The following is a 115,839-nucleotide window of genomic DNA, read 5'->3' on the forward strand; positions in this document are numbered from 1 at the left end:
AGGCTCATCTGTCCATGGAATACTCCAGGCAAGAATCCTGAAGTGGGTAGCCATTCAATCCCTTCTCCAGGGGATCCTCCCAACCCAGGGATTGAACCCAGGTCTCCCACATTGCAGGCAGATTCTTTACATCTGAGATAGGGACCAATAAATATAACAGTGTAATCAAATACCTAAAATAGAAATTTCTAGAAACTAATAAATATCGTGTCATTTTGAGTTGGATTTTTCTTTTATTTATATTTGCAACTTTGAGTCTTACTTGGTAATCTCTGGGTAACTTTAACAAAGTTTTATAATTTGGGGGCAGATACTATTACTCATATATAATGCTCATAATGCATTATACATTATAGCATTTTAATGTTTATAATATGTTAATATTTCTATTTCATCATCACTATCCCACTCCTTGGAAGGAAAGTTATGACCAACCTAAACTGCATATTAAAAAGCAGAGACATTACTTTGTCAACAAAGGTCCGTCTAGTCAAGGCTATGGTTTTTCCAGTGGTCATGTATGGATGTGAGAGTTGGACTATAAAGAGGGCTGAGCGCAGAAGAATTGATGCTTTTGAACTGTGGTGTTGGAGAAGACTCTTGAGAGTCCCTTGGACTGCAAGGAGATCCAACTAGTCCATCCTAAGGAAACCGGTCCTGGGTGTTCATTGGAAGGACTGATGTTAAAGCTAAAACTCCAATATTTTGGCCACCTGATGTGAAGAGCTGACTCATTTGAAGAGACCCTGATGTTGGGAAAGATTGAGGGCAGGAGGAGAAGGGGACGACAGAGGATGAGATGGTTAGATGGCATCACCGACTCAATGGACATGAATTTGGGGTAAACTCTGGGAGTTGGTGATGGACAGGGAGGCGTGGCATGCTGCAGTTCATGGGGTCGCAAAGAGTCGTACACGACTTAGCGACTAAACTGAACTGAACTGATCCCATTCCAGTTCCTGTTTTCCTTGAATGAACAGAAGTAAAAGATGAGAGATTCGAGACACTAAAACAGTACCTCCTAGGGTCTTGGCTTATTTCATGTCCTGATCTCCCAGAAAAGCTCTAAGTAAGGAGCATGGGTGAAAGAATGCTAGATAATAAGAGCTAAAAGCTCACTGGTCAGCTAAGTCTTGACAAAGAGCATGTTTGAGTTTAATTAAAAATTTGCATAATTAAAACACTAATAAAACAATGTGTAAACCCTGAAAATTTTGCTAGAGCTGGCTAATACTTGCTTAAAGCTCAAAAAATTTATTAGTTGAGACAATATTTTCCATTAAAAAGAAAAATTTGCTTTCTTACTGTGAGAAAATTGAGGACAATTATAATTATAATAAATAAATGCATACATTATTTTAATATTTCATGCTTTATGCAGAATTGGACATTTCATTATTGTGATTTTTTTAAGATATCATGGCTAACAAAATGTATATGTCAACACCTGAAGTAACACCTGACTATCCATGACATATATGTCCAATTCCAATTTTATTTCCTTTCTCAATATTTCATCAAAGCTATATACAGTTTTAATAGCCATACTATCACCTGAATGCTATTAAAGAATAGTCAGATCTGCTCAAACTAAGTTTATATTATTTACCAAGGTAATGGATTCTAACTTTGAGGATGATTGCTGACCATTTATGTGATCACTAAGAGCTAACATTTGACTTATAAATTCTAATTTCATCTTCTGTACACTGATGAAAAGGATTAACAATTTTATCCACATGAAGATGCTTGTTTTGAAGGATTGATTCCATCTCTTTGAACAGTTCTTTCTCCAGTTTGCTCATGTTTTCCAACATTGTTTTGGCTTTTTCCTGAACAAATGAAAAATAAAAATAAGTAAATACACAGACACATATGTGCATGTGAATGCACACACACACACACACGAGTCTAACCAAATTCCAAATCACCTCTACAGACAAGGTTTGTTCATTCTGGTTTCAAGTTCTGGTTCAGTTCTTTAGACAAAGAAGGAATGAAATTCTTTGGGAAAAATCATTGTTCTAGCTTGAGTTAATCTATTAACCACAAACTATTAGTTATTCTTAGTAGAAAAGACAATAACAAATATGTAGTACTAGTCTATAAGCAAGAAACATCAAAGACAAATAACAGGTCAATTGAAATTTTTGTATTAATTGTGAATGGGGAAGACTACTGAAAACTGAGGCTGAGCTATTTTTGTGAATTTGGATCTTCTATTTTTAAGACCAGTATTATCAGATTAAACAAAGGAGTAGAATAGTAACATTCAAGGGAAAGAACAACTAAAAGAAAAGACATTTTCTCTATGATTCCTTGTTTCAACAAGGGGGTTAAAAAGGTCATGATTCTTATTGAAAGGAGCATTTTCAAGTTATTAATGAATTACCATCATCAGTTAGAGGGTAGGTACTGGTAGAAAAAGTATATAGGATGAGAGTTATAAAAAGTGAGCATAATTTTAAAAATTTGAACCATTATAGAGCAGAACTCCACAAAATCAGGATTCTTAACTTTGAGATGTACTTCACTGTGAAATTCTATGTAATTTTTTCCCCTGAAGAAACCCTGCATTCCATATCTGAACAAAAACTGTATTCTGTTTATAAATGGTATTAGAATAATTGGTCACCTCTTTGAAAAAGTTAGAACCCTACTTCATAACACCTGCAAAAATAAATTCCATATAAAGAACTTTTTTTCCCAAATATACATATACTAGAAGAAAATGCAGAGGTTATATTTATTTTGAGGTGAGGCAGGTCTTTTGAAGCATGAAATCAAAATGCCTTACAGTAACAAATATACTTGATTAAATTTTAAACTTTTGTCTGACAAAAAAGTTAAATTGAGATTTAAAATTTGTTACATAACAAAGTTATTCATATATTTTTTTGCCTCTTTGGGGCAAAGGGCTAAACAAGAATCACTTGAAAAACAGGCTAAGGAAAATAACAGACAAATCATTTAAGAAGAAATACCAAAGGCCAATTAACATGAGATTTTCAACTTCATTAGTAATCAATAAATGGTAACAAACTACCAGTAGAACTGACTCTCCCTAAAACACAAAAGTAGTTATTTACACAGCCAGAACTAGAACCAAACTCTTTCACACTTCTTCCCTCAAATTCTACTGTCTTTCCACTACTTTGTTGTCAATCGATATTTAATACTTATTAAATAAACCCTAAAATAGTAACTTCTTTTAAATTTTATTTCAATATTACTTGGAGAAATGTCAAACAGCAATTTTATTTAGTTTAATGGGCATTTAGTAGTAATTCTACAAAACTCACTCCCAAAACAAACAAAAAAAAAACACCTCACTCCCACAAGCAGTATTTAAGGGGAAAAGGGCGTGGACAACTCTTGAGAACTAGCGTGAGAAATTAGAGCAGTGCAGAGGCTGCTCGGGGAGGCGTGAAGGAGAATCCCTCCAGAGCAGACGTTCATGAAACACATCACTGAGAAACTTGAGCAAAGGCAGGAGGAGCCAGAGGGTTCATCATTTTTCACAGCGCTGTGCTCAGCCAGGATGAGCCACACTCATGGAGGGAATGGCACTGCTGACCCAGGGAACTGGGCCTGAGTCAGTGCACTTAACACGCTCCTAGAGCGAAACACTTGCCTCTCACTCCATACCACCTGGCTACAAAAAAAGTTTACACCGTAGGTCAGAGGTCAAACAAACTGGTCTCAGAAAAAGCAGAAGTAGTGTCAAGCGTGCGTGCATGCTAAGTCGCTTCAATCATGGACGATTCTTTGCAACTCTATGGACGGTAGCCTGCCAGGCTTCTCTGTTCATGAGATTCTCCAGGCAAGAATACTGGAGTGGGTTGTGTGATATATTTAATCTTTTATAATACTTATGTTTAAAAGTATTATATAAGCATTTATCATTTTGTAAAAAACTCATTATAATTATTATTTTAAGTCTATGGAGTGTCCAGTCACTTTCAGTTAAAATTAATCTGAGGGTACATGATCAAGAACATTATTTCAGAGACCAGGTTAACTTTCCTCCAGTAGTCTTATAATTTTTGGTGTGAGATACACTAACCAAGCTACTTAAACTCTCCAAGTTTCAGATTTATTAGGAATCAGCAAACAAAAATGGATAGAAATGGGTGAACTTAATTCAGATGACCATTATATCTACTGCTGGGGCAAGAATACTACAGAAGAAATGGAGTAGCCCTCATAATCAACAAGAGTCCGAAATGCAGTACTTAGCTACAACCTTGAAAAAAGCAGAAAGATCTCTGTTCGTTTCCAAGGCAAACTATTCAACACAATTCAAGTCTATGCCCCAGCCACTGATGCTGAAGAAGCTGAAGTTGATCAGTTCTATAAAGATCTAGAAGACCTCCTAGAATTAACACCAAAAAAAGATGTCCTATTCATCATAGGGGACTGGAATTCAAGAGGGAAGTCAAGAGATACCTGGAGTAACAGACAAGTTTGGCCTTGGTGTACAAAACAAAGGCAAAGCCTAACAGAATTCTGCCAAGAGTATACACTGGTCATAGCAATACCCTTTTCCAACAACATAAGATAACAACTTTACACATGGACATCACCAAATGTCAATATCAAAATCAGACTAACTACATTCTTTGTAGCCGAAGATGGAGAAACTGTATACAGTCAGCAAAAACAAGACCTGGAGCTGACTGTGGCTCAGATCATCAGCTTCTCTTGGCAAAATTCAGGCTTACACTAAAGAAAGTGGGGAAACCACTAGGCCAGCCATGACTTAAATCAAATCCCCTATGAATATACAGTGGAGGTAAAAAATAGATTCAAGGGATTAGATTTAGTAAATAAAGTGCCTGAAGAACTATGGACAGAGGTCCATAATATTGTACAGGAAGCCGTAAACAAAACCATCCCAAAGAAAAAGAAAAGCAAGAAGGCAAAATGGTTGTCTGAGGAGGTTTTACAAATAGCCGAAGAAAGAAGAGAAGTGAAAGGTAAGGGAGAAAGGGAAAGATACAGCCAACTGAATGCAGAATACCAGAGAATAGCAAGGAGAGACAAGAAGGCCTTCTTCAATGAACAATGCAAACAAAAAGAGGAAAACAACAGAAGAGGAAATACTAGGTATCTCTTCAAGAAAATTGGAAATATCAAAGGAATATTTCATCCAAAGATGTGCACAATAAAGGACAGAAACGGCATAGACCTAATAGAAGCAGAAGAGACCCAGAAGAAATGGAAAGAATACACAGAGGATCTGTTCAAAAAAGATCTTAATGACCTGGATAGCCACGATGGTGTGGTCACTCACCCAGAGCCAGACATTCTGGAGTGTGAAGTTAAGTGGGCCTTAGGAAGCACTGCAGTCAATAAAGCTAGTGGAGGTGATGGAACTCCAGCAGAGCTATTTAAAATCCTAAAAAATAATGCTATCAAAATGCTACACTTAATCAGTCAGTCAGTTCAGTTGCTCAGTCATGTCCAACTCTTTGCGACCCCTTGGACTACAGCATGCCAGGCCTCCCTGTCCATCACCAACTCCCAGAGTTTACCCAAACTCAAGTCCATTGACTCAGTGATGCCATCCAACCATCTCATCCTCTGTCCTCCCCTTCTTCTGCCTTCAATCTTTACCAGCATCAAGTCTTTTCAAATGAGTTAGTTCTTCACATCAGGGGGCCAAAGTATTGGAGTCTCAGCTTCAGCATCAGTCCTTCCAATGAATATTCAGGACTGATTTCCTTTAGGATGGACTGGTTGGATCTCCTTGCTCTCCAAGGGACTCTCAGGAATCTTCTCCAACACGACAGTTCAAAAGCATCAATTCTTCAGCGCTCAGCTTTCTTTATAGTCCAGCTCTCACTCAATATGTCAGCAAATTTGGAAAATCCAGCCATGGTCACAGGACTGGAAAAGGTCAATCCTCATCCCAAGTCCCAAGAAAGGGCAGTACTAAAGAATGTTCAAACCACCATCTCCTATGCTAGTAAGGTTATGCTCAAGATCCTGCATGCTAGGCTTCAGCATTACATGAACCAAGAACTTCCAGATGTGCAAGCTGGGTTTAGAAAAGGCAGAGGGATCAGAGATCAAATTGCCAACATTTGCTGGATCATAGAGAAAGCAAGGGAATTCCAGAGAAACATCTACCTCTGTTTCATTGACTATGCTAAAGCCTTTGATTGTGTGGAGCATAACAAATTGTGGAAAACCCTTAAAGAGATAGGAATACCAGACCATCTTACCTGTCTACTGAGAAACCTGTATGCTGGGCAAGAAGGAACAGTTAGAACCTTGTATGGAACAACTAACTGGTTTAGGATTGAGAAAGGAGTACAAGACTGTTTATTGTTACCCTGTTTATTTAACTTACATCAAGAACACATCATGAGAAATGCCAGTCTGGATGAGTTACAAGCTGGAATCAAGATTGCCAGGAGAAATACCAACAACCTCAGATATGTAGATGATACCACACTAATGGCAGAAAGTGAGGAGGATGAGGGTGAAGGAGAAGAGTGAAAAAGCTGACTTAAACCTAAATATTAAAAAAATTATGATCATGGTATCTGGCCCCATCACTTCATAGATGGGGAAAAAGTGGAATCAGGGAGAGATTGCCTCTTCCTGGGCTTTAAAATCACTGCGGGTGGTGAGTACAGCCAGGAAACTAGAAGACGATTGCTTCTTGGCAGGAAAGCTATGACAACCTAGACAGTGTATTAAAAAGCAAAGACATCACTTTGTCAACAAAGGTCTGTATAGTCAAGGCTATGGTCTTTCCAGTAGTCACGTGTGGTTGTGAGAGCTGGACCATAAAGGAGGCAGAGTGCTGAAGAATTGATGCTATCGAACTGTTGTGCTGGAGAAGCCTTTTGAGAATCGCTTAGACAACAAGAAATTAAACCAGTGAATTTTAAAGGAAATCAACCCTGAATACTCATTGGAAGGACTAATGCTGAAGCTGAAGCTCCAATACTTTGGCCACCTGATGCAAACAGCTAACTGACAGGAAAAGACCCTGATGCCGGGAAAGACTGAAGGCAGAAGAAGAAGAGGGCAACAGAGGATGAGATGGTTGGATGGCTTCACTAATGCAATGGACATGAACTTGGGCAAACTGCAGGAGATGGTGAGGGACAGGGAAGCCTAGTGTGCTGCAGTCCATGGGGTCGTGAAGAGTCGGACAAGACTTGGCGACTCAACAACAACAACAACAACAATGGGGGTATTAACAGTACCTACCTGATAAAGTGGTTGTGAAGATTAAATTAAATACCCCATGTAACATTACCATGGTGTTTGGTGTTTAAGTGTTCAATAAGTCTTAGCTATTGTTATTATGCTTAATATAATAAATTGCTCTAAAAAATTCAAACTACATTCTTAACCATTATTTTTAACAAAAGGTCAAAAATAATATAAGGGTTTCCCAGGTGGCTCAGTGGTAGAGAATTGACCTGCAAGTGCAGGAGACACAGGAGATGTGAGTTCAATCCTTGGGTTGGGAAGATCCTATGGAGGGGGAAATGGCAACCCCCTCTAGTATCCTTGCCTGGAAAATTCCATGGAGAGAGGAGCCTGGTGGGCTACTGTCCATGAGGTCAAAAAGACTTGGTCAGGACTGAGCAACTGAGCACACATACAAAAATAATATAGCTCTATTATAGTCTAAGCATCTAAACTATTTTTAGACCTATTTTTATATAAAGGAAAGAAGGCTGACATTCCAAAGTTCAAAATATGAATTGAATCATACTTTAAGTTATTCTTCATGATAAACAGAAAAGATAATCTAATCATACCATCTTATTATCTAGTATTTCCAAGGCCTGTTGATGTTTTTGGTAGAGTGGATGTCTTCTGTCAGGCTTGATGTTAAATTGTAGCTTCTCTTTAACTGAATCTTCAAGTTCAAATGTAGGTGAACTGGTGTCCAATAGTTGTGAAATATTTGGCACAAATATGAAAGGCTTAAAAACAGATCTAGAAGCAAAAGTATTAAGTTGGTATGTGCGACATAAAAATATTCAGCATTATTCTAAATCTTCTATGATTCCCTCTAGTTTCTACTCATCTATAACATATTGATTGTTCCTATCATACTACTTTTACCTGTACCTATCTTCCTTGGTATACTAGGATCTTCTTTTGGGGCAAGGGACATGCTTTATTTAGCCTTGAATTCCCATGAACCTAACAAAGGGCCTGGCATATAAACAGTGTCAAGTAAACTTATGGTTCATTTTGTACTGCAAACTCCACAGCTGGAGGGTACGAACAATCCTCAGTGCAAAATATTGAGGATTAGGATATGGGATGAAAATACGCAGAAGTATTAATAAAGAGTTCACAAATTTCATTCCATTTGCTTGAAGATCTCTCTAATAATATAAAGGATAAGAGATAGCACACATAAGATCATCTCTAAATGTAATGTGCATTATGTTTTATGAGAGATACCAACAATTTAAATCAAGATAGCCTGTATAATCCTACTTGATAAAGCTTGAACTATTGATATTTTAAGTTTTATATGTTTTCTAGATTATTAAACCATTTTACTCTTACTAATCATCTAATATTTAATACAGAAATCTGCATAAGAAAACCTATCTACCTTCTTTTCTTGACAATTTTAAATATATTTGGGGAAAGAGGGGATAGGAATAACTGTGTACCAGAAACAATAAACATTTTCATCCCGTAAGAATGAGAACAGTTATATAACACATATGCAAATGGCAGACTAAAACCTGAATAAAACATCCAGTAGAAAATTTTTGTCATATTGGTGCAACAAAAATTTAGCCTGACAAAATCATGACCAGACTAATGACTCTACCCTATTCCCTGCCTGGTTGATAGTATTTGTGACCTTACCTCTCAGGATGAGGAGTCCCTGTAAAGAAGTGAATGCAAGGAAGGTTGGAATCTTGAGGTAAAACAGAAACCATGCTTGCAGTGGTCAGGAATTCTCCCTCCATATTAATGCCACTTGATTTATCTCGGAGAACTTCCACCATTGTTTCGAAAGTTATATTTCCTAGGGAAATAAATTTTAAGACCATCAAATACATACACATTTGCAAACTGGTATCCTGCAATTATGAACTGCTTTCTCTACTGATAATATTTAACATGAGATACTGGTTTAGGTATTAAGTAAGACTGACTATAAGCAAATCTTGTATCATAACTGTTAGACTCACTGCGCTGTCACAAGGAAGATATTTTTTTAAATATAAAATAAACAAAATTTCAAAACATTATAACAGGATAAATCTGTTATCTCTTAAGAAGAAGAAATCAATAATACAAAATACACTCAATCTCACTGCCCTTTCAAAATTTTTTAAGGGTTATGCAGTTAGCAATTAGCTAACAATGTCAATAATTATTATCTGAGGCTATCCATTCTAGGAACCAAATATTAAGAGAATATTGTGCTTAGTTTCCAACATTACAAGAGATGATCTTTACAAAATAACAAATTATTTTTCCTGTAATAATTTCTATGTCTGACATTAGTACTCTTTTATGAAAACCTGAGTGGGAATCAAGGAGACAAAAGACATTATTGGCTAGCGGAACTTGTATGTACATAGTTCTGTCAGAATACTTCAAAAATCTAAATGTCCATTGTGCATGATAAATATAAATGCATTATATTCTGTTTTCTGCTTTCATAGGTAAAGTTTGGTATTTTAAGGAGTTTTTTTGAGAAAAACAGAAAAAAAAATCTATTTTATCTTTTTACCAAACACAACATGTCCATGGTTACAGAGAACCTCAGAATCCCGTATTTGGAAGGCATTTCCACCAAAAAATTTAAAAAGCCCAGCCTGCCTTCAGACAGCTCTGCTTCTTTCTATACACGTTTATATGACTTAGGATCTCTCATGACAGGGTGGATAACCTTACCCCTCCACAATGCAGTCCTCCAAGAGTAGCCAAAATATCTTCTTCTCACATGATAATGATTCTCGTTTCCAAAATTTATGACTCTCAATTTTCCCTGAATCACATTAAAACTCCTTCAAATTAAAACTTCTACCAAACTTAACTGAAATAACACTTTCCTATCTTTCATCTGCATTGGTCCTATCTTTTGTCTATCTCTGCCATTAGACTATAAATTCTTGATCTTTTGTCTGTATTGTTCCTATCTCTGCAAGTAGATCACAAATTCTCTAAAGACAAAAATGGGATTTTCTCTCTTTAGTTCTTATTCATTCAACAAATTTATTGAACATCTATTAAATGCCAGGCATTGTCCTAGACTATGGATAAACACAGTAATCTAATTTACACTTGGGTTTACTTAGGAATTTAATATTTGATAAAATTGGTTGGCACTTCAAATCAGTAGACAAAAGATAATTCATTTAAAAAGTGGTGCTGACAGAAAACTCTACTCAATACTGTATAATGGCCAATATGGTATGTGTGTTTGTGTATATATATATATATATATATATATATATATACACACACAGACATATAACTGATTCACTTTGCTGTACTCCTGAAACTAACACATTATAACTATACTCCAATAAAAATTTTTTTTTTTTTTTTATTTATTTTTTTCAGTGGGTTTTGTCATACATTGACATGAATCAGCAATAGATTTACATGTATTCCCCATCCCGATCCCCCCTCCCACCTCCCTCTCCACCCGATTCCTCTGGGTCTTCCCAGTGCACCAGGCCCAAGCACTTGTCTCATGCATCCCACCTGGGCTGGTGACCTGTTTCACCATAGATAATATACATGCTGTTCTTTCCCAACATCCCACCCTCACCTTCTCCCACAGAGTTCAAAAGTCTGTTCTGTACTTCTGTGTCTCTTTTTCTGTTTTGCATATAGGGTTGTCGTTACCATCTTTCTAAATTCCATATATATGTGTTAGTATGCTGTAATGTTCTTTATCTTTCTGGCTTACTTCACTCTGTATAATGGGCTCCAGTTTCATCCATCTCATTAGAACTGGTTCAAATGAATTCTTTTTAACGGCTGAGTAATATTCCATGGTGTATATGTACCACAGCTTATTTATCCATTCGTCTGTGGATGGACATCTAGGTTGCTTCCATGTCCTGGCTATTATAAACAGTGCTGCGATGAACATTGGGGTGCACGTGTCTCTTTCAGATCTGGTTTCCTCAGTGTGTATGCCCAGGAGTGGGATTGCTGGGTCATATGGCAGTTCTATTTCCAGTTTTTTAAGAAATCTCCACACTGTTCTCCATAGCGGCTGTACTAGTTTGCATTCCCACCAACAGTGTAAGAGGGTTCCCTTTTCTCCACAGCCTCTCCAGCATTTATTGCTTGTAGACTTTTGGATAGCAGCCATCCTGACTGGCGTGTAATGGTACCTCATTGTGGTTTTGATTTGCATTTCTCTGATAATGAGTGATGTTGAGCATCTTTTCATGTGTTTGTTGGCCATCTGTATGTCTTCTTTGGAGAAATGTCTGTTTAGTTCTTTGGCCCATTTTTTGATTGGGTCCTTTATTTTTCTGGAATTGAGCTTCAAGAGTTGCTTGTATATTTTTGAGATTAATCCTTTGTCTGTTTCTTCATTTGCTATTATTTTCTCCCAATCTGAGGGCTGTCTTTTCACCTTACTTATAGTTTCCTTTGTAGTGCAAAAGCTTTTAAGTTTCATTAGGTCCCATTTGTTTAGTTTTGCTACCCAAAGCAATCTATAGATTCAACGCAATCCCTATCAAGCTACCAACGGTATTTTTCACAGAACTAGAACAAATAATTTCACAATTTGTATGGAAATACAAAAAACCTCGAATAGCCAAAGTAATCTTGAGAAAGAAGAATGGAACTGGAGGAATCAACCTGCCTGACTTCAGACTCTACTACAAAGCCACAGTCATCAAGACAGTATGGTACTGGCACAAAGACAGAAATATAGATCAATGGAACAGAATAGAAAGCCCAGAGATAAATCCACGAACTTATGGACACCTTATCTTTGACAAAGGAGGCAAGGATACACAATGGAAAAAAGACAACCTCTTTAACAAGTGGTGCTGGGAAAGCTGGTCAACCACTTGTAAAAGAATGAAACTAGAACACTTTCTAACACCATACACAAAAATAAACTCAAAATGGATTAAAGATCTAAATGTAAGACCAGAAACTATAAAACTCCTAGAGGAGAACATAGGCAAAACACTCTCTGACATAAATCACAGCAAGATCCTCTATGACCCACCTCCTAGAATATTGGAAATAAATCCAATAAAAAATTTTTAAAAAACAAGTGGTGCTAAGATCATTGGGTAATCATTTGAAAAGTGATAAAAAAAATAAGTTGGAATCCTAATTCATATGTTATTTCAGAATAATTCCAGAAGAATTATAATATAAATTTTAAAAATAAAACTATAAGATGTAGATAATCATTTCTGGTACAGTGGAAATGGCCTTTCTAAAAGCATGACCTCAAAGATAAAAACCATATAAGAACAATTCTGCATGTGACATTTTATTACTAGCTTTCTATTTATGCCAGCTATTCTTTTTCCCCTTTTATCCTTTCTTGCTTTAATTTTTTTCAAGTCTTTATTATTCTATTTCTACCATGTTAGCTTGTTTGTACATTTCTTCTTATTATTTTCTCTTGACTTTATATATTACAATCTGTCTTAAATTAGTTCTTCACCACTTAGTTAATACAAGGACCTTGTAACACTTTTACTCCAATTACTGCCTCCTGTCTTTTGTGCTATTTCTCATATATTTAATTCTACTGTATTCATCTGGGTCTTTGAAAAGCAGATGCCAATTCTATGTACAAAGCTTTTGAGAGAGAGAACCAAATTTCAGTCTGGCTTCAATAAACTTGGCTTGATGATTTATATAATTTTTTTAAATACACAAAGGCTTGTTTTTTTAACTTTATTTCGTATTGGACTATAGCTGCTTATTTAACTTATATGCAGAGTACATCATGTTAAATGCCAGGCTGGATGAAGCACAAGCTGGAATCAAGATTGCCGGCAGAAATATCAATAACCTCAGATATGCAGATGACACCACCCTTATGGCAGAAAGCAAAGAGGAACTAAAGAGTCTCTTGATGAAAGTGAAAGAGGAGAGTGAAAAAGCTGGCTTAAAACTCAACATTCAAAAAAACAAAGATAACGGCATCCAGTCCCATCACTTCGTGGCAAATAGATGGGAAACAATGGAAACAGTGGCAGACTTTATTTTTTTGGGTTCCAAAATCACTGCAGATGGTGACTGCCGCCATGAAATTAAAAGATGCTTGCTCCTTGGAAGAAAAGCTATGAAAACATAGATAGCATATTAAAAAGCAGAGACATTACTTTGCTGACAAAGGTCTGTCTAGTCAAAGCTATGGTTTTTCCAGTAGTCATGTATGGATTTGAGAGTTAGACTATAAAGAAAGCTGAGAGCCAAAGAATTGATGCTTTTGAACTGTAGTGTTGAAGACTCTTGAGAGTCCCTTGAACAGCAAGATCAAACCAGTCAATCCTAAAGGATATCAGTCCTGAATATTCATTGGAAGGACTGATGTTGAAGCTGAAACTCCAGTACTTTGGCCACCTGATGTAAAGAACTGACTCATTGGGAAAGACCCTGATGCTGGAAAAGATTGAAGGCAGAAGGAGAAAGGGATAACAGAAGATGAGATGGTTGGATGGCATCACGGACTCACATGAGTTTGAGCAAGCTCTGGGAGTTGGGGATGGACAAGGAAGCCTGGCATACTGCAGCTGCAAAGAGTCAGACACGACTGAGTGACTGAACTGATAGCCAATTAACAATGTTGTGATAGTTCAAACTCAGCCATACATATACATGTATCCATTCTCCTCCAAACTCCCCTCCTCTTCAGGCTGCCACATAACTGCACAGAGTTCCCTATTCAGTACAGTAGGTCCTTGTTGGTTATCCATTTTTTTTTTATCCATTTTAAATATAGCAGTGTGTAACTGTATAAAGATTTTAGGAGGGAAAATGCCTATGAGAGAAAATGAGAAGTAATCCAGACTGCAACTGAAGTCTGAACCTGGGTTTAATAGAGAGGGAAGAAAGGTTGAGTGAAAGTGACCTAGACTAACATGCCATCTAAGGAAAGTTTGCAAGGCTCGCAGGAAGTCCTTGACCCAAGGTCAGCCATCAGAAGAGTTCAATGACCCCAGGCATGGGCCTGCCTTAGTCTCCCTGATGCTTTCAGTCATTAACCAGGAGCAGCCTTCAGGAAGCATAGCCTTGGTACTATACAAAGTCAATGCACAACAGAACTTGAGCACAACAAGTTCTTGGTCATTGGTTCTTGCACAACAAGAACTTGGTCATTGGTCATTAAATTATTTTAAACAGACAATATTTAATTAGTTTTACCCACACATTTACTGTTTGTTTTACTCTTCATTCACTCTCAACCACCTTACTTCTAAGATCATTTTTTTTCCTGAAGAATAACTCAGTATTTCATTTAGTACCAATTGATTTGCTATTGTCATTGTTATTCAGTTGCTAACTTGTGTCCAACTCTTTGCAACCCCATACACTGCAGCACACCAGGCTTGCCTGTCCTTCACTATCTCCTGGAGTTTGCTCAGACTCATGTCCATTGAGTTGGTGATGCCATTTAATCATCTCATCCTCTGTAGTCCCCTTCTCCTCCTGCCCTCCATCTTTCCCAGCATCACGGTCTTTTCCAATGAGTCGGCTCTTCACATCAGATGGCCAAAACAATGGAGCTTCAGCCTCAGCATCAGTCCTTCCAATGAGTATTCAGAGTTGATTTCTTTTAGGATTGACAGGTTTGATCTCCTTTCTGTCTAGGGGACTCTCAAGAGTCTTCACCAGCATCACAGTTAGAAGACATCAATTCTTCAGCACTCAGCCTTCTTTATGGTCCAACTCTAACATCCATAAATGATTACTGAAAAAAACCATAGCTTTGACTATATGGACCTTTGTCAGCAAAGTGATGTCTTTGCTTTTTAACACACTATCTAGGTTTGTCATAGCTTTTCTTCCAAACAGCAAATTTTCTTTTCATTTCATGGTTACGGTCTCTCTCTGCAATGTTTAGGAGCTCAAGAAAATAAAATCTGTCACTGTTTGCACTCTTCCCCATCTATTTGCCATGAAGTGATGAGACTGGATGCCATGATCTTAGTTTTTGGAATGTTGAGTTTTAAGTCAGCTTTTTCACTCTTCTCTTTCACCTTCATCAAGAAGCTCTTTAGTTTCTCTTTGCTTTCTGCCTTTAGAGCACTATCATCTGCATATCTGAGGTTATTGATATTTCTTCTGGCAATCTTGATTCTAGCCAATTGGTTAGTGATGAATTCTCTCAAATTTTAGTTCAGCTTCATTTCTGGAGTATATTTTCACTGGATATGGAATTCTAAATTAGTAGTAATTATTTTTCTCTATCACTTAAAAGGTGTCATTTTACAGTCTTCTAGATTCTTTCCCTTCTGTTGAAGGCAAAGGTTTTCTGCCAGTGTTATATTTGATGCTTTAAAGGTAATATATATTTTCTCTCTGACTGCTTTTAGGATTTTCTGTTTATTTCCCTCTTCAACAATCTTATTGCAATAGGCCCTGGTGTGGTATCCTTTTATTTATCCTTGGGATTTGTAGAGCTTCATTAAACTGTGACTTGCCGACTTTATTAATTTGGGAAAATTCTTGGCCAGTATCTCTTCAAATCTTGCTTTTTGCCCATCCATATTCTTTCTCACCTTTCCTATTGGGACTCCAACTACATACATGTTAGATCTTATCAATGAGTCCTATATGGCTTTCACACTCCTGCCTATATTTTCCAAAGCCTTATCTCTGTTTCAAGCAGAAATTTTCTACTGATATTCCAATTCACTAATTTTTTTTCTTCTGCTATGTCTAATAGGTTATTATACTGAATTCTCAGTTATTATAAATTTACAGTTCTAAAAACTAAGATCAAGCCATCCAGTTTCATCACTTTATGGCAAATTGAAAGGGAAGAAAATGGAAGCAGTGACAGATTTTATTTTCTTAGGCTCCAAAATCACTGCAGATGGTGACTGCAGCCATGAAATTAAGACACTCCTTGGAAGGAAAGCTACGACAAACCTAGACAGCATATTAAAAAGCCAAGACATTACCTTGCCAACAAAGGTTCGTCTAGTCAAAGCTATGGTTTTTGCAGTAGTCATGCATGGATGTGAGAGTTGAACCATAAAGAAGGCTGAGTGCTGAAGAACTGATGCCTTTGAATCTGGTGCTGGAGAAGACACTTGAGAGTCCCTTGGACTGCAAGGAGATGAAACCAGTCAATCCTAAAGGAAACCAACCCTGAATATTCACTGAAAGGACTGATGCTGAAGCTGAAGCACCAATACTCTGGCCACCTGATGCAAAGAGCTGACTCACTGGAAAAGATCCTGATGCTGGGAAAGACTGAAGGCAAAAGGAGAAAGGGGAGACAGAGGATGAGATGGTTAGATAGCATCACCAACTCAGTGGACATGAATTTGAGCAAACTCCAGAAGATAGTGGAAAACAGGGAAACCCGGAGTGCTGCAGTCCATGGGGTCACAGTCAGACACAACTTAGCGACTGAACAACAGTTATTTTATTTCCATTTGGTTCTCTTTCACAGATTTCAGTTCTCTGATAAAATTCTCCATCTTCTCATCTAGTTTTTTTTAACATATAAAACATATTAATTTTTAAGTCTGTATCCAATAAAACTAATTGCAGATAACCAGTGGGTCAGTTTCTACTGTCTTTCTCTTGATTTTCAGTCATTTGGTCCATTTCTTGGCATGTCTGATAACTTTTTAATTAAATGTTGGACACTCTAGATGAAAATTTGTAGAGGTTCTGCATGATATTTTCCTCCACAGAGGATTTAATTTTCTTCTGGCAAACAGACGGAATATACGTAGATTACCTATTGATCCAGCTAAGACTGGTCTATTCTCTGTCCATTCTTACTCCTAATGTACAGCCTTTCTGGGGTTTCAACTGAAAGCCTAGGGTATTTCTCAGGCCCCTTCTTGGTTGTTCATCAAATCCAATTTTTGTCCCTAAGACCTTGTAAGACTGCCAAAATCTCTACTTAACTTTTTAAGGTCTTAGCGACTACTCATCCTTTTTTTTTTTTTTTTTCCATTTATTTTTATTAGTTGGAGGCTAATTACTTTACAATATTGTAGTGGTTTTTGCCATACATTGACATGAATCAGCTATGGATTTACATGTGTTCCCCATCACAATTCCTCCTCTCGCCTCCCTCTCCATCCCATCCCTCTGGGTCTTCCCAGTGCACCAGCCCTGAGCACTTGTCTCATGCATCCCACCTGGACTGGTGATCTGTTTCACCCTTGATAGTATACTTGTTTCAATGCTGTTCTCTCAGAACATCCCACCCTCGCCTTCTCCCACAGAGTCCCAAAGTCTGTTCTGTACATCTGTGTCTCTTTTTCTGTTTTGCATATAGGGTTATCGTTACCATCTTTTTAAAAAAAGATGGTGACTATTCATCCTACAGTGTCTCATCCTACATACACACTGCATAGAAGTCAGCAACTGCTATAAGGAGAAATTGTGACATAGAAGGTCAGATTCCTCTCAGAGTGCAGATGGTCTTTTTCCAATCTCCTGGATCTAGGCCCCTCATGTCCTAACTGTTTTGGGTATTCACCATGCCTTCAAACAGTGGTTTTATTCTTCCAGCTTTTATATTTATTCTTGGGAAGAGGCTAGTCCAGTACTAGCTACCCCTTGTTAACCAGAAGCAGATGTTCAGCTTTGTGCTTTTAACCAACTCAAATTTTATGCCTTTCATTTATTAAATATGTCTCTTTTCGCCCTCAAGTAGTATCAATTTCTTAATAACAGTAATGAATATGGTAGATCCATATTGTAACAAGTATATTTAAAAAAACACAAAACATAGAGTTCCTGCCATCACATAAAATATTTTCAGACGTTTATATGTGTTTAATTATTGCATTAAAATTAGTCCTAAAGAAAAAAATAACTTTCATTTAACACAGTTGGTTGACCACAGGTATTTGTTTCTTCTCTTTCCAAATCCTACTACAATGACAGCAAAGGAATAAAAAAAATGAAACTACTTACAAGGACAAATAAAGCATGGAAAGCAAGAAATTCCCCCTCATTCCCATGATATATGGGAATAATTAAAAGAAAAAAGTTTACATCAAGTCTGTACCCAAATTGTGATTGTGACATTTTAAATTAAAATAAAATTGATTTCCATATAAAACAATATAGTGTTCCATCCGCAGTTAATCACTCAAACTACCAACTGCTTTATGTTAATAGCAAATTTTCACTTTCTCCATAACATAGCTATGACTTCAAATTCAAGAAAAATAATGTATAGATAATTTGTTACAGGAGCAATACCTTTCTGTTAATTTAGGGAAATGCAGGGAGAAAAAAAAAGTATATATCTGAAAACAATCCTTAATAATAAAACTAGACAATAAAGCAAAAGCCATCCACACCTATCAGATACATAGCTTCTGTACCCAGTGAGATTTTAGAATGATTCAAACATAAATTCCTATAAGTAGCAAGTTTTGATGAAAACAGTGTTGGAACCATAACACTGAGATAAGACAGGTATTATGAAAATGTTTTCTGTATTCAAAACCTACAATTCTCAAAATGAAAGAAGGATTTACATGATCACTTGAGTAGGATAGCTATAAGTAATCCACTAGCAAGCATTGAATAAGTACTGAGACTGCAGTGGTAGGGTTCACTAAAATGAATGCAAAACACAGGGTACAATCTCATTGCAATTTAAACTAGTCATTTAAAATACATAAGTGAATATAGATACAATTTGGACATACATGCAGCACAGTTAATAGCTACCAGGTAGGAAGAGCTGGAAAGAAGAGAAGTAGGCTCCTCCATCTAGAAAAATCATAGGAAAAATTAGCTATAATATTCTAGTAGACAATTTTCTATAAAAGCACTGGGAAGACATTTATTCCTTTGGCAAAGCACAGAAAGCTGGATGAACTGTACTTCATCCTTGGAGGAAAAAGAAGTTTCATGTCAGATGCATCCATTACTATACTCATGTATGCATTTCAAATCTATAATTCAGTCATTTTGTTAAATATAATAGAATTTATTATTATAATGCAGTGGCTAATTGATTTATAATTTTTTTCTACCTATTTTTTATTCCTTTTATCCAATCACCCTAAACCTTACAATTCTTGACATTTTTCTCTCTGGCTTAGTTATGTGTTGATAGTCTTCATTTTTTCAGAATACCTGCTAATTTTATGTCCTAACCCTTTAGGTTTATTGCCATAAAAAAAGGACACAATAATGATCATTGTTAAACTCTCTGAAAGTTAGATAGTGTGATTCAATTTACAAGCCTTTGTTAACAGCAACAAAAAAACTTACCAAGTGTACATATACACTAGTGCAGACACTGAACTAGGTGCTGAGAAAAGTGTAAGGACAAATAAGAGTCTTTTTTTTTTTTTAAGTTTCATACAGGAGATAAGTGAAGAGCACAAACATAGTTTTCTCATTTGTAAAATGAAGATAATACCTACTTATCATGGTTGCTTAAAGAAAATAATATAATCACTTAGCAGTGTCTAGCCTCTGATACACTTTTTAAATAAACAGGAGTAGGTACTGTTGCAACCATTACTCCATCTCTACTTTACAATAATAGTCACCCTAAAATAAAAATCCTTAGAGTAACATATTTCAGCATTTTCTACATATCTATCCACATGGGAAAAGAGACACTTCAAATAACCTACTTATAAAATGACAACCTAACATTAAGAAACTTAGAGGAAATTTTTCAAATGATAAGATGTTCTTCTGGAAATTAAAAGTAAGGTATTAAATACTTGGAAAATAATGACATTAAGGCATTCTAAAAACATTCTGTCACGAACTTTTTTCTGCTGTGTGTGTGTGCCCATTTGTGTGTTTAGTCACTCCCTGGTGTCCGACTCTTTGCCACCCTAGGGACCACAGCCAGCCAGGCTCCCCTGTCCACGGGATTCTCCAGGCAAGAACACTGGAATGGGTTGCCATTTCCTCCTCCAGGGGATCTTTCTGACCCAGCGATCAAACGTGGGTCTCCTTCATCTCCTGAACTGGCAGGCAGGTTCTTTTACCACTGAGCAACCTGGGGAGCCCCATTTTTCTGCTATACGTATAATTAATTTGTTTAATGAATACCTGAGAAGCAAGTATCAATCACTGACTGATCTTTTCTCTGAGAAGTTGCTTTCTGACTGATTTATAGAACCACTTTATCTTTCAAGTGAAAGAGTATATATCAGTCACATATTTTTGTTAGTGAAAAGAGCCTTTTAGCATTTATCTGCCACCCAATTATCTTCTAAATAATTTTCATAATTATTGGGGGGCAGATAAATAATTTGGGGGTAGCAGATAAAGAATTTTTCTGGAATTATTTGGAGGCAAATAGACAAGACAAAGAGCTCTTGTGACTCAGACAGTAAAGAGTATGCCTGCAATGCAGGAGACCCAGGTTCAATCCCTGGGTTGGAAAGATGCCCTGGAGAAGGAAATGGCAACCCACTCCAGTACTCTTGCATGGAGAATCCCTTAGACAGAGAAGCCAGGCAGGCTACAGTCCAGGGGTCACAAAGAGTCAGACACAACTGAGAGACTTCACTTTCACTTTCAGACAACATAAAAGTAGCACAACACATGCACATGCTTTGACCCCACATCCTACTTTGAGGAAATTTTTCTAAGAAAATGGTCATGGATGTGAAAATAAATAAGCTATAAGCATGTTGTATAATTTTCAGTAGCGAAAAACTAAAAACAATCTAAGTAACAGGAAATTAGTTAACTAAAGTATAATTCATACAATCAACCTTTACAATAATAAAATACAGCCATATGGAAATAAAAATATACAAAAATAATAGAATACCATGTACCTGTTAAAAAAATGAAAAAGTTCAGTACATATAAAAATAGAATGATATACACTACCGCTAACTGGAAAAAAGTTATGTGCAGAAAAGTATGTGCGGAATGCAACCCTTTTGTAAAGCAGAGAGTCAAGAATACCTATATATAATTTCATTAAGCATACAACATCTCTGAAAGAATACACAAGGAACTGCCTATAGGAAAAATAACTGAATAGGGGCCTGTTAGAAGGGAGACAGGAGTAGGAAATGGCAACCCACTCCAGTGTTCTTACTTGAATAATTCCATGGACAGAGAATCCTAGTGGGCTAAAGTCCATGGGGTTGCAAAGAGTTGGACATGACTAAGTGAATAACCCTTAGAAGGGAGACACTTCACTTGGGTACCTCTGAATTTTGAATCATGTGAATATATTTATTTTTATAAGTAAAACAATGCTGAAGAATTGATGCTTTTGAACTGTGGTGTTGAAGACTCTTGAGAGTCCCTTGGACAGCAAGGAAATCCAACCAGTCAATTCTAAAGGAGATCAGTCCTGAATATTCATTGGAAGGACTGATGCTGAAACTGAGACTCCAATACTTTGGCCACCTGATGCAAAGAACTGACTCACTGGAAAAGACCCTGATGCTGGGAAAGATTGAAGGCAGGAGGAAAAGGGGACAACAGAGGATGAAATGGTTGGATGGCATCACCTAGTCAATCGACATGAGTTTGAATAAGTTCCGGGAGTTGGTGATGGACAGGGAGGCCTGGCGTGCTGCAGTCCATGGGGTCACAAAGAGTCGGACATGACTGAGTGACTGACCAACCCTCCCTCAGATAACTATAAATGTGGGACAAAATACACCGAAGGCTTTTTACTATAAACAAAAGCAGGAAAATTCTGGATGAGAAGTGACACTCGAAAGACGGAATTAAGCACAGAGTAAATGTCCCATTTTTGTTATAGCTTTAGCTTGATGGAAGGCCATGGTCAATGCTGTGCAATAGAAAACCTTAGCCTTTAAGATCTGAGGTACCAGAGGCCAATGGCAGGTACTAGAAGGTGAAGAGAGAACTGCAGAAAGCAGATACTTATAGAAAGGAACCGCCAAACTCTTTGTTAAGGAAAAAAAAAAACCAACAACTCTGCCCAAATCTCCATCTGATTCATGAATTAGTATATGAAGGGCCAGAATGATCCTCATTCTAAAAACATAAGAGCTGAACCGGAATTTGAGCTGCTGACCAAGAGACAGACTTTGCAGATTGCATACAATCAATTAAATTGCTAAATGAAGAGTTACTTCTTCTTAGGTGAGTTTTGGTAATTGGTGGCTTTCAAGGACTTGGTTCATTTCCTCCAAGTTATTGAATACACTTAGAGCTGTTTAGAGCATTCCCTATTATCTTCCTAATGTCTACGGATATATAGTATCTTTTTTCTGACATGTAACTTGTGTTTTCTTCTTTTTTTCCTTTGTCAAGCTGTCTAGAGTATATCAATTTATTAATTTTTTCAAAGAACCAGCTTTTAATTTGATCTATTTTTGCCATGGTTTTGTTGTTTTCAATTTTATTGATTTCTGCACTTTATGATTTTCTTTTTGTTCTTTGCTTGGGAATTTTTGGTTTTCTTTTGTTTTAGTTTATTAAGGTGAAAGTTTACATTGTTGATATGAGACTTTTCTTATTATCTGATATAAGCACTTAATGCTATACATTTTCCTGGAACCAGTACTTTTGCTGCATGCCATAAATATGTGATTTTCATTTTATTTCATTCAAAATATTTTCTAACTTGAGATTTCTTTTTTGACCCATATATTTAAAGTGTGTTCTACAATTTCCAACTATTGGGAGATTTTCCAGATAACCTTATGTAATAATATGCACCTAATAACAGCATTTTAAAATACATTACCAGTTTTTAAAATACAATACAAGACCCAGTTACCGCCTCAGTCAGTCTCTGGCATCAGGAAGCTTCCATAGCCTCTTATCTTTATCCATCAGAGAGCAGACAGAATGAAAACCACAATCACTGAAAACTAATCAAACTGATCACATGGACCACAGCCTTGTCAACTCAGTGAAACTGTGAACCATGTTGTGTTGGGTCACCCAAGATGAAGAGGTCATGGTGGAGAGTTCTAACAAAACGTGGTCCACTGGAGAAGGGAATGGCAAACCACTCCAGTATTCTTGCCTTGAGAACCCCATGAACAGTATGAAAAGGCAAAAAGATAGGACATGGAAAGATGAACTTCCCAGGTCGGTAAGGGCCCAATATGCTACTGGAGATCAGTGGAGAAATAACTCCAGAAAGAATGAAGAGATGGAGCCAAAGCAAAAACAATACCCAGTTGTGGATGTGACTGATGATGGAAGTAAAGTCCAATGCTGTAAATAGCAATATTGCATAGGAACCTGAAATGTTAGGTCCATGAATCAAGGAAAACTGGAAGTGGTCAAACAAAAGATGGCAAGAGTTAGCATCAATATTTTAGGAATCGGCAAACTAAAATGGACTGGAATGGGTGAATTTAACTCAGATGACCCTTAGATCTACTACTGTGGGCAAGAATCCCTTAGAAGAAATGGAGTAGCCATCATAGTAAACAAAAGAGTCCGAAATGCAGTACTTGGATGCAATCTCAAAAATGACAGAATGATCTTTGTTCGTTTCCAAGGCAAACCATTCAATATCACAGTAATCCAAGTCTATACTACAACCAGTAATGCTGAAGAAGCTTAAGTTGAATGGTCCTATGAAGACCTATAAGACCTTCTAGAACTAACACCCAAAAAGATGTCCTTTTCATTATAGGGGACTGGAATGCAAAAGTAGGAAGTCAAGAGATACCTGGAGTAACAGGCGAATTTGGCCTTGGAGTACAGAATGAAGCAGGGCAAAGGCTAACAGAGTTTTGCCAAGAGAATGCACTGGTCATAGCAAACACCCTCTTCCAACAACACAGGAGAAGACTCTACACATGGACATCACCAGATGGTCAATGCTGAAATCAGATTGATTGTATCCTTTGCAGCCAAAGATGGAGAAGTTCTATACAGTCAGCAAAAACAAGAGCAGGAGCTGACTGTGGCTCAGATCATGAATTCCTTATTGCCAAATTCAGACTTAAATTGAAAAAAGTAGGGAAAACCACTGGACCATTCAGGTATGACCTAAATCAAATCCCTTAGGATTATACAGTGGAAGTGACAAATAGATTCAAGGGATTAGATCTGATAGAGTGCCTGAAGAACTATGAACAATGGTTTGTGACATTGTACAGGAGGCAGTGATCAAGACCATCCCCAAGAAAAAGAAATGCAAAAAGGCAAAATGGTTGTCTGAGGAAGCTTTACAAATAGCTGAGAAAAGAAAAGAAGCAAAAAAAAAAAAAGAAAAGAAGCAAAAGGCAAAAGAGAAAAGGAAAGATATACCCATTTCAATGCAGAGTTCCAAAGAATAGCAAGGAGAGATAAGAAAGCCTTCCTCAGCGATCAGTGCAAAGAAATAGAGGAAAACAACAGAATGGGAAAGACTAGAGATCTCTTCAAGAAAATTAGAGATACCAAGGGAAGACTTCATGCAAAGATGGGCATAATAAAGGACACAAATGGTATGGACCTAACAGAAGCAGAAGACGTTAAGAAGAGGTGGCAAGAATACACAGAGGAACTATACAAAAAAGATCTTCATGATCCAGATAGCACAATGGTGTGATCACTCACCCAGAGCCAGATATCCTGGAATGTGAAGTCAAGTGGGCCTTAGGAAGCATCACTACAAACAAAGCTAGTGGAGGTGATAGAATTCCAATTGAGTTATTTCAAATCCTAAATGATGTCGTGAAAGTGCTGCACTCAATATGCCAGCAAATTTGGAAAACTCAGCAGTGGCCACAGGACTGGAAAAGGTCAGTTTTCATTGCAGTCCCAAAGAAAGGCAATGCCAAAGAATACTCAAACTACCACACAATCACACTCATCTCACACGCTAGCAAAGTAATACTCAAAATCCTCCACGTCAGGCTTCAACAGTACGTGAACTGTGAACTTCCAGATGTTCAAGTTGGATTTAGAAAAGGCAGAGGAACCAGCGATCAAATTGCCAACATCCGTTGGATCATCAAAAAAGCAAGAGTTCCAGAAAAACATCTACTTCTGCTTTACTGACTACGCCAAAGCCTTTGACTGTGTGGATCACAACAACTGGAAAATTCTTAAAGAGATGGGAATACTAGATCACCATACCTGCCTCCTGAGAAATCTGTATGTAGGTCAAGAAGCAACAGTTAGAACTAGACATAGAACAACAGACTGGTTCCAAATCAGGAAAGGAGTATCTCAAGGCTGTATATTGTCACCCTGCTTATTTAACTTATATGCAGAGTACATCATGTGAAATGTCAGCTGGATGAAGCACAAGCTGGAATCAAGATTGCCAGCAGAAATATCAATAACCTCAGATATGCAGATGACACCACCCTTATGGCAGAAAGTGAAGGAAGAAGTAAACAGCCTCTTGATGAAAGTGAAGCGGAGAGTGAAAAAGTTGGCTTAAAACTCAACATTCAGAAAACTAAGATCATGGCATCCAGTCTCATTACTTCATGGCAAATAGACAGGGAAACAACAGAAACAGTGAGACACTGTATTTTTTCAGGCTCCCAAATCACTGCAGATGGTGACTGCAGCCATGAAATTAAAAGATTCTTGCTCCTTGGAAGAAAAGCTATGACCAACCTAGACAGCATATTGAAAAGCAGAGACATTACTTTGCCAACAAAGGTCTGTCTGGTCAACGCTATGATTTTTCCATTAGTCATATATGGATGTGAGAGTTAGACTATAAAGAAAGCTGAGCGCCAAAGAATTGATGCTTTTGAACTGTGGTGTTGGAGAAGACTCTTGAGAGTCCTTGGACTGTAAGGAGATCCAAACAGTCAATCCTAAAGGAAATCAGTCCTGAGTGTTCATTGGAAGGACTGATGCTGAAGCTGAAACTCCAATACTTGGCTACTTGATGCGAAGAACTGACTCACTGGAAATGACCTTGATGCTGGGAAAGACTGAGGGCAGGAAGAGAAGGACAACAGAGGATGAGATGGTTGGATGGCATCACTGACCCAGCGGACGTGAGTTTGAGTAAGCTCTGGGAGTTGGTGATGGACAGGGAAGCCTGGTGTGCTGCAGTCCATGGGGTCACAAAGAGTTAGACATGACTGAGTGACTGAACTGAACTGAATTGAAAATACATTAAGCAAAAACTGACAGAATTCAATGGAGAAGCAGACATTTCCATAAATATAATTATACATAATACAAAATACACATACATCAGAGTTCAGTTGCTCACAAGAGACTGTACTGACCCATAGCCTGGCACAGCAGACATCTCAATTCCAGCTGGGACTCTGGGCCAGGAGCAGAGTACTGATCTTAGTAAGTAGTCCAGTTCCTGCTCCCCAGATTAGTCTTTCTGCTAGGCACCTACATTCACATGGATGTTAAAAGTGGCCTGCAAGGCTGATATCTTGTCCATGATATCCTCTTTGACACAGAAGTTGAACTGCACAGAGAAAAGATACCTCAAATCTTGCTGACAATGTGAGTTCTCTCTTCATTTTTGGTACCTAACGATTTCCTCTTCTTGTATTTAAACCTAGCTGTATACGTCCTTAATGTTTAAATATTTTATTCAACAGTTCTAGAGTTTAGGAGTGAAAAGGGAGAATTCTTATATCTGCTCATTCGAGATACAACTTTTGAAATTAGAAAATATCCAGGGTACTATCAAAAGATTAAAAAAAAGTAGGAGCAAGAGTCAAAGAAAACTATCTCCATGTTCCAGTGAATTCTGACAATGAAAGTAATATAAATTTGGCTTTAAGAATATTAATAAGAACTGAAAAAAGGATTTGAGGATTGCAAATCTGAACTTGTTCTTCAAAAAGAATCATTACTGTTACCCTCTCACAATTATATAGCACTTCACTCATCTCAAAAAATAGCTTACAATATCACAATACTTTCAGTTTTAATAAATATATATCTTTACTTAGAATAATTTGCCAGAACCCAAACTTTATTATACCTACTTTATATATACACGAAATATTTTCATTCTAGTATTATTTAAAATTACCTTTATGCTTATTCAGAAGTTTGTAGCCTTCACAGTATCTGCCTGGTGAAATCATCATCTTGGCTGTATCAAGATAAGAGTATGTTGCAGCAAAATCGAATTCCTTTTTCCCATCCCACCAACCTCTCTGCTTGGCATAGTTTCTCATGTCTGGGTGTTCCCGATCAATTTTTGTCGTTATAGAAAGCTGATTAGAAATATTGCGAACTCCCTCTATTTTCAAAGAAGAGAGGAAAGGAGAAGAAAAGTCACATTTAATGTAATGTATCTATCTCTGTACATTATGATCCTTAATCACTATTTCAATGTAAATATAGACTTCTAAATGTTGTACCATGTATATCTATTTATTACACATGAATAAATAACTTTTTTAAATTAAACTTTTTATTTTGAGGTAACTATGGATTCACATGCAATTATAAGAATTAAAGAACAAACTATGCACCTTTATACTGTCTCCCCAAATGGTAACGTCTTGTATGATATCACAACCAAAATATTGATATTCAAACTGCCAAGATTATATCACAATGATCACTCATGTTGCCCTTTCATAGCCACAGCCACTTATCTCTACACCCACCTTTTCATAAACCCCAGGCAATCATCTGTTATTCATTCCTATAATTGTCATTTCAAAAAAAACCATATAAATGGAATCATACAATATATAATCTTTAGGCTTTTTTTTCCCCTCTCAGTTTAATTCCCTAAAGATTATTCCAGGTTATTATATGTATCAACAGTTCATTCCTTTTTATTGCTGAGTAGTTTTCCATGGTATAGGTATACTACAGTTTATTTAAATATTCACCAGTTAAAGGACTGCTTCGTTGTTTCCAGTTTCTGCCTATCGTGGAAAAAGCTGCTATACAAATTCATGTACAGGTTTTTGTGTGCATTTAAGTTTTCTTTCTCAGAGATAAATGCACAAGATTGTAAGTGCTACACAGTATCATAGTTGCATATTAAGATCCTTTTTTTAACTGCCAAACTGTTTTCCTGAGTGACTGTATATTCGTACTAGCAATGTATCAGTGACCCATTCTCCACATTCTCACTAGCATTTGGGAGTGTCATTTAAAAATCTTTAGCCATTCCAGTAAAACAGATAGCCAGTATGATAGCCATCTGCTGTATGATGCTGGGAGCTCACACCGGTGCCCTGTGACAACCTAGAAGGGTGGGATAGAGTGGGAGGTGGGAGGAGGTTCAAGAGCGAGGTTTAAGACGCATGTATGCCTATGGCTGATTCATGATGTATGGCAGAAAACAACACAATACTGTAAAGCAAATATCTTCCAATTAAAATAAATAAAATTTAAAAATTTCTCAGCCATTCTGATAGAGGTATAATAATATCTCATTGTGATTTTAGTTTGCATTTCCCTAATGGGTAATGATGTTAAACATTATTTCATGAGCTTTTGTGATATCTGTATATCTCTTTAGGCAAAATGTCTCTTTGTGTCTTCTTGTTCATTTTTCTAGTTGGATTGTCTTTTTACGGCTGAATTTTGACAGTTATTTATATATTTTAGAAATTAGTCTTTTATGTGAATTACTGTTTAAAAAATAGCCATAAGTAAGTTTAGAACAGATATAGGAGGCTTCTAAAAATATGACACTTAAGTTATAACAAAATTTACAATTAAAATACAAAATAGAAGAAACAATAAAAGCCTATTCTAAACAAATCATAATAAATGAAATAGATATGATAAATAAAAATTAACAACATTTTAAAACAGTTTAGAATGATAGTCAGCCAAGTAGAAATCAGTTAAATTACTCTAATGAAGTCATTCTTGGGATGGTCTCACTACAATAATAGACTTAAGTCATGACAGAATCAAAGTCAGGGAAGAATTTTCAATCTAGTAAGATAATTCCCTACAGTTAAGCTATGTAGTTCTTGGGCTCATTTACCATTAGGAAGAGAAACAAGTTGGCAAAGTTAATCTGCAACTGAATAATCAGACTCAATGAAGGTGTTCGTTTCGGATGGCTTGGTGTGGCTCACTTTTTCAACAAAAAAACACTTACTCATTTTTCTCTTGTATGTAGCATACTTGACAAAAAAAAAGTAATTAATGGTATGATCAGGCCAATTATCATAATAAGAAAAATAGTCTCAATTAAATTTTATGTATTAATAAACATGCATGCAAAATATAAAATAAAATGTCCATCAAAACAACTGTCAATAACCTGTTGTGAAAAATAGCATCCAAATCCTGCAAAGCTCAAAGCTACCTTCATGAAGATTTTCTAAACTTTTCCAGTTCACAATGACTTTTCCTTTCTTTAAATATTCATGGCATATATATGTATGTATTATTCATGTACTATTTAATATTTTCACATGTCTATCTGTAAAACTATGAGATCCAGAGGGTAAGTACACAAAAAGTATGTGAACATGCCTTAGCACAAGACTATACTCAAGTGAAAGAATTCTGAACAAAGAGTCAGGATGGAAATATTTAAATTCTAAGGCTAAAACAATAAATAAATAAAAGTTAAAAACAATAACTTCTATCATTCACTGCCCTGAGTACATAATTTCATATCTCTGAATTTCCTCACTGGAAAATGAGTATATATGATCACAAAGAAATCAAGAAAAAAAAAAGCAAAGCATTCTAAAGCAATTGTTTTATTTACTCAACGACATTAAATGTTTACACTTTACCACTGTTACTACTAACACATTCTTTCTCACCACTAACTCACAATCACCATTCCCCAGTAACACTCCCTAGTCCTCACCTCCATATCCACACGTGAGGAAATTCTGGAGTTCAGCCCAAAGTTTAAAAGATGAAAAAATAATAAAGTAATGATTTTATCTCATTAAAAGGTAAAAAACTACTATAAAGCATACAAGAGTTACTTCACAGAAAATGTACATAGGTTATATGAAATTAATATCATATTTATGAAAAAGAGATGATAGCACCTTTTCCTCTTTTTCAAGAAAGCTCTTTATAGAGTTCTTTCACTTTTTTTCATTTCCCCTGCAGTTTTCCCCTTCATTGCACTGGAGTATAAATCTTGAAAAACAACTAAATGAAATGTCTGCAATTAGGAGGTATTTTATTAACTGTAAAACAAATTAAATCATGAAAAGCTGTCCATACCTTCTACTTTTTCTGCTGCCCAGTACTTTCCTGCAGTCTCCAGAATCCAGGCTTCATTTCTATCCGCTATCAGGAAACTGTTGTGATAGCTAAATACCATCCTGCCCTCTGAACAATTTCCACCCTGGCCATATTTTTCTAATAAATCAACAATGACATTGAGGGCTTTTTCAGCTGTATCACCTCTTTCAAGGCCAAGTCTAAAATAAAAATATTAAAGCTCTCAGATTAAAAGAAACTTCCATTATTTTTCTTAAATAATTTCATGCACATGAGATTTTGTGTTTATGTTCAAAGAAAAGCCTCTTCAAGTTAATAGATACAGGCAAATCCAACTTCTAATCTATTCCTTCTGAAGTTAGTTTCGGATGATGAAAACAAAGATCAGTGTTCAAATTCCAACTTGGTAACTTATTTGCAAGCTGATTATCTCTAAATCTCCAGATTTCTCATCTGTAAAATCAGGATAATAATAATAGCCCATAAGGTAACTGTGAGAATTAGTTATGGTCTAATAAAGTATGTTAAGTACTTCCAATGAATCATAATTTTCAATTCCTTTCCTTCTCCTAATTAATGACATTTGAGAGTCTTGAAATTGCATACCTGTATTCTGAAGCATTGTTAACACAAACTATAAAGTATCAAGTCCAAAAAAATGGGGGAAAAAAGGAAGATAAAACATGTTAAGAGTTACACCAAAATTTTAAACTTAGACAAGTTCTATAGTGCAAAAATGTAACCAAAAAATAACCTGACAAGGTCCATGCCCAGCAGTGCCTCTTCATCACAAACTTTTTCTCTTCCCCATACAGCTTCATTCCCAATGCAAACTCCATGCTCATTGGCTCCCATTTCTGCTCCCCATAACCAAGCTGGGCGACTAAGGACAACAGCATATGTTTCAGGAACTTGATCAATTTCTATGTAAGTACACTGTAAAGAAAGTCATAGCAACAACAATAAAACTGAAAAAGAAAAGTTATCAAAGTCTAGAATCTTAAAATCGATCAAAGGCCTGACTATTATGAAAGAAATTATAACTAAATTGAAAATTTCAATTATAAAGGCATTACCCTTAAAAAATATTCAGAATTGTCCCTAAGAGCATTTATTCATTCAGATATGTACTAAGCCTCTCCTGTCTGCTAAGAAATATATTAGTTATAACAGTGAATCAGATACAGATCTTGCTTTCAAGAAACTAAGACTTGTACATTACTAAGACACAAGGAAATACAAAGTATAAGGACTATGAAGAAAAGTGAAGATGGGGTGCCAATAGAAGCTTAGGAGAGAGTTTCTAGTTGTGAAATCTTGAAACATATTGTAAAGGAAGATGTATGTGAGCTGAAATGTAAAGAAAGAGATCTCAAACTCAACGTCCAGTGTTTGTTGATTAATGATATACATTCCATATGGCAGCCCTTAAATACAAGTGATTGCCATAGAAGCCCATGTCACATGTGGAATTCACCCATCAGGTTTATCCACAACTGTGAAAAGAACAAGAACTACTGGCTTACAGGGTAGGTGAGATAAATATGAAGAGATAAAACAGAAATGGATCCACAATGAGTAAATAGTCTCATCAAAAGAAAACACTGGCCTAGTACAATTAGCCCTCCATATCCACAGGTTCCACATCCACACAGTCAACTAAACACTGACCAAAAATATTCAGCAAAAAAAATATTCCAAAACATTCCAAAAAGCAAAACAAATTTGCCACTTGCTGGAAGCTATTTACATAGCACTTATATTGTATTTACAACTATTCACATGACGTACATATTGTACTACCTAGAGATAATTTAAAGTTTATGAGAGATAAGGATGGCCACAGAAAGGTCTGCAGTAACTTGCAATTCCTATTGTCTCTGCAAAATCTTCCTCACATAGCAATCAACATATATGTTTAAAATAAAATTGTAATGAAAGACACATGTGGACTATAACTGTTTTTAATATATACTTGATCATAGCATACATTTCCTGAGATATTATCTCTTTTGAATAATGTAATATTTTGTTTTGGATTGATTCCAAACTAAATATTTTGGGAAATTGAACTTATGAATCAAATGTACTATTATTATGATTGCAACCATTTTAAAGAAAGATATTTGTAAACACCTGCTTTGATTTGAGCGTTTCAAAAGGAAAATAAGTGAATGAGAGATATAAAATTGATACAATTCCTAAAAAAAAATAAAGTTTATGAGAGGATGTGCATAGGTTATATGCATGTATATGTCATTTTATATAAGGGACTTGAGCATCAAATGATTTTGATATCCTAGGGGGTCCTGGAACCAATTCCACAAGGATATGGAGGAACAACGGATACATAAAACATCTAATATTTAATATATCTTGGTACTAGAATATCAGTAAAAATGGAATCTAAAAATAAATAATTTAGCAATAAAAGCATAGTGTGAAATTTTCCCTTTAAATTCCATGCTAAATGGATTTTTTAAATAAAAAAAATTTTAAAGGATCCTTTAATTGACATGTATACTATCAAATGACTAGTGCATAGTATTGACAGTTATCACTGGATCAAGAAAACCTCTTCTGATGATAAAACTGCTATTTCCAGAGCCTGGAATGACTGTTTCTATTCTACACCAATCAGAATCCTTTTTGTGCATCAAATTCCAGCTGAAAGCCCAACCTCTGGTAAAGCCTTCTTTGATTCCTAGTCTGAATTAATTGCTTCTTCCCCACTGCTGTCACAATCTGCTGCTCTTAAATTTGGTGTTGAAACTTCATCCTTCTTTACAAGGTGGTTAGTTACATACACATCCTATTCCTCTACTAGACTCTAAGCTCCTGGAAGACAAAACTTGTCTTTTTTTTTTAATGATAGAAACTAAATGTTACAATTTATTCCATCTTCATGATTATAGGCATTACAGGGCAGGGTGGGTAAACAAGGCAAATAAAGTAAAATCTTTTCTCCCCTCCTTTAACCAGATGCAGCATGCTGGCATTTTTATGATAGGTTGACATTCATAACTAATTGACTTAAGTTGAAAGCCGGCAACAACAAATCTTTGCAATTTAGGATCTTCCTCCATAGCCACTCCTAGGATCTTAATTCCATGAGCTCTAAAATGGTGTTTACCACAGCATTCTTGAAGCTTTCAGATATTTTATTATTATTATTTTTGTCTGAGCCGGGTCTTTTGTTGATGCACCCACGCTTTCTCGAGTTGTGGTCAGCAGGAGCTACTCTAGTTGTGGTGTGTGAGGTAGCTTCTCTTGCTGTGGTGTGTGAGGTAGCTTCTCTTGCTGTGGTGTTTAATAGCTGTGGCACAAGGGTGTAGCTGACCCACAGCAGGTGGAATCTTCTCCACCAGTCTCCTCTGTCCATGGGATTTTCCAGGCAAGATACTAGAGTGGGTTACCATTTCCCTCTCCAAGGGATCTTCCCAACCCAGGAAATTCAGCCCCTGTTTCCTATTTGGCAGGTGATTCTTTACCACCCAGACACCTGGGAAGCCTGTTGTTAAGGTAGGGAACTGTTAAAAGCAAGACAGAACCAGTCTTGACAGCAAGCTTTAACTCTTTCCCCTATTCAACATGCTTGCATATGGTAAGCATTCAAATATTTGCTCAAAGAACTAACAATAATTATTTCAGCTTTCTCCAAATCACTAAAAGACCAGAATTCTAGTTCTGACTCAAATTATTTATGAAATTTAAATTCTTTGATTTTTTAACTTCTATAGCTTCTGCCAGATAGCAAGTGATTTTTAAACACTGTTTTTGACATTTTTTTTTGTGTGTGTGTAATAAAGTTTTATTAAAGTATAAAGGAGATAGAGAAAGCTTCTGACATAGGCATCAGAAGGGGGCAAAAGAGTACCCCCTTTTTTTTGTGTGTGTGTGTGTGTGTAATAAAGTTTTATTAAAGTATAAAGGAGATAGAGAAAGCTTCTGACATAGGCATCAGAAGGGGGCAAAAGAGTACCCCCTGTTTTTGACATTTTTAAAGAAAAATATTGTTAACAAAACATGCATTTCACCTACCTTAAGATGTTCCTTCAGGTTGTCATGAACTGCAGCAGGAAAATAAACTACTTCCTGTACTTCATCACAGGGTCTATCTGAATTTTTTCCAAAAATAACCCTGTTATAAATTGTTGCTGGAGGTAATGCCACGAAAGTGTCACAGGAACAAGGTTCCATTTTTTTTTAAACTAAAAATCATATGGAAGTTTGAAAATAAAAAGAGAAAAATATTTTTATTTAGTATATACAAAACAGAGTTTACTTGATGACTGGGGATATTACTGTCATATCTAACAAATGATGTTTACTAAAGTTTTAAATTTCATATACTGTACTACAGAAATCAGTAAGAAAATAATGGGCATGAATCTAGCACTACAAGAATAAGTAAGAAAACAGGAATAACCAGTACCTTCTTCTAGTCTATAGCTCAGATTCACCCTGCAAGCTCTTTCTCTTCTGAAGTCTTCCCTGAATCTCCTTTCACTATTTCCATATTTGGAAACACCTGTACCTATACTATAAAGACTATATTTGTGTACATATCTAACAAAGAATGTTCATTCAGTTCAGTTCAGTTGCTCAGTTGTGTCCGACTCTTCCCGACCCCATGGACCACAGCACACCAGGCCTCCCTGTCCATCACCAACTCCTGGAGTTTACTCAAACTCATCTCCATTGAGTCAGTGATGCCATCCAACCTTCTCATCCTCTGTCATCCCCTTCTCCTCCTGCCTTCAATCTTTCCCAGCATCAGAGTCTTTTCAAATGAGTCAGTTCTTCGCATCAGGTGGCCAAAGTATTGGAGTTTCAGCTTCAGCATCAGTCCTTCCAATGAACAATCAGGACTGATTTCCTTTAGGATGGACTGGTTGGATCTCCTTGCTGTCCAAGGGACTCTCAAGAGTCTTCTCCAACACCACACTTCAAAAACATCAATTCTTCGGTGCTCAGCTTTCTTTATAGTCCAACTCTTACCTCCACACATGACTACTGGAAAAACCACTGCCTTGACAAGATGGACCTTTGTTGGCAAAGTAATGTCTCTGCTTTTCAATATGCTATCTAGGTTGGTCATAACTTTCCTTCCAAGGAGTAAGCGTCTTTTAATTTCATGGCTGCAGTCACCATCTGCAGTGATTCTGGAGCCCCCCAAAATAAAGTCAGCCACTGTTTCCATTGTTTCCCCAACTATTTGCCATGAAGTGATGGGACCATATGCCATAATCTTAGTTTTCTGAATGTTGAGCTTTAAGCCAACTTTTTCACTTTCCTCTTTCATCAAGAGGCTGTTTAGTCCTTCTTCACTTTCTGCCACAAGGGTGGTGTTCATTAAAACATTTTAATTTTGAAACAGACTCACTAAATCAGACAAAAGCAAAAACATGCCAATAAAATTCCAAACTGTTATTTCCCATTGTTGAATTGTTATGTTCACATTCAACTTCTAAGTCCTGACTGTATAATTTAATATCAAGATCATATCTTCATTTGTAATTTGGAAAAATCTTAAATCCCCAATTTTAGTAGAGCTTATTGGCTTAGTGGTAAAGAATCCACTTGCCAAGCAGGAGATTCCTGCCGAGCAGGAGGCATGGGTTTGATCCCTCGGTCAGGAAGATCCCCTAGAGAAGGAAATGGCAACCCACTCCAGTATTCTTGCCTGGGAAATCCCAGAACAGAGCAGCCTGGTGGGTTACAGTCCATGGGGTGCAGAGTCAGAAACCTAGCAACTAAATATCAACAGCAACAAAATTTGCTTCTAGAATGGCAAATTGTTTTCAGTTTCCTTCTTTCCTTTGTCTTATACTACCCAAACCTTAGAATGGCTTTACACGAACAGATTTAAATGTAATCAATATTTCATTGTAAAGAAAACAAAATGACCCAAGTAAGAAAGAAACAAATTCAGCCTGAAATGCCTAAGGGTTTTTCTCTTTTTCTCAGTGATGGAGAAAGGTCACCAATGCTTCTGTTCCTGTGTGATTTTCCTTCCTTTAAAAAAAATTTTTTTTTAATTTCTTATTTTTGGCCACACTGGGTCTTCCTTGCTGTGTGCAGGCTTTCTCCAGCTGTGGGGAGCCAGGGCTACTCTTGCTTGCAGAGCACGGGTTCTGGGAGCCTGGGCTTGAGTAGTTGTGCACTGCAGGCTCAGAGGCTCCGCAGTATGAGGGAATCTTCCTGGACTAGGGACGGAAGCAGTGTCCCTACATTGGCAGGCGGACTCTTAAACAATGGACCACCAGGGAAGTCCTTCGTGTGATTTTCAACTCATGTCCTAAATCGCCTTCTATATGTGTTCCAAAGTTAGTTCCACTACTGCCTAACTTTGGCAGGCTATTTAATCTCTATCTAAGCCTACTGCCTCATCTGTAAATCTCTCAAAGGGCTGTTATGAGAATTTAATAAGACAGTGTGTAAAACGTTTTGCACAATGCATAGAACACATCAGACACTTATATAAACGCTGTTACTGTTGTTATATGTCAGAAGAGTACATTTCTCAGAAAAGCTTACTCCTGACATCACACGCCACCTCATCCTGGGAAAGGAGTTGGTTGAAGGATCACCTACAGCAGCAGCAGCCACGTACCCTCAATACCCTGGAATCTCAAGAACCATCAAGGGGCACTAGGTAATCTGACCTAACCGGGGTAATAAGCTAAGAAAACAGGTCACCTGGTTAGGAAGACATCTAACGCATTTAGGAGCGGCAGTCTTGAGAGGCTTTACTAACCTCTAGAACATAGTCATCATTTAACAAATGTTTACGGACATCTTTCTGCACCAGGCGCCGTACAGTTGGTAACAAACTAGAGTCCTCGCTCTTGTGGAGCTGACATTTTATATACTTTTTATGCTTTAGTTCACCAAGAGCTTCCATCGTTTGATCCTCACAAACTTGCTACAGTTAGGGCAAGAATTACTACAAGACGAGAAAAATCGGTGCAGGCAGGTTTCTGTAACTCGACACAGCGTTCACAGAATAAATTGCTCGGACTTCCAGAACCTCTTGCCGCCGCCCAGCACACACTTAGCACCTGAGACAGCTGCGGACTGCGCAGCTTTGGCCCGCGCCCATCCTAGAAGCCCCTCCTAGAAGCCCCTCCTAGGAGCCTCTCAGTCCCACCCCCGCAGATCCGGGCTTCCTACTTCCTACAACTACCGGGCTCACCCGCCCCTTCCCCCCCAGCACGCCCCTCACCTGGCCTCCGAGCTACCCGAGTGAAAGGGGAAAGGAGTGAGAAGGGGCGGCAGAGGAGCTAGTGCCGGAAGTCGTTCCCTTTGACCCCGGAAGTTCCCACTGCTACTGGAGGCGCAGTTCCGGTTAAGCGGCAGAGTTTGTTTACGTTGCTCTCAGATCTAGTGGTTGCATACCCCAGCTCACCCCCCAAAATGGGGAAATCCTTCGCCAATTTCATGTGCAAGAAGGACTTTCATCCTGCTTCCAAATCCAACATCAAAAAAGTGAGTACAGTGAGCAGGCCCTTGGCGCCTGGGTTCCTAGGACCTCCTGGAGGTCAGAGTGATGGTGTGTCTGGGACCCCTGGGACGGCCGCCTTTTCTCCATGCCTAAAGCCCTGGTGTTCTTGTCCCTCGCCGCTGGCCGTCGAGGTTTATTTTACATCAGCCAGGGAAAAGGCGGCTCCGTCTGCTCTTTCGGCTCTGTCAGCCAGAATGTAAATAGTCGAGATATGAAGACTGGTAACAGGGTTCCTCATTACTTCCCTCAGCAGATTGTTAGGTTGTCTTTTCGAATCTCAGAGATCCCGGCTTCTGAGCTCTGCCATCCCATACATAAAAAGACTATCTAGATAGATCTGGAAAGGAAAGGAAAGTCACGCCTTGCTTCCTTTTTTTATCCCACCTTATCTTGTATTGTCTGGTGACCTCTGAGCTGTGGCTTTTTAAATGACCACTTATAGGTCTATTAGATCCAGTACAAAAAAAAGTATGCTGAATATTACAGCAGTGGGAAGCAGAATAGTGAAGTAGGATGAGTCTGAGCTTTGAAACCTGACCTATATTCTGTTATTCCAGCACAGTCACTTTTAGCCTTGAGACCTTGCATAAAATATTTAATATCTCTCATCTTGAGCCTCCTAATCTGTAAGTTAAGAATGATCCATATCAGTTGCTTTGACTTGAAATTGTTATGAGGACTAAGTAAGATGGTGTAGATAAAGACTTTGAAACACCACCTTGCTCTCTGCCTATTACATAGAGGGGAGTGCACAATAAAATGTTAACTGTGCCCCCACACACTGTTATCCTTAGACTATTCCTACAATACAGGTGGTAACCAGAGTTTCATACTGCTTATTCTTTATGCTTTCTCTAACAGTCACAGCCAATTTCAAAATTTTAATGACCCCTTTTTTTACTCCTGACTCAACTCTACACTGCCAGATCTTAGGCCCTATCTAATACTTTGGCCACCTCATGCAAAGAGTTGACTCATTGGAAAAGACCCTGATACTGGGAGGGATTGAGGGCAGGAGGAGAAGGGGACGACAGAGGATGAGATGGCTGGATGGCATCACCGACTCGATGGGCATGAGTTTGAGTAAACTCTGGGAGTTGGTGATGGACAAGGAGGCCTGGCGTGCTGTGGTTCATGGGGTGGCAAAGAGTCGGATGCGACTGAGCAACTGAATTGAACTGAAGGCACCTGAACACAGCTATATACTAGACAATTTCATCTTGATATCCTGCAGGCATCTCAAACTCAACATATCTGAAGTGGAACTTATCTTTTTATTCTCCTCCTATTCTCATATAAGTAGGAAATGCAGATAGTAACACAACCCTCATCCAGTCACCCAGGCCAGAAATAAGATTTATCTTTTTCCATCATCGCTTTATCTAGTCGGCTAATAAATTCTATTGCTGTTACTTCTTAAGTATCTCTTGAATCCATCTCTCCTCCTTGTCACTACTGTCTGCATCTTAACGTAGACCCTTATCATCTTTCACCTAGATTGTTATATTTCTTCACTGGTTTTTCTGCTGCCAGCCTTGATCCCTCTCAAATCCATTCTCTACCAATCAGAATAATTATTTTTTTTATTTAGCAGTTTTACTGAGGTATAATTTGCATACCATACACTCACTCATATAAAGTGTGACATTCAATGGTTTTTTTTTAGTGTATTTATGAATTTTGTCATCAGCTAAACAGTTCTAAAACATTTTCATCACTCTCCCCAAAACCCATATCTACTAACAGTCACTCCCCATTTGTCCTTAATCCTCCCCACTCCCCAGCCTTAGCCAACAACTAATCTGCTTTCTATTTCTGTGAATTGGCCTATTCTGGACATTTCATATAAACTGAATCATGCAATATGGGTTTTTTTTGTGACTGGCTTCTTTCACTTAGCATAATGTTTTCAGAGTTCATGATGTATAATGTATCAGTATTACATTCCTTTTTATTGCTGAATAATTCCATGGTATAGATATGGCACATTTTATTTATCTATTCATCATTTGATGAGTATTTGGGTTGCTTCCATAGAGTAGTCATTTTAAAGCACAGCTTTGATTTCTTCTAGCTCCTTACTAAGATAGTCCGAAATTAAGTCCAGATAACCAGGCTCCAGCTTATTTTTCCTTCATCATCCCTTACTGCTATTCTCACATCTTAGATTTTAAATTTTATTTATTTTTTTAATTTTGGCCCCACAGCATGCAGGATCTTAGTTCCCTGACCAGGGATCACACCCGTGCCCCCTGCAGTGGAAACACAGTCTTAACCACTAGCCTAGCAGGGAAGTCTCCAACCTTAGACTTTATGCTCCAGTAAAATCAAACTACTCAATTCCTGTTTTACACCTTTGGATCTTTTATCTGAGTTGTTCCCTCTGTCAGTGATATCTTACCCTATTTTTCCCTTGGCAAAATTTTAATATGCTTCAAAATCCTGTTTTAACACATTGAAGCTACTTGTGTAACAGGGTTATTTATTGCAGCTGCCTTTGTAATAACAGAAGATTGGAAATTTCTTAATACCCACCAGTACAGCAGGAGATTGGTAAATAAATGATGGTGTAGCTCCACAAAGAAATGATACTCTTCAGCACCCTACTCTCCTACAAAATAAAGCATTTTGTTTACTGATCTGGGAATGATCTCCATGGTATAGAATTTTATTTTATACATTTTCTCTGTTTATGTATGCTGTATTATATATGCATACATATATATATATATATGCATGCTGTATATGTTCAGTTCAGTCACTCAGTCATGTCTGACTCTTTGCCACCCCTTGAACTGCAGCACACCAGGCCTCCCTGTTCATCACCAATTCCCAGAGTTTACCCAAACTCATGTCCACTTAGTCGGTGATGCCATCCAACCATCTCATCCTCTGTCGTCCCCTTCTCCTCCTGCCCTCAATCTTTCCCAGCATCAGGGTCTTTTCAAATGAGTCAGCTCTTCACATCAGGTGGCCAAAGTATTGGAGTTTCAGCTTCAACATCAGTCTTTCCAATGAGCACCCAGAACTGATCTCCTTTAGGATAGACTGGGTGGAACTCCTTGCAGTCCAAGAGACTCTCAGGAGTCTTCTCCAACACCACAGTTCAAAAGCATAATTCTTTAGCGCTCAGCTTTCTTTATAGTCCAACTCTCACTTCCATACATGACTACTGGAAAAACCATAGTCTTGACTAGATGGACCTTTGTTGACAAAGTAATGTCTCTGCTTTTTAATATGCTGTCTAGGTTGGTGATAACTTTCCTTCTAAGGAGTAAGCGTCTTTTAATTTCGTGGCTGCAGTCACCATCTGTGTATATGTTACCATTCATGAAAAGAGGGACCAAAAATGCATGTGTATGTGTGTGTTTATATTATGTTATGTATATTACGTGTGTATCCATGTCAACATCCTTGGAAGGATATACAAGACAGAAATAATATTGGCTACATGTGAGTATAGTTCATGGGGTTTTCAAGGCAAGAATGCTAAAGTGATTTGCATTCCCTTCTCCAGTGGACCACATTTTGTCAGAATGTGAGTATAGTTATGTCATTTAAAAAATAAAGAACTTCTAAAAACCAAAACTTGGCTATAAAGTATTCTATTATATCAGCCTTCTTCTCTGCCCCCTAAAGTTAATCACTGTCTTGTTCTATTACCTTACATTGAATGTATTCTGTTATCCATTTTAATTGTTACTGTTTTTTCCCAGATGAGGATTTATTGGTGTAAATGTAACCATATAAAAACATAAGCTATGAAAAACACAATCAGGATGTGCCCCCTTCCTGTGCTGCCCAGAGCCAAACACTGTTACTATTTATTTACACAATTCACATCTTTTTTATTATAAAATATCTTAAACATACAGAAAGGTTAGTATGTTTTTCTGTTAGCAGATTCTGAGCATTTTGTAGGCGAGAATATATTTCACTACTTTTTATTTTAATCCATCATAAATATTCATGTATTTCAGCTCTTGAGCAAATGAGACTTGTAAAATAACTTTGTAAATCTAAAACTTTAAATAAATGGTAGTTATTGTTAGAAGTAGTATCTTAATCATTAGGAGGTGGTTATTAATGTATTATTTGATCAGGCAATGACATCTTGCATTTCTCTATTTCAACTGTTTGCATTTTTAGCTATAGTGAAAATTCCAAAGGTGCCTTTTACTGCCTATCCCAAGTGTAGACTTTTCTTCTACTGTAACATTACATTGGTAATGTTATATTGGTTATGACATATATATTATGTTAGTTATGAAGACAGTAGAAGTTGTTTTAGGAACTTATACCAAAGAAATTTCCAGGATAGTCTCTTCCTGAAGGATTCTCTTTTCATTTCTGTTTTAGCTTTTATCTCCATATTAATCCTTGTTGTCCACATCTCAGATTGTGGTCCCCATAAAACCTACCTATCTGAGTACTATTAAATACTAATAACTACTCCTGTTTTGTGTCTAAAATTGAATAATGGCAGTCTTGTCCCCAGTCCTTCTCACGACATTTATCTGCCCCATTATAATTATTAATTACTTTATCAATTTAAGTATTAAATATTTATCAATGTAAGTCTTAAATATTTTTCCTTAAGTGTACCTTCTTAAAACAACTTGTTGGGAGAGACAGTTTTGCCTTGCTATTTATGTTGAATGGTCATCAAACACTTTATCCTTTACTTTAAAGAAGGTGGGAAGACACTGATACCTTTTAAACCTGGAGGTAACATGATTAAATATTCTTGCATAAGCTGTGTGGGCTTTTTACCTTCACCACTTTTATGATTCTGAGAATATCAGATAGGGACGCACTTAGCCTGTGGTGGTGGTGCCTTTGAGCAACTGCAGGGTATCAGATGCGTCTGTTGTTTCATCTGTTTCCTCTCTTGGTGTCACTAAGTCGTGTCCAACTCTCGGGCCCCATAGACTGTAGCCTGCCATGCTCCTCTGTCCAGGCAAGAATACTGGAGTGGGTTGCCATTTCCTTCTCCAGTTTTCTCTCTTGCTTCTTCCCTCTTTTCTACATCTATCTCATCTCCTTTCCTTTTTTCCTCCTCCTTGTCTTCCATTTTTCCTCTCTTGGGGTATCAGTGACACTCACTGGCATCCAACGATGTGCCCTGTGTGTTTTCTGCACTAGACGTATTCCATGTAGAGAGATGGTCATTCTTGTCTCTGAAACATCCAAGGGACTGAGGGCAAGAAGCTGTTGTACCCTGAGTGCTCAGAGTGGTTCTCAATTTTGACATTCTTGCCTGAAAGTTTAGCTGTTTTGAGTGATTATATTTTAGGACTTGTATCAAAGCATAAATTGGAATTTTCAACTCTTCTTTTGTGATTGTGACTTTCTGACCAAAATAGATACGTTGTAAACTATATAGAATAGCATTTTATGTTTTATTATAAAAGAGAACAAACTTAAGTTTTTACTTTACTAATTTAGGTTTGGATGGCAGAACAGAAAATATCATATGATAAGAAGAAACAAGAAGAGTTAATGCAACAATATCTAAAAGAGCAAGAATCATATGATAATAGGTAAGAAATTCCACTCTGCTGGTATTTTTTAGAGTAATCAGTTGCATGAGAATATCCTTTGCTGAATCATATACTAGCCTTTTTTTAACTGAATGCCCCCAATGATAGGATTGTATTCCCTGTGAACTATCTTTACTCATACATTGATAGATGGGCACTTTTTCCAACCTTATCCATAATTCACATAAAATATAGATTGATGTGAATATACACTCCATATATAGTTTATAGAGACGTTCCAACTTACTCAAAACTTGGAAGAAAAATAAATGTCTATACTTGAACTACTGAGGCCTCGTACGAAGCTATTTCTTCGACATACACTGAAATGAAAAGATGCGCAAGATAGCTTCAAGAGGTAAAGTGAAGTGTCTCTACCTGACCTGCATGTCATTGTCCTTTTAATAGGATAAGAGCTCTAGTTCCTCACTGGCTTACTGTGTAAGCCATCCCTACCCCCGGCTGTTGTCATTTTATGTTTGTATTTGCAGGTCTGACTCTGAAGCTGATTTCTTTTGGTTAATCAAACAAATAAACAGTGGTGCTTTTGATAGGTCACACTTTCTCTTCCAGTCAGTCCTATATTTCATCAAAACATGGAACTTAAGCAAAGTAATACTAAACTATTACCAAATAAATACTCTCTTGAAAATATAGTGTATTGAGAGCAAAATTGGAGAAATAAAACGTTTTAGTCAGTCAAGTACTTTTCTCACTAATTTATTTAATTTGATTGACTTTTATTGAGTACCTACTTCATGCAAGGCAGCAAATGATATTGTAGTAGCCTATAATATAAAAGTGTGATGCAAAACTTCTCTCTAGCCTCAAGAAATCTAATAACAGATATGTACATACATATAGTTCAAGGCTGAAAATAATAACTAATTGAAAATACACTGTTAGAAAAACTGTGGCAGGCTAGCATAAGACAAAATAATTCCATTTGGGATAACAAAGTAAGACTGTGAAAGAGGGGAGGGAACAGGGAGCGGCAAGGAGAAAAAGAAAGGTGACATTTGACATAGTTCAAACCTGAACTGTGAAGAAGGGTAAGGATTTAGAGCCATGGTTCTCAACTGAGGGCCGTTGTTGCCCCAGGAGATATGTGGCAACGTTTGGACACATTTTTTGATTGTCATAGCTCAGGGGTTGGGTAATAACAACATCTAGTGGTGGATTCCAGGGATGCTACAAAACAGCCTACAGTATACACAAAGAATGATCAAGTCCAAAATGTCAATAGCACTGCTGTTGAAAAGCTCTGATCTGCATATAGTCAAAGCTTATTAAAGGTGAGCATGGTGGGAAGGTGAAGAGTGTATTAGGAAACAGCAATATAGTTGAGTTAGACCAATAAAGAGATTGTGGGTACATGAAACAGGGCACTCAAACCCAGTGCACTCGGACAACCCAGAGGGATGGGATGGGGAGGGAGGTTGGAGGGGGGTTCTGGACAGGGGGCACGTGTACACTTGTGGCTGATTCATGTCAGTATATGGCAGAAACCACAATATTGAAGGGTACTTAGCCTCCAATTAAAATAATTAAAGAGATCGTGGAGGTAGAAATGTAAGAACCCATGCAAATATCCTGTTTCTCCCTGAATTTCGCCCACTAGTGTTATTATTCATTGATAGTTCTTGCCTACATCAATTGTTACTGTGGTTTTCTAACAGTGATTTTCTGTTTCTCTAAATTCCTCTACACTTTTTAATTTGAATTTCTCTGGAAAGAGGATTTTTCCCTTTCCCTCACTTATTTATTTAATCATTTATTCCTATCATTATGGACTCAAATATTTACTTAATTGGTTATAATCTAATACTCATGCTTTTTTGCTCAAGTTTTGACCTTTGCCTCCTCTATCAGCTTGACTCCTATGTCCACTTAACATGCTCCATCCTTTTAAAAAATAAATAAATAAAACTACTTCATGACACTATAAGATCATAAAAAATTTGTTTTTTATTTTTCCATGCTCCAGCATTGGAAACAACCTGTTCCTTTTATTTGAGAAAAATACTTAGAAACTAGGGTCTGGACACTAGATTTGGTCATTGCTTCTAGGTTTGGTTGTTTGAATTTATGAGTATATAGAAGCAAATTTATAAGTATTTGGAGTGATTTGCTACATTTTTCATTTTTCCTTGTTGAAAAATGTTGTCTTTAATAGTTCTGTTCCTTAGTATCCTATTTTTTCCCTTCTGTGTTTTTAAATGTCCTAGATATTTCTTAGTGTTTGTGGATATTGATCCCTAAACATGACAATCATATTTATTATTCTGAATGGATAAATAAAAGAATGCCAGAACATCCATATCATTTCACTCTACTTAGAGTCAATAGCAAAAAAAAACAAAAATGGAAAAAGGAAAGAACCTGTATAGGTTTTTAGTTGAAGTTAAAACATAAATACTAATATAATAGCTTTTCCTTTTATTTTGTATACCTGTTGAGTTTTGCACAAAATGCAGTGATCTTCCAGTTTTGATTTTATATTGTTTTTGTTTCAGTGTAAATGAAATGCTTTTTTGGAAGGGAATATATAAATCATAAAATTTATTGTTTTTTTAAGTGCACAGTTCAGTGGCATTAATTACATTCATAGTATTGTGTACCATCTCCATTCTATTTCCAAACATTTTTTTTCATTACCCCAAGTAGAAAAATATTTGTCATTTTGTGTCTGGCATACTTCACTTGGTATAACATATTCAAGATTCATCCATATTGTAGCATGTATCACAGCTTATTTTTTATTATGGCCAAATAATATTCCATTGTTTATACATACCACAGTTGGTCTACCCAGTCAACCATACTGGATTGCTTCTATCTTTTGGCTATTTTGAATAATATCATACCAGTATCTGTTCATCCCCCAACTTTCAGTTCCTTTGGGTTTATACCTAGGAGCAGAACTGCTGGATCATCTGGTAGTTCTGTGTTTGACTACTGAAGAACCAGAAAACTGTTTTCCATAGGGCCTGCACCATTTTACATTCCCACCAGTAATGCATAAGGGTTGCAGTTTATCCACACCCTTGCCAACATTTGTAATTTTCCTTTTTTTTTTTTTAATAACCATTCTCATGAGTGCAGCATGGTATCTCATGGTTTTGACTTACATTTCCCTATAACTAGTGATATTGAGCTTTTCATATGCTTCATGTTAATTTTTTAAATGGTGTTAATATAAGATATAATTTATGAACTTTAAAGTATATGTTGGTTTTTAGTATATTTAAAGTTTGGAGCCATCACCATAACTCATTTCAGAACATTTTCACCACCTGAAGAAGAAATCTTGTGCCCAATAGCGGTCACTTCCCATTCCCACAACCTGGACTCCCAGTTCCTCTCAGACCTAAGCAACCACTGACTTTGTCTCTATAGATTTACCTATTCTGGAAATGTCATATGAATGGAATCATACAACATGTGGCTTTTTGTGACTGGCTTCTTTCATTTAGTACCATGTTTTTGAAGTTCATCCATGTTGTAGCATGTGTCATTGGTTCCTTCCCTTTTACTGCTGAATCATCTCCCACGGTATGGGTGTAGATCCTGTTGTCCTTTTGCCCTCGTCTTCTTTTACAGTTACTTGTAAACTCCAGTGGAAATAAGAGAGGACTTACAATCATGTAGGCTATACTTTGTGATAGCCTTTTCCAAATATAAGAGGAAATTCTGTTTACTCTTCAGGTTTCTTCTTTTTAATCAGTACTTTACATAGATCTTATGAATTAAAAGGTTTAACTTGATTATTCATTCGGTTTGCTGCAGAGCTATTTTTCTAAAAAGCACAGCATATCTCTAAACAGAACAACATTCTCTAAACACATACCTCTAAACAGAACATATCTCTAAACATCTCTCTAAACAGAACAACAGAACACTGTGTTCTCCAAACAGGGAACATTTGGTATTGAAAAAGAAGTTATTAAAAAATGATTTTTAAGATGCAGTAGATATTGAGTCCATCATAGTAATTAACTTCTTGTAGATTTTCTTTAAACTATTCTCTCTCCATTGGCCTTGCTAAAGAATTTTATTTATTCTCTTACTGACTTTGACTCCTGTAAGCTTTAATTGGATTTGACTTCCTAAAGAAATCCAGAGAGACTTATTTTTCTAAACTGATTCCTCACAATTAAAAAAAAATGTTGGCACTATTTAACTTAATTCCAAATATGTGTTGGCATATAGGATTTCAAGACAACATTTCAAAGTTTAAGAAAAGCATGTAAGGGTAAGCATGGCATTTTTGCCTCATTTCAGTTGGGAGGGCTGGGTTCTTTCAAGTATTGAGAAAGACTCAGAATTTAAAACCAGTTAATAAAGGGGCAGCACTGTTGGAATTTTCACTCATATATTTCAGATGTCATTTAGTCAGAAGAGTAGTTCTGGAATTTTATCTCTAATAAAAACATTTTATCCTAATTCCCTTAGAATTTAGGGGTATAAAGGGACAGTTATTCTGCAGTTTTTTTCCTCCTAGAAAAATATTTGAAAACTTATCTTTTGTTTTATTTAGATTGCTAATGGGAGATGAACGTGTAAAGAATGGCCTTAATTTCATGTATGAGGCTCCACCAGGGGCTAAGAAAGGTACTTGCTTCATTTCCTTTTTTTTTTAAGTCTTTGATGTGTTTGTCACTAAAGATTGAGAACTGTTATGACAGACATTTTTAGAAGTTGCTCTTCATCTTTTAATATTGATATTATTCTATAAAATCTGTTAAAATACTACAAGCAATATAGTAGAATAAATACTAACAGTAATTCTCTAGTGTAATAATAATTTCATGACGTGTTCTTCGGGGAGGAAAATAAAATCTCAACATCACCAGAAGTATATTTATTCTTTTATAATTTGTGTCTTTAGTCCTTCTAGCCGAGTATATTTGTAAATAGAAGGCATAATATTCACTGTCAATGAAAAATATAGAAGTTTAAAGATCAGAAATTAATCTTTTGTTAAGATTAATTAAATACTGCCTCTTATTCAGTACTGTTTTTTATTCTACAGTGATTTGAATTTTATCTTGTGAAACAAGAAAAAAGTCAAAGCAATACATTCTTACAAGTTAGAATTAAATACCGTGATATCATAGTGTAGTATATAATAGCAGACTTTCATGTTGAAGTTTTTAACTTGACCTACCTTTTTTTCCTCCATATTTTTGATATGCAATCAAGAAAACAAAGAGGTAAAGTACTGCTTTCTATGTTTCGATTTATTTACAATAGATTGAAATTTTATGGAAAAACTGAAAGACTTTAATCAATGTTTTCAGAAAGAAGAAACAGAAGGAGAGACTGAATACAAATTTGAATGGCAGAAAGGGGCCCCACGAGAAAAGTAAGAACTGGTTTTCTTTTAAGATAAAATACGTATCATTAATTTTATCTGATGTGTGTGTGTGTTAGTTGCTTAGTCGTGTCTGACTCTTTGCAACCCCATAGGCCATAGCCCACCAGGCCCCTCTGTCCATGGGATTCTCCAGGCAAGAACACTGGAGTGGGTTGCCATTTCCTTCTCCAAAAGGAACTATAGAAAGACAGAAAGTGAAGTCGCTCAGTCGTGTCCGACTCTTTGCGACCCCATGGACTGTGGCCTACCAGGCTCCTCTATCCATGAAGTTTTCCAGGCAAGAGTACTGGAGTGGGTTGCCATTTCCCTCTCCAATTTTATCTGATATCCCATCCTATGTTGCTTTTTATTCACCAGAGAAAGCAACTAATGTGAAAAGTTATTTTTAATGATTTGTCTTATGTAGCTAATTTGCTTGATCATAGTCTTTAGCTTTATTTTTGTCATTTTTTTAAAATCACGGATTATCAGACTGGATACTTGATAATAAAGTGGTGTTTGGAAATACTAATAGATTTTATGCTTGTATTTATTTACTAAAGTTGTACATTTCATAATTTACTTAGAACTATAAGACTATTTTTAGTTTTATTATTATTATTATTAATATTGTTTGTACATTTTCTCTCCTTAATAGATATGCCAAAGATGACATGAACATCAGAGATCAGCCCTTTGGTATTCAGGCAAGTGACACGTTTATTCTGTAAGGATAATTTTTTCAAAATAAACACTTCTTTATATTGTTGTCCAAAGGTATTTAAGCTGAAAAGGGGCTCTATGGTTTCTGTTTGTATCAGATAGTAGAAGGACTCGGAGAGAAAACATTAAATGTAGCAAAGATACAAATCCAAATATCAAATCATGATAAAAGATAGGATTCAAAATTTTATAGTGAGGGCTATAATGAAAATGGTCTCTGCAGTTTTCAAGGAATTTGGAGAATTTGCTCATGGTCAAAAAATAAAACTTTTTGAACACTGCTGTACTTACTCGTTCACATATTATTTGTGGGTGCTTTCCTGCTATATTGGCAGAGTTGAGTGGTTGCGACAGAAACCTTTGGCCCATACAGCCTAAAATATTTAGTGTCTGGCTTTTTACAGGAAAAGTTTTCTAGCCCTTGGTTTAGGAAATTGAAACCTCAAAGATTAACTTTTTTTAAATTAGAGAATTCCAGATTGAGACAGGACATCATTCTTTTTTGGTGTTTTACCATTTCTTTTTGGATTACATTGTTTTATTGCCACCAGGTAACACTCAAAAAGAAATAGGATTCCGCTGAACTTTTAGACACAATTTATAGTAAAAGATTTTAGTGTTTGAATTACTTTTACCAAATATATGTGTAGAGTCTCTTTCCTTGGAGATCTTTTAAAAACAAGACTGATTTCACTTAAACTCTATAAGGAGTAAGGAGTTGAACAGTGGTTAGGTTCTTAGTATTTTAATAACCAAAATAATTAATGTTTACTGTTTCTCAGGTTCGAAATGTGAGATGCATTAAATGTCACAAATGGGGTCACGTCAACACAGATCGAGAATGTCCTTTGTTTGGTCTTTCTGGAATTAATGCAAGTTCAGTTCCCACTGATGGCTCAGGTAGGCACTGGACATAATTCGTTTGTTCTAGAATTTATATAGAGGACAAACAAAGCTAAAGTAACTTTTGTTTTTTTAAGTCTGTCTTGTTATTGGTTTGATTTGGTTTGGTTTGGTTTTATGGGGTTAGGTCACATTTCCAAAATGGTCAATGGAAAACTCTGATTATATGTTTTGAATGTGAAATTCTTTGTATTAGGATTTAATTTTTCTAGCCAAGGGCCCTATGAAATTTATGTTAAAAGTAACAGATATATTAAACATCATTTATCAGGTTGGTAACCTAACAACAGAAGGTAGAAATGGTTGTTTCTCATATTTACGTCCTCCTGAGTTTTAGGAATAAGCTGAACTAGAAGCCACAATTGCAGTTTTTGTTGCAGAGAGAAAATTGAATTTTAAAAGATGTTAAATATGTTAAAATTAATTTTTACTTGAAAGTTATTTACTTTCCTGCCTGTTATTGTCTACTTAAGAAAAACTGGTTGAATTTGGTGTAAATCATTTGAGTTCTTTTTATAAGAAGATATTATTTTTTTTATTTTGTTTATAAGAAGATATTAAAACTGAAAAATTTTAACTTAAATTTCTCAGTGCCTTGTTAGTATGTTGTTCAAACAGCCACAGTAATCCAACAATAATTCTTAATGAATCATAATAGCAATAATCTGCTTAACCCTGTAACCTTAAGTCATTTCACTTTTTATGAGTTTCAGTTCTTCATTTTAAAATAAAGGATGATAATATAACTCAAGAGATTTTCCACATTTTTTTAAACAGCTGTAGAACCTTTTAAAATTTTTTAAAAATCCTACATGTAATCCAAAGTAAGCCTCTTGATTAGGGTGAAAGAGAAGAGTGAAAAAGTGGGCTTAAAACTCTGTATTAAAAAAACTTAAGATCAAGGCATCTGGTCCCATCACTTCATGGCAAATAGAAGGGGAAAAGGTGAAAGCAGTGACAGATTTCCTCTTCTTGGGCTCTAAAATCACTGCGGGTGGTCACTGAAGCCATGAAATTGAGACAGTTACTTCTTGGCAGGAAAGCTATGACAAACCTAGACAGTTTTAAAAAGCAGAGACATCACTTTGCCAACAAAGGTCCATATAAGTCAAGACTAGGGTCTTTCCAGTAGTTGTGTACAGATGTGAGCTGGAAAGTAAAGAAGGCAGAGTGCTGAAAAATTGATGCCTTCGATCTGTGGTACTGGAGAAGACTCTTGAGAGTCCCTTGGAAAGCAAGGAGACCAAACCAGTCAATCTTAAAGGAAATCAACCCTGAATATTCTTTGGAAGGACTGATGCTGAAGCTCCGATACTTTGGCCACCTGATGTGGACAGCTGACTCATTGGAAAAGACCCTGATGCTGAGAAAGATTGAAGGCAGAAGGAGAAGAGGGCGGCAGAGGATGAGATAAGTTGGATGGCTCACTGATCCAATGGACATGTACTTGGGCAAACTCTGGGAGATGGTGAGGGGCAGGAAAGCCTGGCGTGCTACAGTCCATGGGAATCACAAAGAGTCGGTCATGACCTGGCAACTAAACAACAACAGTCCCAGATGTAGAACATATAAAGGCAGAGCTGCTCTATTGAAGCAAATGCTCTAGGCATGAAGCTCCATCCTCAGCTAATCTCGGCCTCTGATACACCTCTTTGGATTCGGTGAGGCTTCCACTGCCACCTCTGAGCTCAAGGTTCACCCTCAGTCAGCAGATGACCTTCAGGCTAACTTCTATAACTAGAGATCAGGCTTGCTTCCAGAAGGCCAGATGCAGGCTGTTGGACTCAAGATGCTAGTTCTCGTATTAGGAGTTTAGGAATTTGATCCACTGTCAAGTTTGACACTGTTTCATTAGTGGTGTTATGAATGTCAGGATGGGTAGAGGAAGTACACACAAAATATTACACGTGAATTTTTTAAAATCCTTTTCACTCTTTAAAACATTTTTTAAAACCACATCTTAAGGACCTCCCTGGGTCTAGTAGTTAAGAATCTGCCTGTCTGTGCAGGGGACATGGGTTCTATCCCTGGACCAAAAAGATCCCACATGCCATGGGGCAACTAAGGTCATGTGCCACAACTACTGAAGCCCATACATCCTGGAGCCTGTGCTCTGCATCAGGAAGCCCCAGCACTGCAACTAGAGAGTAGCCCCCACTCCCACAACTGGAGAAAAAAGCCTGAGTACCTTACCAACAACTCAGCGCAGCCAAAAAAACCCACACATTTTAAGTAGAGGGAAAGTTACTCAGTGGTAAGAGAATATGGATACAGACTCTGGTGTGACGATCTCTGACAAAAGAACATCCTGCTGATGCCACAGTGCAGGTGCTTTTAAAACCCCACATACTAGCTCCCTCTCCCCCGCCCTCACTCAACTGGTGAAAGAAGGGAGAGAAGTCGTCAAAGAAATAAAGCCCCAAAGAAAAGGAAGGTGGAGTAGGATGAAGAACCCATTAGCACAGATATCTCTGAGCTCTACTTTTGGTAGTCACAGGGATCTGTTGTTATGTTTGAAAGGTGTATTTTGTTTTCTGGAAGGGGTTATATCTTTCTCATATTTCCCTTCACTCCATCCTCATGGTGCCCTTCCAGCTGAATGACTTCTGTGTTGGCTATGAAGAGGCAGTATCAGTGCTGTCTTTGTTCTTCAGCCTTGTCTTACTCTGATCTGCTTGGAGAGAATGAGTAGGATGAACACTGGGATACTAGGAGACTAGGGTATAGACTATAGACTGGGATAGCCCTTTATTTGGTAATTGATACACCTACTTTTTCTTGAATCTATTTAGAAAGTCTACTAACAACAACCAAAAGAACTTACACTAAAGATTTAAAAGCATGACACATCCAGCGTTAGAGCAAGTATGATAAAATGAACATTTTAATCCACTATTAATAAAGTGGAGATAAATTGATAAATTTGAAGAGTCATTTGATGTATCAAAAACCTATCAAAAACCTTAAGAACATACATATCATTTTACTGGAAATTCAACATCCAGGAATTTATAGTAAGAAAGTGATAAGGTAGATGCCCAAAGGTTTATAGTAGTGAAAGATTAGAAATAACCCTAAATAAACCTAATCAGAAAAGGGTTGGTAAAATAAACTCACTCATTTATTCAGCAATTAAGTATGGAGTAGTTACTCTGTGTCAGGCATTTTTCTAGGTTCTTGGAATATAGCCCCAAGACAGAAGTTCTTTCATTCTATTGGGAATGACAGAAAATAAACTAATAAGGAAGTACTATGCATTTATAAATTCTGTGATGAGAATTACATTGGATACTGTGGTAAGAACTAATTGGGGAATAACTAGGTGAGGTGGTCAGGAAGGGCCCCCTCTGAGGAAGTGATATTAGGCTGAGACCTAGATGACAGGACAGTGCAACCATGTATTTGATATCTCAGGCAAAAGGAACAACCGTCCACAGAGAAGGAACTGTGAATTCAGACTGTGAAGGTGTGGAGGTACGTAGATGCCTGATTTGGAACCCCTGCTCTCTACTTAGTAGCCATGGGACTTCAAGCAAGCTGTTAACTCCTCTGTGCCTCAGTTTGTGGTGTTTGTAAAATAGATATTATACTAGAACCTACCTCATAAAGTTGTTATGAGAACTAAATGAGTTAATACATGTGTAGTGCTTAGAATAGTACCTAGCACATAGTAAGCACTTTATTAGTATATTTTTTAAAAATTAAGTATGGAAAAAAAAATGAATTATGGGACTTCCCTGGTGGTTCAGTGACTCCATGCTTCCACTGCAGGGGACATGGGTTTGATCCCTGATCAGAGATCCAACATGATGCACGGCATGGCCAAAAAAATATATTAAAAAATAAATTAATTGTGGAATTAATTGGAATACCAGTGTAGCCAAAATGGAATACCATATAGCCATTAGATAAGATATATGAATTGAGCTGTTGATCTGTGTTGACACATGAGGATGTACCAGGATATATCAAGTAAAAAAAAGAGGAAGCAGTATTTCAAATTTCTTAAATCCTGTCTTACTTTTCTAAGAATACCTCAAAGCACTGAACTCTATGAGAGATTAAGGTAAAAATAGATCAGTAGCTTTCACTATCTATGATACCACATAAGATGAAAGTTACTGATATATTTCTGATGTACTGTCTGAGTTGAAAACCATCAGCTTCAACTATATGTAAGAACAACTGAAGGTTTGGGAAATAGGTCCTTGTTTGTTTAAATTATGTTTTACTAATAATACACGGTCATGAAATTGTCCCATGGGAATAGTCTTGGATATGTCCCAAGGTTTTGTTGTAAAGCATTGTGTAAGAGAACCTAAATAAATAATAAAAGAATATTACATGAATAATTATGGAATATTGTCACACAGGAATACTATACTATGCAACCATTGAAAAATGATAGGAAGATTTCTTAATGAATGGATATTGTTTATAACATTTGGTCAGATAAAGCAGATTATAAAACAAGGTAGCTAGCTACATGGATTCCATTCATTTTTCTCTTTATATCTTTAAGTAGACATATAGAGAGATGCTTTTAGAAAAATAAAAATGCCTGGAAGGAGATAGACTAAAATATTAACAGTGGTTACACATTTATAATTTTTAAATGAATATTAGAGGAATTAAAACTTATACATAGAAATAAATAATTTAAAATGGTATTGTTCACTTAATACCTTTTAAAGTTTGACCTGAATTTAGCAGTACCACTTAACTAACATTAATAGAAACTCCTAAAGGGTTTCTCAAAAACAAAATCAAAAATACTATGCTGTATCAAATAAGAAAGCAAATAATGATGTTATATTCTGAATTTGAATGTAATGAAAAATAAACTGGCCAATTTCCTAATCCACTTGCTGATTCAAGCTAAAAAATCTTTTCATTTAAAAAAACCACCTATTGAATAATGTCTCACCAGTGAATAGAGATTATTTTTGCAATAAGGCAATTTCAGTGGATGTGGTTATCATGGGATAATCACACCCCTGGGGTACAGCCTTGTGCCTGTAATCTCCCAGGAGTGTAATTATTTCATGATAACTGCACCCCCTGGTGTTACATTATTTCTATTATGAAATTCTTAGTTTAGTATATAAAGTAACTTACTTTGATCACTGGAAACTGCAAGGTGCTGTTAGAATATTCCAGCTGTGAGGTTTACAGAGACCAGCTATAAGATTTACTTCTCCTTTACAAAGTTAAATTAAGCAATCAAAATACTTCTCTTGGCTAAGCTGGTTTAGAATATCTTTTCTACTGATAAGATCATCTTAACTTTGTAAGTTTTTGTACACTCTGGATACATCAAAATTATATATAAAACTTGTAAGCTTCAGTGGTAACCGAATATTTGTAAAATATTTTTATAGTACAATGTAACTAAATGCCTGGCTCACTGGCCTTTTGTTTATGCTCTGTAGGCCTTACTCCTGTCATTGCCTCTTACCTTCTGTTACTTACTCATATTTTTAATGTAAATTGAAACTAGCATTTTTTTAAATACATAGTGGTGCTTTTCAACAAAGCAAGTAGGGTTTTTTTCTGTTTTCTTTTTTTGGCTTTAATAGAGTGAATGGTCGGTCACATATATCTGTATGTCTCTTAATCTTTTTGTTTGTTTTGTTTCAGTCTTATTTGTGTTTTTTCTTAATAGACTTTATTTTTTAGAGCAGTTTTGGGGCGTAGCAAAATTGAGAGAAAAGCACAGAGACTTCCCATATACCACCTGCCCCCACAAATACGTAACCTCTCCCGTTATCAGCATCCCCCATCAGAGTGGTACATTTGTTGTAGTTGATGAACCTACATTGACACATCGTCATTATCCAAAGGCCATAGTTTACCATAGGTCTCACTCTTAGTATTGTGCCTTCCATAGGTTTGGACAAATGTATGATGCCATGTATCTACCCAGTATAGTCTCATACAAAGTAGTTTCACTGCTCTAAAAAATCATCTGTGCTCTGAGCAGTCGTCCCTCCCTCCCTTCTAATCCCTGACAACCACTGATCTTTTTACTCTCTCCATAATTTCACCTTTTTCTGAAGGTCATGTTGTTGGAAGCATACTGTACGTAGCCTTTTAAGATTGGCTTCTTTCACTTGTGAATGTTAAGGCGCTTCAATTGTGTCTGACTCTTTGCGACACTGAACTGTAGTCCCCCAGGCTTCGCTATCCATGGGATTCTCCCTCCAGGCAAGAATACTGGCGTGGGTTGCCATTTCCTTCTCCAGGGGATCTTCCCAACCCAGAGATCAAACCCATGTCTCTTATGTCTCCTGCGTTGGCAGGTGGATTCTTTACAACTAGCATCACCGGGGAAGCCCTTCTTTAACTTAGTAATATGCATTTAAGGTTCCTCCATGTCTTTTCATGGCGTATTAGCTCATTTCTTTATAGTGCTGAATAATAGCCCATTGTCTGGATGTACCACAGTTTATTGATCCATTCACCTGCTGAAGCACATCTTGGTTGCCATGTTTTGACAGTTACAAATAAAGCTGCTATATTAACATCTACATGCAGGTTTTTATGTGGTTATAAGTTTTCAACTTGTTTAAGTAAATATGAAGGAACATAATTGCTGGATCATGTGGTAAGAATATATTTAGTTTTATAAGAAGCTCCCAAACTGTCTTCCAAAGTAGGGCACCATTTTGCATTCCCACCAACAATGAATGAGAGCTCCAGTTGCACCACATCCTCGTCAGCATTTGGCACTGTCAGTGTTAGGAATTTTGGTCATTCTAGTTGGTGTAGAGTGGTATCTTGTTGTTTTATTTTGCACTTCCCTGATGACATATTATTCAGCACATCTTTTTATATGCTTATTTGCCATCTGTATATCTTCTTGATGAGGTGTCTGTTAAGGCCTTTGGCCCATTGTTTAAAACTGGGTTATTTTCTTATTGTTGAGTTTTAAGAATTCTTCATGTAACTGGGGTATCAATCCTTTATCAGATGTGTCTTCTGCAGATAATTTCTCCAGGTTTGTGGCTTGTCTTTTCATTTCTTTGAAAAATGTTTTTTTCACAGCTTTATTGAGTTACAGTTTATATACCATACAGTTCACCCATTTGAAGTATACAGTTCAATGGCTTTGAATTTGTATATTCACAGAGTTGTCCATCCATTAGGATGGTCAATTTTAAAACATTTTCATTTCTTCAAAATGAAACCCCACATTCCTTGGTTCTTATCCCCAGTCTTCCCCAGTCCTAGGCGAGCATTTGTCTACTTTCTGCTTTTTTTTTTCTTAATTGCCTATTCTGGAAATTTCATATAGACAGAATCACACAATATGTAGGAAAGAAAAATTTCACACTTCTACACAAAATTGCCTTGCTTCTGCCTACCCTAATCACATAGCTCCCAATGTCCTCTCTCCACAGTCTTCCAATGTCATCTTCCTTACAAGTTGATGTACACCAGTACGCACAGAGCCAGGGAAGCTCATCCATGCCATATAGAGTTTTCATTAGGGATTAATTACATAGGCATGGTTCGCTGAATCATTGGCCATGTGGTTGAACTCAGTCTCTTGTCCCTCTCCCTTCTCCTGGAGGTCAGGCTGACATGTGGCTCAAAGCTCCAACCCTCTAATCCCATGGTTGGCCTTTCTCCTGTGGCTGGCCCCATCCTGACTCATCTCCTTGGCATAAGCGTTTTAGGGGCTCACCATGACACTCTTACCACTCAGGAAATCTCCAATATTTAGAGGCTCCCTTCTACAAATTTGGGACAGAGATTCCTAAGTTCTTTATTATACAGCAGTTGTATTTTCATTTAGTTCAAAATACTAAGTTTCTCTTGAGATTTCTTCTATCTGTGTGTTATTTATAAGTGTGTTTATTTAATCTCCAAATATTTTGTGATTTTCTGGTGATCATTCTATTACTGGTTTCTAGTTTAATTCCATTTTGGTCTCAGAGCACTCTTTGTATGATTTCCGTTCTTTTATAAATGTTAAGGTTATGGCTCAGAATGTAGTCTTGTTCATTAAAAAAAAAAAAGAATGTAGTCTTGGTGACTCTTCCATATGAGCTTGAGAAGAATGTATATTCTGCTTTGATTGGTTGAAATACTCAATAAATAACAACTAGATCCAGTTGATGGGAACTGTGCTGTTCAACTATGTCCCACTGATTTTTTGCCTGGTAGATCTGTCAGTTTCTGATAGAGGAGTCCTGAAGTTCGCTCCAACTGTAACAGGATTTGTCTATTTCTAAAAACATTTATATTAGTTTTGGCCTCACATATTTTAATACTGTCTTACTAGGTGCATACACATTTGGAATTGTTATGTCTTAGAGAATGTGCCCTATTTTCATTATGTAATTGTCTCTGTTTATCTTTCATAAAGGATTGGTCTGAAAGCATATTCCTTGGTCTGAAATATGCTTTATCTGAAAATAATGTGATACTCCAGCTTTATTTTATTAGTGTTAGCATGGTATATCTTTCTCTGTATCCTTACTTTTAATCTGTCTTTTTTTTCCCTCAGTGTCTTTAAACTGGGTTTCTTTTTTTTTTAAAGACTGAAAATTTTTATTGAAAAGTCACATAATCAAGGCAGTCAAAACTAAAAGTTAAAAAGCATAAACATTACAGAAACAAAAATGAAAACAATCTCTATAGTTTTTGTATAGTCCAGAAAAACATCTATTTCTGCTTTATTGACTATGCCAAAGCCTTCGACTGTGTGGATCACAATAAACTGTAGAAAATTCTGAAGGAGATGGGAATACCAGACCACTTGACCTGCCTCTTGAGAAACCTGTATGCAGGTCAGGAAGCAACAGTTAGAACTGGACATGGAACAACAGACTGGTTCCAAATAGGAAAAGGAGTACGTCAAGGCTGTATATTGTCACACTGCTTAGTTAACTTATATGCAGAGTACATCATGAGAAACGCTGGGCTGGAAGAAGCACAAGCTGGAATCAAGATTGCTGGGAGAAATATCAATAACCTCAGATATGCAGATGACATGACCCTTATGGCAGAAAGTGAAGAGGAACTAAAAAGCCTCTTGATGAAAGTGAAAGAGGAGAGTGAAAAAGTTGGCTTAAAGCTTAACATTCAGAAAACTAAGATCATGGCATCTGGTCCCATCACTTCATGGGAAATAGATGGGGAGACAGTGGAAACAGTGTCAGACTTTATTTTTTGGGGCTCCAAAATCACTGCAGATGGTGACTGCAGCCATGAAATTAAAAGACGCTTACTCCTTGGAAGGAAAGTTATGACCAACCTAGATAGCATATTAAAAAGCAGAGACATTACTTTGCCAACAAAGGTCCGTCTGGTCAAGGCTATGGTTTTTCCAGTGGTCATGTATGGATGTGAGAGTTGGACCGTGAAGAAAGCTGAGCACCGAAACATTGATGCTTTTTAACTGTGGTGTTGGAGGAGACTCTTGAGAGTCCCTTGGACTGCAAGGAGATCCAGCCAGTCCATCCTGAAGGAGATAAGTCCTGGGTGGTCATTGGAAGGACTGATGCTGAAGCTGAAACTCCAGTACTTTGGCCACCTCATGCGAAGAGTTGACTCATTGGAAAAGACCCTGATGCTGGAAGGGATTGGGGGCAGGAGGAGAAGGGGACGACAGAGGATGAGATGGCTGGATGGCATCACCGACTCGATGGGCATGAGTTTGAGTAAACTCTGAGAGTTTGTGATGGACGGGAGGCCTGGCGTGCTGCAATTCATGGGGTCACAAAGAGTTGGACATGACTGAGCGACTGAACTGAAGAGTTTTAATTCTGATTTAATGTAAATAATTGTCTAGCAATTAATAAATCAATTTTAATAAAACTGAAAGATCAAAAGATACCTTTGGCAAGTACTAAATCATACTGCTGATGTAATGCTTTATTTATTTTATTTTATTTATTATTTATTTATTTTAATCTTAAATGGAACAATAAGCAATTAAGGATAAATTCCAATTTTAAAAGATGCTTTAAATTCTGTAAAATGTTCCACTTATGCACTGAATTTGGTCAAGTGGTCTCACAGAAGGTCTGACGGATGATGGAGTCAAGAGCCATGACTCCCTCACTGGAAGGGGCTGAGTGCCTGGAGGGGGAACCAACGGCACGCATGGATAAGTCTGCAGATGAAGGAAGGCAAGGAAGGGTGGAGGAGTTCTTTCTCACAGCTTGCTTGTGATGTAGGAGGTGAGGTTATTGACAAAGAGGGATGGAAAGAGGTGGGGCTTAGGGATTTAAGAATAATACAGTCTGATGGAGGGTTGAGAGCCGACTAGGGAAACACAGCACAGTAAACTGAGGCAGGACTAGACACCACTTTTTAAGACACCCTAAACTGGGTTTCTTGTAGGCAACATATAGTTGGATGTTGTTTTAATCTATTATGGATACAATTGGATTAAGATCTACCATATTTATAATTGTCTTCTATTTGTCTCCCTTGTTCTTTTTGTCTTCCATTCTTTCCTTTCTCTGGTTTTAATCAAGTATTTTATATGATTCCATTTTCTGTCCTCTCATAGCATATCATTTATGCTTAATTTTTTTTTAATTTTAGTTGCTGTCCTAGAATTTCCAGTATACATTTAGAACTAACCTAAGTCCACTTGCAGGTAACTCTGTACCACTTCACACGTAGTACCAGTGCTTATAACAGTCTTACGCCAGTCTTATAACAGAGTAAACCAATTGGGTGCAATTCCTTCCTCCTATCTCTTGCAACATTGCTGCATATGTTTCATTTATCCGTAGTTATTAATATAATGCATCCAATTTACTGCAGTTATCATTTTGAATAAGGTGTTATCTGTTAGATCATTTAAGAATAAGAACAATAAAATATTTATGTTACTTGTATTTCTTCTTTTGAAGGATAATTTACTGGATACTGGGTAATTTCTATACTTGTGGGTTTTTCCTTTCAACCTTAAAATATTTTAGTCTACTCCTTACTTGCATGGTTTCTCAAGAGAAGTCTCATAGGATTCTTATCCTTCTCCCTCTCTTAAGTTTTTTTTCCCCCTCTGACATCTTTCATCTTACTCTGCATCTTTGATTTTCTGCAGTTTGAATATCATATCCCTGGTATGGATTGTTTTGTATTTATACTGCTTGGTGTTCTCTGAACTTCCTGGATTTGTGTTTTGGTGTCTGTCATTAGTGTTGAAAAATCTTGGCCATTATTATTTCAGATTTTTTTCCCCATTCTTTTCCCTTATCTCTTTCTGGTATTCCTATTGTACGTATGTTACACCTTTTGTAATTGTCCTACAGTTTTTGGATACTCTGACTCCCTCAAGCCCGCTTTTTTTTTTTTAATTTTCTTTCAGTTTGAGAAGCTTCTGTTGACCTATCTTAAAAGCTTATTGATTCTTTCCTCAGGTATGCCTCGTCTGCTGATGAGCTCATCAAAGGCATTCTTTATTTCTGTTAGTGTCTTTTTTTCCCTATCATTTCTATTAGATTCTTTCTCAGAGTTTCCATCTCTCTGCTCACATTACCCATCTGTTTTGCATGTTGTCCACTTTTTCTGTTAGAGCCCTTAGCATATGAATCTTGTTATTTTAGATTCCCAATCTGATAATTCCAGAATCTTCATTATAGCTGAGTTTGATTCTGATGCTTGCTTTGTCTCTCCAGACTATGGTTTTTGCCTCCTAGCAAACTTAAAATTTTTGGTTGAAAGCCAGACATACTGTATCAGGTAGACAGAACCAAGGTAAAGAGGCCTTTAGAGTGAGGTTTTCTGTTTATCTGGCTAGGAGTTAGATTCTGTTTACTCTTTGTTGTTGCTGTAAATTTTAAAGGGTAAATTCCCTCTGGTGTCCTTATTTTTGTCTCCTCTGTTATCTTTGGGTTTTCCTACAGATTCTGTTAATAGAGGCTGAGCCTGGCTTCAGTTGTAATCCGTTAATTTACAGGAACCCTACTGATGCAGTGGTAAGATATGAGGGAAAGAAGGGGAAACATTCCATCAATATAATTCTATGACTAAGTTTCACTCTTTTAGTGAGCCTCTGCCCCTGGGCTGTAACCTTCACAAATGTTTCTCAGCTTTTTTCCCTTCACCTCATACAGCTTCTCTCTTCCCTCACATAGGTTATTGTGGTTGTTGCTTGGTCAGTAAGTCGTGTTCAGCTCTTTGCGACCCCATGGATGGTAGCCCGCTAGGCTCCTCTGTCCATGGGTTTTCCAGGCAAGAATACTAGAATGGGTTGCCATTTCTTTCTCCAGGGAATCTTCCTAACCCAAGACTCTAACCCACGTCTCATGCATTGGTAGGCAGATTCTTTACCACTGAGCCATAGCTTCCTTTGAGGTTAAGCACTTGTTCAAGGCAACAAAATGCTCTGGGCATATTTCAATATAGTTACTTCTCCCTTCCCACTATTGGAAGGGAAGTACAAGGGGATTGTTCTTTGGTGTTGACAGTGAGAACTTGATGGGGTTTGTGGAAGTAAAGCTCACAAAAGTGTTGGGGCCCCTTTAAGGTTGGGCCCCAGGAATTTTCATCTCTTAAGCTAGTCCTTGCCCAGTCTCCGGTAGTTGGTTATTATCTAGGTATTTCTACCAGTTGCTGGCTGTTGGTGTCTGATCCAGATAAATTGAGTCTCTGTATTGCTTTTAAGTCTGAGTTGCCATATATTTAAAGTTACTTTGCCATTTTTTTAAACTTAGCTGTAATTTAAGAGTATTTGGAACTGACTATATGACACCATGGTAAATTTCACATTTCTAATAAAAGTAAATTTTAAATTCAAAATGGTGTCACTGGATATCTTGACATATACAAAATTTCTTTCTCTGTATCAATGCCTAAGTAAGAGTTCCAGCCATTCCTCTAACAGCCAAAATGGTGTTTGATACTTAATGTTTCAAGTGTCTCTATCCATTCTTGTTTATGCCAAATCTTTTAGTGTGCTTAAACAATATGAAAATTAATAAATAGATTAAATTGAGGTATTATTTTATGCTTGTTGAAAACATTTGTTTGCGTGTCAGTACTCTTTTCCTTGCCTTATTTCCCCTAAGATTTGATTGAGTTTTTCTTGAAGAATGTTACACGAAGCTGTAGTCCTGAGAGCAGTTTTCTGCGACAGAGCGCCCACATGCTGCCCCTCCATCTTCCCACCAGTCTTTCATGTGGGAGGAGGTTTTGTTGCTTGAGAACCTGTTTGGAAAATTTAACAAAATAATTGTCTGATCATAAGCTTGTACTAGAAAGACACCTAGGAACATGCTGGAGTGATTTTCTTTAGAAAGATGATAAACTCAGTTGACCATCTGGCCTATCCCACTGTATCTGTTACTGAGTTCTTCTGTGTAATGCTTTGAAGAAGTTGAATCCTCCCAGCATAGCCACTGAGACAACATTACATCTGATGGCAGAATTTTTTGTTAAATCCTTCAATATAATTCTACTGCAGAAAAAGTATTACTAGAGTCTCTTTAAAGCTAAGATCCTCAAGTAGGCAGATATTGAAACTAATAAATAAAGGATTGACCTCAAAATAAAGAAGGAAGGTTAGACACCATTTCTTCTCTTCTTTAATATGTAGTTGTGTGGTTTTTTTGTTATGGAGTTGTGTGAGCTCTTTGTATATTTTGAAAATTAAGCCCTTGTTGGTCATTACTCATCCATAAAATAGAATAAAATAATGCTCTTTGCAGCATATGGATGGACATAGAGATTATACTAAGGGAAGTAAGCAGACAGGGAGACAAATATTATATGATATCATTTGTATGTGAAATATAAAAAAATAGTATGAGCTTATTTACAAAACAGAAATAGACTCACATAGCAAACAAAACTGGATGGTCACCAAAGGGTAACCAGTAAAACCTGTCAGTTCCTAGTATTTAAAAGGTCAGATCGATGCTCTTGACCAGTGAGTAATTTTGAACTGTCTGTAAGCACTGGTATAATTCAGTGATTAAATTTGTTGTTAGAGTGGCTGTGCCTTAAAATTCCGTTGATATTAACAAATTAATTGCAGTCCTGTTCTTTCAGTAAATGGCTCAGCTCTGTGTTAAAAGGTGTCTGTGAGGCTAGTGGAGGCTATACCTACCATAATCTCAGAGGGGTATTAATGATTCTCAGATCACAGTCATAACTCTTTTACATGACTCTTCCTGTTAATATCATTCCATCTCCTCAAGGTCTGCCAACGTCAAGTAAAGGAAATTAGTGATTACCTGGGAAAAGGAGAATGAATGATATGTAGTCTACCTGGTCTAAGTAGTCTACCTACCTAGAAATAATAATTCTCCCCAAATCAAACTTAACATGAATCTTCATCACATTCCACTTATTTACAATGCCTATGTTTTGCCTTTTCCTAAATCTTATATTAAGAGTTTGAAAGTCAAACTTACTTTCTAATTCTTTCCTAGAAAGTATTGCTTTTCTGAAATAGGTACTGTATCTTATTTATCTTTGTATTCCCAATTCTTTGCACAATGTACATGCTTAGTAAATAATAGTTTTGTTAGTGACTGAATAGTTAGGCTTTGTTAACTATACTAAACATCATCTTATTTATCATCTTATTCTCTGAATATATCTTATAACACAAATTTACAATTTATATATTTCCTATTCTTTTATATGAACTAACTTTCCCAAAAAGGTTATAAGCTTAAAAGCAAAAACCAAGTTCTCTATTCTTTATTTCTCAAGTACCTAGTGAGATAAAATAGTAAGCCCTCAGTAATACTTAATATTGATTTGTAAAATCAGTTTCTATGTAAAATTACAATTCCTTATGCAGGGGTCTCTCCATGGTTTTAGAGAGACCTAGTTTAGAAATGTAGTGACAGTCTGTGGTAACTTAGTCATTCAGTAATTACTGTTGAATGTTGTTTGTGGTGGTTAGTCACCAAGCTGTGTCCAACTCTGCAACCCCATGGACTGTAGCCCGCCAGGCTTCTCTGTCCGTGGGATTTCCCAGGCAAGAATACTGGAGTGGGTTGCTGTTTTCTTCTCCAGGGGATTTTCCCCACCCAGGGATCAAACTGATGTCTCCTGCGTTGGCAGGCAGTTTCTTTAATGCTGAGCCACCAGGAAAGATGCACTGTTGACTGACTTGATATATTTTTAAGTAAAATTCACTGGTCTTAAATGTAGTTTGAATTTGACAGATATATGCATCCATGTAACCAGTTTCTCCAACAAGATCCAGAGTATAGAGCATTGTTGTCACCTAGTAAATACCCTTCAGTCCCTTTCCAGTTGGCCTCTTCCACCTATAGCTACCACTCTAATTTCTAATCCCATATGTTACTTTTACCTGTTCATGATCTTCATATAGATGGAATCATCCAGTATGTGTTCTTCTTTGACTCAACATAATGTTTTTGAAGTTCATGGATGCATTTCTTTTCAAGAGTGTTCATACTCTCATAACTTCTCATACTCTCATCACAACACAAATGATTTTTCTTTGTTCTCTAGGACTGTGAATTCACTTTATTATCTTTATCACTTTATCATAATATTTAGTGATAGATGTATCATCACTGAAATATCTGCATGTAAATTAAGTTGAAAATATAAAGACATAATCAGATGAAACTCAAATATCAAAGTTGTTTTTAATACAGAGTTTTTCACTAGCATACAATAAGAGTAGTTTTATCTGTCTTTGCTTTTGTGTATTTTCCAGACACACAGACAAAAATGAAATGTTTAATTTTTCCTTTGTATTGTATGTCTTAATAAAGATCAGATTAGCTTTCTTCAGTATGAACTTGGATAAGGGCAGTAAGAAACCCTATTGTTTCCAAGCTCTACGAAGATGAACTGGCGATGTGTCAGGAAAATTCCCAGTATGGAGCAGTTTTATTACAATTCAGTACAATTGGTTCTTGCATAACCTTTAGAAAATCATACATAAAACATTCTCATCTATATAAATAAAAATCACCCACACACTTTATTAATAGCTTTGTTCACTTTTTCCCTGGGACGTGTGCTGCACGCTCCTACTGTGCCCCCCTTTTCAGTCTTTTTTTAAGATAACTTTCTATAAGCTTTCTTTAAAGCAAAAAGGCTAGGTAATATTAGGAATCAAATACAAGTATAAGATAATTTCGATAATTCTTCCTCTTGATCACATACATAACTAGTGTTTCTAAGCGTCCTTTTTACATTTAGTGACAGGGAGTGTGGATTTTTCACAATATATAGTCAGTTTAACTTCAAGAAAGAAGAAGTAAATGTCGTACTTTACATGAAAATAAGAATCATAATTTATATGTGATGTGTTTGGGGGTTTATTTTCAAACATATACATTTTTAAGGTTTTTGTCACTGTTAGTATGACCACAGTAAATAGCATGGTGAAAGCAAGAACATACCAAGTTGAAGTCTCAGCCTTTTTTCCTTAGTCTAGTTCATTAGCAAAAATGTGTTTGTTTTCAGGTGTCATTTTCCTGAATCCCAATTTTAGAAAACCTTCCATTATTCCCCTAAAGTATGTGTTATAAAATACCCAGATAATTTAATAATAAGCCTTTAGATCCAACTGCTAATTTACAGGAAATACAAGGGTCAAAAGAACATTAAATGACATCACTGCCCAGAATGGGGGAAATTCTGCAGGAAAAATGACCCAGTTTCTTGAACAAATGAATAGCAATAAAGGGGGCATATGAGGGAAAATGGCTGCTTTTTTTAGATTAAAAGGGATTTAAGATGTGTCATTTATACCTCAAAAAGAGAGAAGGAGAGGGAGAAAATACTCTTATCAAAAAAGAAACAAAAATACTTGGAGGTAGTAAATAAAACAAGAATGGTAAAATATTGATAATTGTTGAAGCTGTGTGATGAGTATATAGAGCTCTTTACATTATTCTGTCTAGGTTTCAGATTTTTCATTATATAAAGTTAAAATACACACACAGAACAAGAAAGAAAAAAATTGATCACCATTGTCATCACAAACAAAATTATATTCACTCTAGGAATAGCATTTTAGTCCCAGCAAACAGTTGATGTTGTTCAATGCCCCAGTAAACAGTAGCATCCTATAAATTAAATTAGTGTATTTGGGGGAAGGAGGGCAAAGTCTTTCTAATACAGCTATTCTTAACCTAGAGCTCAGTGCTCTCTCTTCTCCCACTGGATACCGTAAAATAGTAGAAGGTAATTCTTTTTTTTAAAGGAATGATGAATTTTGAAAGGAAGATACCTCTGTCTTAGGAAAAGCAGATGGACCTAGGTTAACAGTGAAACACAGGAAGTCTTTCTGCCGTTAGCATTAGTCTTCCTCCTGTGCAGTGTGTGGCATTCACCTGGGACTACTGTCCTGTAATTGTGAAGTCAGCGATAGGGCCTTTCTCACAGCCAGCCCTTTTGATTCCTATATTATTCTCTAATAAAATACCTATTTTACTACAGAAGATTTTTTACCTTCTGTTGCTTTTGCTTAGTTCTATAAAAATGAATGCTGTTAATGAACAAATTAAACCCTTCACAAACATAATTTTAATACAATATAATTTGCCTTCAGAGAATTTTTTTCTGTGACATTGACTTCATGGTATTTTTCTAATAGAAAAAAGTCTGGGTCTAATCAGGACATAGAACTGCATACTATAGTCACAATCAGTATTTTGATGCTTACCCACATATCATAGCAAAGCAAGTTTGCAAAATTAATGAATGCTGAAAACAGTTTCTTCCATGGACCTGCTTTTCTAATTTGGAACACTGGTTTTCAGACTATGGAGGGTTAACCCAGCCTGGCTGAAGTGATCTAGAAAGGATCCCTCACAACTCTACATTTTAAAACAAATGTCCTTTTTTCTTGGAGAAGGAAATGGCAACCCACTCCAGTATTCTTGCCTAGAGAATCCTGTGGACAGAGGAGCCTGGTGGGCTGCCATCTATGGGGTCGCACAGAGTCGGACACTATTGAAGCGACTTAGCAGCAGCAAGCAGCAGCCCTTTTTTCTGAGTTCTCTAGAATCATTCTGCCATAGCAAATTTAAGAGCAAACCAAACATTCCTAAACCCCAGCTACATGTATAATTTAAATTATTAAGGTATCCAAAAAAAGCAATCATTTTGCATTTGAACATATTTGTAAAATCTTTTTAACGTATCTGTATAATCTATGATATCAATTAAATTTTGAGCTCTCAGCTGGAGCCATGTCTATCAGTTTAACTCTACCTAGCCACTATCACAATAACATGAAAGTATAAAGATATCTTGCTAAATATATCTTAGTTAAACTTGATATGTCACATCTTTTAAACCTAGAACTTGTGATGATGGAAGGAGAAAGTTTAAGTACCAAATGAAGTGAATAAGTCTGGGTTTTGAAAAATGTTACTATCAAGAGCATTTTTTGTAAAAAAAAAAAAAAAATATATATATATATATATATAAAATAATCCTAAACGGTTATAGCTACTGACAAAAAGATCATTATTTTATTTATTGAGTACTGTTTGTTAATTCTTCACTAATCACTGTATTTAGAGTCATACAGTGTGAAAGTATGTGCTAAGCATATATGCTATAAAATCTCAGTTAAGATTTTGGAGAACTACAAGTGGTGGAAGAGTAATGTTTGTTTCATAGTCTGTATAATCTCTGTCAGCCTGGGGAAAAAGAGATCATTTTCTTGAAGTGGTTGGAAGTACTGTAATAAAAAAATTTAAACCATGTTTTCTAATACATTTTATTAAAATTACCCATCTTTTGATGAAAACTGATGAAATCAGTACCCTCTCATCATAATGGCCAAAGCTCTTTAGCCCTTCACTGGAGTGCTTTTTATCCTAATTCTTAACATGTTTGCTTTCTGAATTCATTTAACATCTAAAAAGTTGTTGACAAAGAAATGTAGTTTTGACACTTCAGGAAAGACATTTTCTACTTTATCAAATTATGTTTCTACATGTGAAATTTGAGAAGGCACCAAAGTGAACACTAATTAATTTAAAGCTATTATATTAGCACTTCAATGCATTTAGAGGCAATCCATACTAATATTTAAAATTCAGTTTTTTACTTAACATCTTATTATCAATATTATCAACCAAATTGAATAATTTTTCTTAAAGTCATTAAAGTAATCCACAGGAACATTGTATAAAAGAAACAAAAAATCGTGTTGTTTTAAAATGAAATATATCAAAGGTACTGCTTTATGATGTTTTTGTTTTCAATAAATAAGGGTTTTTCCCCCAATAAATTAAAGCATCACATTATTAATACTTCCCATACTCCAATAATAGGCGGTTTTTCTAATTATCTCCCTAATACCTATAGGCAACTTTCAATTGTTTTTGCTAATATGACTAGAATGGTAAAGCCCAGAGTCCAATAAGAGTTAGTGACCTACACCTGAACTTGTGTGACCAAACTTTTTACCAGAGATGCTACTGACAAGAGAACAGATTTAAATTGGATTGCCTATTTCCTTTTGTTTTTTATGGTAACATGTAAGTGAGCGTGCAAATAAGTATCAATAGTTAAAAGACCAATAGAGCAGTTAAAAGAATAAAGAAGTTAGATGACATATTCAGTCAGCAAACTAGAATATCAGTTTCTGACTGTTTCTCCATCCTCCCAACTTCCCGTATGAATTCCTTGTTGGCAGGAACTGTCCTATTCTTCCCTGTATTCCAGATACATTGCCCAGTGTAGTTCATTGGAGCCAATGTAATGATTTAGGGCAGAAACTTAAAAACCTTTCATGAAATGTCGTTATTTACTACTGGCAGGGAAAACAAAGTGAAACTGGAATATGCAAAAGGAGGAGGAAAGAGTCTCTCTTATCTTACATAAATATAATAATGTTTGATGGAAGAGTACAGATGTTGAAAAACTTTTTTTTATTTTTAATTATGTCTGTGTTTAGCCCATATTTTGTCTTTAGAGCATATTGTGTTACCAAAACAAGCTCACTTTTCAAAAAGTTTGGGGATTTTGCTAAAGTGCAAACAACAGCTTATAGAAAATATAACACATACACACATATAACCAGCATAAAACTGCTTGCCACCGACCCCAAACTAATGACTAGAAGCGTCAAACTCTGGGTATGTATATGTGCAAGATTATAACTAAAGTACTTGATGGTTACTGATAGCATGTGTGTGTGTGTGTATGAGTTAGCAACCACATGGCAATGAATTCAGTATTGGTATTTGATAAATAAGGGTTAGAAATTTTGAATTGGAAACTAGAATAATAAATTGCTCATGTACCTTTAAAAGTATCTCGTTTTAAATTGAATTCTTACTGAGAGAATAACTATTAAAAATTTAATTGCAAAAAAAAATTTAATTGCAGTCTTTTAATCATTTTGCTTTGATTTTATACTAAAAACTACCAAGAAGATAACATTTAAGTGTATTTTTTTCACTATGACAAAGTTACATAAGAAGAGAATACCCTAGCACGTAAAGAAAAATGCAATTATTTTCTATTCTGAATCTCCAGACTGCTGTTTTAGAAAATCATATCTGATTATTTGCTCAGCAGAAGATTATTGAGTTGATTTAGCTGTGATTTTATTTAACAAAGCTTCAACTGCATTCCTACTGTGGAGTCCGAAAAAGGTAGAGAGATATAAATGATACATTCAAACTGTGATTTTTGTGAACAGGGCCATCGATGCACCCCTCGGAGCTAATAGCGGAGATGAGAAACAGTGGGTTTGCACTGAAACGAAATGTACTGGGGAGAAACTTGACCGCAAATGATCCATCACAGGTAATGATCTTTTTATCAGTAAGCTGAAAATGTCTATAAATCTAAATGTGATTGCTTGTGAATTGCTACTTAATGTTTTCCAATATGCATATATCCATAGGAAGGCAAGATAGAGTAAGAAAATGCCTAAAATACATCTTGATTTTGCTTCTTTATTATTTTAACCTAAATGAGAAATTGTTTTTAAACCTATACTTTAATAAACAAAGCTGCTTCTCTGGGTTTTTGTGGATAAAATACCTAACTGATCTGGTGATAAGGTTGTTATCTTTTTCTTTGCTGCTAACTTACCCTGAAGTGACGTTAAACAGAACCAATGAGAAGAAGTGTATAAAAATAATGGAAAATATTTTAAACAGTTACTTGATTAAACTGTACATAGATCCAGAAATGGTTGAGTTTAAAGGGTTGTAGATGTTCTAATATAAACCATTTATTTCATTTAATGAGGAAACTGGAGCCCACAGAAGTTAAGTGATTCCTTAAGGTCATGTGGCTATTTAAAGACAGAGCTGAGACTAAAACCCAGACTCCCACTGGCATAAACTTGTACTGCTCTGAGAGAGTCACATTCCATCTCAAACATTGCTAGGGATTGTACGTACAACCTATCTACTGTGTATAAAGTGAAGTGAAGTGTTAGTCGCAGTCGTGTCCTAATCTTTGCAATCCCATGAACTGTAGCCCACCAGGCTCCTCTGTCAGTGGGATTCTCCAGGCAAAAATACTGGAGTGGGTTGCTGTTCCCCTCTCCAGATCTTCCCCACCCAAGGATCAAACCCCAGTCTTCCCCATTACAGGCAGATTCTTTACCTGAGAATACCAGAGAGCTCTGAGCCACCAGAGAAGCCCATTTATTATGTATATGTACTGTTTATATATTTAATAATGTACTGTTGAAATTATAAAGGCAAAAAGTGTGGGTGTTTTGACCTTCCTGTAAAGTTTGTGATCTTCCTGGGTTTTATGTTTCATTAAATTAAAAAGAAAATATTTAAACCCAGAAGTGTTTAAATTCAAACTTAAGAGAGAATTGTAAAGCAGTTATCCTCCAATTATAAATAAATTTTTAAAAAATAAAAACGGAGAAAGGTTAAAAAAAAAATAAAAACGAGAGAGAGTAGAAGCCATGCTTTAAACATTTTGTCTGTGTTTCTCTATCGTCCTCTCCTAATAAAGCAGTCATCTTAATCTCTTAGGGCATTATGATCCTCCTTGGCAGATAGACTACAAAAATTTTTGAATTCCTCTTTCCAATCCAAAATGTCATACTCATCAACAGTATGTCCCTAATATAAAACTTATTTGTAAATGTTTCCTGACAACTAACTTGTTTTCTAATCTAGCAATTTTATGATGTTTTTGTTGACTTAGGAGTATGTTGCAAGCGAGGGTGAAGAAGATCCAGAAGTTGAATTTTTAAAGTCACTAACAACCAAACAAAAACAGAAACTCCTCAGGTGATTAAAAAGTGTCGGTTTAATTAATTAATTCAACTACATTTTTTCTTATGTTTCATTTTAGTGTCATATTCAACTCTGATCCTAAGTTCAAGGTACTTAATTTATGTATCACATTGATGTATTGATTTATTCTTCAGCTACAGTAATATAGTTTTGTCTTTCAGGAATATGAAAATGAATGTAAGATTATATACTCAGCTGATACCACAGAGTCACTGCACTTTTCAGAAAATTTAATTTGGAAATAGATTTATTTGTAGGTTTTACTTTTCATAGTAGATTTATATATCTTTATATACAGTTTGTTCTTAGAACAATATTGTGGGCCATGTGTTACTCTCTTTAATTTTGTACGATTTAAGAGGAATCCTGAAAATGCTAAAATTTAAAGTAAGTATGAATCATGTTAAACAGACTACCTCTGGATTAAAGAATCCAAGAAATGTCTGGTGAGTCCAATAGAGGGAGCTCATGTTGTTTCAATATGTGGAGTTTTGAGGATGGCTGGACAGAATCCAGTGAGGACATTTTTAAATACAGTATTTAAAAATGTAAAAATATATTGTTATTCTGAATTTCTGGAGAATATGCTCTTGAATTTTGACAGTGTAATGTTGTTTAGTATTTCCATATTTTAAAATAGTACATACATAAAATTAATGTTTCATTGATTAGAGCTTTATATTTGAGTTTGCAGTTGGTCCAGCTAATGTTACAGACCTTTCTTTATGCCACGGTGACGATTATGTTGAATGCTATATAATTTCAAATTCTTATTCAGTAAAAAAAAAATTTAATAGTCATTACTATAGAGGACAGTATAACTAGACAATTAACGTTTTTAATTTAAACTTATTGTGTATGTGCCTTGAATAATTTAAAAGGAAGAAAATTATTTGTTGTTTAATAAAAGTAAAGAATTTGTATTTGAACACCACTTTTTTTTTTTTTTGAACACCACTTTTAATGTTTCTAAGAAACTGTATTGTCTATTCAAAATTTTATATTTATCAGTGAAAGGGCAGACTATTTTTACATAGCCTATTACTATTTTTTTCTAATAACAGGAAATTAGATCGACTTGAGAAGAAAAAAAAGAAAAAGAAAAAAGATAGAAAAAAGAAAAAGCTTCAGAAGAGTAGAAGTAAACACAAAAAACATAAAAACAAGCCCTCCTCCTCCTCCTCCTCCTCCCCCTCCTCCTCCCCACTCTCCTCCTCCTCCTCCTCTAGTGACAGTTCAGAAAGCAGCAGTGAGAGTGACGGCAAAGGAAAAAAAGTACAGAAGAAGAAAAGAAAGAAAAACAAGCGTTCAGGGAACAACAACAGTGCTTCTGAAGAGACAGACAAGTCTAAGAAGAGAAAACGGGATGAAGAACGTTCTTGCAGTCACAGTAACAAGGAAAAGCCTAAGTTTTTAAAACAAGAGCGTTCTGGGGAGAACAGCAAATGGAGCCATTCTGATTCTGACAGAAAGCCCAGAAGCCATGACCAGAGTCCAGAGAAGAGAGGATCTGGAGGAAAGGAGAGGAGCAGCAGGAGCCAGAGCTGGGATGAGAGGAGTAGGAGAAGCCGAAGCAGAAGTCACGGCAGGTACAAGCCGAGAGAAATAAGGAAACGGCCGCGGCGCAGTCCAAGTGAAGAGTGGGACAGAAGTGACGCCAGAAGCCGTGGCACGGATGCGTACAGAGGAGGGAAAGTGCACAGAGAGCATTATCGGGAGATAAACATACTAGAGTGACACCAAAAGAATGGAGCAGAAGTAGAGAGTAGAGACTTAAACATGTGATGGTTAACTGAGAATAAATATCTCCACTTTTTTCTTGAATACCTTTAGCAAGGGCTAAATTGTATACTGTTGTCTTTCTTATACAAAGCTCTATTTTAATTTTTCATCTCTGTAAACTTCCATCAAGTACAAAACTACATGAATCCCATAAGAATAAACTTTGCAAATATTTGTAAGTAATCTATTTGGAGGCTGTAAAAATATATTATGTTGACACATGTTTCTTGTACCCTATACTGAAATAAAAACCCCTTATTACTCTGTGACATTTTCATCATTAAAAGAATGACAGTACATTGAATGGATATAGTTTAATTATTTTTTTCAATTCACATTTATTACTTTTAAGATTTGAATTTACTTGAAGCCAAGTGTAATCACTGTAGAAATTCCCTGGTATGAATTAAGTAATGAATTGATCAGTATTACTTTAAGACTTTAAACTCCTTTCAGTTGTTTTGCTCTAGGGTAAGAAGCTAGTTACATTTGGATGATGTGTTAATTTTCTATGCTGTCTTAACAAATTACCTCAGTCTTAATGCAAATACAGTTCTGGAGATCAGAAGTCTGAACTGGGTCTCACTGAGATAAAATCAAGGTGTCAGCAGAGTTGGTTTGCTCTGGAGGCTCTGGGAAAAATCTGCTTGACTTTTCCAGCTTCTAGAGGCCACCTGCATTCCTTGGCTCCTGGCCCCTTTCTTCTGTCTTCAAAACTAACAAAGTCGAGTCAAATTCTTACACCTAATTGCTCTCTGACACTTTGACATTCTGCATTGTTTTCTACTTTTGGGGACCCTTGTGATTACATTGGGCCTGTCAGGAGACTGGGATAATCGCCGTATTTCAAAATCAGCTGATTAGCAACCTTCATTCTGTCAGGAACTTTAATTCCCCTTTGCCATGTAACCTAACATCTTCACAGGCTCCGGGTTAGGACTGCTGTGTCATTAAGGGACCATTATTCTACCTAGGACAGATGGCCTTTCAACTACTGACATTCAGCCATTACACAGTTTACTTCTAAAGGTTAAGCATTTATTGTCATGAATTAGTAAACTATTTAGATATATTTCATAAGTATAGGTATGTGTGACATACATAAATTTAGCTATAAATTTCCCCTTGTGTTTCAAAGTGTATGGTAAAGGAGAACTATAGAAAAAATCATTTAGTTCAAATTACAAGTAACATGCAATTCAAAAAAATACATACTAGCCATCACATACACAAGTATTATTATCATGGTTCCACATTTTAAAAACACCTTTTTTCCATACAATACAAATACTCATTAGTTCAGATGGTTTTGAGAATTGGCAGTCCTAGTTTCATAAATTTTATAAGAAAGTAATTTAGAAGAATTACTGTAAGTGTGTATCTGGGGTGTGTGTGTGTGTGTGTGTGTGTATCTTTCTCATATATGCACACACAGATGTCCCCTGATTTACAAGCAGCTAACTGAAGGCATAAAACAACTCTTTGATTATTTACATTTTTAAGAGTTGGGAGAGGAGAACTTGAATTCCTCCTCCTGTACTCTTCAGTAACTTACTGTGCACCTCAAAGATCCCCTTCATTCTTCATTTAAAAAAAGAAAGCATACATTTGAGATTGATAAAGACTGCTAATTTACACCTTGAGTTCATCAGTGTCGCACTGATTATTTCCTATGTTATGCCTTTTTAGACTTTATAATTTTGATAATGTCAAAACCTATGCAATACTTACTGCCTTCAAGGATTTCTGAACCTGTAGTGTTCATGAAGGGAAATGTTGAAATGCATCCTGTAATTAAAGTGAATTAAACACATTATCATTTAACACTTACACAAAAGTGTGGTCCCCTTTTAACTTGAAGGTGGCCTCACGGATTTTTTAAATATCTGGCTAACTTATCCTTCACTGCTTGAGAAACTATAAAGCGGTCGGTACTAGTACCCCCAATATTCTTATCAACCCAATGGTGAGAAAAAGTCACATGTAGTTATAGAAAATGTTGGTTTGCTGTTTGACTTTCAGACTTGGTCACCCAAGGGTACGAGACAGCCGCAAGGGGTAGCATTCCCACTTGGCAAACTTAAAAACTGAAGGGAGGCATTTTCACGTATAATCTTAACATGGTAACAGTTTTAAAGAGGCTCACCTGACTTGTTCAGCGTATTCTAATGTAAAGGCAAAAGCAATTGAAAGTGATTTTTTAAATGTTAAGCATGTTGTTATCCTTTTGCTTTTGAAGTACAGGTAAAAACCAGAGACAAGGCTTATAATAGAACGTATGTCTAGTTGAATGTGTAGAGGTTTCCCTAAGTACTAACTCCAAAAAAGAATCCTCCAAGTTGAATGCGTATGATTTGAGAACAAAAGTCCTCAACAGTAACTTTTTTTTTTTAGAAAACCACAGGAAAAGTCTGGTGATAAGTCATTCTTCCGACCCTTAATAGAGAAATTCTTTTCAAGAAATCTGGGTGTACCTAGTGACATTTCTAATTTGTCCAATGGCCTGACATAGCACTGGCTAACTTCAGAGACTTTATTGAGGTCTCTTCCTCCCCTTTCCCTGGCTTAACATTTAACGTTATTTAACACTAGCAAATTAATTCCTGCAGGAGGTGCTGTCGATTTACAAATGGTCAGGCATGATCAGATTACTAGGTTAGGACTTGTGTATTTATCTGAATGTGGTAAGTTAGTCATCATTTAATTTAATAAATGTGCCAGAATAGGCAAGGTTGCTGCAGCATAGCAGCAGGTTTCTGCTTACCTTGCAGTGGGAAATGGAGATCTTGCTTTGTATCATACGGTTTTAATCTGAAGAAAGCTTTTTATCTGAAAGGCTTGGCGAGACCTTCCTTGCTGTTCTTCCAGGAGATGGCTTGCTGACAGTGAATCACTCAGTCGGTGCTGTTCGGAGCTCGGCGTTTCCCATTTTTAATCACCAAATATTTACTGTTTCAGCATTGACTGACTCTCAAGGATTTTAAAATCCACCTAAGCCATTTCACTTTTCTCCTTAGGAAACGACCACTGGGCTGAGGCGCGCTGGAGGAGGCCAGTCTGCAAGGCCGCACCCTCCACACCCTGTGCTTAATAAGATCTGGGAGAAAGCTGCATTTTAGCTTCAGTAGCTGAGGAGTATTAAGAAATCTTATTTCGATTTTCTGAAAAGAAAACCTAGATAGTTACCACTTGAAAAGAGATAAAGGCATGCAATAGCTGCTGGTCTTGGGAGCGGGTTTTTCAGATCAAAAAGGAGAAATGCTTTTTTTTTAAAAGTTGTGAGCAACAACTAAGACGGAGGGAACTATAAGGTTTGGGAGATGCAATGGCAACCCAGAACTGGTGAATCTCCTCAAACCCCGTTCCTGCTGACAGAAGCGGAAACAGATCCTCATCCTATACCCCCTTTCTCCTTTCTTCACGCCACACTTAACACCCTCAGAATATAACTTAATAGTGAAGCGGGGTGAAACGCAGGAAACGTCTTGGAACGGAAAGAAATGCACATTCTGGCCCAAACTGCCCTTGAGTCGCGTTTCCCTGGATCGTAGACACGGAAAACCCCAGTCCTTTCGGTCTGAAGGTCCTCCAGATGCGGTGGGCAGAAGCGGAGGTCCGGAGGCTTGGGTGCTGACCGGATCGTGGCTTCCAAGCACCTCGCCTTAGACTGAAAGGAGGCCAGATGGGGGCTGGAGTCGGGGGCTGGAGTGAGTCCCGAGCTGGTTTGCTCTTCACATCTCCAGAGGCGACTCCACCCCTGCGCACCGTGATGCTTTCCTAGACACGCGTCTGGCAACCTGAACGTACCTCAAACCCAGACGAAAGCCTGATTATTAGGGGGCCCGTCTCCCTCCTAGAATAAGCGAAGAGGCCGCTGGACTACCCACTGACAACGTGTAACAGGAAAGGGTGCGGGCTAACTCGCAGCACCGGTCCTCCTCCCCATCCCCGACCCCACCGGTGGCCCACTCAGAAATTCCAGGCTGTGGGCCAGGGGAGCTGCGCCCTGGGGACCAGGGCGCCAGGGCCGCCAAGCGCCCTCGCCTGCCAGTTCCTGCCTAAGCTCGCCCGGCCTCCCGCGCGTTTCTCCTCTGCAGGTCGGAGAGGGGACTTCGCTAGTTAGGAAAGCGAGCGAATATCTCTTGTCTCTCGGGCTCCACAGGTGAAGAGGGCGCTTTAGGACGCTGATGCTAATCTCTCGCTCCCAGGGCAAAAATGAAAATGTTGACTCTCGCCAGCAGAAAACTGATCGCGGTTGCCGGGCGAGGGGTGGGCGGTGGAGCGGGTTGGGGGGTGGAGAGGGGACTTATCAGTCTGCATTTTTTAAATAAATAGATCTCCCAGAAATGGTTGGATGTTTGCAAAACAATGTAAAATTCCTGGTATGAATTCTAAAGGAAGAGAGTGTAAGGATCTTGGAAAATCTAAAGCCTTGCTTTGCTTTCCCGGGTCCCTGAGAACAGGCCCTGGAGGAGCATGTTTCCACGGACTTGCTGAAACCTTCCCTTAACTGGAGTTGCAAACACACTGCATATATTTATATCAATAACATATAGGGTAGGCATGTCTGTATGTATTTACCTCATACATATTTCTATAAACTCCAGCGTCTGGAAAGGGTGGGGGTAAATAACACTGAACGGTTAAAATTATGGAGAAGGGATAATAACTGATTACTAATTTGAAAGTAAATAAACAGGTGACTTTTTCAGATCAAATTCCTCCTTGGATCGTTACAATAAATATCTCTGAAGGAAGCTCTCTATTTATGTTGTCATTGATTAATTCTTCACTACCTCATTTGATTTCGATTTAGAACGATTTGATTCTAATTTAATTAGCATGTAATTTGGATGTACATAATTACTGTAATTATGACATTCAGGTAAGGCAGCTTTAGGCTGAAAGGCAATTTCAAATTTTCTAGCTACCTACTTTGTACTTGGAAATGGACAAGGACTTTGCGCCCTGCTATCCAAGTAGTAATTAGCACATCTTTGAAATAGGCAGTGCGGCGGGATTTGTATTAAAACAGCAAATACAAACCCAGCCGAGGTACCCGCCGCAAAGGTGGCTGAGAGTTCCGGGAAACGCATGGCGTTTCCCTGGCGCGAGATCAGGGAGCCCGGCGCCCCGTCGCCTCGGCCGGCTTTATCTGCTGCGGGCTCCGGCGCCTCTGCGGCCTTGGGTGCGGGATTTGGAGGGGTAGCTTTTAAGATTAAAATACAATAAACGTGCGCGGAGGGTGGGGGAAAAGAAAGGAGGGGAAGAAGCCATTGCACGACGTCTGAAGACGAGGGGTGGGGTAGTGGACTAGAAAGAGGAGGGAAAGGGGCGGCGGGGGGACGGCGAGACGCAGAGTGGAGAGAAAATTGGTCAACGCCCCCAAGTGTTATCCGATTTTAGATTTGGGTTTCCAAGGGAAAAGGCGGGGGCAAAAGGGATCAGTTCGTGCCGGCGGGCAGTGCAGATCCTTCGCAAGGAGCTGGGAGGAGGGGTTTCGGGACTTCTGGCAGCCCTCGGAGACCCTGCCCGCCCCGCCGGGTCCCGGCCTACCCAGTAGCCCCCAGCACTCGACTCCGGCGGGACGGCGCCTGGAAGACAGCGGCGAGGCAGGAGACTGCTTCGGCCATCCCCGGGTCCGGGCTGGAGAAGGTGCGGGTCCCTCGCTTCTCTCCCCTTCTCAGGGGGTCTGGGGACATGGGACGATCTGCTTGCGTGCTTTAATCAGCTTGGTTTGGTCGGTCCAGGCCAGGGTCGTTGGGCGGGGGCGCTGCGCCCACGGCCGGGTCCCCATGCCGGCTCCAAATCGCCGCCGACAGCGCCCAGCGTGCTCAACTCCAAGTTGGAAGACCCTGAAGTTGCCTTGAAAGAAATATTAAATGCGCCAATTCTAAGACTAGGGCCAAGCAGGGCGTTATTTTATTTGTTTGGATTTTCAGTTAGCACATCTCAGAAAAAACTTCCTTGCCTGGAGCAATAATACCGGCCATTACTAAGCAGTGCTCCCCAGTAGCGGGGTTTGTCTTTCCCGGAAGACAAAAACTCGCTTTTCTTTGCTGGATTCGCTCGGTTGTTGCAGCTCGCTGCAAACGCAAACTCCCCGCTCTCGAAGCGGCAAGCGAGGGCGGATAGTGCGGCCTTCCCGAACCCGAGCTCTAGATGGCGCCAGAGAGCCGCACTCGCCAAGCTCCTCTTAAAGGAATCAAGAGCGACTGTCAAACATAAAAGCAAATCAGAGTTTTCAGTTTTTTTAATGTGTTAAGAATGTTATTCCTTAAGAAAATTTGTAGCTAAATTATTCTCACTTAAAATAAACACTTAGTATACCAATTACACAAATGGGCGGGATTTATGTAAGATTTACTTCATCTGCATTTTTGTAGTGGGAGAGAGCCTTGGCGAATACAGATAATAGATGCAAATAAGATTAGAGTTAAAATAAATAAAGTTTCCATCTGAATAAAAAGAAATTCAATTTTACACGACTTATAACGATTTGACGGAATGTCCAGACAAGCCGCTCAGGTGCACCATCTAATCGCGTCAAAATAATGTTTTCCCTCCTGAAGAAGAGAAAAATCTTTCTCTTTTCTTTCTTTTTTTCGTTCTTTCTCCGCAACTCCCCACCCCCGCCCCCAAATCAGGTAGAATTCGATTCACTCCAAGGGTTAAAAAAAAAAAAAGTAAATAAAGCCAGAAAAGGCAGAATTCGGCGGGAGGGTGTGGATTGCGGCTGGTTGAGAGAAGGGCCGAGGAAAACTTGGTCTTCGTTCCTCTCCTGCGCAGGAAGAGAAGCTACAGCGCAGGAAATACTTGGAGACACCGGCTGAAACGAAATCGAATTTCCTCTCACCCGGGACTGAGAGGACTCAGGGCCCCTGCCTGCGCCCCCAACCCCACACCAGCCTCCGAGCTGCGGCCCTCGCCTGCGCCCGGACCACAGCCGGGCCCAGGAGCCCCGAGGTGGCCCTGGGGAGACGCGGCCCCACCTCGGGTGGAGGCCGAACTCGTCTCGGGGTTCCTGGGCTCCCTCCTCCCACGCCCGCCCTCCCCAATTTGCTGGGGCCCAGCGGGTCGCCGCCTGCTCCGACCGAGGTATCCCCGCGCCGCCAGGGCCCCCTGCGCCCGGAGGTTGGGGAAGAGGGCGGGAGTCTCCCTTGCCTGCTAGTTTCGGCTGGGGGCAGGGGCCCCCTCCCTCCGCGTGCAGGTTCCGCGAGCTCCGCTCTCCCGGCTGGACGCTCACGCCAGCCCGCCGCCCGCGGTTCTGGGGAGCCGCGGTGATGGACGTCCGCTGACCCGCGGGGCACAGGCAGCGCGCAGAGGCCTTGATCACTGGGCTGCGGAGGGAGTCGCGAGGCGAGCGGGACCTGCGCGGCCAGGCCCTTTGATCTGCCTTTATTATCCACGAGAAACAAAGCTGCCTGGGGCAGACGCCCGGGCGCCCTTATTCCCCGGGAGACCCCACCACACCCTCACCTCCGCGCCGCTTACCCTCAGGCCCCCAAACACGCCAGGCACGCTCTCGACCTCCAGCTCCTTGGCCCCAAGCCCCTAGGGTGAACGTAGCCCTGGCCAGCTTCTCCAGGCCAGGCCTGGACGAGAGGGCGCGCGGAGTGTAGGCTGGGGGCCCCGGTGATAAACTGAGCCAGAAGAGAAAATGGCCAGAGAAAAGAAACACTCGAGGAAGAGCCGGCCAGCCGAGGTTTTGGGGACGCAGGAAGGCAGAGCGGGAAGTCACCCAGCCCGAGACTCTGCAAACGCCCGACTGGAGACCTTCGCTGTACATTTTATCGCTACTTTGCTACTTGGCTTTTCACTGCAGTTTGAGAGAAAATTTTTGTTGACTTAATAACAACAGTTTATTTTTTTTTCTCCTCTATAAAAATCAAAACATTCTTTCCAGTTCCCAAGACAATAATTTTTTTTAAATCATCACACTGCCCCACACACTGAGGCTGACTTTGCTTGTATTTTCTATTGTGAGGGGAGCCTTTTAGATATAGTTTTTATTCTGTAAATATGTACTTCATTTTCTAAATTAACATTTTTTCGAATTGCGAAATTATTTCATTTACCAATTTTCTTTTCGTTTCTCCCTCTCTTTTAAACCGGGGCTGTTAAGTTGGTGGTCAGAAGACAAAGAGAGTGAAAATAATTTTCATTTCAATAATTGCCTTCTGGTCAATTTAACTGTGCCTTATTTTGAAAGAGACTGTCTAAATGAGATTCCTGTCCCAAATGTGTTCCCAGGCCTGATCCCAGCCTTTAATTATTCCTGAGTTTTTTTTTCTTCAGAATAAGACGCCGCACTGAGTAATCACAAAGAAGTCAGAGAGCATCCTTGAACCTTTTCAGAAGCAGCGCCACTGATATTCAAATAACCTGCGAGGGCCATTTGACGGCGCGGGGACCTAGGCATTTCCAATTCACTATTTGCATAGATCAGCCGTCTTTGAAAAGGAAAGGAGCAGTTGTCTTCCATAACATTAAAAAGCCTAGTTATCAAATCAAGTGCTTAGTTTGGGGGCTTTTAAAACGTTTACATTTTATCTCAGGTTGCCCTTTACCGTTTGACATGCAAATTTGGTGCAGTTAATTTAGACAATTAAAAAGATCTTCAAGGGAGCTTTGTCACGGAGAATATTTGGAGTTTTCCCCGTGGACCAGCTGAGATAAAGTTGGCCAGAACAAATGATGTCTAGGAGATTAATTAGATATTTGATAAGACATGAATCCCTAATAAGGGAATACAAGGCACAGGGGGCTGCTGTGTGCTCTAAGTCAAAATTAATAACATTTAACAAGATTTTCATTTAGGCATGAAATGTCTTTTCCGGGGTATTGACTCTAGCGATTTATTCCCTTGAGTCACCTCCCAACCGTAGAGGGATCTTGGGAGGTAAAAGACTTTTTTAAAAGCTTTTTCCTTTCACTCATTGTGTCTAAATCGCTTTTTAAAAACAAACAAACCCACTGGAGTTTTGTCTGACCTCTCTAGCAGGGGTAGGCACCTCCCCAGTTAAAACTGCCAAGGACCTTTGCTTTTTCGAACGGGTTCCAGAGTTTTAAAATGTCACCTTTTGAGAGCTGTCTCCTTAAGTAATACAACTACACCTTATAACCCCATTTAATTTATGCTGTTAATATACAAATAAATAATTCTGACTTCGCAAAAAACATACATGTATTATGGCTTTTTATAACTCACATAAACCTTACATTGCCTAAGACTAACATTAAGGGAATTTTTCCCAACAAAAAAAGTGTACCCATGTAAAGGTTACTAGTCGGGGTGGGAGGGGTAACAGGATTAAAAAAAAAAAGAAAGTGTATTGTTCAGAGTCCTTTAATAATACCAAAATGAAAATATGGTGTCAAGATTTTCTTCATACAGATAAACGCATTTAATTTCTTTAGATGACCTTAACTTACGTGTTTGTGAGTGAAATGATAACTCAACATTTTAAATATCTTTTACATATATACTGACTTTCACAAAGTGCATCAGAAAATTAAAAAAAACTCCCTGAATTTCAGGAATTCACCAAAGGGAAAAAAAAAAAAACCTCTATTCGAATGAACACTTACAAGAAAATAAAAGAGAACACAATCTTTTGAACCCTATTTATACAGATGTTATGAAATACAGAGAAACTGTCACTAGACTTCCAGTTTAATTTCTCACCTTCAGCCTTTTTTGATGCTTCCTTTTATAGGAAAAAAAGTTTCACTGTAAGTAGATATCAAGCAGGACTTGGAGCATTTTATATATAATATAATCCACGCAAAGGGTCTGTTTTTATAGGTCCCGTTTGTTCTCAAATGTTCTGACAGTCCTTTGCAGGGTGGTGACTCGTTTTTTGGAGAAAAGGAAAGAAAAGGGTGGAGGAAGGGGGTGGGCGGTGGGGAGAGGAGGGAACGTTTCTATGTATTGCTCTTCGCTCGAGAAGTTTGTGCGAGTGGTGTGTTAGTGTGTGTGCACGCTTGAGTGTGCGTGCTTGTGGTTGTAGGTCTCCGGCGTGTGTGTGTCTGTGTGTGCAGTTTTTTAAAGTGTTTGTGTCGCAAGTTGGTTCGCTTTTGTTCCTGGAACACGCGTTCGATTCTCGTCTGGGCTCGGGCAGCAGAGGGGAGCTCCTGGCTTGGCAGGCGAGCGGCGGTCCGCGAGCCGGATGCCGCACCACCTCGCGCCGGCCCGGGGGCGGCCCGGGAGCCCCCGCCCGTCCATCCCCCGGTCGTTTGCCCTCCGAACCTCTCGCTCGCTTTCGTTGTCTACTCGCTCGCTCGCTTCCTCGCGCCTCTCGCCGGATCTCTAAGAGTCGTTGGGGCCAGACGCGGCTTCCTTGCCTCCCGCCGAGGCTGCCACCGCAGCCGCAGCCGCCGCCGCCGCAGCCGCCCGGGCCGCACTGACGCCGGAGTCGTGCAGGATGAGGTCAGGGGACTCGGAGCGGGGCGTCTCCAGGTTGCTGGCGTCCGTGTCACTGTCGCTGCCCTTTTTGCCCCCGCCGCCCCCGTTGTGCGTCTTAATGTGTTTGCTCAGGTGGTCGCTGCGCATGAAGCGCTTGTTGCACACTGGGCAGGCGAAGCGCTTCTCGCCCGTGTGAGTCCGCAGGTGCCGCTGCAGCTCGTCCGAGCGCGTGAAGCGCTTGCCGCAGAAGAGCCAGTTGCACACGAAGGGCCTCTCTCCCGTGTGCCAGCGCAGGTGCGCCTTCAGGTGCGACGTCTTGCCGTACACTTTGCCGCAGCCCGGGATGTGGCAGCTGTGCAGGCCCTTGCGCCGCAGGCTCGCCCCGGCCGGGCCCAGCCGCTCCGCCTCCTGGCAGTTGGGGCAGTCGCAGGTGGCGCGGCCGGAGTAGCGGCGGGCCGAGCGCGCCGAGCTCCCCCCGGCGGCGGCGGCCGCGGCGCCCGAGATCATGGCGCTGGCTGCGGCGGCCGCCACCGCGGCGCTGGAGTCCGAGTAGGAGGGCAGCACCGGCTTGAAGCCGTCCTGGGCCAGCAGGTGCTGGCTGGTGGAGAGCAAGTGCGAGGCGGCGGCGGCCGAGGAGCCGAGGCCCGTGGAGCTGAAGGCCGAGTGCGTGAGCGAGCTGAAGTCGGGGTTGTAGGTGCTGAGCTGCGAGTGCAGCGAGGCTTGGGGGGCGCCCGAGTGCAGCGAGCTTTGGAGCCCCCCAGCGGGGTTCTGCACCTCCAGCCACGAGCCCGGGCTGCTGTGCACGTCCCACCACGACGACGCAGCGCCGTTGGTCACCTCGCCCGCCGCCAGCGTCGAGTGGAAGCCTGACTTGTACCACGACTCGTACGGGTGCGCCATGCCCACGCGCGGGTACAGGCCGTCGGCCGCCGTCGTGTGCACCTTGGAGATGAAGGCCGATTGGCCGCCCGCCTCCTGCGGGGACACTCCGGCCGCTGCCGCCGCGGCCGCCGCCGAGTTGGAGAAGAGGCCGCCGTAGTCGCTGCTGAAAGCTGACGACGTAGGGGACGTGGAGGCCAAGCAGAAGGCGCTGTTGGCTGCGCCCGAGCCTCCCGCCAGGCCGCCCGAGCCGCGGCCGCCTGTGGCCACTGCGAAGCCCGAGAGGCTGGACCCGAGGTTGCAGCTGGACGAGGAGCGCTTCCAGGGATGGAAGCCGCCCTTGGCGAAGGCGCTCGACTCCGGCAGCGTCGTCAGCGGGCTCGTGTTGCCGATCTTGTTACAGGTCGCCGCCAGCATGGCCAACGGGGTCGTTCCGAAGCGCGGCTCTTCCTAGAGTGGGTGGGGTGGGGGAGGGAGCAAGGAGGAGGAGGAGAAGGGCAGGAACAAGTGGGAGGAAGACAAAGTGCACCCGTGAGCAGCCCCGTCCCCCAGCCGCTCGTCCCGGGGCGGCGGGCGGGGGGGGGTCGTGGCCCCCCAACTCGCGCCTCCTCCCGGTGCGCTCGCGGAGGATGCCCCGCGCGGGGCGGAGGCGATCCCAAGAGAGAGGGTCCCGGAGCTGTAAAGTTGTTCTTCGGTGGGGCTACAAATCAAAGATGTGTCGGTTCTCCCTGCCTCAGTCGTTGCATATCCTGCCCCAAACAGGACTCAAGTCGCTCGCCTTCCGCTCGCCATAAGCCCGCTCCTCTCAAAGAAGCCCCCAAGTCGCCCTCCGGGATGAAGCGCGGAGGTTAACACAACGACAGCAAACACCAGGTGAGGGCAGAGGCGGCCGGAACAGCGGCCGGGGTGGGGGAAACTTGGGGCACTGCTCCCAAGGGTGGCTGCGACTTCATTCTTTTTAATAGAAAACGTTTTAAATGTTTACATACACACACACACGAAGACAAGAATCCGAGCAGAAGAGACCCCCGCGATGGATTTCAGTCATAGACGAACTAGGGAGCCGCAGAAGTGTAAATGTTAACGTGACTACATGGTCTGCAAAACGATTAAGACTGTTTTCTGGAAACACTGTCGCGTAATTGCAACAATCCCCTAAGCAAGGGTGGGGGGGATGGGATATAAATCACGCGGGGAAGAAAGGGAACCTCTAAAACCAAATATTGAAAGGACTTGCTTAACAAATCCTTTTCTTTCAAAGGCACCTCCTGGATTCCAATAATTTGTAAAGAATCAGCCCCAGAAATGTGGAAAGTGCTCAAAGAAGCTGAGGCTGCAGTCGGGCAGCAACAGTTTCTCCAGAGCCGCCAACCTGGAGAAGCCATAACGAAAAATTACTCCTGTTAAAACAAGCAAATACCGCACTTTCGACTTACCCCAAGTATAGACGTGGCCATAGCAGGTCCCTGGGTGGCGTGGCGGGGCCTGGAGCGAGGCTGAGCCTGGCGGCTGCTCGGAAAAACTATTCGGGTTCCGCGCGGCTCCCGCGTCCCCGCGCTCGCGCCGAGCGGACTCAGGGCTCCAGCCGGCTAAACTCAGCCTAAGTGCGAGGAGCACCCGCTTTGAAGTGCCGCTGGCTGCGCTTCTTACCCAATGAGGGCGCAGGCAGAGCAGACGGGAGCTGCCCAGCAGCCAATCAGACGCGCCGAGGGGCCCAAGCCCGGGCTCCCGGCGCGTGCCAGTCACCGCGGCTAGCTGGGTGGGGGGCGGGGGCGGTCGCCGGCTAGGGACTGAAGAAATTACAGCGCAATTAAAAATTTACACACACTCACCAAGCCAAGTTTAAGTATCGTTGAGACCGAGTCACAAGCTTCCCCACCCCCCACCCCCCCCGCGACCTCCCTGAGATGATGCAAGTTAGGACTGACAGTCCTCGACTCTCCACTTGTGGGAAAGGAGACAGGAGGGGAGGGGGCGCCGAGGCGGAGGCCACACGAGCAAGGCCCAAGTAGAGATGAAAATGTCAACCCTCACTTTGTGTATCCAGGCTCTCGCCTGCGGAGCACAACTTCAGCTGGAATCCATCATTCTCGCTCGCGATTGTATTATTGTCACTTGTCTACCTGGTTCCAGATTCCCACTGGATTCAGTTTTACTCTGAGTCACATTGAGGAGAAAGGGTGAAGGGACAGCTCCTCCGAAAGGATAGAAATAGGCCTCTTCGTCTAGGTCTACACCCACAGACTTGTTGGGAGGGCCTGGAGCCTGCCGCATCCCGCCATTTCCCCTAGCGGTCTATGTGACTTCCTAATTGTCGCTCTGGCCTCTGACCCAGTGGGTAATACAAGTGCCACTCACACCCGAAGCTTCAAGTGGTAATTGAGGGCACCCTTTGTACCGTTTGCCAGCGCCTAGATACCAGGTTAACCCAATTGTCAAATATGACTAAACAGTGGGACGTGCTGATTATCTGCCGGGTTTCGCTGGGGGCTGGCGTGGGGGTGGGAGACATCAGCCCATACAACACGCTGCACGAAGCCGCTTATTTTCACAATGCAACGACTTTGGAAACAGAGATCGGCGCGAGCCGCGTCCGCCCCCACCGCCACCCCCGCTGAAGCTGCAGCTTGCTCGGCTGTTTGTTTAACCCGGTGAAGATTTTCATGTCACGTTTCAGCCCTGAATCGAGTTTCTTGCCCCAGCTCCAACCCCCTCAGACTCCAGGCTGCCTGGGCCTAGAGGCTCCTCTGAAGGGCAAGGACGCCGGGTTGAGGGGTGGGCTCGCCCCTAGCTCCCTGCTTTCCTGGACGTGCTCAGGGAGCTTCTCCCCCGGACCTCTGTCCGTGAGTACCAGGGACGAGGCCACACGTGGGCGCCTCCACGTTTTGCAAGCTGGAAGCATCTTAAAGTCCTCCTCGGATCCTGTCGTGTGAGAAGACACGTCCTCAAACAACTAACTACGCTCCTGGAGCCCCTCAGTACCCGCTGAGGCGGTTTTGTTTTGTTTTGTTTTTTCTTTCTGGGTCTCCCCCTCTTTTTCTTCAGGGTAGACAGGAGCAGCTTTTGAATCAGAAACATCAGCGCCCTCGACAGACGTGGGTACTGGTTTTAATGTACCACATTTCCCCCTGCAAACCCACATCCTGCTCTAAAAGACATTTTAAGCCAGGAACCTCAACAGCTTGGGTGCAAAAGACGAGTTGTTGCGGAGGGGGAGCATACAGTACCTCTTGACCCAAAAAGTGCGACCACCGTGGCTCATCTCTTGGCCCTGAGATGGAGCCTGCGTGCATCCTGGTGCACTTCGTAGGTGGAGAAGACTATATGGGTTGCTTTCTTTGCTTTTCGTTAGAATATCTTGGCTCAAATGCTCCCCGCCCCCCCACTTTGGTCTAAGGTGGCGAAAAGGCCGGGGAAAGTACGACAGAGAAAGAGGAGAGAAGGGGGAGAGAGTGAGAAGACCCGCGCGGCTCTAATGAAGCTTTGTGTCCTGGGGATTGTGATAGAAACTGGCGGGGGAGAGGGGTAGGAGGGAGTGTGGAAAGCCCCGGGGACTCGGCGTGGAGGGGTGAGGCGGCATCCTAGCAGCCTGGAAGAACCAGAAAGCCCGGCAGGGGGACCCGGGAGCCCTTCCCAACAGGTGACTTCTGCCCTGGGAGAGCAGACTGGTGTTCGGCTTCCCGTAGAGTCTTCGCGTCGATTTACTAATAGAGGGATTGTTAAGTGGCAGCGAGGCGTTTCCGACTCACCCAGTGCAGCCCCGGGAGGAGAAGCGCGGAGGTTCCCCCCAGCCACCTCCTCCCCCACCCCCAACACACCCTCTCTTTAAGGAAACCTGACAAACTAATAAGACAATCCAAAAAGCCACTTAGCACTGGTGACATTTTCAAGTCAACCATTTAAAACAATTCACGCTGGCACCTCTCCGGGCGCCCGGGTTGCCTTCTTCTTCTCCTCTTCCTCTTCCTCCCTTCTCCTCCCCTCCCCCTCCCTCCGTTTTCAGCGTAGTTCCAGCTGTCAGACTCTACGTGGGCACTCGGATATTCTTTAGATACACATCACCGGATCACAATAAAAGTTGGAAAATCTTCCAGATGATCGCAGGTAGACGCCTTCAACTTTAAGGTGGGGTGCCCAAGGAAATCTTTCAGAAGTCCAGTGTTTTTTTTTTTTCCCCCGTGTGACAGATTTTTTTCATCCTCCAAAAAATCTAGTTTTTAAACAAAGATCAATGTGTTATGCTGAAGTGTTGAGCTGACTGTTAAAACATTTGGGGAAATAATGACAATGTAACAAAGGCCTGGTTTGGAGTGAATCATCACCCTTTTAAAAGTTAAAGCAATTTTCAGGAGAATAGCTTTCAGCAAACGCTTTACATTATTCAAAACGGCCAAATAATGCTCTATTATAGCGCCTGAATGCTGCCAGTCAGCCCCTAAGTGCAATTTGTGCAAAGGCCCCGGTGCCTTATCTCCACTTCTTTATAAAGAGGTGAATATAAAACAATTTCTTCCAAACCCAGACAGAGAGCACGAAAATTGCTTCCCTTTCTGCAATCAGGGCAATTTAACTGGAGTGCAATTAGCACTATTAAATGTCGATTCTGCATAAACAAATCTGACTGAGCAGCGAAAGTGGGGTGAGAACCTCATATACACTGAAACTGATTTTTTAAAATTATGTATCCGGGTCCTTTACAATTGATCCGTGACGTTTTCATCTTGGAATATATTTACATCGTAAATACGGTATGGTTAAATCAACATAATTTTTTTTTTGCAAAATAAAATTTCAATACGAATCCTAATAAAGAAGAATAGGGTAATTAAAGGGAAGAGTTCACTTCCTTTGAACAAATATTATTTCCCCCATCTTGCCTCTCCTGAGAGCTTCGATCTGAGCAACTGCTCAAGTTGCTGCGTTGAGGAGGCAAAGCCGGGGAAACAATTCCGTCATTAGCGCGGATCCGAAGGATTGGAGCTGCTACGCCACAGGGAGAAAAAAAAAAAAAAAAAGATGCTTCTCCCTGATGCAACGGGAGATGGGAGAGGACCAGTTATCTTCTGAATAACTCGAAATATTAGGTGGATGCCCAGTCTCGCAAGAGCTTTAGCCAGTCGCAGAGTTGAGCTGCGGATATACGGCACGGGGGTGGGGTGGGGTGAGGTGAGGTGGAGTTGGGGAGACTTGAGGATGTGGGCGGGAGCGGAGGCGTCGAGGGAGGAGGAACAGAAGATTCTTGCCCCGGCCCTGCTGGCTGCTGTCAAAGCCTCAGCCACCCGAACCAGGATGGCCAGGGGCAGGAGAGGGCCAGGAGAGGAGCCCTTTAAAAAGCATTTATCTGACCTGTCCTCCTCTCCTGTGCCTTTATTTATTTGCTTAGCCACCAGGATCCCTTTCTGAATAATATGCGCAATTAATTATGCTTTTCATTTGCATTATCTACACTACAGCAGTGATTATCAGGTCAGCACGGTGTGGGAGTTGGGGAGATACATTAATAATGAGTTAAAAACAAAACAAACAAAAAAAACCCACACACACAGGGAAAGCTGCCCTTGTGTACCACAGTCACCTGCCACAAACAGGGGCTGAAGAAGCCAGTACAGAGGTAGGGTTGTTGAGTCCAATGAAGCGTTTCCTCAGTTGGAGTTTGTCAATAGTGGGTGACAATTAAATGCAGCTTTTAATTAGAAGGGAATATTTTATCATGAACACATATCTATATTTTTAAAAGCACCAGCCTTGAGATCAACTGGATGGAGAAAATTAACTGAAAATTGAGAAACTCTACCACAACTTCCATTGAGTTTTCACTTAATATCTGTTCTATAACACCTTCATGCCATCCCAACCCTTGCAAATAAAAGAGGCAGAAAGGCTCAAGAGGCCACTGGAACTTTCATCTTTTCTCTACCTCAGAAGTGTTACAGCTCTTTAGAGATGGGAGGAGATGCAAATCCTTTTTGTCTCCAAGGTCTACTGGAGAAACTGAAAACCCTTAGTCTATTAAGGACACTCCGCACCTTTGCCACACAACTAATTTTCTGCTGCTAGATGTATCTGGGCCATACCATATATTTTAAGCCTGCCTTGATCTGTTTATCTGAGCCAAAAATGCATGAACAATTAAATGAAAGACTCTGGTGTGTCAAAGGAAGGAAGGTGTCTGTAGACTGTGTGATGATTTTAATGACTGCAATTATTGGAAGATTATTCGACAAGCATCATAGATTTGTTTACTGCCTTACTTGGAAACTATGGGGGGCCTATTCACCTTGGGGTTTTACCTCCCCCTCCCCAACCAACTACTACAGAGGGGTCTTAGACCTAAGCAAATGTGCCATTCATTGTTGGCTTCCTTCTTTTTTAGGGCATTTCTACCAAAATGGAACACATTTGTTGTCTCAGCCAACTCTGATGGAACCATCTTTGGAGACACTAAAGCAATCTTTTCACATAGACCCTATGTGTTAATATTTAAAAAAAAAAAAACAAAAACAAAAACCCAAAGGCCAGGGAATTCTGGTCATTCATCAGCTTTTCCTTGCCAGTGTATTAGTTTCCTCAGTTTTATACTTTCATAGGCAGCCTTTGAGGAGACTTCCAACTCTCCTTCCTCCATCCAGGGTTTACAGGAGGCACAACTGCAAGTTACGAAACAGGAATTTAGGCTTACCTAATAGGCCTACTGGAGAAAGTTTGACTTGTCTTCCATATTGGAGAAAGTTTGGCTTTTCTTCTAACAGTGTTCCCTACCCCTACCCGCCCCCGCCCCCGGCCGGCCAAATGATTTCCTATCACAATTCCTAATGTGGCCCTGTTAGAAATAAGTAAATAAAAAGAAGTATGACTGGCAGCAGTTTGTATCCAAGGAACTTCTTTGCTGTATTATATACAGACACGAGTAATGCAAATAAGGAAGATTTCTTATCTGAGAAAAGCAAAACCATCCTGTCTAACCAATAAGTCACAGTCTGGGCTTTGCTCATTAGTGAAATTTGAAAAAAGAATAAAAAGGGGGATGCATGAGACAAGTGCTCGGGCCTGGTGCACTGGGAAGACCCAGAGGAATCGGGTGGAGAGGGAGGTGGGAGGGGGGATCGGGATGGGGAATACGTGTAAATCTATGGCTGATTCATATCAATGTATGACAAAAAAAAGAACAAAAAGGATAGCAAACATCCCTGGTAAATCTCCTTTCCTCTCTCCCCTGAGGCTCTGAGACTGCTGTGGCCTGGTCATCCTAGTGCTCTTCCTGGGTCTGTATCAACCAGTCTGAAGATTAAGGTGGATTTCTGCTGGAATCAAGAACCTTTCCCGTTCAGACAGGAGCCTGCAGAACTCTGCAAGTGGCAATTAGGAGCCCATTACAAGCCATTAGATTGATCAATGTACCTTAAACAATGCAAACGATTTATATGGCTGATTTATACGGAGTGGGGAAAAGAAAAGAGATGGGGGGAGGACGACTCCATATCCTTCCCATTATCTCACTGTTCTGGAGAAGACCCAGGCCCAGCCTCTCTTCATTACTGCTTAGAACCACCAGAGCGATTTATTCTGAAAACTTTTCAGGCAAAGACACAGGCTCGCCTGGCTCGTTTGGTGAATGGCGAGGTGCCCATTCTTTGCCCCTTTTCTCTTCTAAGGAAGAGCTTAGAAAGACCGAGGCCGGGATTCACAGCGACGCCACTCCCCCTGCGGAGCACGCAGCCGGGAGCGGTCCCAGCTGCCGCCTTTCCCCGGGTCTGTCCCGGAGAGGGGTAGGATGACTTACAGATTTGTTTTAACGGCGTGTTGGAGAGCTGTGTGGCCTCCTAATTACGGCAGAACACAGAACCATTAGCCCTTGAAGTTTCAGGCGCGACTCCGGGAAGAGCCGCGACCCAGCTCCCCGAGTGCGGAAGACACTGGGGAGGGGGCGCTGGGGAGGGAGGGGGAACTCCTCGAACAGAGCTCCTCGCTAGAGCTGACTATTTCAGCTAATCTAAACTGGAGAAGACAAATACACAGCGGAGCCGAGGCGATCAAAGCTGGCCCCTGCCAGCTCCCTCCTCCCGCCCTCTTTCCCGCCCCAAAGTCTGTTTGTAGTTGTCTCCTGTGCTGCAGACACCGTCCGTCTTCTCACGACAAGGAGATTCCTGCCAGTTTTGTCCAGAGCCTGCGAGGAGAGGACAGACGCACTTCACACTTCCTACAGGAGAATTCCCTTTGTCTTATCTCCCCTCCCCCAGTCCGCTCTCGGCTCTGAAATGGGGGGAGAGGCAGCCGGCGGCAAGACCCTGGGCGCTGAAGGGGCGATCGTAACCGAACCCCACTTTCAACTGTGCCCCTGTAGGTCCCCTCCCCCCTTGCTCCCCTCCTCTTTCCCATCTTTCTCCTCCCTTTCTCTCTCCTTCCCTTTTTCCAATCCCCTAAATGCTCTTACCACTCAAGTCTTCTCGAGGGCTCCCAGCTCCCAGAGCCTGGGCAGGCGCCGTTTATTTCCCGGCCTTAGTGGTTTGGCGGGAAAGGGCTCCGTCCTGGCTTGTCCATGGGTGTTTGGGACAAATCCTTTTGTCTGTGTCTATAGGTGGAATGGGAAGCATTACGGGTTGATCATGGAGCACAGAGGGAAGAGGGAAAAAACAGAGAAACTACATGCGCTGGGAGAGCTGCCACCTGTGTCTTTTGCAGCCAACCAGCCAAGGGAGCCCAGGATATGGAAACTCTTCTAGATGGCTCATGACCTCACACACACACACACCCCTCTCCCCCCAACTGCCCTCATCTGTTCTTTATTATCCTTACTCTTACTCTTCTGAGTTCTTCCCAGAGTTGTTTTCTTCCATTCCCCGCCCCCCTCCGCCCCTAGGACTTCCCAGGGCTCTATAGTTAAGTGAGAGACTGAGAAAGAAGGTCGGTTAAAAGTCTCACCAAGCATCCAGGCACTCCTGTGACATCTCCCAGAACCGGCCTGTCCTGGGCCGACACTTTCATGCTTTCTGAATTTCAGCCAATCGAGAGCCCTCTCTGGTCACATCCGTCCCCATCGCGAGGCCAGACTGCCACCTCCATCCTGCCTCACCCCTTGAAGTACCCAGAGCCGGGCTCTGAGAGGGGCAGGGGAGGCTCCGCACACATTAGACACGTGCGTCTCCTCCTGCCCCTCCCCCTCCCCCTCGGCCACAGGCGGAATGCACATTGAGGACACCAACACACTCACTCGGGCACGCGCCAGCGGCGCCGATCCTCCTTTCCTGCCAGGGAGCAGCGGGCGAGACGGCCTTGAGGCAGGTGACACAGCCGCGGGGAGACGGACTCCGCGCTCCAGATGCCACCCTGGGAGTGGGGGTGTTCGGGTCCCCCAAAAGCCAGCGGCGGGGCTCCCCGGCCGGGTGGCCGTAGGCCTCGCGGTGGCGGAGCCTCGGGTCCGCCTCCTGCCGTGATCCCCGCGCCGCCCCATGCTCGGCGTCCCGCACCGCACCTTCACCGCCGCAGCCCGCGAGCGCCCGCCTCCGAGAAGCCTGCAGTCCGCCCCCTCGCCTCCACAGGCTCGCTTACATCTGGGATGCATTGCCCCTTAATTGTCAACCCCATCGCTGTGATCAAGTGAACGTTGCTAATCTCTACATTTATTGTTTAGGTAAATAGAGGCTGCGTTTAATCAATACGCGGGGCCCTAGCCCTCGCAGCGCCAAGTAACTTAAGTCAACGGTGAAGATTTCAGTGTGTGCGTAATTACAGAGCACACGGAATGTTCACTCCAGCCTAATCCCACATCCCACCCGGGGGAGCGAGAGGAGGGAACGTGAGGAATCTCCACCCTCCGAGGGATCGAGGGCCGGCTCCCTTCGAGGAAGAAAAGGACTTGGCTGTGACACCATGCGCCGGGCGCGGGGGCCTAAGGCTGGACTGGGAACCATCTTGACATCCGAGCGGTTAAAGCCTGCGTTCCGCGCCGTCTTCCCGAGGCTTCTAGCCCCCTCCGCTCCAAATTTGCAGCGGTGAAGAGCGTGGTCCCCCACCCGCAGGTCCCCGCCAGACTGGAAGACTGAGGGCGGGGCCCGGGAAGGAGGGTGGGGCTGCATTCCCGAAGCCCAGGACTCCGCCCGCGGTCAGGGTCTCCTCCTCTCCCTCCGCTCGGAGCCGCAGAGCTCCTTGCCCCGCGGGAACTCTCGAGAACGCCAAGCTTGAGCGCACAGAGCTCTGGGGTATTTGCGCTTCTTCCTAAACAGCTATTGTTTCCTAATTAAGAAGACCTTAGCCCAACGCTAGGTAGAGCTACTGGGACTCGCGGCAGGGAGTGGGCAGGCCTGGGGAGGTGGGCGGTCCGCACTGGCGAGAGGTGATGTCCGACTCCTAAAGCAGCTTGGCTGCTGCATTGGCCTTAAGAGCGAGGGCCTCTGGGCTCGGCAGGGGAAGGGTTAATTAGCTGGGACTCATCCCGGCGGCTTTGGTGGGGACCCAGTCTCTGGCATTGCGCTAGAGTGGGGCCTAAGAGGTTGCGCTTCCAGTTTGAGGCAGTAACGCTCTCTCCTTGGGCACTTGGTCGCTAGAGTTTCTTTCTCCTTGTGCCTTTTTCTCGTCTGCATTCCCGCAAAGGTTCGATATAAACAGCCAATAACTTCGGTTGTTATCAGATACTCGCCTTGCACGGAATTGCCCCGCTTTCAGTAAGCTGGATTCTAAAGTCAACTGGTGATTTGCAAGTTTAGGGTGTCAGCGCAACCACGGAATAAATGGCAGCTGGGGCTTGAATGGGGGCCATGGTTCTGGATGGTAGCTGGCTGGTTTTAATTTTTGGAACTGAACAGCTCTCGTATCAGGTATCTCTTTCTAGCTTTCTCCTTCCCGTAAAAGTTGAATAGCATTTAGAACAAGAGGAAAATTAAACACAAATGTCAGGGCAATCCTAAAGTCCTTTTTCTTTCTAATACTTCTCCTGAGAATCCTGTCTGCCAGCCTCAAGCTCCCACCAAGCCTTTGACTTCTCCTTATCAGCTATGCAGATCTTTCACTGCCCGGCTGCAAACCAGCCTGCCAGTCAGTCCACAGGACACATAGTATCAGACTCCGGAGACAACTTAACTTTTTCTGTATTGTGGCTGTTTTTAAGCAAGGATAAGGAAAGAAAGAAAGGCAAGGGGACTGATGTCCAGGGTTTCTGGATCGGGACAAGCCCTTTGGGACTCTCAGGAGCTGGGTGCAAGTTAAGGTCCACCACTTAATGCTGTGACCTTGAGTGGGCCAGGAAGCTTCTCGATTTCCTATTCTCTAAAACGAAGCTAATAATTTTGACTTGAAAGGATTGTTGGGATAAATAAAACTGTGTAGGGAAATTCCTAGCAAATGCCCTGTACTTATTAATAGTTGCCTTCCATTTGCCACTGAAATCCCCAACTAAAACATTCTGTGAAACTAAAGGTAAAATCAACAGCTACTCTAATATAGAATTTTGGTGTATAGGGAAACCACAGGGCCTAGTACAGAATCAGACTGAAGGAGGATGAATGCAAGGACAGCCAGCAGCTGCCTGTTTGGGAAGGAGTGAGATTAGCTGCTTCAGTCAGCAACACATCTCAGTCTGACTTTCACAGGTCTGCACGTGGGGGACAGGAGATGTTGTCTCTAACAATAATAGCTAACATTCATTGAGTACTTATTACATGCCAGGCACTCTGTCAAGTGCTTTACACATAGCATCTAATTTAATCCACAGGATAATTTTATCAGGTGAGTATTATGAGTATTATTGATCTCTCTCTTTTTAAACTATTATTATGAAAAATCCCATATATATATACTTAAAAGAGAGTATATTATAATGAACCCCTCTATGTTGATCACACAGCATCAATAATTGTCAGCTCCTAGCCAAACTTGTTAAATCCCTATCCCATCCATTTCTTCCTCCCTTGTTTTAAAGCAAATTTCAGACATCATATCATTTTATTTGTAAATATTTCACTACTTATCAAAATATCAAAAGACAATAACCCTTGAAAAAACCCAAACTACTATACCATGTTATAATCATACTAAACACTTTTGAAATAATTCCTCAATATTATCAAACATCTAATCAGTGTTCAAGTCTCTCCAATTATCTCATAAATGACTTTTTACAATTGCTTTTCCCCAAAAATCAGATCTAAGCAATATCAATATGTTTAGTCTCTAATGTCACTTCTAATCACAGATCCCTCTCCCTCTTTTTCTTTCCTTGCAATTTATATATTGAGGTAACCTAGTCAATTGTCCTGATATCATTTTTATAAATGAAGAAACAGACTCAGAGAGGTCAAAGGAATTTAGTAAGAGATAGAAAAGGAGTATAGACCTAGCCACTTCTGACTCCAGAGTCCAAGTGCTTAATGGCTTTATCATATTCCCTTTAAATCAGTGATGAAAAGCAAGACACAGGAAAAGCACAAAAAGATTTCAGAACATGCCTGACTTGCCTAAGTGACTAGTTTCTTTGCTAAGTACCCACAGAAAAGTGTTCACTTAAAAACCCAGGCAGGGTTTGAATGTGGGAAGAGAAATTGAAAACAGGATAACCCAGAGTCCTCCTTTTGGTTTGAATCCAGCTACATAATTCCTTCAGGCAAATATATCTATAACATGGTGAAGGGATTTTTATTTCCAACAAATATGTAGCAAAGCAAAAACATTTCTTAAATGAATCTACCAGTTTCCTTTTCTCTCTTCTCCTCCTTATTTAACTCCTATTTCCCCCTTTTCTCTGTTCTCCATAGCTAGATAATGAGAAAACATCTCTTTTAAGTAGTTATTTTAAAATACTAGTCAAATTAGCAATTTGGTAGCTTGATATGTGATATCTGGCTTTTGTTGTGGTAGTTTTGAAACCACAGTTACCCTAGCAACTGAATACATTTTTTTTTCTTGAAAAATTTCTTAGCTGTCTGAAGGAAGAGAAAAAAGAAAAAGAAAACTTCTTGCCAGAATTTTCCCATAATAGCCCCCATTAACTGCAGTGACTTCTATTGGAGAGGCCAGTACTGCTGTCTCCTGCTGTCACCAGTCATTCACTGATCCAGGAGATGTTTTGTTTGATAAGGCCAATTTGAGCTTTATAAAACATTTATTTTTTCACCTTCAAGGAGCAAATACCAGTAAGGATGGAATTCAGCGTCTATCACTGGATACCATACAAAGGCCTCAACCTGCCAGTGGAGCTTCTGGGTGAGAAGAAACACTAAAACAGATGTAAAAACTTTGTTTATTTAATTAAAAAAAAAAAAAAAAGAGGGAGGATGGTTCAAGGGCTTTAGATCAGCCCCTTGAGACTTAGCATGAGGTAAAAAAAAAAAAAAGCAAGTAGATGAGCCAACAACAGTCCCTCTAGAATCTTCTGGAAACACCTTGTGCTTAACCAGTCAGTCATGACCGACTCTTAGCAACCGAATGGACTGCAGTCCGGCAGGCTCCTCTGTCCATGGGGTTTTTCCAGGCAAGACTACCGGAGGGAGTTGCCATTTTCTTCTCCAGGGGATCTTCCCAACCCAGGGATCAAACCCAGGTCTTCCACACTGCAGGCGGATTCTTTACCAACTAAGCCACCAGAGAAGCCCTGGAAACATCTTTGTAGGTGAGCAATTGCCCAAAGTGAACAAGGATGTTAGTGAGATAAAGAAATAAGAGAGGGTGATGCACATAGCGTTGTTTTATAGATTTGATAAAATATGTATTAGCATTTCAAGGAGGTGAAGTAGAGAAGGAAAAAAAGCTGTACATTAGGGTTTTTTGGAGTAAAGAGACTCTGAACACTTGTAAGGTTATTCATTCATTTGCTTCTGAATAAAATTCCCCTCACAGTACTGTTTCTAATGCACACAACTCTAGATTCCTCTTCTTATAAAACAAACTGACTTTGTAAATTACAAATATCCAAATTCTTTCTCTTGAGTAGAAGGAAGCTTGGTTTCAAGACCTCAGGCTATGGTGTGAGGAAACCAAAAGGCAGAGAACGGAGTGCTGGGCAGTTCTGCTCCTGTTGATAAGATGCCTCCTCTTAAGGGTCTCCCAGGCCAGGAAGTCCTCCTCTGCAATATAAGGGCTCAACAAAATGAAGGTTTCAGTTCTTCCATTTTATTTTAGACTGCCCTATTGAGGGAAAATATTTTGACTTGAGGAATTATATTTTGAGTCAGGGTAAGAACTAAACAAAGAGAGAAGGAGAGAATATTGCTTCTATTTCTGGAAAATACAATTACTCCATAATAAATCTATCCTGAACAACCACAAAAAATTTTGCAAACATATGCATATTCCTCTCTAGGTCAAAATAGGAAAAAAAAAAAAGGCAGAAACAGCAATATCAGCTAGGGATCGTTCTTAACTACCTGAATCACTAAAGAGGTCTATTGCTTCTTTTTCCTCCCAGCTTTTTTGAGATATAATTGACACATAACATCTTGTAAATCTGGTTGAGTTGGTGTTTTCTGTTTGGGGTTTTTAATTTTACATATTTTCATACCATAAATCCGTAGACTATACCTTTGAGGTTGTCACTGTCAACAGTATCTACAATCTCGCCTTAGTCTCTGTTACACCAAGTTTTATTCCAGTGACTTCATGGAATGACCTATTTCAAACAAGGAATTTTCTTGACAAGAAAGAATGTATAGGAGTCTCCCTGCAATTAATTTCCAATGTTTACATTTTTGACTAGACTGTGGCATTTCTACAGGTTAATATGAAATGGAGCTCATGGTCCGTTGATGTGTTGGACGTTGTAGCTGAAGCCATGTGTGTCTTTTAAACACTAGTTGGAAGCTCACAATAAAAACGCCATTGCTGACAGCACAGAAAACAGAGTGGGGGGCAGGGAGCCTCAAGCACAACCTAGCGGTTCCACTAATGACTTTTTAACAGTAGCGATCTTCTGTTTTTACGTTTGTCCCCTTGGAGACTCTGTGCTGGCCATTGTGTAGAGGTCCTTCTCCACTCACATAGTGCCAAGAACGAGGACACCGCCTCGTTCGCTGGCGAGTCAGTATTGTCATGGATATGAATGTAAAATATATAAATATATAAACCTGCGGCTTTAACAACTGTAATACAACCTTTTGAATTAGTTATGTGTATAGATAATTAAATTCTTCATATAAAAGTTAGAAAAAAAAAATCTTGTAAATGTAAGCATACAACATGTTGGTGTGATACAATATGTATTTTGAAATGTTACCACAATAAGGTTAACCTCACATAATTACCTTTTTAAAAATTGTTATTTTATTTTTGGCTATGCTGAGTCTTTGTTGCTACAAGTGGGCTTTCTCTGGTTGTGGCGAGTGAGGGGCTACTGTCTTGTTGCAGAGCAGGGGCTCTAGGGCACAAGGAAACTTCAGTAGTTGCAGCACAAGGGCTCAGGGCTTGTTGCACAGGCTTTGTTGCCTTGGGGCATGTGGGATGTTCTTGAACCAGGGATCACACCCATGTCTCCTGCCTTAGTAGATGGATTCTTAACCACTGGACCACCAGGGAAGTGTCCCCCACCCCCCGCCTGCCCCTGCTTTTTTTTTTTTATAGTAGTGGTCGTGGCAGAGACACCAACATTTGAGATCTACTTTTTTTTAGCAACTTTCAAGTACACAATACAGTATGACTAACTATAGTCACTGTGCTGTAATCATTAGACCTCCAGAACTTATTCATCCAATGACTTGGAAGTTTGTACCTCTTGGCCAACATCTCATTTGTGCCCCTTCCAGCCAGTCAGGAATTCAGACTGAGTACAGAGGGTATGGATGGTTTGTTTCTGCTCCACTGTATTTGAAGCCCCAGCTAGGAAGACTCAAAGGTGGGAATGGTGGTGGTGACTCAGCTATCAGAGACTAGAATCATCTGGATAAGTCTTCATTCACTCACTCATTCACTATCTGGCATTAGATGCTGGGTGGGCTTCCTAGGAGGCACTAGCGGTAAAGAACCCACTTGCCAATGCAAGAGACACAAGAGACGCAGGTTTGATTACTGGGTTGGGAAGATTCCCTGGAGGAGAGCATGGCAACCCACTCTAGTATTCTTGTCTGGGGAATCCTATGCACAGAAGAACCTGGTGGGCTACAGTCCCTAGGGTCACAAAGAGTCTGACACAACTGAAGTGACTGAGCATGCACTCAGGGAACATCGATACATGGTCTCTCTGCATGTTTGCAGACTGGTTTGGACTTCCTCACAGCACATATGTGAATGCCTAGAGCCATGTCCCAAGACAACAAGATGAAACAGCACAGTATTTTTGTGATCTCTTGATTGGGACAGTTACAAATATTTGCTCAGGTTTGAGGGACAAGGACATAAACTCCAGCTGTCCATGGGAGGAGTGTTAGGATCACATTGTAAAAAGAGCACTCAGGGTATGAGATACTGTTTTAGTCTCTTTTGGAAAATACTATCTCTAAGGATATATGTATATACATGGAAAGGGAACTTTCTAATAGAGTGCAAAGAGTTGACAGTTGCCTGAGAGCTATCTTGCACTGTCTGACAGTTGAAAATTAAACTCTTTCCTCTGCAACTGCCCACCAAACATGAATACCCAGTTTGGAATTCATAGAAGAAAGAAAGAAGTATTAAAATTTTGTGTGATCCATTAAAAAATAGTAAAGTCTATCTGAGATGTAAAGTAGGAATTTACATATTCCCTATGCTTCTTTATTAAGAATTATTTTTCACTAATTTCTTGCAAGTGTAAAGTTTACAGTGTTTTGATTAACATTTTGCCCTTACATGCAACTCATCAGCAGATGAACAACAGCAAGTACAGAATTTCAGTAACTACCAGTTTCTCTTTTGGCTCGAAACACTGTAATAAAAAGATTCATCTAATAACGTGGTCACTTGCATCTCTTTAAAGTAAAATGTAATAGACAGCTTTAATAGAGATATTGATAGTAGAAAAATATAATGCTCAGTCTCTCAGCTGTGCATTCCTTTTTATTAGCTTCTATTTGCTTACATAATGCAAAGCTTTGGAATAGTCTAAATCAGCCTGCACTTTTTTTTTCATTTATTTTTATTAGTTGGAGGCTAATTACTTTACAATATTGTAGTGGGTTTTGTCATACATTGACATGAATCAGCCATGGATTTACATGTATTCCCCATCCCGATCACCCCTCCCACCTCCCTCTCTACCCAATCCCTCTGGGTCTTCCCAGTGCACCAGGCCCGAGCACTTGTCTTATGCATCCAACCTGGGCTGGTGATCTGTTCCACTATAGATAATATACATGTTTCGATGCTGTTCTCTCGAAACATCCCACCCTCGCCTTCTCCCACAGAGTCCAAAAGTCTGTTCTCTACATCTGTGTCTCTTTTTCTGTTTTGCATATAAGGTTATCATTATCATCTTTCTAAATTCTATATATATGTGTTAGTATGCTGTAATGTTCTTTATCTTTCTGGCTTACTTCACTCTGTATAATGGGCTCCAGTTTCATCCATCTCATTAGAACTGGTTCAAATGAATTCTTTTTAATGGCTCAGTAATATTCCATGGTGTATATGTACCACAGCTTCCTTATCCATTCGTCTGCTGATGGGCATCTAGGTTGCTTCCATGTCCTGGCTATTATAAACAGTGCTACGATGAACATTGGGGTGCACATGTCTCTTTCAGATCTGGTTTCCTCGGTGTGTATGCCCAGAAGTGGGATTGCTGGGTCATACGGTAGTTCTATTTCCAGTTTTTTAAGAAATCTCCACACTGTTCTCCATAATGGCTGTACTAGTTTGCATTCCCACCAACAGTGTAAGAGGGTTCCCTTTTCTCCACACCCTCTCCAGCATTTGTTTTGTTTTGTTTTGTTTTCCTCTCCAGCATTTATTGCTTGTAGACTTTTGGATAGCAGCCATCCTGACTGGCGTGTAATGGTACCTCATTGTGGTTTTGATTTGCATTTCTCTGATGATAAGTGATGTTGAGCATCTTTTCATGTGTTTGTTAGCCATCTGTATGTCTTCTTTGGAGAAATGTCTGTTTAGTTCTTTGGCCCATTTTTTGATTGGGTCCTTTATTTTTCTGGAATTGAGCTGCAGGAGTTGCTTGTATATTTTTGAGATTAATCCTTTGTCTGTTGCTTCGTTTGCTATCATTTTCTCCCAATCTGAGGGCTGTCTTTTCACCTTGCTTATAGTTTCCTTTGTTGTGCAAAAGCTTTTAAGTTTCATTAGGTCCCATTTGTTTATTTTTGCTTTTATGTCCAATATTCTGGGAGGTGGGTCATAGAGGATCCTGCTGTGATTTATGTCAGAGAGTGTTTTGCCTATGTTCTCCTCTAGGAGTTTTATAGTTTCTGGTCTTACATTTAGATCTTTAATCCATTTTGAGTTTATTTTTGTGTATGGTGTTAGAAAGTGTTCTAGTTTCATTCTTTTACAAGTGGTTGACCAGTTTTCCCAGCACCACTTGTTAAAGAGGTTGTCTTTTTTCCATTGTATATCCTTGCCTCCTTTGTCGAAGATAAGGTGCCCATATGTTCATGGATTTATCTCTGGGCTTTCTATTCTGTTCCATTGATCTATATTTCTGTCTTTGTGCCAGTACCATACTGTCTTGATGACTGTGGCTTTGTAGTATAGTCTGAAGTCAGGCAGGTTGATTCCTCCAGTTCCATTCTTCTTTCTCAAGATTACTTTGGCTATTCGAGGTTTTTTGTATTTCCATACAAATTGAGAAATTATTTGTTCTAGTTCTGTGAAAAATACCGTTGGTAGCTTGATAGGGATTGCATTGAATCTATAGATTGCTTTGGGTAGAATAGCCATTTTGACAATATTGATTCTTCCAATCCATGAGCATGGTATGTTTCTCCATCTGTTTGTGTCCTCTTTGATTTCTTTCATCAGTGTTTTATAGTTTTCTATGTATAGGTCTTTTGTTTCTTTAGGTAGATATATTCCTAAGTATTTTATTCTTTCTGTTGCAATGGTGAATGGTATTGTTTCCTTAATTTCTCTTTCTGTTTTCTCATTGTTAGTGTATAGGAATGCAAGGGATTTCTGTGTATTAATTTTATATCCTGCAACTTTACTATATTCATTGATTAGCTCTAGTAATTTTCTGGTAGAGTCTTTAGGGTTTTCTATGTAGAGGATCATGTCATCTGCAAACAGCGAGAGTTTCACTTCTTCTTTTCCTATCTGGATTCCTTTTACTTCTTTTTCTGCTCTGATTGCTGTGGCCAAAACTTCCAAAACTATGTTGAATAGTAGTGGTGAGAGTGGGCACCCTTGTCTTGTTCCTGATTTCAGGGGAAATGCTTTCAATTTTTCACCATTGAGGGTAATGCTTGCTGTGTGTTTGTCATATATAGCTTTTATTATGTTGAGGTATGTTCCTTCTATTCCTGCTTTCTGGAGAGTTTTAATCATAAATGGGTGTTGAATTTTGTCAAAGGCTTTCTCTGCATCTATTGAGATAATCATATGGTTTTTATCTTTCAATTTGTTAATGTGGTGTATTATGTTGATTCATTTGTGGCTATTAAAGAATCCTTGCATTCCTGGGATAAAGCCCACTTGGTCATGGTGTATGCTTTTTTTTAATATGTTGTTGGATTCTGTTTGCTAGAATTTTGTTAAGGATTTTTGCATCTATGTTCATCAGTGATATTGGCCTGTAGTTTTCTTTTTTGTGTCAGCCTGCACTTTTGAAAGAAACTTCGATACTTTTCTTTGTTACTATAAGTCTTTTCCTTTTTAATATTAAAAGAGACTGAGGAAATGTCTTAATGTTTGGTTAACAAATTAAAAACCTATGTTTAAATGCTTTAATATCCTGGTCCTATTTCGATGTGTCATCAGGAGTTGATTTATCAACTGTAAAATTACATAAGAACTCTTTTAAATGTAGAACTTTTTTTTTAATGTAGAACTTTTAAATGTAGATAACATTTGGACTTCTGTACAGACACTGTGATCTTCTGATAATGTCTATATCAACTGTGACAGCTCGTTGTAGCTCACCCAGATCAGCTCTGAAACCAGTGATGCATTTTCAGAGATCTGAGACAGGTCACAAAGCTGGGCTTGATTTCACTATCTAATGCTTGTTACACATGCGTAGCTCAGGCCTTTTCCATTCTTCCCTGAATGCTTTCTGCAAATCTTATGAACAAAATACCTTTTTAGAGAGCCAATTGGTGTGTTTGTTTGGGTGACCTTTCAAATGAGAAGATAGAGAAAATATGGACTATATTACAAGGGCAGATTCAAAACAACATTTCTGAAAATTGACAGTTTGTCATTTTAAAACACTGAGTTGAATGGAATACATCTCAGTTAATAGTTAAATTAGATCTGAAGGCATGAACTCAGAGCTAACCCATTTTAGTTCCATCATAACTGAGGGATGGGGAAAAGTACACAGAAATGTATAGAAGTTAGGATTCATCTCGCTACATGTGTCAAAAAAATCAGAAACCAAGATAAATAGCATTGCCTTGAAGTTAACAGAATAGAAGCTTACATCTAAACCCATATGGCAGCACCATGATCATCAGGGATTTGATGTCTCTCTTCATGCCTCACCTATTTTACTAAGGACACAGGCGTAGAGGTCTTACGGGTTTCCCAGGCAGCACTAGTGGTAAAGAACCCGCCTGTCAATGCAGGAGACACAGGTTCAGTCCCTGGGTCGGGAATCCCCTGAAGGAGGAAATGGCAACCCACTCCAGTATTCTTGCCTGAGAAATCCCCTGGATAGGGGAGCCAGGCGAACTACAGTCCTTGGGGTCACAAAGAGTCAGACATGACTGAAACACCATAGCACGCATGCATATAGGTCAGGATGACTACTGATTCTACCTTTTAGTCAGCAGAAAGAAGGAAAGGAAAAGGAAAACATATTCTTTTTCCTTAAGAGCATAACCCAGGAGCTTAATTTAACACTATACATCTCACGTGGTAGAATTTACTCACATGGCCACATCCAGCTGCAAGGAATGTTGGGAAATATAGTATTCCTCATGACCATGTTTCTAGATTAAAAAACCTACAAGGAAAAGGGAGAGTTGAGACATTGGAGGGCAAATAGTATTCTCCACCACAAAGTATGTGCTTTGTGTGAAGAGGAGTGATCTAGAAACCAACAAACTGTTGTGATGAGGCAATTTGTACTAACTTGGGCTAGTCAGTTTATGGCTGAATAGCAAAATAATTTTGAAATTGCATTCCATCTCAAGTAAACATCAAGTATTCCAGGCCAGAATACTGGAGTGGGTAGCTGTTTCCTTCTCCAAGGGATCTTCCCAACCCAGGGATTGAACCCAGGTCTCCGGCATTGCAGGTGGATTCTTTACCAGCTGAGCCATGAGGGAAGCCCAAGAATCCTGGAGTGGGTAGAATATCCCTTCTCCAGGGGATCTTCCAGACCGAGGAATCGAACCAGGGTCTCCTGCATTGCAGGCGGATTCTTTACCAGCTGAGCTACCTGGGAAGCCCAAACATCAAAAATTGTATCTAAATAAGACAAAGTAATTATTGATATTGTTAAGTGTGAAATGGCTTTATGGTTATGTTAACATGATGCTTTACTTTTTAACGATTTATGTTGAGTATGAAGAGATGAATAACATGATCTCTGGGATGTTCTTGAAATACTTTTGCAAAGGAAAAAGGGGGAAAGATGAAGGAAATATGGTCAAAATAGTTATAATTTTGAATTTGGGTTTTAGATATATAGGATTTATCATCCTACTATTTTTAGTAAGTTTGAAACATTTCATAGTATAATATATACATATATATTTTTAATAATCGAGGTTGAAATTTCTAAATCCTAAGTGGTAATATGAGTTTATTATAGGCTTGGCCAAGTTACTTAATGTTATGGAGTCTCAGTTTCTTCATATGTAGAGTGCAGATGATGGTATCTTGTCCTAACCATTTAAGAGCACCACAGTGAAGGTCAAATATAAAAAATGCCTATGAAAGTGTTTCAGAACCTATAATGTAGTATGGTATCAGTTATTGTTAATGATATGCTTGCTGTCATTTTTGTTATCATTATTCATGTGAGGGCAAAGGCTATGTCTCATTATTCACTGCTGTACCTCCAGTGACTGGTAAAATGCCTGAAACATCATAGATATGAAATAAATGTTTGATGACTGAGAACAAAAATTGGTAAGCAAAAAATTGTATCTGCAACTGACATGGGATAGAAGAGACATGAAAACTTATCCAACAACTTCCCTAGTACATATTAAATGACCGGCTTAAAATGACACAGGGTGGCAGAGTGTCAGTACCGGGGAAAGGCAAAGGCATAGTCAAGCTCAAAATCACAAGGGAACACCAGAGACCCAGAAAGAATGTTTTTTCCTTTGTAACTGCCTTGGGAAAAGCATGCCATAATATAATCATGTCACTTCTTGTTAGAGTCCCAAGGAACAGTGCATTTTCTAGCAGTACTCAGTTTTGTTTCTGTAACTACTATTTCTAAACAAGAGGCCAATCAGAGGGGACTCAGAAGTCCTTTTGTCATGCAAACATTGTGTTTCTAATGGTCCCTATTGTAAGAACTGGTCTTGTAAATAGAATGACTACCTACCTCTTTTCTTTAAAAGTTCTCAAAATTCTGTTACTGGATCTTTGTAGCCAAAAGGTGTGAATTCTGTTTAAGTTTTTCACAGGAAATTCTCTCCTTGAGTATGCATGTGGATCAGTCATTTCAGCAGCGTCCTGATACAACAGGGCTGAATTAGGTCCACGTTGTCAGATTATCGCTCTAGTTTTATGTGTGAGATTTGTATGCTTAGCACTCCCCTAGCAAATAACAGCAGAGAACAATTATTCGGTAGCCAAGATTACAATGATAGAAATGATCAGACATTAACCTATCTTCATACAATAAACGTGTATTTTTGCTCATGAATCTATAAACTGGTTAGGTGGTTCTGCTGATCTGAGCTGGTCTTGGTTGATCTCAGCTGGAATCGCTGGAGTCTGTGATCAGCCGGCCGGTCACCTGGTAGCTGATTAAAGCCAGATGTTCATGGATGAGATTGCTCATCTTGGCACTCTCATCCTTCAGCAGGATCCTATGCTTGTCATCGTGGTAAAGGCAGGGTTTCAAAAGAGCAAGCAGAAGCACATAAGTCTTCTTGCAGGCCTTTGCTCAGAGCTGGCACATTCACTTCTGCTGTATTCTACTGGTTAAGCCAGTAACAAGGCCAGTAGGAATTCAAAGCTGAGGAAAACAGATTCCACCTCTACATCATAAGTCACATCGTAAGAGATATGGAGACCTAGAAGAGAATAATACAATTGGTCTACCATAATAAAGGTGAGATTTTGCTAGGGATACCTTAGCGAGATTTGCTCTTGGAGTGTCCCCAACTAACCAAAGTGCTTTATCTCTTGAGTAGAAAGAAGAGAATTTCACTGGACTAGTGGGTAGGCTGGCAACAGATACTGAACTTTATTTAAAAGGTTACAAAAGCAGGCATAGATATAATTCTTCTGTGCTTTCTAGAGTTTGCCCAGGTCCAATAACAACATGGATTTCTATGTCCTGGTTATTGAGCTCTTTACATATAGTGCTTAGTCGTTGAGCTGTCTCCAACTCTTTTCGACCCCATGGACTATATAGCCCACCAGACTTTTCTGTCCATGGGATTTCCCAGGCAAGAACACTGCAGTGGGTTGCCACTTGCTCCTCCAAGGGATCTTTCTGACCCAGAGACTGAACTGAACCTGCGTCTCCTGTGTGTCCTGCATTGGCAGGTAGATTTTTTGTCACTGAGCCACCGTATTGTATAGCTCATTTAATTCTTACACCTACCATATATGATATCATTATCCCTATTTTATGGATGAGGTAACTGAAGCTTAGGAAGTTTAAAGGTTAAGAAGGTTTAACACCCTAATCAAGCTCTCTCAGCTGTAAATAGAGTGTGGATTCAAACCCAGGGCACTCTGACTTCAAGGCCAGTGGGAGATACTAAACATTATGCTATTTAGTCTTCCCAAATGAAGAAGCTCCTTCTTTCCCTGCAAATGGTATTGTACATCCTTTTGGAGGATAGAAAAGCCTAACCATCTCAAATTATATAGTAGTAGAATTTTCATCTACAGTTAATATGAGAAAGCAGCTTTGTGTCATATCGCAAAACAAGTGTCAACAAACATTTTCTACAAAAGGCCAGATATTAAATATTTTAGGCTTGTGGGTCATTCATCTCTGTTATAACTCCCAACTCTATATGTAAATGAATGAATGTGGCTGTGTGCCAACAAAACTTTATTTATAAAATGGGTGAGCAGCCAGATTTGTCATAGAGAATTTGATTTAAAGCCAGGACTTAGACTCTTTCACCTGGATGAGAGAGGGGTTTGAGAGAGAATGGATACAAGGACATGTATGGCTGAGTCCCTTCGCTAGTCACCTGAAACTACTACAACATTGTTAATCAGCTATATCCCAATATAAAATTAAAAGTTCAGAAAAAATTAAACAAGGTAAAAAAATTAAATCAATAATACTTCAGTTAAAAGAAGTGATCATGGTTAAAGGTGGGGGCAGTGAAATAGGATCCAGAAGGTCTACTCTGTTTTGAGCTGTAAACAAAGATTTTCTATGTGCTCTACTCCTTCATCAGCTGTTTAATAAAACTAACACTAGTTTCAGGATAGAGATGGGAAGAGATCTTTTACTAAGGAAACCAGATTTGTTTTATTTTGTTTTTTATCTCTTATCCCAGGAACTTAAGATCAAACAAGCAAGGTTTGCAAGCAACGAATTGATTGCCTTTACAAACTTATCAGAATGACGAGAAACATATCCATCTGTTTGAGAGGGAAGTTTGCAGACCTCAACCCAGAAATGCAAAGGAGCAATAGGCAGTAATAAAATGTGAGCCCACATCCTTCTTTCCAAATATTCCACTCTCCCTATAAGTGTATCTGTATCAATCTATTCAAAGGCCCCAGTCAATGTAACTTGCAGTGAAATTGTCTCAATGAAATGATGCCCTTGAGAGCCAAACATCATTTGATATTGACTTCATGACTACCGTTAGGCATTATAACATGGGGCATCCCTCTGATGGATTATTTGATTATATATTTTATGCCACTATTTCTCTAGAGCTTTAGTGTCTCAAAGATACCTGCTATATACTTTATGCATGTGTAGATTGTTATTTTATACCTTAAAAAATAGCTTTGTCATTTTATTTCTTAAAGTCTGTACTCTAAAATAAAAAAAAAAAAAAAGAATAAAGTCTGTACTCATGAAGTAAAATAAACAATTCTCACTTATATAAAAAAAATATACTTTGTTCCAACAAAGGCCAGTTTGAAGTGTTCTCCAAATCCTCTCAAACATGATAAATATAGTAATAATGAACTTTATAATTCATATATGCTATTAATAAAATATACTTAAAAATAAGGCAAAATCATGATTTTTCAGATAAATAAAAACATACAGGTCAAAGATCTTATTTAACTCATTAATAATTAATGAAGGAAACAGTAAGAAGTTAAAACCTTTTCAAAGGAGAATTCAAAGAACAAACACAAATGACAGCAATCAGGAATGCTTAAATGAGATTACCAATAGATGAGAAAATAATTTTTATAGGAAATAAAATGTGATGTTTGGAATCATCTCTTTTACATGTGTGCTAAGTCACTTCAGTTGTGTCCAGCTGTTTGTGACCCTATAGACTGTAGCCCACCAGGCTCCTCTGTCTGGCAAGAATACTGAAGTGGGTGGCCATGCGCTACTCCAGGGGATCTTCCTGATCAAGGAGTTGAACCCACGTCTCTTATGTCTCCTGCAGGTGGGTTCTTTACCACTAGCCTCACCTGGGAAGCCCTCTCTTTTACATAGTGACAGTCAATTGCACCTTCAACAGAGACGATTTATTGTCATGTCTAGAGATAAGACTCTTTTGCATCAATTTTCTACGACTTACAGAGTTGTATGTAAAATTGCCCAAGGATTGTGAAACCACAGACACCTATATAATAAGATAACCCCAAAGGATCACCTAGACAACAACCATTGAGAAGATACCTAGTAATCTTCACCTGTTCTGAGTTTTCCCTGATGATCTATTATAAATTTTCTTAACACTGTGATTTTTAAAAATTAGAGTTGATTGACAATATCATGCAGTATTAGTTTCAACTGTACAGCCAAGTGACTCAGTTATGCATATAGACAGACACATATTTATAATTTAATTCTTTCTCATTATAGGCTTATACAAGATATTGACTAGAGTTCCCTGTGGTATATACAGTAAATCCTTGTTGTCTATGTATTTTACACATAGTGGCGTGTATCTGTTAATCTCATACTCCTGGTTTATTCCTCCTCTCCATAGTTTGTTTCCTATGTCTGTGAGTCTGTTTCTGTTTTGTAAATCAGTTCATTTGTATTATTTTTTAGATTCCACATACGAGTGATATAATATTTCTCTGTCTGACTTCACTCAGTATGATAACCTCTAGGTCTGTTCGCCTTGCTGCAAATGGCAATATTATTAATATTGCATTATATATACATATACACACATACATCTTCATCCATTCCTATTGATGGACACTTAGGTTACTTCCATGTTTTGGCTGTTATGAATAATGCTGCCATGAACTTTGGGGTACATGTATCATTTTGAATTAGAAGTTTCATCTTTTCTGAATATATTCCCAGGAATGGGATTGCTGGATCATATGGTAACTCTATTTTCACTTTTTAAGGAATGTCCATACTGTTCTGCATAGTGGCTGCACCAATTTACATTCCCACCAGCAATGTAGAAGGGTTCCCTTTTATCCATACCATCTTCAGCATTTACTATTTGTAGATTTTTTTAATGATAGTCATTCTGACTAATGTGAGGTGATACCTCATTGTAGTTATGATTTGCATTTCTTTAGTAATTAGTGATGTTGAACATCTTTTCTTGTGCCCATTGGCCATCTGTATGTCTTCTTTGGAGAAAGGTCTATTTAGGTCTCCTACTCATTTTTTGGTTGGGTTGGTTTTTTTTTTTTCACTTGAATTATATGAGCTATTAGTGTATTTTGGAAATTAATCCCTTGTCAGTGGCATCATTTGCAAATACCTTCTCCCAGTTCGTAGGCTGTCTTTTTGTTTTGTTTATGGTTTCCTTTGCTGTTTAACACTATGCTTTAATCCAAAGTTTCCCAAAAGGTAGTGGTGATACTAAAGTGGTGATACACTGGTGATACTAAAGATAATTGTTTTGGGTGGCTTCCAGTCTTTTTTTTTTTTTTAATTTTTAATTGAAGGAGAATTGCTTTACAATGTTGTATAGGTTTCTGTCATGCAACATGAATCAGCCATAATATACATGTGTGCGTGTGTGCTTAATCGAAAAGTCATTCTGACAATTTGTGATCCCATGGACTGTAGCCTGCCAGGCTCCTCTGTCCATGGAATTTTCTAGGCAACAATACTGGAGTGGGTTGCCATTTCCTCCTTAAGGGATCTTCCAGACCCTAGGATAGAACCCACAACTCCTGCATTTCCTACATTGCAGGCAGATTCTTTACTACTGAGCCACCAGGGAAGCCGTAAGTAAACATATGTCTCCCTAAAGATGATTTTAAATGGTATGATAAATGTTTTTTTCATCTTAATGATCATATGCTTATTTTATAATGGATTATAAAATTAAAATTAGTCAACTCATGATTTCACAGCTATTATTTTTTTTGAAATATGTACCTAAACAGATCATTCTGAAATTTCAGAACACTAGGTTAAGAGATCATTCTAAAATCTCATAGAAAGAAAAAAATGTTATTTACAATGGAATAAGAATCAAACAAACATCAGACTTCCCATACACAACACTGGATGCTCAAAACAAGGAGGAAATGTCTTTAGTTTGTAGTGAAAATTATGTGGAATAGAATTTTATTTCAATTCAAACTTTCCAATCAAGAGTGGGAGCAAAGTACAGTTATTCTCAGAAATTAAATAATTCAGAAAGTTTAATGCCCATGTAAATTCCAAGTAGCTTAAAAATGTACTCATTTTGGAAAAAAAAAATGTACTCATTTTGGACTTCCCCGGTTGCTCAGTGGATAGGAATCTGCCTGCCAATGATGGGGACAAGGGTTCGAAACCTGGTCTGGGAATATTTCACATGCCACAGAGCAACTAAGCCTGAGCACCACAACTACTAAGCCAGCATGTTGCAACTACTGAAGCCTGTGCATCTACAGCCTGTGCTCTCCAACAAGAGAAGCCATCACAATGAAAAATCTGTGCACTTCAACAAAGAGCAGCCCCTGCTCGATGCATCTAGAGAAAGCCCACATGCATCAACGAAGACCAAGCGCAACCAAAAAAAAAAAAAGGTACTCATTTCCAGTCAAGGTGGGGTAACAAAAACCAGATTGACCCACTTCCCTGAAACAACTTTAAAAAATCAGATGAAATAGATGAAATAATTATTTTTTAGATGTTAGGCATGAGATAATGAAGGACAATGATCCCTGAGAGATGGGAAGCATAGCAGGTGACTTCAACAATTATCCCAGTTTAGTACCTGGAGAGAGTTTTCAGGCTGTAGTGCAGGAGGAGAACCAAAGCAGAATGCAATGATCTTTGAGTGGAGCAGATGGAACTGGCAGTTGGAGAGATGAAGTTAAGAGAGAGGTCCAAACTGCTGGAGTTTGCAGAACAAAGAACCAGAGAGGAGAAAACTTCTCAGAAAGAAAGAACCCCCCAAGTGTCCAGAAGTGTTCCCGGAAGTATTCATCTGAGAGCTTACCAGCACGTGCATTTGAGGAAACTATACTAGATCATGTAAAGAACCACAGGTAAGGAGCTCACTCAGTGCCACAAATAGTGCTGAGGCCCACCAGCCAAACTGGAAAACATCACAATTCATGGGATATTGGGTAGAGCATGCAGAAGGGTCTCATTTCAGTAGTAGTGCAAAATTAGCCCTAGATTAGATGCTGTTCTGGTCTTTCCTAATGAAGCTTAAAAGCAAGCCCTGAAAAGTTAAAGCTTTTTTCCTGGTAATTTAGCTACATCCCAGGACAAAACTCAGGAATATTTATAGGAATATGAGAATACTCATAGCCAACAAAGTAAACTTCACAATGTCTGGCATATAATAAAAAAACTATCAGGCATGTGAAGAAGCAGGGAAATTCTAAAGAGAAAAATCAATCAATAGAAATTGGGAGAAAACTGATATGGGTGATAATATTAGTAGACAATGATATTTAAATAGTTCTCATAACTGTGTCACACATGTCCCAAAATCTAGCACAGTAGTTTTTAAGAGAGGATTTTTTCCCCCAGCCAACATTTGGGAACGTCTGGAGGCAGTTCAATTATAACAACTTGAGGGTAGTGAAGCTACTGCCATGCGGTGGGTAAAAGTTAGGGATGCTGTTAAACATACTACAATGCATAGGACAGCCCCCCAAACAATCATCCAAACCAAAATGTCAGTAGCGCACTGAAGTTGATCTAGAGGAAAGCGCTGATCCTGATCTAGAGGAAAGACAGAACAAGTTAAGTAGAAACACAGTAGATGTGAAAAAGACACAAACTGAACTTCTAGAGATGAAAACTATGACATTGGATAGGATTAACAGAATAGATACTGTGGAAGGATTAACAGAATAGATACTGTGGAAAAATCAGGAGTGAGTTTGAAGATATGGTGATATAAACCATGCACAATGAACCCAGACAAAAATAAGTCTGGTGGAAGAAAAGGACCAGTGCATCAGTGAGCTGTGGGCTAACGTCAAGCAGCTTACCATACATGTAATTGCAGCTTTGATGAAATGGGGGGAGTGGTGACAAGAAAAAGTATTTGAAGAAATAAGAGCCAAAATTTTTCCAAATTTGATAAAAACTAGATCCAAGAAGTTCAACAAGCCCAAGTACAAGAAACACAAAGAAATCTACACCACGGTCACATCGTAATCAAATTCATTAAAACAAGGTACAAAGGGAAAATATTAAAAGCAAACAGAGGGGATGGAAAAACACAAGTACAGAGGAACAGAGATAATGACAGAACATTTCTTGTCAGAAAAAAATGTAAGCAAAAACACAAACCAACTGGTGGAGTAGCATCTTTACAGTACTAAAAAGATGAAGATTTAAAGATGCCAAGCCTAGAAATTCTAATAAAAATAGGCTCTCAGGATAAAATACAGCTGAGAGAGGAACTAATTATGGTCTGGAACTTCATTAGCTATAAAAACCCATAGAAAGCTGTCTGGCT

At 39.4% G+C, this 115,839-nt stretch overlaps 3 protein-coding genes and 1 long non-coding RNA gene across 5 annotated transcripts; 1 reads left to right on the plus strand and 3 right to left on the minus strand.

Moving 5' to 3' along the window:
* Positions 1-826: 826 nt before the first annotated feature.
* On the minus strand, positions 827-37,571 carry SCRN3 (secernin 3). Its single transcript, XM_043894189.1, has 8 exons — positions 37,493-37,571; positions 34,306-34,475; positions 31,019-31,200; positions 30,265-30,464; positions 27,119-27,331; positions 8,869-9,031; positions 7,791-7,971; positions 827-1,832 (listed from the first exon to the last, which is right to left on the minus strand). Exons 2-8 carry the CDS (start codon positions 34,462-34,464, stop codon positions 1,662-1,664), a joined length of 1,269 nt encoding a protein of 422 aa, XP_043750124.1. The 5' UTR covers positions 34,465-34,475; positions 37,493-37,571; the 3' UTR covers positions 827-1,661.
* On the plus strand, positions 37,572-74,593 carry CIR1 (corepressor interacting with RBPJ, CIR1). Of its 2 annotated transcripts, none has more exons than XM_043894187.1 (10): positions 37,572-37,755; positions 43,220-43,314; positions 47,855-47,928; positions 48,520-48,530; positions 48,618-48,682; positions 49,332-49,380; positions 50,179-50,296; positions 70,935-71,041; positions 72,416-72,501; positions 73,572-74,593. In XM_043894187.1, the coding sequence occupies exons 1-10, from the start codon at positions 37,684-37,686 to the stop codon at positions 74,242-74,244; spliced, it is 1,350 nt and encodes a 449-aa protein (XP_043750122.1). In that variant the 5' UTR covers positions 37,572-37,683; the 3' UTR covers positions 74,245-74,593. The 2 variants fall into 2 exon arrangements, with proteins under 2 accessions (XP_043750122.1, XP_043750123.1); XM_043894188.1 differs by having other exon boundaries at positions 37,601-37,759.
* A 7,552-nt stretch (positions 74,594-82,145) lies between these two features.
* Positions 82,146-87,375, minus strand: SP9 (Sp9 transcription factor). Its single transcript, XM_043894190.1, has 2 exons — positions 87,013-87,375; positions 82,146-86,026 (listed from the first exon to the last, which is right to left on the minus strand). Exons 1-2 carry the CDS (start codon positions 87,031-87,033, stop codon positions 84,602-84,604), a joined length of 1,446 nt encoding a protein of 481 aa, XP_043750125.1. The 5' UTR covers positions 87,034-87,375; the 3' UTR covers positions 82,146-84,601.
* Positions 87,376-92,701: 5,326 nt separating this feature from the next.
* On the minus strand, positions 92,702-94,684 carry LOC122688636. The gene is made up of 3 exons (XR_006339525.1): positions 94,496-94,684; positions 94,008-94,145; positions 92,702-93,740 (listed from the first exon to the last, which is right to left on the minus strand). It is a non-coding gene; the product is annotated as an uncharacterized LOC122688636 (long non-coding RNA).
* Positions 94,685-115,839: the final 21,155 nt, after the last annotated feature.

This window comes from Cervus elaphus, chromosome 33 (assembly GCF_910594005.1).
Source record: "Cervus elaphus chromosome 33, mCerEla1.1, whole genome shotgun sequence".
Classification (NCBI taxonomy): Eukaryota; Metazoa; Chordata; class Mammalia; order Artiodactyla; family Cervidae; genus Cervus; species Cervus elaphus.

Excerpts from the sequence above, each read along its gene's own strand:
- CIR1 (XM_043894187.1), top strand. The coding sequence starts at position 37,684 with ATGGGGAAATCCTTCGCCAATTTCATGTGCAAGAAGGACTTTCATCCT. Across the intron at positions 43,315-47,854 it reads CAAGAATCATATGATAATAG|ATTGCTAATGGGAGATGAAC; the intron begins GTAAGAAATTCC and ends TGTTTTATTTAG. Across the intron at positions 50,297-70,934 it reads AGTTCCCACTGATGGCTCAG|GGCCATCGATGCACCCCTCG; the intron begins GTAGGCACTGGA and ends TTTTGTGAACAG.
- SP9 (XM_043894190.1), bottom strand. The coding sequence starts at position 87,033 with ATGGCCACGTCTATACTTGGG. Across the intron at positions 86,027-87,012 it reads TGGCCACGTCTATACTTGGG|GAAGAGCCGCGCTTCGGAAC; the intron begins GTAAGTCGAAAG and ends CACCCACTCTAG.
- SCRN3 (XM_043894189.1), bottom strand. The coding sequence starts at position 34,464 with ATGGAACCTTGTTCCTGTGACACTTTCGTGGCATTACCTCCAGCAACA. Across the intron at positions 30,465-31,018 it reads CTGGGCATGGACCTTGTCAG|ACTTGGCCTTGAAAGAGGTG; the intron begins GTTATTTTTTGG and ends TTTTTATTTTAG. Across the intron at positions 7,972-8,868 it reads GGGACTCCTCATCCTGAGAG|ATCTGTTTTTAAGCCTTTCA; the intron begins GTAAGGTCACAA and ends TTTTGCTTCTAG.